A 132,577-nucleotide genomic window follows, 5' to 3' on the forward strand; every position below is an offset into this window, starting at 1 on the left:
TAGAAAATGAAACACTTCGGTTTATCGGTTTTTCTGCTTTCAGGTTACAGACACCATCAAAATACAGATTCATTTATAGAAGTGTCTCACAGACAAGTACAAAAAGCACAAAATCAAAAGTAAAAAAAGTTATTTGAATGCATTTGTAAAAACACAAAAACAAATGAAACACAAAGCAAACTTAGTTCTGTGTGGACAATGATTTTTAAGGTGCAACGTAAACACTTACGTTCATTAATAAATTCCCTGTGAAATATAAAGATTTTCAGAGATGAAACCTTAAAAAATATATATTCATCATCAAATCCTTGCTATTATGACTTTACTTAAAACCCCCAGAGAAGATGCAAATGGTTAATGTTAAATACGAATGACATTTAATATTCTTTTCATACTTCATTTTTTTGGTAACTGGGTACACCTTGACAGAAATAAATAGTCCGTTACACCTTTTCCCCTAAAATAGTTAGCACATTTTTAGTAGAAATGTACATTACCACGGACGGGTGTTCTACTTCAAGCGGCCTACATTATGTTTAAAAGTGCCAGGGAGCTCTAGCATGAGGGAAGATCCTAAATTGCAGCAGGGGCACATTTCCCCAAAATGGCGGAATAGAGAGTTTGGCCCAAAATGGCAGAGCAAGCAGACATTTGGACGGAGATACAGTACAAGACTTCCCCATGCAGACTGATACTAACTTCGGCACCGTTACAATACTTCAAAATTGATCTTTTCTCCCCGATTACTTCAAGAAAGTGCGGAAATAAGGAAGGCTTTTTAGTATTGGAACATCTCACAGTCCTTTCTACACACATAGGTGCCCAAACTTTGCTCACATTACCAACACCACAAAGGTAGCAAAAATAAATCTGTTTTGTTCAAAGGTTCCGATCTAAAATGCTCGACATGGTGAAGGCGACAGTGAACACACACACATACAGTCCCATATCATAACTTTACAAAACTACTTAACCATTCCCTTTTGTCTTCTGTTTCTAAACATACAATACTGATGTTCCCTTTTTTAATGTCTTAAATCTATATAATGCAGTTCCTCATCTCTGTTGACTGTACTGTTATTTTAAATATTTGTTCATCCTGTGCCATTATTGTATGTGCAGTAAATATCATATAAGAAGTTTGCCTCACAGGAAAATGCCGTTATTTGATCCTTATTGAACTATAGGAAGTACGTAGCACCTACACATGGTGGTACAGTACATATGTAATAACCTGGCATAATAAGCCTGTCCCTTTAAAGTAACTGTCCAGTGTTTCCAGATTTCAATGAAATATGACCTATAATTAATGACAATATGAGTGAAATAGTTTTCCTAGTTTTAAAAATTAAAATATGTTAAAAAAAGCTGCTTTTCTATGGAATGGTGTGGGCTTACCCCAACAACAGAATGGTGTGGGCTTACCCCAACAACAGAATGGTGTGGGCTTACCCCAACAACAGAATGGTGTGGGCTTACCCCAACAACAGAATGGGGTGGGCTTACCCCAACAACAGAATGGTGTGGGCTTACCCCAACAACAGAATGGGGTGGGCTTACCCCAACAACAGAATGGTGTGGGCTTACCCCAACAACAGAATGGGGTGGGCATATACCGGTCATTCAAAATATTTATGTGAGTAGACTGCTGATTGGCCAGCTCACATCATCCTCAATGAGGAAATAGCAAGCATTTTTGAAACGGTCTGTTTGAGATACAAGTTTGAGGTGGGGGTTTTGAAGTGTCAACAATAGTATTTGAGTATGAGTTAACAGAATACAGACTTCTAAAAGTGAGATTTTCACTGGACAGTTACTTTAAAACATTAGGGCCCCAAATTCATGGACACATTTAAAACAGACACTAAAAGAATCCTTAGCAACAATGTAGTCATCCACAGTAGTAATAATAATATCAATAATAACAACTTAAAACCTAAGGGAGGGGCATGCGGGGGGGTTGTGTGACCCAGTAGTGATGTGGCAGTCTGTGATTGGCTCACTCCTGGCAGGAAGTGACTTGCCAGACGATGATGTGGCTGCGCTCTGGTTTGGCGGGGGTGGCCTGCTTCATGGTGGGCTCCGATAGGCTGCCATCCACCTCTCCTACATCATCACCTGTTGAGGAGAGATACGTCATATAACGTCATACCCACACACACACACACACACACTCTACTCACCCATTCTGAAGTCGATGTAGCCTTCTCCTCCACTCATGACCAGGAAGGTTTTGGCAGGTTCAGAGGTCGCCATGTCAGACGACTCAGAGGTGGGGTCATCTGACCCAGAATCCCCTCCGTGTCCGGGGGACGGGATCACCTGACCTGGAACAGGAAGTTAAGTATTGAGTACTTCCTCGGTCAAGTTCAGGAAGAAAACTGAATGAAACAGGTAGGGACTGCCTGCGCACAATCATTTGAATTTTCTGTTGCAAAATGTTTCTCGTTGCACACCCTAATGATCACTACCCCTTGCTGCTTACCTGGGACGGCTGCAAAGAACTTGACTGCGTCTCTGTGTCCGTGGAAACACAGCTGTGCCTGTGCCATGGAACAGTAGGGCACGAAGCTGCCTGGCAAAGTGCTCTCCGTGCCCTCCTCACTGAACACCCGCACAGCACCGCCAGGGCGATTTGGCACTGCACCCGCTGTCTTGTTGGCTACAACGTCACAACAACAAGAAGACAACTATAGAGTTAAAAACAAAACCTATAGAGTAATGATGTCAGGAAAAACTCCTGGCCTTAAATTAAAAATGTCTTAACTGTAATGTTTTGCGCAGTGAATCCATTTAGCTTGTTATCCATCCATAGCAAGCGGCACACTGCAAAGCCTCCATTATAAACTGGATGTTCGAGCCCTGAATGCTGATTGACTGACAGCCATGGTATATCAGTTCATATACCACAAGTATGACAAAAGAAATATTTGTACTGCTCTATTTACGTTGGTAACCAGTTTATAATAGCAAAAAGGCACCTTGGGTGTTTGTGGTATATGGACAATATACCACAGCTAAGGGCTGTGTCAGGCACTCCTCGTTGCGTTGTACAGAAGAACAGCCCTTAGCTGTGGTATATTGTCCATATAGCACACCTCCTCGGGCCTTATTGCGTAGATATACCACAAGGCCATGGGTGCACTATGATGACATCACAGCCCAGCTCTTACCTGGAGTAAACATACAAATGACAGCATGTGTCATATGGAACAAAGGGGTGAAACATGACTCAGACAGAAAGAAAAGAGTGATTGTGAAGATGGGAAGAAGACTGAAAAGAGGAGAGGAGAGGAGAGGAGAGGAGAGGAGAGGAGAGGAGAGGAAAGAGATGAGGAGAGGAGAGGAGAGAGATTAATGGAAAGGATGTTGTAGATAGTAAAATGTCAGTCAGTAACTGCAAGGCCATCCTGAAAACACATACAGTAGACCCAAAGCCAAGGTCACGCTGTAAACATGCTACACTTGGAAAGGAAGGAGTCATAATGAAATTAATGAATGGAGTGAAACATTTAGAAACAATACAGACAAGTTAAAACTAAAAGACAGGTCTGGGTCGTCAACAGAGCGACAATGACTGTGATTGCCCTGCACAGACAAGGCAGCAGTCAGTTGGGTCCGTCTGTCTGTCTAGCTGCAGAGAGAGAAGCAGAAAACTAACTGTTGTCTGTCTGTTTGTCTAGCTGCAGAGAGAGAAGCAGAAAACTAACTGTTGTCTGTCTGTTTGTCTAGCTGCATAGAGAGAAGCAGAAAACTAACTGTTGTCTGTCTGTTTGTCTAGCTGCAGAGAGAGAAGCAGAAAACTAACTGTTGTCTGTCTGTTTGTCTAGCTGCATAGAGAGAAGCAGAAAACTAACTGTTGTCTGTCTGTTTGTCTAGCTGCATAGAGAGAAGCAGAAAACTAACTGTTGTCTGTCTGTTTGTCTAGCTGCAGAGAGAGAAGCAGAAAACTAACTGTTGTCTGTCTGTTTGTCTAGCTGCATAGAGAGAAGCAGAAAACTAACTGTTGTCTGTCTGTTTGTCTAGCTGCAGAGAGAGAAGCAGAAAACTAACTGTTGTCTGTCTGTTTGTCTAGCTGCATAGAGAGAAGCAGAAAACTAACTGTTGTCTGTCTGTTTGTCTAGCTGCAGAGAGAGAAGCAGAAAACTAACTGTTGTCTGTCTGTTTGTCTAGCTGCATAGAGAGAAGCAGAAAACTAACTGTTGTCTGTCTGTTTGTCTAGCTGCATAGAGAGAAGTAGAAAACTAACTGTTGTCTGTCTGTTTGTCTAGCTGCAGAGAGAGAAGTAGAAAACTAACTGTTGTCTGTCTGTTTGTCTAGCTGCAGAGAGAGAAGTAGAAAACTAACTGTTGTTGTGCACTAGAGTTCAGGAGAATGTTGGACAGGAACACAGGTTAAGGAGAGACCAGAGACTCACTACTAGGATCAGAAACAACAGGCAGGGAGAGACCAGAGACCCACTACTAGGATCAGAAACAACAGGCAGGGAGAAACCAGAGATCCACTACTAGGATCAGAAACAACAGGCAGGGAGAGACCAGAGACCCACTACTAGGATCAGAAACAACAGGCAGGGAGAGACCAGAGACCCACTACTAGGATCAGAAACAACAGGCAGGGAGAGACCAGAGATCCACTACTAGGATCAGAAACAACAGACAGGGAGAGACCAGAGACCCACTACTAGGATCAGAAACAACAGGCAGGGAGAGACCAGAGATCCACTACTAGGATCAGAAACAACAGGCAGGGAGAGACCAGAGACCCACTACTAGGATCAGAAACAACAGGCAGGGAGAGACCAGAGATCCACTACTAGGATCAGAAACAACAGGCAGGGAGAGACCAGAGACCCACTACTAGGATCAGAAACAACAGGCAGGGAGAGACCAGAGACCCACTACTAGGATCAGAAACAACAGGCAGGGAGAGACCAGAGATCCACTACTAGGATCAGAAACAACAGGCAGGGAGAGACCAGAGATCCACTACTAGGATCAGAAACAACAGACAGGGAGAGACCAGAGACCCACTACTAGGATCAGAAACAACAGGCAGGGAGAGACCAGAGATCCACTACTAGGATCAGAAACAACAGGCAGGGAGAGACCAGAGACCCACTACTAGGATCAGAAACAACAGGCAGGGAGAGACCAGAGATCCACTACTAGGATCAGAAACAACAGGCAGGGAGAGACCAGAGACCCACTACTAGGATCAGAAACAACAGGCAGGGAGAGACCAGAGACTCACTACTAGGATCAGAAACAACAGGCAGGGAGAGACCAGAGACTCACTACTAGGATCAGAAACAACAGGCAGGGAGAGACCAGAGACCCACTACTAGGATCAGAAACAACAGGCAGGGAGAGACCAGAGACCCACAACTAGGATCAGAAACAACAGGCAGGGAGAGACCAGAGACTCACTACTAGGATCAGAAACAACAGGCAGGGAGAGACCAGAGACCCACTACTAGGATCAGAAACAACAGGCAGGGAGAGACCAGAGATCCACTACTAGGATCAGAAACAACAGGCAGGGAGAGACCAGAGACCCACTACTAGGATCAGAAACAACAGGCAGGGAGAGACCAGAGACCCACTACTAGGATCAGAAACAACAGGCAGGGAGAGACCAGAGATCCACTACTAGGATCAGAAACAACAGGCAGGGAGAGACCAGAGATCCACTACTAGGATCAGAAACAACAGGCAGGGAGAGACCAGAGATCCACTACTAGGATCAGAAACAACAGGCAGGGAGAGACCAGAACTGACCAAAGAGCACAAACCAGGCCCAAATACACAGAGGAGGATAGAGAGAGAGAAGGGTAGAGAGGAAAAGAGGAGAAGAGGAGAAGATGCAGCTATATGGAACTGACTAGGAATAGAAGCACTAGAGATAGAAAGAGCAAGACAGCAGGAAAGAGTCAAGGAGGAGAGAAAGAGCAGGAGACTTGGAAAAGACAAGATGCAAGAGGGACAGAGGGAGAGAAACAGAGTAGTAAAGAAAGAGAGAAGTCTGGTTAAGAGGGACAGAGGGAGAGAAACAGAGTAGTAAAGAAAGAGAGAAGTCTGGTTAAGAGGGACAGAGGGACAGAAACAGAGTAGTAAAGAAAGAGAGAAGTCTGGTTAAGAGGGACAGAGGGAGAGAAACAGAGTAGTAAAGAAAGAGAGAAGTCTGGTTAAGAGGGACAGAGGGAGAGAAACAGAGTAGTAAAGAAAGAGAGAAGTCTGGTTAAGAGGGACAGAGGGAGAGAAACAGAGTAGTAAAGAAAGAGAGAAGTCTGGTTAAGAGGGACAGAGGGAGAGAAACAGAGTAGTAAAGAAAGAGAGAAGTCTGGTTAAGAGGGACAGAGGGAGAGAAACAGAGTAGTAAAGAAAGAGAGAAGTCTGGTTAAGAGGGACAGAGGGAGAGAAACAGAGTAGTAAAGAAAGAGAGAAGTCTGGTTAAGAGGGACAGAGGGAGAGAAACAGAGTAGTAAAGAAAGAGAGAAGTCTGGTTAAGAGGGACAGAGGGAGAGAAACAGAGTAGTAAAGAAAGAGAGAAGTCTGGTTAAGAGGGACAGAGGGAGAGAAACAGAGTAGTAAAGAAAGAGAGAAGTCTGGTTAAGCTTGCTGTGTGATGGAGACTCACCCCTGAGGCCCCTCAGTAAGACTCCATGCTGAGGAGGACCTATAGCTTCAGTGAAAGAGGCAGGAGAGGAGGAGGGATATATGGGGCAGTGGAGGAGTAGAGTCTATGAATACCCACTCTCTCCTTTACAGACAGCTAATTGGAGCTGGTTCATTCACTGTATGAGTGTTAATTAAGCAGGTGTACTGAGGCAGCTCAGCAGGACAGCCACTAGCTGGCTCAGCCACAGACATTAAACCCTAACTGTAACCACACTGCTAACCTTATGCCTAACCTTAAATTAAGACCAAAAAGCTCATTTCTGTTTTCATAACTTTTTACAATATAGCCAATTTTGACTTTGCAGCTGGCCCAGCAAGTGGAAATCACTCAATAAACGTAAACCTGCGTGAATGAATGGGCCAAGTTAAAGTAGATACACCTTTTCACCATCCAACAACGTCATACAGTGGCTTGAAAAATATTTGTTGATCGTTACGTTGTTATAAAACTTGGTCTTTTGAGGGACGTGAACCTTTTCAAGGGGCAAGTAACAATGAATGAGGGAAGGTGAGGAGAGGAGGCTATCTTAGATGACTGAGATGTAGCTCGTATGGACTTACCTTCTGACAGCGGGATGGAGATGATCACACCATTTCCTGTTCCGACCCACAGACGGCTACAGGATATCATGAGGGCTGTGATCCTGACGAAGGAGAAGCCCAGTTTACCCGTACCTAGAGAAGGGGAGAGAAGAGAGGACAGGGTCATAACACTGCATAAACTCATGCTAAATTGACAGTGTAACAGGGTAATGTACACTGAGTGTACAAAACACTTCCCATGACAGACTGACCAGGTGAATCTAGGTAAAATCTATTATCCATGTTAAATCCACTTCAATCAGTGTAGATGAAGTGGAAGAGACAGTTTAAAGAAGGATTTTTAAGCCTTGACACAATTGAGACATGGATTGTGTATGTGTCATTCAGCGGGTGAATGGGCAAGACAAAATATGTAAGCATGGTACTGTTTGATGATAAGTGTTTGATGTGATTTTCATTTGCATTGATGTCAGAGTGGTTAGAGGGACAATAGAGCCCTGAGTACCGGACCATTAGCGACCTGACGGCCGTTAGCGAGTTGGGTACTACTGTACCAACGCATGTCCAGAGTGCATAAGAGGAGATGACTGTGAATCAACGGTCATGGAATTTGACTGAGGTCATGACTCATGACGCCGGTGTGGCGGTAATACGGTAACCGCAACAGCCCTAAGCACAATCATTCATGTATTCCCCATGCATTCTACTGAAGCAAAGTTATTTTTACATCTATCATCCTAAAACTCCTCTGCTTTGTCAATGTCAGTACCCCATGCCAATAAAGCTGTATTGATTTGAACAGTGAGTCAATGTACAGTACCCAGCATCTTGGAGACGTAGGGCTCTATGTCGACGTCCTGGAGGTGCTGGTAGGTGTGGGCGTGGAACAGTCTGAGGGTGGAGTCCAGGCGGATGGATACCCAGATCCCATCTCCCACCCAGGCCAGCTGACGCACCTGACTCTCCTTCCGGGGGTGGGCGTCAAACAACTTCTACACAGGAGGAAATAGATAAGTTAGCATTATAACCATGTTAAACCACACTAGATCACTATTAGATATTGCACAGACATCATGGGCTGATATACAGTGTATACTCTATTTGATAGTGGTTGTACATTTGAGAGAATACACAAATGTTAGATCACAAGAAACATAAGACACTGATCTCAAAGGTCAAAGTGGGCTGGAGTTATTCTAACCTATGTGGAATAAGTCACCAAAGGGGCTTTATCAATTTCATGGATGAAAGACTTAAAAGTAGAACTACAACAATTAGGACAACAAAACATCTTCAAACCAAAAGGGAGATTATACAATAACTTTAGTGTCATTTTGTGAAACTTCTTTTTGGGAATTTTGGAAAAGACTTCTAACAGCTGTGGGGAAAGTCATAAGGACTCACATTTATCTAGCACTTTTCTGAAACACAAATCGCTTTACACTGTCCCCCCTTGTACCATCAGAAGGTTTACAGTATAAACCATGTCAGATGATGTACCTCTATCCTCATGGCCTTGGGTTGGATGACGTAGATCTTGTTCCTGTAGCCACACCACACCTTGTCATGCACCACTGTCATACAGCGGATAGAGTGGTGCGGCCGGCCCAGGTCTAGTAGGTGGTAGTTGGTCAGATCCCACTGTCCATCTGCATAGGGAGAAACACACAGAGAAATGATATGCCTGTGACACAAAATGGCTGCCAAGCCGTTTTACTCCAGGGAGCATCACAATAGCAGGTTGACGTTTCTTAGAGTCTGGTCCTGGAGGCAGAACTGAGCGATTTCCGCTAGATAGGCCAGCTGCAAAGTCACAATTGTCTACATTGTAAAAATGCATATAAACACACATTTGCTTTTGGGTCATAATTTAAGGTTAGGGTTCGGCATTAGGGTTAGCAGTGTGGTTACGGTTATGGTTAGGTTTAAAATAATATTGTATTACTTTGTGGCTGGGCCAGCTAGAAGATTCATTACAAAAACGCTAACCTGCATCACAATATGGCTTGAATCAATGCATCCTTACCCAGGCCTCTGTGGAATATAGCCAACGTGCCGTCCGCCAAGGCAACCAGGACTCTTCCTCTCACATGCCTGCAGACAGAGAGCACACATCGACATGTCTGGTGAGATATACATGGCCTGAATACTCACTACAAGACATGTCTGGTGAGATATACATGGCCTGAATACTCACTACAAGACATGTCTGGTGAGATATACATGGCCTGAATACTCACTACAAGACATGTCTGGTGAGATATACATGGCCTGAATACTCACTACAAGACATGTCTGGTGAGATATACATGGCCTGAATACTCACTACAAGACATGTCTGGTGAGATATACATGGCCTGAATACTCACTACAAGACATGTCTGGTGAGATATACATGGCCTGAATACTCACTACAAGACATGTCTGGTGAGATATACATGGCCTGAATACTCAATACAAGTACTGTCTGTCTCTCTTTGGGAACCTTTGTGTGTGAAATAATCAATAAATCATATCAATCATGTACAGTACCAGTCAAAAGTTTGGACACACCTACTCATTCAAGGGTTTTTCTTTATTTTTACTATTTTCTACGTAGAATAATAGTTAAGACATCAAAACTATGAAATAACACATATAGAATCATGTAGTAACCAAAAAAGTGTTAAACAAATCAAAATATATTTAATACTTGAAATTCTTCAAAGTAGCCACCCTTTGCCTTGATGACAGATTTGCACACTCTTGGCATTCTCTCAACCAGCTTCATGAGGTAGTCACCTGGAATGCATTTCAATCAACAGGTGTGCCTTGTTAAAAGTTAATTTGTGGAATTTCTTTCCTTCTTAATGCATTTGAGCCAATCAGTTGTGTTGCGAAAAGGCAAGGGTGGCATACAGAAGATAGCCCTATTTCATATTATGGCAAGAACAGCTCAAATAAGCAAAGAGAAATGACAGTCCATCATTACTTTAAGGTATGAAGGTCAGTCAATCCACAAAATTTCAAGAACTTTCAAAGTTTCTTCAAGCGCAGTCGCAAAAAACACCAAGCACTATAATGTAAATGGCTCTTATGAGGACCGCCAAAGGAAAGGAAGACCCAGAGTTACCTCTGCTGCAGAGGATAGGTTCATTAGAGTAAACTGCACCTCAGATTGCAGCCCAAATAAATGCTTCAAAGTTCAAGTAAAAGACACATCTCAACATCAACTGTTCAGAGGAGACTGTGTGATTTGGCCGAATTGCTGCAAAGAAACCACTACTCAAGGACACCAATAAGAAGAAGAGACTTGTTTGGGCCAAGAAACAAGAGCAATGGACATTAGATAGGTGGAAATCTGTCCTGCGGTCTGATGAGTCCAAATTTGAGATTTTTGGTTCCAACCGCTGTGTCTTTGTGAGACGCAGAGTAGGTAAACGGACGATCTCCGCATGTGTAGTTCCGACTGTGAAGCATGGAGGAGGAGGTGTGATGGTGTTGGGGTGCTTTGCTGGTGACACTGGTCGTGATTTATTTAGAATTCAAGGCACACTTAACGAGCATGGCTACCACAGGATTCTGCAGCGATATGCCATCCCATCTGGTTTGCACTTAGTGGGACTATCATTTGTTTTCAACAGGACAATGACCCAACACACCTCCAGGCTGTGTAAGGGCAATTTGACCAAGAAGGAGAGTGATGGAGTGCAGCATCAGATGACCTGGCCTCCACAATCACCCGACCTCAACCCAATTGAGATGGTTTGGGATGAGTTGGACAGCAGAGTGAAGGAAAAGCAGTCAACAAGTGCTCAGCATATGTGGGAACTCCTTCAAGACTGTTGGAAAAGCATTACTCATCAAATCAAATGTTATTTGCGGAGAAGGTTGACGACATCCGATCCTCGTTTGTTAAGTCAAACGACACCGCTGGTCCTGCTCACATTGCCCTACCCTATGCTTTGACCTCTTTCTCCCCTCTCTCTCCAGATGAAATCTTGCAACTTGTGACGGCCGGCCGCCCAACAACCTGCCCGCTTGACCCTATCCCCTCCTCTCTTCTCCAGACCATTTCCGGAGACCTTCTCCCCTACCTCACCTCGCTCATCAACTCATCCTTGACCGCTGGCTACATCCCTTCCGTCTTCAAGAGAGCGAGAGTTGCACCCCTTCTCAAAAAACCTACACTCGATCCCTCCGATGTCAACAACTACAGACCTTCCCTTCTTTCTTTTCTCTCCAAAACTCTTGAGCGTGCCGTCCTTGGCAAGCTCTCTTGCTATCTCTCTCAGAATGACCTTGATCCAAATCAGTCAGGTTTCAAGACTGGTCATTCAACTGAGACTGCTCTTCTCTGTGTCACGGAGGCTCTCCACACTGCTAAAGCTAACTCTCTCTCCTCTGCTCTCATCCTTCTGGACCTATCTGCTGCCTTTGATACTGTGAACCATCAGATCCTCCTCTCCACCCTCTCCGAGTTGGGCATCTCCGGTGCGGCTCACTCTTGGATTGCGTCCTACCTGACAGGTCGCTCCTACCAGGTGGCGTGGCGAGAATCCGTCTCCGCACCACGTGCTCTCACCCTGGTGTCCCCCAGGGCTCAGTTCTAGGCCCTCTCCTATTCTCGCTATACACCAAGTCACTTGGCTCTGTCATATCCTCACATGGTCTCTCCTATCATTGCTACGCAGACGACACACAATTAATCTTCTCCTTTCCCCCTTTTGATAACCAGGTGGCGAATCGCATCTCTGCATTTCTGGCAGACATATCAGTGTGGATGACGGATCACCACCTCAAGCTGAACCTCGGCAAGACGGAGCTGCTCTTCCTCCCGGGGAAGGACTGCCCGTTCCATGATCTCGCCATCACGGTTGACAACTCCATTGTGTCCTCCTCCCAGAGTGCTAAGAGCCTTGGCGTGACCCTGGACAACACCCTGTCATTCTCCGCTAACATCAAGGCGGTGACCCAATCCTGTAGGTTCATGCTCTACAACATTCGCAGAGTACGACCCTGCCTTACACAGGAAGCGGCGCAGGTCCTAATCCAGGCACTTGTCATCTCCCGTCTGGATTACTGCAACTCGCTGTTGGCGGGGCTCCCTGCCTGTGCCATTAAACCCCTACAATTCATCCAGAACGCCTCAGCCCATCTGGTGTTCAACCTTCCCAAGTTCTCTCACGTCACCCCACTCCTCCGCACACTCCACTGGCTTCCAGTTGAAGCTTGCATCTGCTACAAGACCATGGTGCTTGCCTACGGAGCTGTGAGGGCAACGGAACCTCCGTACCTTCAGGCTCTGATCAGGCCCTACACCCAAAGAAGGGCACTGCGTTCATCCACCTCTGGCCTGCTCACCTCCCTACCTCTGAGGAAGCACAGTTCCCGCTCAGCCCAGTCAAAACTGTTCGCTGCTCTGGCACCCCAATGGTGGAACAAGCTCCCTCACGACGCCAGGACAGCGGAGTCAATCACCACCTTCCGTAGACACCTGAAACCCCACCTCTTTAAGGAATACCTAGGATAGGATAAAGTAATCCTTCTAACCCACCCCACCCCCCCCCCCCCCAAAAAAAAGATATCGATGTACTATTGTAAAGTGGTTGTTCCACTGGATATCATAAGGTGAATGCACCAATTTGAAAGTCGCTCAGGATAAGAGCGTCTACTAAATGGCGTAAATGTAAAATGTAAATGTTATTTGTCACATGCGCCGAATACAACAAGTGTAGACTTTATCGTGAAATGCTTACTTACAAGCCCTTAACCAACAGTGCAGTTCAAGAAGGAGAAAATATTTACCAAGTAGACTAAAATAAAAAGTAATAATAAAAAGTAACACAACAAGAATAACAATAACGAGGCTATATACAGGGGGCACCGATACCGAATCCGTGTGCCAAGAGTGTGCAAAGCTGTCATCAAGGCAAAGGGTGCCAATTTTGAAGAACACTTTTTTTGGTTACTACATGATTCCATATGTGTTATTTCATAGTTTTGATGTCTTCACTATTATTCTACAATGTAGAAAATAGTAAAAATAAAGAAAAACCCTTGAAGGAGAAGGTGTGTCCAAACTTTTGACTGGTATTGTATATAAATGACCTTGAGTACGAGCGGAGTCCTCAGAGTACTCACACTATGTTGAGGATGGAGTCCTTTAGCTTGATGGCATGGAGACACTTCCTCCACCGAGCCACAGACGAGTGCACATACAAACTAGAGAGGGAGGAGACAAGAGAGGAGACAAAGATTAAAAAACACAATCCCCAAATAAATGGGGATGATTTTCTACAGATAATTATACAGATCAGGATGCATAAACAAAAATAAAGATTAACAGAGAAATTACTAAAAATGTATAATACATTTTTATTTTCTTGACCAAAGAAATCTACTGTATATTCCATACTAATTTACTTCTGTGTGGCCCAAGTGGCCCCTGGTGACCACTCCCTTGTCCTCACCATCCGTTCTGGGCCCCCAGCCACATGGTGGGCAGGGCGCTGCTCATCCTCTGGACGTCCTCCCCAGCAGGGAGCATGTCGTCGGGAAGAGACGCCTCGCCCACCCCCTCCTGGTCCCTGGGAGACAGAGAGAAAGAACAGGGCTGGTGAGCTTTAGTGTATCAAACACACATTAAGAAAGTCATACATTCATTAATTACTCATGTATGTAACCCAGTGCCTTAAACAAGGGACCAGAGTTCTCCCTGGTCAGGTCACTACTAACTAGTACTAGGTCAGACAGTCTCACCTCTGTGTGTCTGCAGTGGAGGACTCATGGTGGCCGGCTCCCAGAGGGTCTGTGAACACGTGTTCTGTGTAGATGCCTGGCTGACTGACGACCAGCCCCTGGCTCTCCTCCCCCTCCTCTGTAGCCTCTGTGGCCTCTTCCGCCGTGGGGACCCCATCCTCTGCAGGACTGGGCTCTCTGGACAGATCCACTGTTGGGTGGAGGTAGGGGGAATATGTAGAGAGAAAATATTACAGTAAGTATGCATTAGATACAAAAGGATGATTGAGGGTGGAACCCAGGGCATACCCCAGTTTTAATGTGTGTGAAAGTGTGAAAATGCCAACACTAAAACCCCTCATTCAACTACTCCTGGTTGAATCAAATGGTATAGTTCTGGGCAGGAACAAAGTCCTTCAAAGCCTATATCTCTCCAGGACTAGTGATGGAGGTGACCACCGCTATAATGTCCTGAACCGCGGCCAGTTCCTGTGTCTGTGTTACCTGAGCTGTGCTGAGCCGGGAGGTCATTGAGCCCTGCCCCGGCCATCTGGAGGACGGCGGTGGTCCCTTCTGTTGCCAAGGCGCCGTCGCTGCCCGTGGAGCCCAGACTGGCCACGCTGCCTGTCAACGACACGCCATCAACTGGCCCGGACTCCTGGTCCTGGGGTACAGGTAGCTCCTCCCCTGCAGGGTAGTCTGTCTCCAACACACCTGAGAAACAGACATGTGAAAACACACAGAAGTGAGCACACACACACACACACACACACACACAGTACCGTTTTATTCATTCCATTCAGACATTACAATGACCCCTTCATCTGATTGAAAGTAACACCAGCCAACACTGACCCATCTTGAAACATACGTACTATCTTAATATTATAAATTCCTCATAAACTGTACACAAACAAACACACACTACACACAAACATCACACACAAACCTGGTATGCTGGCGATGCAGAGGACGTGTGAGTTGCAGGCGTAGAAGCTGTCCAGCAGGTCAGAGGGCTGGTTGGCCTCCAGCACCATGACTTTAGTAGAGGAGTGGGTACTGGTACAGATCCACACCCTGCAGGACATCTCATCCTGCAGACGCAGCTCCTTCTCCTCCTGGTCACCTTTCTCCTGCTCCTGGAGCAAGGACAGGACAGACTGATCATGAGCAAGGACAGGACAGACTGATCATGAGCAAGGACAGGACAGACTGATCATGAGCAAGGGCTCCATTATACCAGGACTAGTATGTGTAAGGGCTCCATTATACCAGGACTAGTATGTGTAAGGGCTCCATTATACCAGGACTAGTATGAGCAAGGGCTCCATTATACCAGGACTAGTATGAGCAAGGGCTCCATTATACCAGGACTAGTATGTCTAAGGGCTAACAATGTTGACTTGACTGAGCCCTGTCATGATGGCTTGAGGCCAGAGATCGTAAATATCAGAGCTTTAACTTGTGTCTGTATGTATTACTATCCAGTCTTCTTTCTCCAGTCATTTACAGTACAAGCTCTCAAAAACAGTAATAAGCTGTTTTAAACACTTATATTGTATAAAGTTCCAGCATACAGTACTTTTGTTGACTGATATACAAGCTCTCAAAAACAGTCAGAAGTTTCCATATACTGTCCTGTGATCCTGATGAGACACCCTCCTTATGTCAAGGTGCTTAAGGTACGGGTACACCCCCCTTGGCCAACATGCTCAAAACACCTCCCCCTTACCTTGTTCTCTGTCTCTAAATGGTCCAGGCTGCTCACAGAGCCCTTCCTGCTCTGTCCTTCCAACATGGACCCTCCCTCTCTGATCTTCCCTCCTGACAGGTTCACACCCGCAGCACACCACAGCTGCAGACATATCAGTCAATCAAACAACGTAACATTTATAGAAATTGCATTTAAAAAAGCTCAATACACCACAGGAGGTTAGTGGCACCTTAATTAGGGAGGACGGGCACGTGGTAATGGCTGGAGCGGAAAGGTATCAACAACATCAAACACAAAGTTTCCATGTGTTTGAAGCCATTCCATTTGCTCCATTCCAGCCATTATGAGCTGTCCTCCCCTCAGCAGCCTCCATTGCAAAACATGTATTATACTTGTGTATCACAACTTGGTATTCAAATGTTGCATTGTGCACAAAAGTAATGTATGTTTTCACAGATCAAAATGAAGTTAACTTAATCCCAGTGTGTGCTGTGCTCACCTTCATAGAAGCATCTTTCTGGTCCAGGGGCCTCAGGTAGACTGGCACAGGTAGATTCTTCTCTTTGTTCTCTGTTGGGCCCCCGTTCACTGCCTGAAAGGACACACAAGATGTCATATAAAAAAGAAAAACTTGGATATGGTTTATTGCGAACTCTCTCTACCTCCCTCCCCTCTCCTACCTTAGATTTGCTGGGTAGACTCCATCCGTGGGCCTGTACCTGTCCATCCTCCTTCTGCATGTGGGCTTTGACCTGTCTGTACTGGGCCCTCTTTTGCTCCCTACGGGACGGAGAGGCGCATGGGTCCATTCTGACAGGGAGACAAGACAAAAAGGGAATTCCATTACAAAAAATGACATTATGGGCAGGTTTGCTGAATCCTGGAATAGAAAGCACTCTCCAATGAAAAGTCTTTGAGGTCCAGAAATATACCCAATATGGGTCATGAGAAACAAGCCCTAGGAGTATGTGAACGTTTGTGTAGCATGGTTATGAACAGTTGTAAAATAGTACAGGTCATGAACAGTTGTAAAATAGAACAGGTTATGAACAGTTGTAAAATAGAACAGGTCATGAACAGTTGTAAAATAGAACAGGTTATGAACAGTTGTAAAATAGAACAGGTCATGAACAGTTGTAAAATTGAACAGGTTATGAAGTCGTAAAATAGAACAGGTCATGAACAGTTGTAAAATAGAACAGGTCATGAACAGTTGTAAAATAGAACAGGTCATGAACAGTTGTAAAATAGAACAGGTCATGAACAGTTGTAAAATAGAACAGGTCATGAACAGTTGTAAAATAGAACAGGTTATGAACAGTTGTAAAATAGAACAGGTTATGAAGTCGTAAAATAGAACAGGTCATGAACAGTTGTAAAATAGAACAGGTTATGAAGTCGTAAAATAGAACAGGTCATGAACAGTTGTAAAATAGAACAGGTTATGAACAGTTGTAAAATAGAACAGGTTATGAAGTCGTAAAATAGAACAGGTCATGAACAGTTGTAAAATAGAACAGGTTATGAAGTCGTAAAATAGAACAGGTCATGAACAGTTGTAAAATAGAACAGGTCATGAACAGTTGTAAAATAGAACAGGTTATGAAGTCGTAAAATAGAACAGGTTATGAAGTCGTAAAATAGAACAGGTCATGAACAGTTGTAAAATAGTACAGGTCATGAACAGTTGTAAAATAGAACAGGTTATGAAGTCGTAAAATAGAACAGGTCATGAACAGTTGTAAAATAGAACAGGTTATGAAGTCGTAAAATAGAACAGGTCATGAACAGTTGTAAAATAGAACAGGTTATGAACAGTTGTAAAATAGAACAGGTTATGAAGTCGTAAAATAGAACAGGTTATGAACAGTTGTAAAATAGAACAGGTTATGAACAGTTGCAAAATAGAACAGGTCATGAACAGTTGTAAAATAGAACAGGTTATGAAGTCGTAAAATAGAACAGGTCATGAACAGTTGTAAAATAGAACAGGTTATGAAGTCGTAAAATAGAACAGGTCATGAACAGTTCTAACCCTCATAAGTAGTTGACCCACATATCCATGATTATATTATAAGTGCTGTGTAATACATGGAGTGAATGACCATGGCTCATCATGGCAGAGGTCAAGAGAGGAGTAAGGAGAGCTACAACAGTACTAACACATGACAGAATGAGTGCTGTGTCACTACTCACTCCTCGTTGAGGAAGTCGAAGGCCTTGGACTTCTCGGTGGGGAACTGGGAGAAGGTGCTGCTCCTCTTCTTCATTCCCCCTCCTGCAGGGGGTGTGTACTTCACCTCCCTCCCCTGGGACTCCGCCTTCTTCATCACTGCCGTGAAGGAGGAGGAGGGGCTAAAGAGGCGGCTGAAGCTGCGGGGGGGAGAGAGAAACCATAGGGATGCGAGGGGGGGGGGTGGTATAGGGAGGAGCAAGGCCAGGGGTCAACCACCAACCAACAGTAAACAGTCACCCACCACCACCACCTCAAGTATAGTGAAGTGAAGCATGCTGGGGATTTGGGTACGTTGATTAACAGAGCCAAGGCCCACCCATCACAATACCACTCGTGGCCCCTTAACTGAACAGGAGTCATACATATTAATATATAGTATTATAAGCCTACATTCAGTACACTAGTACTATACATTAGGACACCTACACCTGTGCATTTCTGTGTTTGTATATACATTTTGGCATATGTTATTTGAAAGTTAGTCAATAGGCTGCATAACATGTGATTACAATGAGCTCCACAGCACAGTAAGAGGAAAGAGCCCCATGTTAAGACAGTCAGTCACAGTAAAACTCACAGGGATGAAGGAGGACACCTCTGTCAGTTGATCAAAAGAAGCATGCAATTATATTTTTATTATTTTCTTCATATGTCTACACATCATACTGTAATGTGACAGTAGATCTTACAAGAGTGCGCATTAATAAAGAGTTGGACATATTTAAATCTCTGCATTACAGCAGGTAATAGGCCTATGCAGAATGAAGCACTTGTCCATAAACTGTCCTCTAAACAAATACAACTTCTGAGAGGACATGAAGGAGATACAATCAGCTGACATAGACCTCTCCCTCTCAGCAGTCTTTAAGCAGACTAGCAGGACAACATAAGGCAACAGAGGCAGGCGGGAGAGAGGGCAAGAGAATCACATTGGACTGATTTGTTTGTGGATTGGATGGAAAACATGAAGAGAGTAGTACACATCCAGCATATGTCTATTGTTCAGGGGACTGTAGCAGACCTGGGTTCAAATACTATTTAAAATCGTTCAAATACTTTGAACGTTTGCTTTATCCTGCATGGACTGCCAGGTGGGCGGGATATGCGCAGTTGGGAATTTTCTATTGGTTCCGTTGCAATAGGCAAGCTCAATCAAGCAAAGCTAAAGTATTTTAAATAGTATTTAAACCCATGGCTAGACTGTAGTTACTGAACCAAGGGGCAAGAGAGGGATGGCTATGACTTTTAAAACATTTACCTAAGACGGAACATTTAATAGCACATCCAAAAAGAAAGAAAACAGGGATGGAATTTCCAGAATGTTAGCATATGATATCATGTTGATAGTGTTGGATACATCATATCAGAAATGTATATAATTCCTATGAGTTATTTCGTACAGCTGGTCATTGAAGGAAAGATTATTTGAGACTGCTTACAATTGCCAGATGCTGGATTTCTTCTTCTCAGTAAGGGAAGGGTTTTCTCTGGAGGCTCTGGTAAGACAACACAACATGGCATCATGTTAAAGGGACAGTTCAGCAGAATTACTTACGACATTGGTTAGTTTATTTCACGTCCTGACCAGTAAAGGGGTCATTTGTAATTGTAGTATGGTCAGGGCATGTTGTTTTGTGTGTTTTTTTGTTGTTTTTTCTAGGGGATTTTGGTTCTAGTTTTCTATTTCTATGTTTCTTTTTCTATGTGTGGCCAGGTATGGCTTCCAATCAGAGGCAGGTGTCTTTCGTTGTCTCTGATTGGAAGCCATACTTAGGCAGCCTGTTTTTTCCTGTGTTTTTGTGGGTGGTTGTTTTACGTTATAGTCTTGTACCTTACGGAAGTGTCGTTTTGGTCGTTGGTTTGTATTTTTGTTTAAGTGTTCACTTTAATCTAAATAAAGTAAGAAGATGAGCACTATACCCGGTGCGCCTTGGTCTGTCCCTTACGACGCCTGTGACAGTTTAACAAAACCAAAGTGTTGATTGCAGTCACTCCTTGTCCATAAAATGCCTTCTAAGTAAAGAGATATTTAGATAACTATGTAATTTCTCTGAACTATTCCTTCAACTCATTCATTTAAATTGGTAGAGCAAGGATAGAGCAGAAGGATGATTTCAGTGGAGTCTCAGAGTGGAGATTAAAGAGTGTATATGAAAGGGGGTGTGGAGAAGGAAACCCTTCACTAGGCAACATAGTATTATGTTTCATTCTATTTAACATTTGATCTCCAAAAATGTTTCTTTACTTTTGAACATTCTGGACGTTTGGTGTTCTGAAACAATGGACTTTGACGTCACTCTGGGAACCAGTTATTAAGCAACTGCAGCATATTACTATAGCAGAGGCCATGGAAACAACTGGGGAAAGGATTAATATGTTGTATCCATAGTCCTTTGCCTATTCCTTTATATAGGTATCTGATTCTATATAAAAAAAATATATATATATAGCCTCTCTCTCTCGTTAGCTATGGCTATCCAACACCATGTCAAGGTAAGCTTTTGGTTTAATAAATGTATTGCCACTGGGCTCACCAGTGTAACTGCTTACTGACTGTACACCGTACTGCATGATTGTAGTAGGTTTACTAACACATTAGTTCTAGTAGATATGTTGACTATGACATTAGCTAACATGGTGACAACAATGTAGGCTTGGTGTAGTGGTTAGCGATCATTTGCGCCTGGTCACAGACAGCTGTTGTGCTGTGCAATGAAGTCCACAAGCGAAGGGAAAAGGTGAGCAGAGGAGAGAGCGTGGATGTGAGAAGGAATCATACAACAAGCAAAGTGATTATGCTGTTTGTATGTGGCTGCTATGAAAGTGAACTGTGTTTGCGGGTGATCAGGGGTGTATTCATTCTGCCGATTCTGTTGAAAAACAAATCTTAAACGGAAGCAAGCGGAAAAAAATGGGGAATGTGAATGACATTTATCCAATATGCTGTAATAGTAAGGCCATGCTCATAAAAAAAAATTGTCCTCCCTGATCTTAAATGGCACCGACCACCACTGACTCAAGTGTATAGCAGTGGCCTAGTTTCAATTCTAGCATTCAGATTAAGAGGAAAGTCCTTGTTTAGTGGAAAATGTGGCGATATAATTGACCAAATTGTTTAATTGGCCATATTGTTTAAAAATACATGGTTAGCTGAGGGATTGCATTGTATACTGGCTCTATTCTATTCCCTTCAATCCTACTCTCTCCTCTCCTCCTCACCTGATCATCTCTGTCCACCTAACAGCCTCCTGTAATTCCATCAGTCTCTCCTTGTACTGGTTCCTTTCCATGAGGACTCTAGCCATCTCTATCCTGGTGAACCTCTTCCTCTGGGCTGTAGGAACGTCACTCTGGAACACCAGAGAGAGAGAGGGTGTTTTCATTGGTCGGACATACAACGCACCAATCATAGTAACAAGCTGAATTTTAAGGAAGGTACATTTTGCAGCAATATGATAAAAATATACATTTAACAGTGATTACAATATAGAAAGGGGTACCACTATAGGACATTAAGAGGTACAGTCACATTATACAGGACAATGTTATACATATGTAAGAGGCACTCACATCCTCTTCCTCGTTTGGCTTCCCTTTCACCTCCTCCATCTCCACACGCACTCTGGAAAAACAGAAGAATTGGTTCAATCAGGTTCATCAACAATATGCTATGCCATGTGTTCATGTTGACAGTTTACTCTTGGTGATTTCCCTAAAAACAGTCTTACAATTGGTGGCCATATTAATATGTTGTGTTGCTGTTGTCAAATCAAATCAAATCTGATTTGTCACATGCGCCGAATACAACAGGTGTAGACCTTACATGATCAGTTGTGTGTGGTGTGTTATCGTGTGTTGTTGTTCTTATTGACCCACTTCTTGAGCTCCTCCTCCAGCTCTCTGTTCTTCTCCTCCAGGTTTTTCCTGGTCTGTGTCACGGCGTCTAGTTCCCCCTGCAACACTTCCTTCTCACACGACAGCTCATCCACCCGCGCTATCAGGTCATTCTTCACCACATTCAGAGCGTTCCTACAGGAAACAAGGGGGGAAAGGAATGAATGTGACACCTTACAACACTGCATGCAAAATGTTTGTGTTATGTTGTGCTTCCAGTATATAGTCCGGAATAGTGGGATCTATAAAGCTATCTAAATATGGAATAGACTTTAGACCAGTTTAAAAGACTGATAACATTTGAATGACTTTGGGGGTGTACTGTCACGACTTCTGCCGAAGTCGATGCCCCTCCTTGCACGGGTGGTGCTCGGCGGTCGACGTCACCGGTCTTCTAGCCATCATTGATCAGTTTTTCATTATCCATTAGTTTTGTCTTGTCTTCCATCACACCTGTTTCCAATCCCATTAATTACTTGTGTATTTAACCCTCTGTTTCCCCTCATGTCCTTGTCAGTGATTGTTTGTATGTTATGTGGATTTGTGTTTCGGTGTGCGACGGGTATTCTTTACCCAGTTTATTTTGTACTTTGGTTATGGAGTTTGTTTTTTATTAAATACTCCATATTTAACCAACTTGGTTTCTCCTGCGCCTGACTTCCCTGCCACCTACATTCACGAATATGACAGGTATACATTGAACAAAAATATAAATGCAACATGTAAAGTGTTGGTCCCATGTTTCATGAGCTGAAATAAAAGATCCCAGAAACAAAAAGCTTCTTTCTCTCAAATGTTGTGCTGAAATTTGTTTACATCCCTGTTAGTGAGCATTTCTCCTTTGCCAAGATTATCCATCCACCTGACAGGTGTGGCATTTCAATAAGCTGATTACACAGCATGATCATTACATAGGTCCACCTTGTGGTGGGGACAATCAAAGGCCACTCTAAAATGTCATATTTTGTCACACAACACAATGCCACAGATGTCTCAAATTGAGGGAGTGTGCAATTGCCACGCTGACTGCAGGAATGTCCACCAGAGCTGTTGCCAGAGAATTTCATGTTCATTTCTCTACCATAAGCCACCTCCAACGTCGTTTTAGAGAATTTTGCAGTACAGCCAACTGACCTCACAACCATAGACCAAATGTATAGGATCGGGTGGGCGAACGGTTTGCTGATGTCAACGTTGTGAACAGAGTGCTCCATGGTGGCGGTGGGGTTATGGTATGGGCAGATAACATGATGAGATATTGAGGCCCATTGTCGTGCCATGCATCTGCCGCCATCACCTCATGTTCCAGCATGATAATGCACGGCCCCATGTCGCAAGGATCTGTACACAATTCCTGGAAGCTGATAATGTCCCAGTTATTCTATGGCCTGCATACTCACCAGACATGTCACCCCTTGAGCATGTTTGGGATCGACGTGTAGGACAGCGTGTTCCAGTTCCCGCCAATATCCAGAAACTTCGCACAGCCATTGAAGAGGGGTGGGACAACATTCCACAGGCCACAATCAACAGCCTGATCAGCATTATGTGAAGGAGATGTGTCGTGCTGCATGATGCAAATGGTGATCACACCAGATACTGACTGGTTTTCTGATCCATGCCCCTACCTTTTTTTAAAAGGTATCTGTGACCAACTGATGCATTTCCGTATTCCCAGTCATGTGAAATCCATAGATTAGGACCTAATGAATTTATGGAACTGTCACGGTTGTCGTCGGTGAAGGAGGACCAAAACGCAGCAGGTACGTGTATGCTCATTTTGATGATTTATTAACTTCAACAAATGAATACAAAAATAACAAAACACGAGAACTAACGAACGAACAAAACAGTCTGGCAAAGCCTAAGGCTCTACACAGAACAATCACCCACAAATAACAACCACAAACACACCCTAATATATGGGACTCTCAATCAAAGGCAGATAGACAACACCTGCCTTCAACTGAGAGTCCCAACCCCAATCAACACAACATAGAAACACACTCACCAGACTAGACATAGAAATACATAAACATAGACTATAAACCAAAACCCCGGAAATACTAAATCAAACACCCTTTAACCAAACACACCACCCTGAACCACATAAAACAAATACCCTCTGTCACGTCCTGACCAAACTACAATACTAATTAACCCTTATACTGGCCAGGACGTGACAGTACCCCCCCCTTAAAGGTGCTAACCCCGGAAGCACCTTTAAAACAAAAAACAAAACAAAAACAACAACCCCAAAAAACAAAAATTCCCCTCTACTAAAGGGAGGGTGGCTGCCGTCAACGACGGCACTGTGCTACACCCCCCCTCCCCAACCCACCTATATCAGGAGGTGGCTCCGGTTCAGGCCTTTCCCGGCAGTCGGGCCACTCTGGCAGTTCGGGGCAGTCTGGCCAGTCGGGCCACTCTTGCAACTCGGGGCAGTCTGGCAACTCGGGACAGTCTGGGCAGTCTGGCAACTCGGGACAGTCTGGGCAGTCTGGCAACTCGGGACAGTCTGGGCAGTCTGGCCACTCCGGCAGTTCAGGGCAGTCTGGCCACTCCGGCAGTTCAGGGCAGTCTGGCCACTCCGGCAGTTCAGGGCAGTCTGGCCACTCCGGCAGTTCAGGGCAGTCTGGCCACTCCGGCAGTTCAGGGCAGTCTGGCCACTCCGGCAGTTCAGCGCAGTCTGGCCACTCCGGCAGTTCAGCGCAGTCTGACCACTCCGGCGACTGTTGACTGGCGGGCAGCTCCGACGACTGTTGACTGGCGGGCAGCTCCGACGACTGTTGACTGGCGGGCAGCTCCGACGACTGTTGACTGGCGGGCAGCTCCGACGACTGTTGACTGGCGGGAAGCTCTGACGACTGTTGACTGGCGAGGCTGGGTTTACGCACTTGCAGGCTAGTGCGGGGAGCGGGAACAGGACGAGTCGGACTGGGTTGACGCACTTTCGGGTCCGCACGAGAGACAGGAGCTGGAAACCCAGGGCTATGGAGGCGCACAGCCGGTCTAGATTTTACCTCCTGCACAACCCGCCTTGGCTGGATGGAACTAGTAGCCCTGTACAAGCGGGGTGCTCGTACAGGGCAGACTGGGCTGTGCAGGGGCCTGATGGTAGCCGTGCGTAGAGCGGGAGTTGGGTAGCCTGGTCCTCGGAGGCGTACCGGCGACCAGATGCGCTGCGCAGGCATCCTCCTACCAGGCTGGATGCCCGCTCTAGCACGGCACCTGCGAGGGGCTGGAATAACTCGCACCGGACTGTGCGTGCGTATGGGTGAGATAGTGCGCTTCTCAGCGAAACATAGCGCTCTCCACCCCATACGCTCCTCCATATAACCACGGGTAGCTGGCTTCCGGCTCTTCCTTCGCCTAGCCAAACTACCCGTGTGCCCCCCCAAAAAAATGTATTGGGGGTGTCTCTCGTGCTTCAACGCCAGTCTTGTCCCTCGGAAACGTTCCCGGTCCATACCCGCCTTACTCCTTTCCTCTCTCTCGCGTACCACCTGTTTCCAAGGAAGGCAATCTTTCCCTGCTTGGATCTCCTCCCAAGTGTAGGAGCCTTCTCCCTCCAAGATCTCCTCCCAAGTCCATCGCTCTTGTTTGTCCACTTCGAACTTCCTCCGCTCCTTCCTCTGCTGCTTGGTCCTTGAGTGGTGGGTGATTCTGTCACGGTTGTCGTCGGTGAAGGAGGACCAAAACGCAGCAGGTACGTGTATGCTCATTTTGATGATTTATTAACTTCAACAAATGAATACAAAAATAACAAAACACGAGAACTAACGAACGAACAAAACAGTCTGGCAAAGCCTAAGGCTCTACACAGAACAATCACCCACAAATAACAACCACAAACACACCCTAATATATGGGACTCTCAATCAAAGGCAGATAGACAACACCTGCCTTCAACTGAGAGTCCCAACCCCAATCAACACAACATAGAAACACACTCACCAGACTAGACATAGAAATACATAAACATAGACTATAAACCAAAACCCCGGAAATACTAAATCAAACACCCTTTAACCAAACACACCACCCTGAACCACATAAAACAAATACCCTCTGTCACGTCCTGACCAAACTACAATACTAATTAACCCTTATACTGGCCAGGACGTGACAGGAACTCTGTAACTCAAATCCTTGAAATTGTTGCATGTTGCGTTTATATTTTTGTTCAGTATAAATGTCAAATAAATCTAAAACTATACACTCTCAGTGTGTTTTTCTTACTTTGTCTCCATTAGTTGTGTGTTCTCCGTGATCAGGTTCTCAACCTCACGACCCATACCTGTAAACAAGGAGCAACACCGAGAAATGAACTCGTTTTCTGCTTTGTGTTCATACAACTGGAGTTTATAGAACAGCATGTATAGAAGGCCTGGATAGATTATCTTATCTATCAAATAGTTAATCTACTATGTTTTTAAATCTTTATCCAAAATAAATCTATATTTATGGAGGTGCATTTACTTCAATGGATGAACACATAGTCACATTGACTGACTTAAATATTCATATAGATATAATAAAGAATCAGTCCATTCAGGGTGTTAAATATCTCATAGTGAGATATTTCTAAGAAATACGAAACAGGGACAACCCCAACAGCAACCAAACAGAACATGTTGCAACAGAGAAGGATGGAGCGAGCGGGTGAGGTCTTACCAAGCAAGCTAAGATCTGAGAAAACCATGCAATCCAAGTCAAGCAAGAGAACGAGAGAGAGGTGGAGAGAGTGAGACATGAGGTATGTATGAGAAACACAACGGAGGAATGAGAGCTAGGGTACTCCTAACAGGCTAGTGGGGAAAGGAATGAGTTACAGTTCTAGGGTAGAGAGACAGTTGGGAAAGCTAGAGAAGCTATAAAACAAACACAAACTAAAACTATTTAAGCTGTAAAGTAAAACATGTGTTATTAAAGCTGTACGATGAGTTATGCTTATGGTGCATTTTAGACATAAGTCAGTATAACCAAAGCAGTTAAATGAAGAACAAAAATGTTCCAAATGCATTTAGCCCTTCTAACAGCTTTCATATGTCTGGTTTCATCCTGTGATCAACTTTTGTTGCCACTGTAATGCTAGCGAGGAGCGGGGGTCAAATGCAGGTCAAGGCAGTAGTAGTAGAGCTATGAGCTGTAGATATGAGGTGGTGAGAGGCCGAATGTAGAGCAGGCCAAATGTAGAGCAGGGATGGGCAACTGGTCCTGAAGGGCCACAGTGTATACAGGCAGGCTTTTGTTCCTGCCCAGCATTAACATACACCAGATTCACAAAGCCTAATAAACTAGCCATGGTTTTCCAATATAGAACATGTTAACTTTAATTAAGTCAGGTGTGTTAGGGTGGAGCAAAATCCTGCACACACAACTGCAGATACCCATCCCTGGAATAGAGATTTCCTCTGAGGGCATAGAGAGAGGTATCGGAGGAGAAATAACAAAGGGGAAGGAGCAAAGGAGAGGTTTTGAGGTCATAATACACACCAGAGTACTCCACTGGGGTTAGGGACAAAAGCCAGAGGAGAGGACACAACGAGGAGAGAGAGAGGCGGGTTAGACACTGATGGAGCTAACAGCAGAGAATGACTTTTAACTTATACAAGCAGAATTTCTAAATCCAGTTTAGCTTTTTTTACCTAACAGCAAGAGTTATTTCACTTCAGTGCAACAGCCAGTGTGTATTAGTGAGCTGAATGTAGTAAAATAGTGTCCGTTTATTGTCTAACTCAGTGGCCTGCTACTATAGTAATTCAGGAGTTAGCATGTATTGAAGACAGGAGCAGGAACAACGTAGGGAGGTCACCTGGGTAAACAACACACTCAGACACTCACAAGGGGTTAACACAAGTCAACTTTGAAGTTGACAGTGTCACACAGTTCGTGCGTCCATTTAAAAAAAATATATAAATCTTCCCAAAAGTTGCTGTAATGCTGGGGGGAAATGAATACTGTTCCTTGAAGGTGTCAGGCCTATTTGGTTCTTACAGTATAGCTTATATAGAAATGGATCCTTGTGTTGTAATTCATTATCATAACGTTACTACAATGTTACTACAACATTACTAAAATGCTAATAAAGGTGTTATATTTCATTACCATAAAGTCACTAGTGTTATAACAACATTACTACAATGCTAAACGCTACACATCCTTGGAGGTGTTTTGCTGCTATAGGAAAGAGTTCCTTCCCTCACTTACCCAGCAGGTCCGCCCCCTCGTCCACGTCTCCGATGACGTCCCCTATGCCTGCAGACGACAGCTCCGCAAACAGAGAGTCTGTGTTGCGGTCAAACGCCATGTTCTCAATGCCAATGCCTCCTTTGGTCGGGGTGCTGCATAGTGGAGGGATAAGCAGTTAGCATTTAGCAGATTGTACAGGAGTAATACCCAATGTATTTCAAGGTCTAAATTGTAGTCTCAATTTGTCAATGAAAGAGAGGATTTATCCCAAGTTGACTATATGGTTATGGTTTTGTAGGGGTTACCTGGATGCTTTGTATCCACTGAGGTCCATGTCCAGTTCAGGGGTGGACTCAATGATGTCATGCACCTCTGAGCTATCCTCGTTCTCTGGCAAACCTACAGGACACATATAATACAGAATAGAATCAAATCAAAGAGAACTTTATTATGTGCTATTAGATCATCAAGAATGTCTACAAAGACAAAATCTCTCTGTCATCTACCATTGCAATACTTGTCGTGAGGACTTAGTTGCAGTATCGTGAGTAACATTTCATACCCACTGATATTGACCTGTTCCCCAGTGCCGCCAGCAACTCCATGCTCTTACTGTTTGGCCTCTCCCCTTCCATGGCGACGTCCGAGGCCGTAGTGGACATGGGAGTGACCGACTTCGAGCCAAGGTCCGACAGCTCATCCTGCAACCACAACCGATAGGGTCATCATAGAGGTCATAGAGAGGTCAAGAGTCAAAGGTTAACCCTAACCCTGACCTTGACCCATTAAGGGATAACATTTTCCTGAACTAGGGCCCAGAGTTTTTCCTGGTAAGGTCATGTGCGGGGGAAAAACTCCTGTCTCTAGTGCTAGGTACAGTAGAGACAGGACAGGAACTAAGGAACACAGGGACGTCACCATGGTAACAGGTCAGACAGGGAAGACACCACAACACCACAGCTCAGCCTGGCTTAAAGCAATCACACTGGAGCTGGGGACAAAACTAAACAAGCACTAGTTACAGACATTGAGGATACAAGTAGTACAGACAGAAACCCATGGCCTGTGACTCCCATCAACTTCCAGAAAAAATGTATTCTATTATGAGTCAGTTAAGAACAAATTCTTATTTACAATGACGGCCTACAACGGCCAAACCCGGACAATGCTGGGCCAATTGTGTGCCGCCCATTGGGACTCCCAATCACAGCTGGATGTAATTCAGCCTGGATTCAAACCAGGAGCTGTAGTGACGCCTCTTGCACTGAGATGCAGTGTCTTAGACCACTGCGCCACTCGGGAGTAAAGATCTTTCATTTTAATATATAACATTTCTTAAAGGTATTTCTTTGAAGTGATCACTTTTTCATTGGGAGAAGACAGCTAATACACACAAATTCACACTTCACATCAGATCACAGGGTTCACATGGACTTCACAAGAGGTCAGAGGTCAACACAGAACATAAACCAATCATGGGCCCAGTGGGGAGTGCCATTCCTTCCCTGAGAGACAACAACACAGAACACACACACACAACTCAAAGGTCAGCTCATAACAGAAACAAACACAAGATTCACTATGAATGACAACACAATAATAAGTGATCTAATCTCCAATGTTAGTCTACATAGAGTACAATAAGATAAAACTACAGAGTGTAGTTCTACTGTGTAAAACTACAAAGAGTGTTATAACTATGAAGACTGTTATTTAACTACGGAGAATGGTATACATGCTAAAACTGAGATAACAACATACTGTGAGACAATTTTCTTCCAAGTTCACGTGAAAAAAATGAAACGGAGCTAGGACAGCAACAGCGTGTGAAAGAAGTACAGCTAGTACCATGCAGTTTGGCAAAATGAAACACGACAACATAGAAGCTGAATGGAACCACGCCTTCCCCACTCTACAGACCACTGACTGATCAAAACAGCTCATTTTAGGGGGGAAACTAAATGGAGGTGATCATTGATTGTTCCTTTAGCTCACTGAGGAGGATCAATCTAGGATTTGAAGGGAAACCTGACATGGTTGCATTGGGCTCAGGTGGTCTGTGAAGTGAGGGACTTTGAATAACTTGAATAATGTGCAAAGAGATGCTGCTTGCTCTGAAAAAATGAAACAGCACACTGAAGACAACTACTAAAGCCCACACACACACACACAACATGGGGCTCTCCATGGCATGTACAAGCGGCTTGCAGTGACGGTTTTCTTATCCACCACCACAGAGACAACTACCTTGCAGTCGTCTGGGAGTGAATTCCCCCAAGAGATCTGCAGCGTACTGTAACCATCCCTTTTCTTTGGGGGGTCGTCTGCATCCAACTGCTTGGGAAGAGAGTTACAATGAAGAAGCGCATTTCTGCAGAAGCACTGAGGCAACACGCACTGCCAAGCGTGCGTGTGTGTGAGTGTGTGTGAGTGTCGGTCTACATTGCTCACAGCTGGTGATGGCTGGCTGAAAGTCAAGGTTACTAGATTCAACATGTCGGAGGTTTTGAGGTGACCGACTAGCCCAGTGACTACCATCTCACCACAGCTGACTGAAGCCATCTCACCACAGCTGACTGAAGCCTATGAAGTCCAGTCACTGAACCATACAGAAGAACCCTACTTACATAGTCAGAGTATTATTGTGTCAATGAAGTTTAGGGTTTGAGTTACTCACATACTGACTCTTGGGGTTGAATGCTTGAGGTCGCCCTTATTTATGGGAGAACCCAAAAACCCTGAACACACTCGAATTCCAAACTAAATCTGAAAATACATATGTTCACATCTTTCATTGGTGGCTGCAATCTCCCTTTTCTAGGTTCTTCTGTATGGGTAAGAGACAGGTTATTGCAATGAATGATACCGATACTATTCTAAAAGTCCAGGCATCAGAAGCAGTGGTAATCTGGTTGAAATGGCACACAGCATTCAGTTCATGGCTGCGAGACATATGTTTGCTGTTTGAATTGACAGCTGGACGAGAGAGCAGTGCTCAATCAATAGTAGTGAGTGACCGATGGCATTTGTTAATGAACTCAGAGCAGTTCATCTGAAGAGAATACATGTCAGAAAACTATGGTCATGTCAACATGAGGTTTGCACATAGCCCCCAACTGGTTCTAATGACATCATTTCAACCAGCTCCGACCGCTGGGACTGAGTATTTTTAGCCTATATAAAGAAAACCAATACAGTCTATAAGAGATACCACTGTCACTACACTTACAGATCAACAATAGACGATTCCATAAAGAAAAAGCTATTTCTAGGTTGGCCATACCATAAAATGTTATGTAGTAGAACATTTTGACAATCAATACAACTACTCATTTACAAAGAGTCAAAACATCCAATCACGTGCCGGCCTGCGCTCTCTCTCCCCCAGTGATTGGGTGCCTGCCAGCAGCCTCTATCCCAGAATGTACCACGGCACAGACCATCTACCCCTCGTCACCGAGACCATGCCCCACTTCTGAACGAAGCAGAGCAGCAGCCGAAATAACACAGGCACCCTTAGGGTATTTTACCATCACTGAAGAGAAAAATAGATATGTATACAGACTCCATGCAGTAATATTCAAAGTGGTGATGCTTATTCCTACCGCTTATGTAAAGGAAGTGCAAAGCCCCTTTCAGAACGGTACAATAACACACTAAGTCTTTGTGACTGTGGGTCTGTGGGGGAGCGTGACGGCATTTGGTATACTACTGAGAATCTCATCCAGTGCCAGAGAGCGATGATGTCATTATGTTACCATCTGACAGACATCTAACAGGATGAGGCCAAATTACTAAATAAGGAGCATTCTATCCTGCTAAGTTATGCATATTCATGAACTTGGCCCTCTGAAACATGCTCTGAATGGCTGGTTTGGGGGTTCATTTGGATATGTACTGAGGAGGAGGGGAGGGCGGTTGTATGAATACACAGAAGCCCCTGTCAGATCCTTCTAGAAGACATCACAGAGGGGTGCCGACTCTCTCCCCTCTCAGAGCCCTCTCCAAAGGCCTCTTCATTAGGCATGCTAAGCGTGCCTAGTCCAGAGCCCTGTGCTCTAAGCACCTGAGGGGGAGGAAACAATAGGAGGCAGCCACTTCAGACTATTGAGGTGCACCCTTGCTCTCTCACATTGTGCATGATTAGTCCAAAGCCCCCCCTTCTTGTAGAAAGAGGCATTTCAAATGTATTTGAACAGGGCCCTATAGCCTCACCCAGGCAGAAATAAACAGACTCAGGTTTATTCAAATGTATCTGATCATTAAAATAGACAGTTTCATTCCCCCCTTTTTTTCTAGGCTGCGCCAATCACATCTCCGTGTATCTGTTATCGAGCCGTCCCCATTTCCCACCTTGAGGCTGGCATTGGAGCGCGTACGCTCCAGGTCGTTGAACCTCCAGGCCTCTGCGCCCGGCGTCTCACACCTGGCCTGGAGGTCAGGGGTCAGAACTGACCCCCCTCCTGACATGGGGAAGACACTCAGAGACATGGGACGCTCTTTCCTAGAGAGACAGAAGAGGAAGAGGGTCAGTCAGATTATACAGTGTGAGGGGCATGTTGAGCATGACTGGCTACACTAACTACACTATAAATATATCTAGCCATTCGTATTGACAACGTTTAAAAAACATTCTGATGAGCGAGTTAAAAAGCTAAGACTTAACGTGGGCTTATGTTTTAGAAACAGATCTTGCCTCTCCCTAAACAGCAGGAAGCAGATTGTACAGTCAACTTTACTGCCAGTTGTTGATTATGGTGACACCATTTACCAGAATGCAGCAGCCACTACTCTTAAACCTTTGGATGCCGTCTACCACAGCGCCGTTCGCTTTATCACAGGTGACAGTTTTAATACTCCTCACTGCATCCTGTATCAAAAGGTTGGCTGGTACTCATTAAAGTCCTATAGATCACTTCACTATTCCCTTTTTGTTTACAAAGCTCTACTAAACAAATTAGGTGAATCCGCCTTCGGTTTTAATGCCCCCCATTTTTGGAATAACCTGCAGAACTCCCGGTGTCCTGACTCCCTGGTTCCACTAGGGCAGTTTAGGAGTCTAATGTTGAATTGGTTAAATAGGAATTGCATTTGTCTTGATTAAATGTCAACATTTACTCTGATGTTGAAGTTGTAGTTTTTTAAATTGTAACCTGTAGTTTTTAGAAATGTTTTATTGGAATGTTAATGTTTGGTCTCAATGGGCTCCCCTGGTTAAATAAAACATTTAAAAATATATACTTTTAGAATGTTCCAAGTCCAAGTCATAAAATTCCACCTGCTATAAATAAGAGATGTTATAATCATCTACAGGTAACTGCCAAAGTACAGGAAACACTAACATAAAGTGTCTTAATAGGGTGTTGGGCCACCACGAGCCAGAACAGCTTCAATGCACCTTGGCATAGAGTCTACAAGTGTCTGGAACTCTATTGGAAGGACGTGACACCATTCTACCACAAGAAATTCCATCATTTGTTGTCTTGTTGATGGTGGTGGAAAATGCTGTCTCAGGTGCCGCTATGGAATCTCCCATAAGCAGTGGTGTAAAAAGTATTCAATTCTCATACTTGAAGAAAAGTAAAGACACCTTAATAGAAAATCACTACTAAGGTAAGAGTCACCCAGTAAAATATTACTTGAGTAAAAGACTAAAAGTATTTGGTTTTAAATATACTTAAGTATCAAAAGTAAATGTAGTTGCTAAAATATACTTAAGTGTCAAAAGTAAAAGTACAAATAATAAAAAAATCCTTATATTAAGCAAATCAGACAGCACAATTTTCTTGTTTTTTTTATTTACAGATAGCCAGGGTCACACTCCAACACTCTTGGCATGATTACAAACAAAGCATGTGTGTTTAGTGAGCCCGCCAGATCAGAGGCAGTAGGGATGACCAGGGATGTTCACTTGATAATTGTGCGAATTGACCATTTTCTGTCCTGCTAAGCATTCAAAATGTAACGAGTACTTTTGAGTGTCAGGGGATGTATGGAGTAAAAAGGACATAATATTCTTTAGGAATGAGGTGAAGTAAAAGTACATCACTGAGGCCAAGCTTCCTGCCATCCAGGACCTCTATACCAGGCAGTGTCAGAGGAAGGCCCTAAAAATTGTCAAAGACTCCAGCCACCCGAGTCATAGACTGTTCTCTCTGCTACCGCATGGCAGGCGGTACCGGGGCGCCAAGTCTAGGTCCAAGAGGCTTCTAAACAGCTTCTACCCCCAAGCCATAAGACTCCTGAACAGCTAATCAAATGGCTACCCAGCCTATATGCATTGCCTCCCCCCCCCCCTTCTACTCTGCTGCTACTCTCTGTTATTATCTATGCATAGTCACTTTCATCTCTACCTACATGTACATATTACCTCAATTACCTCGACACTGGTGCCCCCGCACATTGACTCTGAACCGGTACCCCCTGTATATAGCCTCCACATTGACTCTGTACCGGTACCCCCTGTATATAGCCTCCACATTGACTCTGTACCGGTAACCCCTGTATATAGCCTCCACATTGACTCTGTACCGGTACCCCCAAAACTGCATTGTTGGTTAATGGCTTGTAAGAAAGCATTTCACTGTAAGGTGAAATTTCACTGTAAGCATTTCACTGTAAGGTGAATACCTGTTGTATTCTGCGCATGTGACCAGTACAATTTTATTTTATTTTATTTGAAAAGTTGTCAAAAATAATAATAGTAAAGCACAGACACTGGAGCGCCAGGGTAGCCTAGTGGTTAGAGCGTTGGACTACTAACCGAAAGGTTGCAAGATCGAATCCCTGAGCTGACAAGGTACAAATCTGTCGTTCTGCCCCTGAACAAGTTAACCCACTGTTCCTAGGCTGTCATTGTAAATAAGAATTTGTTCTTAACTGACTTGCCTAGTTAAATGAAGATAAAATAAATAAAGATACCAAAAAAATAACTTAAGTAGCACTTTAATATATACTGCTCAAAAAAATATAGGGAACACTTAAACAACACATCCTAAATCTGAATGAATGAAATAATCTTATTAAATACTTTTTTCTTTACATAGTTGAATGTGCTGACAACAAAATCACATAAAAATAATCAATGGAAATCCAATTTATCAACCCATGGAGGTCTGGATTTGGAGTCACACTCAAAATTAAAGTGGAAAACCACACTACAGGCTGATCCAACTTTGATGTAATGTCCTTAAAACAAGTCAAAATGAGGCTCAGTAGTGTGTGTGGCCTCCACGTGCCTGTATGACCTCCCTACAACGCCTGGGCATGCTCCTGATGAGGTGGCGGATGGTCTCCTGAGGGATCTCCTCCCAGACCTGGACTAAAGCATCCGCCAACTCCTGGACAGTCTGTGGTGCAACGTGGCGTTGGTGGATGGAGCGAGACATGATGTCCCAGATGTGCTCAATTGGATTCAGGTCTGGGGAACGGGCGGGCCAGTCCATAGCATCAATGCCTTCCTCTTGCAGGAACTGCTGACACACTCCAGCCACATGAGGTCTAGCATTGTCTTGCATTAGGAGGAACCCAGGGCCAACCGCACCAGCATATGGTCTCACAAGGGGTCTGAGGATCTCATCTCGGTACCTAATGGCAGTCAGGCTACCTCTGGCGAGCACATGGAGGGCTGTGCGGCCCCCCAAAGAAATGCCACCCCACACCATGACTGACCCACCGCCAAACCGGTCATGCTGGAGGATGTTGCAGGCAGCAGAACGTTCTCCACGGCGTCTCCAGACTCTGTCACGTCTGTCACGTGCTCAGTGTGAAACTGATTTCATCTGTGAAGAGCACAGGGCGCCAGTGGTGAATTTGCCAATCTTGGTGTTCTCTGGCAAATGCCAAACGTCCTGCACGGTGTTGGGCTGTAAGCACAACCCCCACCTGTGGACGTCGGGCCCTCATACCACCCTCATGGAGTCTGTTTCTGACCGTTTGAGCAGACACATGCACATTTGTGGCCTGCTGGAGGTCATTTTGCAGGGCTCTGGCAGTGCTTCTCCTGCTCCTCCTTGCACAAAGGCGGAGGTAGCGGTCCTGCTGCTGGGTTGTTGCCCTCCTACGGCCTCCTCCACGTCTCCTGATGTACTGGCCTGTCTCCTGGTAGCGCCTCCATGCTCTGGACACTACGCTGACAGACACAGCAAACCTTCTTGCCACAGCTTGCATTGATGTGCCATCCTGGATGAGCTGCACTACCTGAGCCACTTGTGTGGGTTGTAGACTCCGTCTCATGCTACCACTAGAGTGAAAGCACTGCCAGCATTCAAAAGTGACCAAAACATCAGCCAGGAAGCATAGGAACTGAGAAGTGGTCTGTCGTCTCCACCTGCAGAACCACTCCTTTATTGGGGGTGTCTTGCTAATTGCCTATAATTTCCACCTGTTGCCTATTCAATTTGCACAACAGCATGTGAAATGTATTGTCAATCAGTGTTGCTTCCTAAGTGGACAGTTTGATTTCACAGAAGTGTGATTGACTTGGAGTTACATTGTGTTGTTTAAGTGTTCCCTTTATTTATTTTGAGCAGTGTATATTTACTTAAGTACTTTTTCATGCTCATCAACTCTGTCTCCCGAGTGGCGCAGCAGTCTAAGGAACTGCATCTCAGTGCAATAGGTATCACTACAGTCCCTGGTTTGAATCCAGGCTGTATCACATCAGGCCGTGATTGGGTGTCCCATACAGCAGTGCACAATTGGCCCAGTGTTGCCCGCGGTAGGCCGTCATTGTAAATAACCATTTGTTCTTAAGTGACTTGCCTAGTTAAAGTTTAAATTTAAAAAAGTAAAATAATCAAACCACTCATCCCCTGTGGATGGGACATTGTCATCCTATGGGGGCATAGCCATGGTAGCCAAAATAATGATCTGCCCAGAATATTTATGCATGATGGGATGTTAATTCCTTAATTATCTCAGGAAACAGACCAGTGTGGAAGTACCTGTTTTCAATAGACTTTGAACCCTCATTTAATCAAGTGTTTCCATTATTTTGGCAGTTACCTGTATAACACCAAGACTTACCTGACTCTGCCCACTGTTCCAGAGTCTGAAGTCTCTACTACACTCATATGGTGGAGCTTGATCCTCTCTACATGCTCCATGTAGTTATGGATCATCTGTAATGGACAGAACAGACAGGTTAGTTCTACATGCTCCATGTAGTTATGGATCATCTGTAATGGACAGAACAGACAGGTTAGTTCTACATGCTCCATATAGTTATGGATCATCTGTAATGGACAGAACAGACAGGTTAGTTCTACATGCTCCATATAGTTATGGATCATCTGTAATGGACAGAACAGACAGGTTAGTTCTACATGCTCCATATAGTTATGGATCATCTGTAATGGACAGAACAGACAGGTTAGTTCTACATGCTCCGTGTTGTTATGGATCATCTGTAATGGACAGAACAGAGAGGTTAGTTCTACATGCTCCATGTAGTTATGGATCATCTGTAATGGACAGAACAGACAGGTTAGTTCTACATGCTCCATGTAGTTATGGATCATCTGTAATGGACAGAACAGACAGGTTAGTTCTACATGCTCCATGTAGTTATGGATCATCTGTAATGGACAGAACAGACAGGTTAGTTCTACATGCTCCATGTAGTTATGGATCATCTGTAATGGACAGAACAGACAGGTTAGTTCTACATGCTCCATGTAGTTATGGATCATCTGTAATGGACAGAACAGACAGGTTAGTTCTACATGCTCCATATAGTTATGGATCATCTGTAATGGACAGAACAGACAGGTTAGTTCTACATGCTCCATATAGTTATGGATCATCTGTAATGGACAGAACAGACAGGTTAGTTCTACATTCTCCGTGTTGTTATGGATCATCTGTAATGGACAGAACAGAGAGGTTAGTTCTACATGCTCCATGTAGTTATGGATCATCTGTAATGGACAGAACAGACAGGTTAGTTCTACATGCTCCGTGTAGTTATGGATGATCTGTAATGGACAGAACAGACAGGTTAGTTCTACATGCTCCGTGTAGTTATGGATCATCTGTAATGGACAGAACAGACAGGTTAGTTCTACATGCTCCGTGTAGTTATGGATAATCTGTAATGGACAGAACAGACAGGTTAGTTCTACATGCTCCGTGTAGTTATGGATCATCTGTAATGGACAGAACAGACAGGTTAGTTCTACATGCTCCATGTAGTTATGGATCATCTGTAATGGACAGAACAGACAGGTTAGTTCTACATGCTCCATATAGTTATGGATCATCTGTAATGGACAGAACAGAGAGGTTAGTTCTACATGCTCCATGTAGTTATGGATCATCTGTAATGGACAGAACAGACAGGTTAGTTCTACATGCTCCATGTAGTTATGGATCATCTGTAATGGACAGAACAGACAGGTTAGTTCTACATGCTCCATGTAGTTATGGATCATCTGTAATGGACAGAACAGACAGGTTAGTTCTACATGCTCCATGTAGTTATGGATCATCTGTAATGGACAGAACAGACAGGTTAGTTCTACATGCTCCATATAGTTATGGGCCATCTGTAATGGACAGAACAGACAGGTTAGTTCTACATGCTCCATATAGTTATGGATCATCTGTAATGGACAGAACAGACAGGTTAGTTCTACATGCTCCATATAGTTATGGATCATCTGTAATGGACAGAACAGACAGGTTAGTTCTACATGCTCCGTGTTGTTATGGATCATCTGTAATGGACAGAACAGAGAGGTTAGTTCTACATGCTCCATGTAGTTATGGATCAACTGTAATGGACAGAACAGACAGGTTAGTTCTACATGCTCCGTGTAGTTATGGATCATCTGTAATGGACAGAACAGACAGGTTAGTTCTACATGCTCCGTGTAGTTATGGATCATCTGTAATGGACAGAACAGACAGGTTAGTTCTACATGCTCCGTGTAGTTATGGATCATCTGTAATGGACAGAACAGACAGGTTAGTTCTACATGCTCCATATAGTTATGGATCATCTGTAATGGACAGAACAGACAGGTTAGTTCTACATGCTCCATGTAGTTATGGATCATCTGTAATGGACAGAACAGATAGGTTAGTTCTACATGCTCCATGTAGTTATGGATCATCTGTAATGGACAGAACAGACAGGTTAGTTCTACATGCTCCATGTAGTTATGGATCATCTGTAATGGACAGAACAGACAGGTTAGTTCTACATGCTCCATGTGGTTATGGATCATCTGTAATGGACAGAACAGAGAGGTTAGTTCTACATACTCCATGTAGTTATGGATCATCTGTAATGGACAGAACAGAGAGGTTAGTTTTGGTACTTTAAATCTTATTCTTAGAAAAACAACACAGATAGGAAGAGTTCCCTCTTTTCTCTTTCTCTCTCTCTCTCTCTCTCTCTCTCTCTCTCTCTCTCTCTCTCTCTCTCTTTACCTCTGTGTGTCTTTGATGGAGTGAGTTGAACTCCTTCTTCAGCTCAGACTCTCGCTCTTCCATCCTGCCGACTGAAGGAGAAGAGAAGAACATCAGTCAGACAGTCAGTCAGATTATCAGTTTGTCAGACAGTCAGTCAGTCAGATTATCAGTTTGTCAGACAGACAGTCAGTCAGATTATCAAATAGTAAATCAGTCAGATTATCAGTTTGTCAGACAGACAGTCAGTCAGATTATCAGTTTGTCAGACAGACAGTCAGTCAGATTATCAGTTTGTCAGACAGTCAGTCAATCAGATTATCAGTTTGTCAGACAGTCAGTCAATCAGATTATCAGTTTGTCAGACAGACAGTCAGTTCGATTATCAGTTTGTCAGACAGACAGTCAGTCAGATTATCAGTTTGTCAGACAGTCAGTCAGTTAGATTATCAGTCTGTCAAACAGTCAGTCAGTCAGATTATCAGTTTGTCAGACAGACAGTCAGTCCGATTATCACTTTGTCAGACAGTCAGATGATCAGTTTGTCAGACAGACAGTCAGATGATCAGTTTGTCAGTCAGTCAGTCTTATCCAACGCCAGTCTAGTCAGCTGTTTAATGAGTAGCTGTTCTTATAAGGAAACACACAGACATAGAGGCTAACCAATGAGTCATTAGTAACACCATATTGTGACAAAAGGTAAAGCTTCAATGACCACACAAATACAACTGCTCTGAACTGAGATAAAATACTTTCATATTCTTGTGTTTCCAGAGAGACGGCTGTGTCTGTTATCAACGCTGTTATAGCCACTACAGCCAGCCCACATTATCAACATCAATTAAAAGCAGCCCAACATGGAAAGATGTGGGACGAGCTATACTCTACTCCCTGTAATGACAATGATCTGCCACTAGGTGTCCTCAGTTCAACAGTAATAAGCCATCAGACACTAGAATGCTGTGTGACGCCAATGGGGCGGGGAACTCACAGTACTTAGAGGAGGTAATCTCTCTCAAAGGATTTTAAATAGGCCCGATTTAAGACGTGACAAAAACCCCTAATCCTCCCATTAGTCTGTCTGGTTTAGCCTAAACCTGGCATTGAGCAGCACAACAGCCAGAGCACAGCACAGGGATACTATCAATTACACTGACATTAACACTCTTCAAACGCTGCTGGGACACTGGTAATGTTTGAATTGAAAATACTGCTGTATTTTCATCAGACGACACACAATTAATCTTCTCCTTTCCCCCTTCTGATAACCAGGCGGCGAATCGCATCTCTGCATGTCTGGCAGACATATCAGTGTGGATGACGGATCACCACCTCAAGCTGAACCTCGGCAAGACGGAGCTGCTCTTCCTCCCGGGGAAGGACTGCCCGTTCCATGATCTCGCCATCACGGTTGACAACTCCCTTGTGTCCTCCTCCCAGAGTGCTAAGAACCTTGGCGTGATCCTGGACAACACCCTGTCGTTCTCCACTAACATCAAGGCGGTGACCCGATCCTGTAGGTTCATGCTCTACAACATTCGCAGAGTACGACCCTGCCTCACACAGGAAGCGACGCAGGTCCTAATCCAGGCACTTGTCATCTCCCGTCTGGATTACTGCAACTCGCTGTTGGCTGGGCTCCCTGCCTGTGCCATTAAACCCCTACAACTCATCCAGAACGCCGCAGCCCGTCTGGTGTTCAACCTTCCCAAGTTCTCTCACGTCACCCCGCTCCTCCGCTCTCTCCACTGGCTTCCAGTTGAAGCTCGCATCCGCTACAAGACCATGGTGCTTGCCTACGGAGCTGTGAGGGGAACGGCACCTCCATACCTTCAGGCTCTGATCAGGCCCTACACCCAAACAAGGGCACTGCGTTCATCCACCTCTGGCCTGCTGGCCCCCATACCTCTGAGGAAGCACGGTTCCCGCTCAGCCCAGTCAAAACTGTTCGCTGCTATGGCACCCCAATGGTGGAACAACCTCCCTCACGACGCCAGGACAGCGGAGTCAATCACCACCTTCCGGAGACACCTGAAACCCCACCTCTTTAAGGAATACCTGGGATAGGATAAAGTAATCCTTCTAACCCCCCCCCTTAAAAGATTTAGATGCACTATTGTAAAGTGGTTGTTCCACTGGATATCATAAGGTGAATGCACCCATTTGTAAGTCGCTCTGGATAAGAGCATCTGCTAAATGACTTAAATGTAAATGTAATGTAAATGTAAATATGTTATGGTAAGGTTTGAATTGAAAATACTGCTGTGATGTTATGGTAATGTTTGAATTGAAAATACTGCTGTGATGTTATGGTAATGTTTGAATTGAAAATACTGCTGTGATGTTATGGTAATGTTGGAATTGAAAATACTGCTGTAATGTTATGGTAATGTTGGAATTGAAAATACTGCTGTGATGTTATGGTAATGTTTGAATTGAAAATGCCATGATTATTCTAGAGGGATGCTGTGTCTGTTTCTGATGTGAAAGGAAAATAAGGGCGGGGTAACTTCATGTGATGAATTTATATGTGCTGTTGATGTATACTGATCAAACAGAGCACCTCAACTCTGTGTCTAGATGAAACAGAGCACCTCAACTCTGTGTCTAGATGAAACAGAGCACCTCAACTCTGTGTCTAGATGAAACAGAGCACCTCAACTCTGTGTCTAGATGAAACAGAGCATCTCAACTCTGTGTCTAGATGAAACAGAGCACCTCAACTCTGTGTCTAGATGAAACAGAGCACCTCAACTCTGTGTCTAGATGAAACAGAGCATCTCAACTCTGTGTCTAGATGAAACAGAGCATCTCAACTCTGTGTCTAGATGAAACAGAGCATCTCAACTCTGTGTCTAGATGAAACAGAGCATCTCAACTCTGTGTCTAGATGAAACAGAGCACCTCAACTCTGTGTCTAGATGAAACAGAGCACCTCAACTCTGTGTCTAGATGAAACAGAGCACCTCAACTCTGTGTCTAGATGAAACAGAGCATCTCAACTCTGTGTCTAGATGAAACAGAGCATCTCAACTCTGTGTCTAGATGAAACAGAGCATCTCAACTCTGTGTCTAGATGAAACAGAGCATCTCAACTCTGTGTCTAGATGAAACAGAGCACCTCAACTCTGTCTAGATGAAACAGAGCACCTCAACTCTGTGTCTAGATGAAACAGAGCACCTCAACTCTGTGTCTAGATGAAACAGAGCACCTCAACTCTGTGTCTAGATGAAACAGAGCACCTCAACTCTGTGTCTAGATGAAACAGAGCACCTCAACTCTGTGTCTAAATGAAACAGAGTTGAAGCGGCTAGAGGTTTTCATGGTGATGTTCTGGTACAGGGGTAACCCTACAATAATCTGTAAAGTCAGATAATTGCGTACTGGGAGAATGATGTAACATGGGAACATGGCACCACTACAACAAGGGCAACAGTACCATTTCCATGATGTAGCCTACTGGCACTAGGAATGCATGTCACACAAGGCTGTGGTGGTGGGCCATTTATGATGAGGTCATCGGACTGGCAGTGCAGTGCAGTCCAGTAGTGGGTGCAGCATGTCGTTATTCATGGGTCTTCATTACAGCATGATCAGATCCTCTTTGGTGGATGAATTCCCTTTGATCAGCATAGCAGGGACCAATGAATTCATTCTATCTGACTGTATATTACATGATAAGGGCCCAATCCCCATCTCCCTAATTAACATCATCTCCATGTGGTGTTATTGATATTATATGAAGCCATTACACATCTCCTGAATGAGGGACCACTACTCCACATCACATAGAGGAGGACCGGTTGTTCTGACCGTTCGTTCGTTCGGTAGGTAGGATAGATCGGCTCTCAGATCTGTACGTAAGAGTATAGGCTATGTAAATACTGCATTATTGAATAGTAGCTAACTGTCTTCTGATCACCATTCAGGTCTTCCCTGTCTTAGGTCTAATTAGCCAGAGCCATATACTTTATGTGCTATACAACTGCACTCATTTACCATGTATACTGTACATGTCTAGCCTGGTGCCTAACCGTCACCACATATGGATGGATTGATTCATCACGTTTTTCAAGCATCAGTGCAGTGTATTACATTAACATACACATTGTGGTGGAAATACTTCCCAGCCATTCATACGAACCACAGTGACTGTGGCCAGCTATGGGAGGGGCCTTTCTCTCTGCCTGCCCTACAGGCATCCGCAGGACAGCTATGCGGTCCTTCCCTGAGGAGTGGCGAGAGTGGGTATGATGTAGACCGAGTTAGTGTGTTTAGAACGTTGGCTCACTCTGTTGGGTGGACTGGGTGAGAGGAAGAACTGCATCTATGCAATATTCTGCTTCTTTTGACAAAAGACAATGAACGCCATTGCCAAAGAAACCAAGAGTTGTGTCTGCAGATCAGGGTTGGGGTCAATTCCATTTTAATTGCAGGAAATTCAGAAAGTAAACCAAAATCCAATTTTCATAACTGAAAAGCATTGAAAATAATTGGAATTTCAGTGTACTTCCAGAATTTACTGGAATTGACCACAACCCTGCTGCAGATACACACCATGTCTAAACAGCAGTCTAGTGTACCATTGTCCTGCAAAGTAACCACGGATCTGAAAGGCCACTCATCTTCTCCTTTCATACAAGCTTCCCAATTGAAGTAGGAGGGCAAGTAAGAGAAGATGCCTGCAGTTTAAGACTATCCACACAGAGTAGCTTGTGGGCAACTCTACACAGAGTAGCTGTGGACTCTGCCCTGGTCGGAGAACGCCTGTCTGGAACAACATAATGACCCATGAATTATTCACCACAGTCTGGGAGTGGCAGCAGCCAGGGCAGCGTGCTCTACAGATGGTTAACTACACGGATGGGACTCGTGACTGTTTATACACACAGGGCGTGTGCCGTTACGATCTGCATTTCCCAGTCCTGGATTGCCAGTCTGTTTCTGCTTTAGTAACTGTTTCGCATGACAACAATAAAGGAAATGGCTGAAGCAGGAACTGGCAGTCAGATTGGCATGTTCCTAAGACTGAAGAACAACAGCAGTATGTCAGTTTATGAAACTATGGTTCTCTCCTCCTCAATAAGTCATTGCTAACAGAGGTTTGAGCTATCACATCAGACTGTGGATGCATGTGTTCCCTAAAGGATGCCACTTAAAGAGGATGGGAGTAACAGTAATCCTGTAATCCCATTACTGTCACCCAAAAAGAGTGTGAATGAATGAGTGTGTGTGTGTGTGTGTGTGTGTGTGTGTGTGTGTGTGTGTGTGTGTGTGTGTGTGTGTGTGTGTGTGTGTGTGTGTGTGTGTGTGTGTGTGTGTGTGTGTGTGTGTCTAATTAATTATCAGATGGATTCATGGGAGACGAGAAAAGCGGAGGCAGAGAATACCATGGAAATACATTTGCACTGGGCTCCATGAAGATGCTATATATGGACTACTGTGTGCAAAATGGTAGGCATACCAATGATGTGAAATGCATGTATATAGGTGTGTGGGTGGGTGGGTGGGTAATGTATGTGTGGATTCAGTGTGAGAGGGAGAGAGGGAGAGAGGAGAAAGAGGAGTGAGATGGTGAATCCCAAACCACCTCCTCGCCCCTATCCAAATCACTCCGTTGTCACGTGTTGCTGATGAAACTCTGAGGGTGACTTCCAGAGAGTGGCGAGGGGATCAGTAACCCATCAACGTCAGGACACACTCCTGACTGGAATGAAGCAATTCATGTTCCACTTTTAAATAATAAAACAAGCATGAAATTCAAATGAACAAATCCACCCTGTCGTTTTACAAAATCTAAACCTCAGCAACAGTTAAACATTTAATTTGGGAGGTATTTCATCTTTTACATGTGTCAAGTCTCGACATTAGACATAAACAAATGCATAAGGCACGTCTCTCCATTCTTTTGTGAGAAATTGGGCAAACTCAAAAATAACGCAGTGCTTTATAAAATTGAACTTTGCTATGGAGCAGGCAGTGTTGCAGGCTCAGTCGAAGTGCCTACCGGGGGGGCTAATAAGCCCCTACACTCTCGATAGTTTTCACTCACTCAGCTTTGGGACACTTGTGCTAATGGCGGAGGTGCATGTGAACGCGCAAGTGGAGGGTAACGGGTTGATTTGGGATTCTGCCTGTGTGTGTGTGTGTGTGTGTGTGTGTTTGTGTGTGAGAGTGTGTGTGTTTGTGTGTGGGAGAGTGTGTGTGTGTGTGTGTGTGTGTGTGTGTGTGTGTGTGTGTGTGTGTGTGTGTGTGTGTGTGTGAGAGAGTGTGTGGGACTGAGTGAGTGGTGTGTAAACTTACTTTGGTCTGCGTAGTTCTTGATCTTGAGCTCAAGCTGGCGGGAGTGGGACTCCATTCTGCCCACATGGTTCTGAAGGTCCTTCTTCTCCTGCTCCTGACTGTCCTCAAACTCCATGAACTTCTGCTCAGAGACACACAGAGGACTCTCAGTAACTCTCTCTCGTCAGTAACACACACACACACACACACACACACACCACATATTGCATAACACAGTTTAAAAGAGACACTGTGAATATAGAAAGCTGAATTACTATTTGACCAAAGACAGGACCCCCCTGTACGTTATGCAGAGGGGTACATGTGTATCTACTGCCACAACATAGTCTAGACTACACTCTAAGAAGCAGGATGTCTACTACCCACGTTAGACTCCCACAGGATAGAGAGACCAGGATCTGGAAGTCTTCTGTTCACCCGGAAATGCAGGTCCCCTCCCCTCCCACATCCTCCTGGTGTGTCAGAGAAGTGTGTCCTGGACAGAAAGCCAGTGTGTGTGTGTGTGTGTGTGTGTGTGTGCGCGTGTGCTTCCACATCCTGCCAGCTGTAATCCTTTACTCTAGCCCTCTCTTCAGTCCTCTCCTTTCTTCTTTTCTGTTTTCACATTTATAGATGCATTGAAATTAGAGCTACCTACAGTACATCAGATAATGATCTTTTTTCGTCATTAAACAAAGCCATGACATTCTATACAATACATTTCTACCTGTAACGTTCAACACAGCTAGAAAGGCCGCAGCTAATCATCTGGCCACCATACTGTATTATCCAGGCCTTCTGTGCTCCTCTCTCCTAGAAGAACAAACCAGGGAGCGCAAAGCCGCTGGAAAACGTGTGGCAAGACAGCATTTGCCCCAGTACTTCAATCTGGTGTTAATGCAGCGGCATTGAACATGTTTACCAGACAAATTCAATAGTTCACGTCATAGAAAAACATTTTGCAACAGAAATGAAAGCAGGCATTTCTTATTGGCCAAGTTGACATAGTACCTCCCCCAATTTCAGCCCGTTTACATGTTTTAGTGAATAAAACCCTGTCCCTGGGATTTCACGTGGTAACCCCCATGCTCGCTGTGACAGGTGGATTTCACTTGTCAGTCACAGTGGTCTCCTAGCTACAGCCTACAGAGCCTAATCAACCACGCCTCTCAGCAACTATGTTTGGTTGCACCAGCACATCGTTTTTTGACTCTGGACTTGGTTTATTTCTTCGCTCACGCTCCTCTCCAGTGTGGAATCATGGAGCAATCTGACTTTGTGGTCGTGTTATCTAGTGGAAACCCTCCTCATGAGAGAGCGAACACACATTTTCATGGAAAACAAGGCATGTGTGAATAAAAGCAGTTAATAAAAGCAGTTTAGTCATGTAAAACTATCTAGAATGATCCAGTCTATAGCTAGCTAGCTAACAAAACTACTAACGTTAGCTTCTGAGTAGCCTTGCTAGATAGCTAGCTAGCTAACATTAGCTAGCTAGATTGATGCAATCATGCAGCCAGCAGCTTACATTATGATTTAGACTCACTGAATAAATGTGTTTGGCACAGGATAAAGAAGATGAAACGATCTACTGCTGCTACCCAAGGACAATGGATACGGAAGTTCCTGGAAAGGTTAGTCAGACAGTTTGTTAGTCCAGTAATGTTCGTTGACATATTATTTTATTTGCACTGCTGGTGATTATTCACAAAGGTTTGTGTTGCAAATTTCACTGTCTTAAAAGTAAAAAATCTACAAATTCCACCGCAGAGCAGTCTACAGACAATATGAACACACATTTGTCCAACCATAAAGAGTGAATTTATGGATTCTAGCACCACCATAACTTTCACAACGACAGAGACAGGCAGCCATCTTTTTCGACTAGCTAATGCAGAGTGACACCTACTGATATGAACTGGTAATGCAGGTTTGGTTAGAATAGAGTGCAACAGAATGAGTAACATTCAATAAAATCTACTTCATGAAAAGGGGTATATTATTTTCAATTAAAATGTTGAAAGTAGTTGATTTAATAATTTAATATATGGATTTGACAGGCAATCAGTTCCTACATTGAGCACAAGGGAACCAACCTATGCTGGGAAGGATGGACACAATAAAGAGGAAAGGAGAGAGGAGAGGATGCATATGAGGAATCACAGTGTGGAACATTCAATATCCCCATGATTCATAATACCCCTCATCGGGACTCTGGTTAATGTGGTTCAACAGTTAGGTTGCGTCCAAAATGGCAACCTATTCCCTATGTAGTGCACCAAATGGGCCCTTAGGGCTCTGGTCAAAAGTAGTGTACAATATAGGGAATAGGGTGCCATTTGGGAAACGGGCTGCCCTGTCATCATCTCCACTCTCCACTGCAGCACTTTAGTTATCTAATGTTGTTCTTCTGAACGGGCCCCTTGGCCTACCCAGAGATACTTCTTTAACCGATGGTTAAAATTGCATAATTTCTTTTGGAGTACTACCAGTGTCAGTTTGTGTCATCTGAAACGTTGGTGTTTCATCGACCGTCTCATGTCCCAACAATGTGTTGTTGGAAGCAGTGCAGTGAGTCTAGGCAAGCAGTCTTGAAGGGTGAAATATGTTTTCACTATCCATTGTCGAGAACATCTAAACTCAGCAAAAAAAGAAACGTCCTCTCACTGTCAACTGTGTTAATTTTCAGCAAACTTAACATGTGTAAATATTTGTATGAACATAACAAGATTTAACAACAGACATAAACGGAACAAGTTCCACATACATGTGACTAACAGAACTGGAATAATGTGTGCCTGAACAAAGGGGGGGTCAAAATCAAAAGTAAGAGTCAGTATCTGGTGTGGCCACCAGCTGCATTAAGTACTGCAGTGCATCTCCTCCTCATGGACTGCACCAGATTTGCCAGTTCTTGCTGTGAGATGTTACCTCACTCTTCCACCAAGGCACCTGCAAGTTCCTGGACATTTCTGGGGGGAATGGCCCTATTCCTCACCCTCTGATCCAACAGGTCCCAGATGTGCTCAATGGGATTGAGATCCGGGCTCTTAGCTGGCCATGGCAGAACACTGACATTCCTGTCTTGCAGGAAATCACACACAGAACGAGCAGTATGGCTGGTGGCATTGTCATGCTGGGGGGTCATGTCAGGATGACCCTGCAGGAAGGGTACCACATGAGGGAGGAGGATGTCTTCCATGTAATGCACAGCGTTGAGATTGCCTGCAATGACAACAAGCTCAGTCCGATGATGCTGTGACACACCGCCCCAGACCATGACAGACCCTCCACCTCCAAATCGATCCCGCTCCAGAGTACAGGCCTTGGTGTAACGGTGTGACGCTCATTCCTTCGACGATAAATGCGAATCCAACTATCCCCCCTGGTGAGACAAAACCGTGACTCGTCAATGAAGAGCACTTTTTTCCAGTCCTGTCTGGTCCAGCGACGGTGGGTTTGTGCCCATAGGCGACGTTGTTGCCGGTGATGTCTGGTGAGGACCTGCCTTACAACAGGCCTACAAGCCCTCTGTCCAGCCTCTCTCAGCCTATTGCGGACAGTCTGAGCACTGATGGAGGGATTGTGCATTCCTGATGTAACTCGGGCAGTTGTTGTTTCCATCCTGTACCTGTCCCGCAGGTGTGATGTTCAGATGTAACAATCCTGTGCAGGTGTTGTTACATGTTCTCTGCCACTGCAAGGACGATCAGCTGTCTGTCCTGTCTCCCTGTAGCGCTGTCTTAGGCGTCTTACAGTACGGACATTGTAATTTATTGCCCTGGCCACATCTGCAGTCCTCATGCCTCCTTGCATGCCTAAGGCACGTTCACGCAGATGAGCAGGGACCCTGGGAATTTTCTTTTTGTGTTTTTCAGAGTCAGTAGAAAGGCCTCTTTAGTGTCCTAAGTTTTTATAACTGTGACCTTAATTGCCTACCGTCCGTAAGCTGTAAGTGTCTTAACTTCACTAGGGTAGGGGGCAGCATTTGGAATTTTGGATGAAAAGCGTGCCCAAATTAAACTGCCTGCTACTCAGGCCCAGAAGCTAGGATATGCATATAACTGGTAGATTGGGATAGAAAACACTCTAAAGTTTCCAAAACTGTTAAAATAATGTCTGTGAGTATAACAGAACTGATATGGCAGGCGAAAACCTGAGGAAAATCCATCCAGGAAGCACTATTATTTTGAAAGGCTGTTTTCCATTGAAAGCCTATCCACCATACAAAGACTTAGGACCCAGTTCACTATCTCTATGGCTTCTTCTACATGTGGCCAGTCTTTAGACATTGTTTCAGGCTTTTACTCTGAAAAATTAGGGAGATACAGCACTTTCAATGAGTGGACAGTGGAAATTTCCAGACATGAGCCCAGTGTGTGATCGGGAGAGCGCCTTTCTTGTTTCTCCTTTTCTATTGACAAAGCTTTTGAAATATTATTGATTATTTATGACAAAAACAACCCGAGGATTGATTTTAAACATCGTTTGACATGTTTCTACAAACTTTTATTGTACTTTTTTGACTTTTCGTCTGGATGTTGAGAGCGCGCTTTGTGCCTTTGGATTACTGAACTAAACGCACCAATAAAACAGAGGTTTTTGGACATAAAGAGGGACATTATCGAACAAAACAAACATTTATTGTGTAACATGGAGTCCTGGGAGTGCCACCAGATGAGGATCATCAAAGGTAGGTGATTAATTTATTCGCTATTTCTGACTTTTGTGAGTCCTCCTTGGCTGGAAAATGTCTGTATGATGTTTTGTGGCTAGGCACTGTCCTAACATAATCGCATGGTGTGCTTTCGCCGTAAAGCCTTTTTCAAATCTGACACAGCGGCTGGATTAACAAGACGTTTATCTTTTATCCTATGTATAACACTTCTATCTTTCATCAATGTTTATGATGAGTATTTCTGTAATTTGATTTGGCTCTCTGCATTTTCACCGGATGTTATTTGAGACAATGCATTACTGAACATAACGAGCCAATTTAAACTGAGGTTTTTGGACATAAAAAGGGACTTTATTGAACAAAACAAACATTTATTGTGTAACATGGAGTCCTGGGAGTGCAACCAGATGAAGATCAAAGGTTAGTGATTCATTTAATCGCTATTTCTGACTTTTGCGAGTCCTCTCCTTGGCTGGAAAATGTCTGTATGGTTTCTTGTGGCTAGGCGCTGTCCTAACATAATCGCATGGTGTGCTTTAGCCGTAAAGCCTTTTTGAAAACGGACACTGTGGTTGGATTAACAAGAAGTTTATCTTTAAAATGGTGTATAATACTTGTATGTTTGAGGAATTTTAATTATGAGACTTCTGTTGTTTGAATTTGGCGCCCTGCAATTTCACTGGCTGTTGTCGAGGTGGGACGCTAGCGTCCCAATGATACCAGAGAGGTTAACAACCGTTCCACAGGTGCATGTTCATTGAACAAGCATGGGAAACAGTGTTAAACCTTTTACAATGAAGATCTGTGAAGTTATTTGGATTTTTACAAATCATCTTTGAAAGACAGGGTCTTGAAAAGGGGAAGATCATTTTTTTGCTGGGTTTATATGTGATGCATTGTGGGTAAATGGTGAATGACTAATTTACAAATAATAATGAGTAGGCCTAGTTACATATGATGCAAGGAGATTTGTATATGAGTCAGTCACTGCTCTGATGAACAAGCCTTGGCTGTGTCTTTGCTTCACTAGGCTGGCCAACCATGATAATAACAACATTGTTAGACAACAACACAAGGTTAGTGGTTTTATGACTTTCACATAAAAAAACTGGTACAAAGTCTACTGTGTATAGTGTTATATGTAACCCTGCCTTACATAAAGCTTACAGAATTAATTGCAGAAAAGCATCTTTAATCAGATGACATAAAATGTATACTTTCTACATTGAAACCTGTCTGTATTTATTTTTCAAAGTCCACTGCTTAACATTGTGTGTGTGTGTGTGTGTGTGTGTGTGTGTAGAGTGTAATTAATATTTAAAGTCATTGTAACCATTCTTTGCAGAACGCTCAGCCCTGCTATAGTAGTTCACTAAAGTACAGAGTATGTTGTCCACTAAAGTTGTTGTCTCTGGCTCTTTTGATATTATATTCAGAATGAATAACAACAAGGTTTGTGATAGTTTGAGCCACCTTAGGTCAAGATTGTTTTCAATTCACATGACCAGACAATTAAAACCACAGGCCTATAGTCATAACACAGATGAAAAGGGAAGCTGTGTATAATAACAATATTTTGTCATAGCCTACAAATAGGACCCAGAGTTTTACCTGACCAGGTCATGATCAGGAAAAACTCCAGGCCCCAGAAAAGACACAGACGAATTTTGCCACACCACTTTTGAACCGGTGGTGCCACCTCTGAGGGAGCAGACATTGTTTGCATCCATGTAGATTCATAGTGATTCAAAACATTGGCTAAGGATGAAGTATTACTTGCCACATGTCTGTAAAGTGGCAGTTTATAACCACACCATAGGGATGAATGTCGAACTGGAGTGAAACCTACTTACGCTCACTCACATTTCTATAAACAGTCAAAGAGTGTATCAATCATTTTTACAAAGGGAACTGCGTGATAAACTACTATATCATGGAGACTTTATTCCTCATAGTGGTGAGAAGATGCACAAACACCCTTTTTTATTTTTCCAGGTTTGTGTTTTCGATTTGAGCGATCTGTTAAATACCGACAACAGGATCAATGCGTGGCAGAGTGGCCTATAAAAGCTGAAGAACACATGCACATCCAGGTACTTTTGGCTGATGAAGACCTAAGGGTGAAAACGTTGATATAATAACATCACCAGGGAACATGAGCAGCAATGTGGCGTTTTCCTTTTTATATTTCAGAGTGGCCTATAAGACATTAGGGGAACAGATGTTGCCCTTTATTTTCTCCTGGATACAATCCAAGAGGATTTGACAAACCATTCCCTTGGAAACAGAGTAGGTCAATATTGAGTAAAATGGGGAAGGTTTATGGTGCAACACCAGGCCCAAGAGTACATAATAGAAGCCAAGGCACAGGGAGGTCTCTCCCTCTCAGTGAGCCCTGGCCATCACAAAGGATCACATGACCTGGAAGTCATAACCTGCACAGCCTACAATACCAAAACCTCGGTCCCCACCCCCCCTCCTCCTCCTCATCTGCATATTTTCTGGGGAACACAGGGCTTCCTGGGATTAAGAAACCCAAGGCGGGCTGGAAGAATGTGTGTGTGTGTGTGTGTGTGTGTGTGTGTGTGTGTGTGCGTGCGTGCGTGCGTGCGTGCGTGCGTGCGTGTGTGTGTGTGTGTGGACAGAGTGGAGGGGCCTAAAACAGCACTGGGACTACAGAAAGACAGACGGTTCGAATCACATCCAATTCTCCTTCACTAAGACTCAGGGCCAGGCAGCAAAAGGTCCAACAAGCACACACACACACGGACACAAACCAAAACACACACAGAAATAGGTCAAACCAGACTGGGCAGTGCAGCAAGTGAAGCCGAACCGTCAGTCTCTCTGTAGTCCCAGTCTCGGAGTCTTGGATGAAGTTGTCTGTAACCACTGATCAAAGCTCAGTTGGCTGAGTTAAAATTGTGTTAGGATGAGCTGATCCTAGGTCTGCTGTAGGGGCAAGGCAACCTTTAGCTCTATGGTGATCGTTCTACCCACTGAGGTAGGGTCATTACTCTGTGTATGGGCCTGGACAGATGCTAAATTCCTCTTCTATTCCTGATGCCTATTTCTTTACCTTTACTAGAGGGAGGAGCTTAAGATGTTACCTTTACTAGAGGGAGGAGCTTAAGATGTTACCTTTACTAGAGGGAGGAGCTTAAGATGTTACCTTTACTAGAGGGAGGAGCTTAAGATGTTACCTTTACTAGAGGGAGGAGCTTAAGACATATCTTTTTATTTAACCTTTATTTAACTAGGCAAGTCAGTTAAGAACAAATTCTTCCTTACAATGACAGCCTAGGAACAGTGGGTTAACTGCCTTGTTCAGGGGGAGAACGACAGATTTTTACCTTGTCAGCTCAGGGATTTGATCTAGCAACCTTTCAGTTACAGGCCCTAACTACTAGGCTACCTGCCTCTAACCACTAGGCTTCCTGCCTCTAACCACTAGGCTACCTGCCTCTAACCACTAGGCTACCTGCCTCTAACCACTAGGCTTCCTGCCTCTAACCACTAGGCTACCTGCCTCTAACCACTAGGCTACCTGCCTCTAACCACTAGGCTACCTGCCTCTAACCACTAGGCTACCTGCCTCTAACCACTAGGCTACCTGCCTCTAACCACTAGGCTACCTGCCTCTAACCACTAGGCTTCCTGCCACCCAGACGCATATCCAAAGCAGTTGCAACGATGCAGACTGACGGATGGAACTTTATTCTCACAGTATTATACACTCCGGATTATTTTAGATTTTTACATATTTGAGTAGCAATGTCATGATTACTCAAGTAACAACTCATTCAGGATGATACAGTGAGAAAGGTGTGACTACAGAAATAGCATGAAAGCCCTTCATACTGCAAGTGCCAGTAAAACCCAGTTCTGTTTTATCTCCCCTCCTCTCCCGTCCGCTTCTCCACTCGCTTGTCCTGTCCTCTTAATTCTGTTCTGTCCTTTCTCACCTCATCCTCCCCTCCTCTCTCCATCCTGTCCTCTTAATTCTGTTCTGTCCTTTCTCACCTCATCCTCCCCTCCTCTCTCCATCCTGTCCTCTTAATTCTGTTCTGTCCTTTCTCACCTCATCCTCCCCTCCTCTCTCCATCCGATGAGCAGTCATGATAAACTGCTGAGTCACTAAACCTGCAGCTTCTGAGGTAGAATACAGCATCTGTGTGTCCAATGTACCTTGCCCGATTAGGAATGTTTCTCTCTATAACATGAGGCCTGATTCACCCTTCTCATAAATGTAAATGTGTAACTACTCATTCATAAACAGTTAAGGGTTTTTCCTAACTACAATAGGTAAGTGCTGCCCACTTATGGACGCTGTATAATATCCTGACTGTATTTGTCTATACTCTTGTCTGATTACTGATGCTTTAGTTTAGAGCAGTGGTCACCAACCTTTACTGATTCAAGATCACTTTGAGTCAAAATGCAATCTGAGATCTACCACTCAGATTTTTTTTTTACCTAAACCTATGCAACATTAACCAATTAAAAACAGTTCTGTAGCAATGAGGTTTGTGCAGTAGACTATAGGCCCAATACATCATCACTGCATGTTGGCTATGCTTGAATTGCCCTGCCAATGTTGTTCTTCACAGACCATTTAGAAATGATATTGAAAACATATGATCACACTGGTAATATAACATTTGTATTACTTGCAAGGCACTGCTGAGTGAGCATAATCATTAGCATTTTTTTACTGAGACTGATGGTCTGCATCTGATGGTCAGTCTGAGAGGAGGGAGGAAGCAGCGGTGAGGCTGCCTCTCACCTGACTTACTTAAAGTATGCATTGAAGTGTCTGTAATATAATATGCGTGTCAGAAACTAATGTAGACATTGATAAATGCATACAATTGATAAGTACCAAGATGACTGCGGGTGGCTTAAATACAGCACCCCCTGTCAGGCATCCATGGTTAAAACACATCACTGGTCTAGACAGGAGCTAATGGCTGTGAGAGCAGAACACAGGTGGGATGTTTCTGATGCCATGACCGGATTTACCGTGACAGGAACTGTTCTCCCAGTGTCTCTGTCTATCTCTGGAGAAGAAACAATATACTAAAGGTATTTACATGCAAAGTGATAGGAGGCTGACAGCTGTTTCTGTAAACTACAATAGCCAAGCAGGCAAACAGTCTGACAGAAAAGGATGGATGGTTGACTGTAACTGGGGGCTACGTCCTCTCACGGTAACATCAAACGCGCACCTATAAACTTGGAGGAGAAAAACATCTCGGTCGCGTGCATTCTGCGCGTGTTAGTGTGTGATGATGAAATTGAGGCTACTGTGAATCAATCCACCATGGATGGGTAGGCTACTGTTAGCATGATGCTAAACTAATCATGCAGTTACTCATCTAACTGGGGAGCTGATATTACGAACGTGGCTCTCCTTGCACAATATAAGATTATTAGCCTCGTGGGTATCCCTTGTTGACAACGTTGCACCACGTGCATGTTCTACACAACACATAGACATCCGCAGGGATGCTTTGGTGATGAAAAACACTGGCTTGAGTGGCCTTGCAGCGAGAGGCAGCGTTTCAAATCGGTTGTCAATGTCCTCTCTCTCTCCGTCTTTCGCTGCCCGGACTCACCTCCTCTGCGTGTTTCCTCAGCGCTTTCTCCCGTTCATACTGCGTGATGAGCTGTTCGTTGTCCTCCTTTAACAGTTCTAGCTCCACTTCATGTTCCTGGTTTTCCGCGAACACCGAATCCAGGTTCTCCAGCACAGCCACGACGAGCGGCATCAGTTCTTTCACCACGTCTTCGTCGTATTTTCCTATCAGTTTCTCGAACTCGCGGTAGATGGAGTTGGCCAGGCCCGATACCCGCTCCGACATCATAGCCGATGTCCCCGGGTCGTCCTGGTACACTACTCCGTCCTCCAACTCCATTTTCTTCCCTTCCTTGAACAAATAGGTCCTGTGAATTGGATTTACACTTACCCCGCCACTATGAATTCCGTTATTTTCTTTACGAAAATGTAATGGGTATTCCCTTTAAAAGCTTGAATTGAAATGACAATATTCGTGTAATAGTACCTCCCTGGAAGCGTTCGATAGACGTGGATTATTTTTTTCCTCCAGTTTCGTCTTTTCACAAGAGAGGTGCGTTCAGTTCGCTTGAACGTTTGCTACGTTGAATAAGTGTTTGTACTGAATGACACGTTTTCAAAAACGTTATTGTACGTTTGCTCCCGTTTGGTGGGTGTGGCGATGAGTGGCTTGAAGCAAGGAGTGACGCTTTAAAGGGCAGTGTTCCCCAACCGTTCTTATTATACCTCAGTTTCCCCAACCCACAATCTCCCCGTCAACTGGTCGTTCAGTACAGCACCGTTTCTGTTCAATTGAATGTTCCAGAACGCAAAACTTACTGAACGCAGCCCAGCTGAATAGACTTTCACGTGATGACGTCGTATCTTTACACGGGGAATGTAGTTTTACCGAATATTTGTATCCTACAACGTTAAACCTAGGGCTAGTCATATAGTCAAACACATCATAGTAATAACATAGTAATACGACACTATACTGTTAATAAAGGCATCTTTATTTAAATTCCTGTGTCTACAAAATACTTTAAGATCCTGCTCTAATAATGATTACATTTACATTTTATTCATTTCGCAGACACTCTTATCCAGAGCGATTTACAGTTAGCTTTCTTAAGATGAATGTACTATCAGTCAAAGTAAAGTTTCCCTCAACAAAAAAGCTAAATAATAAATACAATATTTAAATAATATATACAATAAATAAAATACAATAAATAATATGTTTCCTCAAATTATAAATTGTATTTGTAACCCACTATCTCACAAACCCAAAAACCTAAACGGCAGACTAAAACAAACAACAAAAAACAATTGGGAAAATTGTCCCACACAAGAGGGATCATGTTTGTCAGTTATAAGCAAACAATGTGAAAGGAAAGCTACAGGAAGAAGTAGCCGACACTATTCAGTGGGGTTTTATGTGGCTGTATGATAGACCCACTTGTATTATTATTCAGTGTAGGCAAGTGACTCTGGATAATGTATGGATCCCTCAGTTATCTTCAGTGTTGTAGTAGCCTACTCTAGTCCGGCCTCGGAGTCTCTGTGTCAGATACATTTTTACTCGGTCTTGACTCGGTCTCGGACAATGAGGACTCATAATTTCTTGCCAAGACCAACCAAGACCAGCTGATTGAAAAACTCAATCATCAGCTCCCATTCAGTCAGCCCACAAAACCGCTTCGCCAGGCCAAATAGCCTTTCATGACACATTAATATCTTATCAACTATTTTCTGGTCTTCCTACTTTACTCTTAACATTACTGTTCTTTACTTTCATTGAAAAATATCCCAAAACTGTGTAGTGTGCCTCAGAATTTCCTTGATTCGCTGGTAGGGAAGAGTGAGGATCATTGTTTGAAAGTTGCTAGCTCACTATTAGTAAGGTGAGACTGTGGGAATATTTTGTATTTTTATCTATTATAGAACTGTTTGAGTTGGTGAGTGGCTCTCTATTTGCCCTCAGCATGCATTTGTCACAGTTCTGTATGTCTAAAGAATTCATATGTTCTTGTGAAATACTATATGAACAAATAGTGCACATTTGAAACTCTTACATTTACTTGCCTAGGTAAATAAAGGTACAATAAAAAACAGACCTGATTATGTTGAGATCAGGGCTCTGTGGGGGCCATTCCAGGACTCCTTGTTCTTCTTTACGCTGAAGATATAGCGAGTCATTAAGAACTATGTTTGGGGTCGTTGTCATGCTGCAAAATAAATTTGGGGCCAATCAGATGCCTCCCTGATGGTATTGCATGATGGATAAGTATCTGCCTGTACTTCTCAGCATTGAGGAGACCCTTAATTCTGACCAAATCCCCAACTCCATTTGCAGAAATGCAGCCCCAAACATACAAGGAACCTCCACCATGCTTCACGGTTGCCTGCAGACACTCATTCGTGTACCGCTCTCCAGCCCGTCAGCGAACAAACTGCCTTCTGCTAGAGTCAAATATTTCAACTTTTGACTCATCAGTCCAGAGCACCTGCTGCCATTTTTCTGCACCCCCGTTCCTGTGTTTTTGTGCATAGTTGACTCGCTTGGCCTTGTTTCCACGCCGGAGGTATGGCTTTTTGGCCACAAGTCTTCCATGAAGGCCACTTCTGACCAGACTTCTCTGGACAGTAGATGGGTGTACCAGGGTCCCACTGTTTTCTGCCAATTCTGAGCTGATGGCACTGCTGGACATCTTCCGATTGCTAAGGGAAGTAAGCATGAGGTGTCTTTCATCTGCTGCAGTAAGTTTCCTTGGCCGACCACTGTGTCTACGGTCCTCAACGTTGCCCGTTTCTTTGTGCTTCTTCAAAAGAGCTTGGACAGCACATCTGGAAACCCCTGTCTGCCTTGAAATGTCTGCCTGGGAGAGACCTTGCTGATGCAAGGCTGTGCTCAGTCTTGTCATGGTGTATGACTTTTGACAGTAAACTGTCTTCAGCAACCTCACCTTGTTAGCTGAGTTTGGTTGTTCGTCACCCAGTTTTATTCCTCCTACACAGCTGTTTCTGTTTCAGTTAATGATTGTGTTTCAACCTACATGTTGAATTGATTATCATTAGCACCTGTTTGGTATAATTGTTTAATCATACACCTGACTATATGCCTACAAAATCTCTGACTTTGTGCAAGCATACCTACAAGAATTTATGCTGTTTTGAAGGCAAAGGGTGGTCACACCAAATATGGATTTGATTTATATTTTTCATCTGTTCACTCACTTTGCATTTAGTTTATATTTACCAATCTATTAACATGTCTAATTTTGAAAGCATTCTTACTTTACAACATTTTTTTCACACCTGCCTAAAACTTTTGCACAGTACTGTATATTTTTGTTGTTGCCTGTTTTGCTTGTTATTTTGGCATTAATACGTGTCACATATCAATTTGCAAACAATGTAAAAAAATAAATAATTGAGTTAATGAAGCCGAATACCAACATTCTCTTTTTTGCTTTCTTTAGTAAGGCAGCTCCAAAATACAGGTGTTTCAGCCTAGCTCAGTGCTTTCTGTGGTGGGGCAGCCAGCGGAAAATACAGACTGTAGGGGCTGGTAATGTTCTGTAGTTATGCCGTGATTGGCTCAGTGTTCTGTCACTCATGGGGACACTACGTCACCGCAAAATCTACGTGGAGAGCTCAAAAATTCAAGCCCCTTAGGTGCTGCTATAGAGTTACATAAGAAGTGCCCATCCAAGAAGGCTCAAAGCCATTGGCCACAGATAAATGTAATATTATGTAATATCTACCGTAGCTTTGATTGGACTGATCATGCCATCATCATACTTTCAAAATCTTAGCTAGCAAGCATCATCATGAATCAAGTCAACAATCTACTGGCAAATCCTTTTCAATCCTTGTTGAAGAGAAATCATAGAGAAATCAGTATCGGTGCTCATCGGCCATTGGACATGAACATTACACAGCAAGTTGGAAATTGCAAATTCAACAATGAGTGGTTTGGAAGGAATCAGTGGCTAACTACAAGCATTGCAAAGCAATCACTAGCCTGCTATTTAGTGGAGTGGGTTTGTGGTCCAAGTCTGGGTTTAAGGGTCTCTTTTCCAAGCTTAAAAGGATAAACATTCAGCATTGGCCATGCTGTCAATGACAAGACAACTGGAAACTCAGAATTGGGAAATCTAAGTGAGTTCAAGACAACTGGGAACTCTGTAAGAAACTAACTCCAACTGGGAAAATACGTTTTGAACGGTCACCCAACTCGGAATTCCAAGTTGGGAACTCGGGCCTCTTTCTAGAGCGCCGATGTCATGATTCAACCTTGTTTTTTTCCAGAGTTTCCAGTTGTCTTGAAAGCACCATAGATCCATAGAATGCCAGACATTGACGACAAAATGTTCCCACAAAGGACCTCCGCTCCAACTTCCTGTTCAAGTGAGCACAGCACAACAAGGCGAGTCAAAAAATTGTTATTGCATGCTGCTGCATAAATACTTTAATATGCCAGGGAGATATATACACTGTAGCGAAGAACGTAATACTAAGTGTATGTTGTGTAGTAAGATATTAGTAGCCCATGTGCCTCACCGTAATAATTTGGTCCCTTTTCCCCTCATAACTTAGCCTACTGTTCTGACTTGGTGGTGCACATGTAGCCTATAGACTGCTTTATAGAAATGTCATTGAATATATTGTAAGAGCTTTCATTGTCTGCTTATATGTCCTGTTTATTTATCCTACGGTTCTGACTTGGTGTACAGGGAGAACACTGTAAGAAAGACCCATGTTCTGAATTCTGTCGCTGTAAATTTCAAAAGTATTGAACAAATAGTTATATTGACTACATCCGTCCAAGCTCATCCGTCCTTAATGTCTTAATCGAAATTACGGATTGCCTCTTATCCGCTCGTCGTACCCTTATGACATAGTTTGTACATCTCAATTGTCAGTAGAAACCACATTTGATTAAGCAAATTAGCCATGTTTTTTTAAAAGGCAGTAAATGAGGCTAAATGAACTGTTTCACTGCCAGACAAGGCTCTACTGATAGCCAGGTGTAGCAGTGGTAAGGTGTTGGGACTGCTGTTGGGACAGCTTTATGTAGGCCCTAACAGTTTGTGGGCACCATTTGTCACCATTATAGTGCAATTAATGTATTGTGTTGTGTAGTAGCTTTCCTGGCATGCATCCCTATTTATTTAAATTTTTTTGCCCCACCAAGATTTACATGCTAAAATCTCCACTGCTCTTGATCAGAAAACCCCCGGCGTGCACTTTAAATGCCTGTAAAGCCTATACTTCAAGTGTGCATTACTGCGATATCACTCAGAGCGCATTGCAGAGAGCATCATTATGTTCCTTCCCTCATTTAACACACATTGTTCAAAGGTAAACGACCCTGACAGATCAAAATGCACATAAATAGCCTAATGCATGGCTGGCTGCTCCTGCCTGCATTTATACCAACAGACTGAGATTAAGGTAGGCTAATTCTCTCCTGACAATTATGCCACAACATTTGTAAAATCTAAATAAACTATCTACATTTGTCATTTTATTTTCTAACGATCGGTCACTCAGTAAACATGCCTGGGCGAGAATAAATAATAGCAAGCAAGCATGGGCTTGGATCACAACATAACAATTATATGACATACAAAGTAGACCTACTAAACAATGCCAAGTAGACCGAAAAAACAACAACTATATGGCCACAGCAAAGTTCACAGGAAATAACTAGATTGAACAACAAAGACTAGCAACGGATTCTGATTCATAAACAATGTTTGGAGAAGTGGAGACTTGTGCCCTGAGAAAAGTGAGTGAGTGAGTGAAACAGAGCTCTGTGTGTGTCTGTGTGGGGAAATGAAAGCAGAGGGAGAGTGGCTAGTTCTAATTCAATCACTGCAGCAGGCTCAACCAATACCCCACCTGTTTCTTTACAGACAGAATAACTAGCCAATAGCTGTTTAGAACACATAGCGCTTCACACTTTGAGTGAAAGAGAGATGCGTGCTGGCAGCTGAAAATTACTTTTTTCAGATTATGCATAACTACAAAGAAAACAAAAATAAAATACTTGTGTCATAATCGTATTCTGAAAATTCTCCATATCCATTATGATACTTGTTTGGTCCGAGCACTCGGCACACCCCTAGTGGCAACCATGGTCTTCTTGAATTGGACTCAGATTTTTCTGGTCTCAGTCTTGACTTGGTCTCGAACCCCTCACACCCCTCCCGATCTCGGTCTTGACTCGTTCTCGCCCCCCTCCGGTCTTGGTCTTGACTGACTGGATTTGCTCCGGTCTCTGTCTTGAATCCTTCTCCCTTTCAGTGGTGTTGAACACAACTGGATATCTTGTGGGGGCTTTCTGATGAAGTCATCTGCAAAGTCCACCCTCTGCCTCATTACTCTCAATAGCAGCACATCCATGTCTTCATTCAAGTCAATTTCCTCATGGTAGTTCTTCACAGGCAGGATGCAGTTCACTGGTACTCCCAGTTTGGCACTGCACTGCTCCATCTGCAATGAAAGAATACAGTTGGAATGCAATGGAATGAGCTGTAGCTGTCTATTTAAGTACCATGGAATATGTATTAGGGACACTGGCTAGCCACCCTTTGATGGTTAACAAATCTTACAGTCTTTCATAATACAATAAGATGTTTTTTTACTCACTTTCTCCTTTATGTACTTGCTCAGATAGATGTTGTTCAGGTCTTTCTTCACCGATGGACAGGCTTCATCCACTCTGGTGATAATAAACATTTGGAGAATCTCTGCCAGAGCAAACTGATTTAATTCAGCATTCCAGGCAATGCAATGACGCTCCTACTCAAATACATAGTCCACCTATCATACTATTAGTTTGTGTCAGCAACAAAGTAATATCAATGTACAGTACTAATCAGACCTGTGTTTAAATACATGTGTATTTCATTATTTTAAAATAATGTGGCCAACTCATCTACCTATTTTCAAATGATTGGGTAACACTTCATATTATTGTAATAATTCATAGTTACACAGTAATAACATGTAACTGGTGGTAATTGCAGTCTGTAATTACAGAGGTGTAATAACGAATGCTTGTTTCAAATGTTTATGTTTCTGATAGCATCCCAATGCACCATATTGGCCATTGCTATCCGGGATTCATTGGGACGTCCTTACCTTAACCCTAACCTTATAATTTTCACTATGTGAAAATACTTATTTCCAAATACATTATTTCAAATACCAACCAGACAGGGTTCAAATGCATGGGAGTATATAAGTATTTGTATATTTTCAAATACATGCCAATATTTTCCTAGTGTATTTCCAAATACATTCCAATATTCAACAACTTGTATTTTCAACTACTTGTATTTTCAAATTCTCTTACCACTCAATAGTGGAGTTCCTCACAAAGAGAACGATGGGAATAAGGGAAGAGGAAGTTCAGTCTGGGGAGGAGAGTGATGTAAATGTGGTGTTTTTAGCTGTGGTCAGAGCAGCCTCTCAGGAAGGGTACAATGTATTTAGGTCAGGCCATGTGAGCTAGTGAGGTGGAACTCAACAAGGTGCAGTATGCTACTCATGTCAGGGCCAAAGTCCTTGCCTGATTTAAAGAAATAAAATGAACAAACTGGACTGGTCATCCATAATACAGGACCAGTGGCAAGGGCCCACTGTACCTGTGTGGCTGGGGTAGGTGAGAAGTGCAATCATGTGGCTGGACTTCGGATTGGCTTTCTGGATACAATCAGCACCGGCATCAAAACCGCACCACCAAGCTACGTTTCCCAGGAGCAGAGATGGCACCAGCCCTCCAGAAAGGCCCATTATTCATTTCATAATTCTTAAAGCTCTGTCAAGATGTTGGGGATCAAGGCCAGACAGCAGTTTTCAAGTTTTGCCATAGATTTTCAAGCAGATTTAAGTCAAAACTGCAACTTGGTTACTCAAGAGCATTCACTGTTCTCTTGGTAAGCAACTCCAGTGTAGATTGGGCCTTGTATTGTCGGTTATTGTCCTGCTGAAAGGTGAATTCCTCTCCCAGTGTCTGGTGTAAACCAGACTGAAGCAGGTTTTCCTCTAGGATTTTACCTGTGCTTAGCCCCATCCTGTTTCTTTTTATCCTGAACAACTCCCCAGTATTTGCTGATGTCAAGCATAGCCATACCTTGATGCAGCCACCAACATACATGAATATAAGTCAGTTACTCAGTTGTGTTGTGTTGGATTTGCCCCAAACATAAGGCTTTGCATTTAGGCCAAAAAGTGTATTCCTTTGCCATGTTTTTTTCTCAATATTACATTAGCGTAGTGCCTTTTTGCAATCAAGATGTATGTTTTGGAATATATTTATTGTTATATCTTTTTTTTCTCTTCACTGAGTTATTTAAGTCATTATTGTGGATATTCAATACTTGTCTGAGGAATCTTACAGAGGAATGGTTAGTCATTCAAAAATCACTTTGTAACACAATAAAATGTGAAGAAATGTAAGGTGTATGATTACTTTTGCAAGGCACTGTATATAAATCATTGTCTCAGATTGTTATTTTTTTGGTGGTTTTGGAGAGATGTCCCCCTCTCACCACACTCTTCTAGTAAATCACATCACACTTCTCAGTCAGAGACCTCAGACATCTCTAAACTGTCCTTCCTGTTCCCATTAACATGGGGTCTAGTAACAGAAAATAAATGTTAGAAGATAAACCCTAATGTTCATTAGACTGAAACGTGGATTAAACAGAAATGATAAAACCATAAATTATGCTATCGAGCATACCTGATATGTCACCTGAAATAACTGAAATAATGAATAACAAAAACAGCATATGATTACAATGGCACTACACTACATGACCAAAAGTATGTGGATACCTGCTCGTTGAACGTCTCATTCCAAAATCATGGGCATTAATATGGAGTTGGTCCCCCTTTCGCTGCTATATCAGCCTCCACTCTTCTGGGAAGGCTTTCCACTAGATGTTGGAACATTGCTGAGGGTACTTCCATTCAGCCACTAGAGCATTTATGAGGTCTGGCACTGATGATGTTGGGCGATTAGGTCTGGCTCGCAGTCGACTTTCCATGTCATCCCAAAAGCGTTCAATGGGGTTGAGGTCAGGGCTCTGTGCAGGCCAGTCAAGTTCTTGTACACCGATCTCGACAAACCATTTCTGTATGGACCTCGCTTTGTGCACGGGGGCATTGTCATGCTGAAACAGGAAAGGGCCTTCCCCAAACTGTTGCCACAAAGTTGGAAGCACAGAATTGTCTAGAATGTCATTGTATGCTGTAGCGTTAAGATTTCCCTTCACTGAAACGAAGGGGCCTAGCTCACACCATCAAAACAGCCTCAGACCATTATTCCTCCTCCACCAATCTTCACAGTTGGCACTATGCATTTGGGCAGGTAGTCTTCTCCTGGCATCCCCAAAACTCAGATTCGTCCATCGGACTGCCAGATGGTGAAGCGTGATTCATCACTCCAGAGAACGTGTTTCCACTGCTCCAAAGTTCAATGGCGGTGTGCTTTACACCACTCCAGCCGTCACTTGGCATTGCGGATGCTCGGACATGGAAACCCATTTCATGAAGCTCCTGACGAACAGAACAGTTATTGTGCTGATGAGCTTGTGTGGCCTACCACTTTGCGTCTGAGCAGTTGTTGCTGCTAGACGTTTCCACTTCACAATAACAGCTAGAAAGGTTGCATCCTATGGCGGTGCCACTTTGAAAGTGACAGAGCTCTTCATGGAAATGTGTAAATACAGGCGAATATATATTGTTAAAAGTTACCTTGTTCCAGAGAGATTTACACGGTTATCAAAATGTCACACTAGGGTAAGCCTACACAAAACAGTTTTTATTTTAAGTGTTTCTAAAATGAATGGTGGAAAAAGGATTGGACCCATTTCCCTGTTTGACATCTAGGTTTTATGGGTATTATGACTCATATTGTGGCACTCTATTCTCCTCAGTGTGTGGAGAGTCATTACTGACTTTCCTTCCAGATAGCTCCACATTAGCAGCCCTGGTGCAATAGCTCTTACCACTGCATCCACTATTTCTATCTCTGGAAACCCTGTAGTCAGTCCATTTTCGATTTGGTGAGCTAGACTGGAGAACGTGAGACTGTCTTTCTGGACTAGTTCACCGGATGTCTTGAACTCTTTGCGCCATACTGTGGCGTGTCCCTGTATTGGCACTGTGTTTTGAGGAGGGTTGCGTGGTCTGGTTTGTGTCTGTGTCATTTCTATTTTTGTTAACGAGCTCCTGCATCTCACTTTCCTTTTGTTTTAGTGAAAACCTTAATTCACACTATTCTGTATACACCTGGCCCTTCCTTGGACACTGTGTTAACAAACCTCCAAACGAGCTTCAATGCCATACAACACTTCTTCCGTGGCTTTCAACTGCTCTTAAACTCTAGTAAAACTAAATGCATGCTTTTCAACCGTTCGCTGCCCGCACCCAACCGACTAGCATCACTACTCTGGACGGTTCTGACTTAGAATATGTGGACAACTACAAATACCTAGGTGTCTGGTTAGACTGTAAACTCTCCTTCCAGACTCATATTAAACATCTCCAATCAAAAATTAAATCTAGAATCAGCTTCCTATTTCGCAACTCACGCCGCCTGTCACAGTTGTCGTAAGGAGAGGACCAAAATGCAGTAGGGAAGTAAACACGTATACAAAAACACAAACGAACTAGAGTCTTGTCATGCACACACAGCAAAACAAGAAACAATCTCCCACAACACCAAACCAAACAATTACCCATATATAGGACTCTCAATCAGAGGCAACGAGAAAGCACCTGCCTCCAATTGAGAGTCCAACCCTCCATCAACCTAAACATAGAAATACAACAAACCAGAAAGAACATAGAAATACAAAACATAGAACATAGACCAAAACCCGTAAATAATAAATCAAACACCCTACTACATACACCACCACCCCAAACCACATAAAACAAATACCCTCTGCCACGTCCTGACCAAACTACAACAACAAATAACCCTTAATACTGGTCAGGACGTGACACCGCCAAACATACCCTAGTAAAACTGACTATCCTACCGATCCTCGACTTCGGTGATATCACTTACAAAATAGCCTCCAACACTCTACTCAACAAATTGGATGCAGTCTATCACAGTGCCATCCGTTTTGTCACCAAAGCCCCATATACCACCCACCACTGCGACCTGTATGCTCTATTCGGCTGGCCTTCGCAACATAATCGTTGCCAGACCCACTAGCTCCAGGTCATTTATAAGTCTTTGCTTATAACAATACCCACCCGTAGCACACACTCCAGCAGGTATATCTCACTGGTCATCCCCAAAGCCAACACCTCCTTTGACCGCCAGATAAAATCATTTCTATGTTTAAAGATAATCATTAAATAATTCTACCCTGAAACCTAACTATTAGCGATATAGTTTATGTAGCATGTATAATGAATAATTAAAATGTTAAACATAAGTCTAACTAGGTTGGACTGGGAAAGAGAGGAATGTGTGTGTGTGTGTGTGTGTGTGTGTGTGTGTGTGTGTGTGTGTGTGTGTGTGTGTGTGTGTGTGTGTGTGTGTGTGTGTGTGTGTGTGTGTGCGCTTAAGAAAACACCGAGAACCATTAAACTATAAGTTTGAACCGACATAGCTAGAACTCTCAGAGTTTATGATATGAGAGGGAGGACCCCTCAAGGTTTCCCTAATCACAGAGAAATGGAACTGTCGGCTGGGTAGTGATATACAGTGGTGAGAGTTCTGGAGAAGAAGATATATCTCCTTAATGTTTGTGTGGATGTATGTGTGTAAGCAATGAGTGAACTATAAAATGGATGTCTTTGTATAATAGACTTCAGAGCGCCCTCGTGAATAACCATTGATTTGACTATTGTTAGGTGGGATTTCTGTCTGTTTCATTTAAACCAGAACTTTACAAACTCTGGGTTGCAGACTGAGTAGATTAATTGAAGTTTATGAACATTGATAACAGAAATTCAATATCACCACCTTTCCTTCCAGTTCTCTGCTGCCAATGACTGGAACAAATTGCAAAAATCGCTGAAGCTGGAGACTTATATTTCCCTCACTAACTTTAAACATCAGCTATCTGAGCAGCTAACCGATCGCTGCAGCTGTACATAGCCCATCTGTAAATAGCCCATCCAATCTACCTACCTCATCCACATATTGTTTTTATTTACTTTTCTGCTCTTTTGCACACCAGTATTTCTACTTGCACATCTATCACTCCAGTGTTAATTTGCTAAATTGTAAGTACTTGCTACTATGGCCTATTTATTGCCTTACCTCCTCACGCCATTTGTACACACTGTATATAGACTTTCTTTTTTTCTACTGTATTATTGACTGTAGGTTTGTTTTACTCCATGTGTAAATCTGTGTTGTTGTTTGTGTCGCATTGCTTTGCTTTCTCTTGGCCAGGTCGCAGTTGTAAATGAGAACTTGTTCTCAACTAGCCTCCCTGGTTAAATAAAGGTGAAATAAAAATAAAATAAATGTAAAAAATTGCTCTGGCTCTGTTTGCAATTTTTCTTGCTCTTCAATTCGATGTGGAGCTAGCGTCACTAACCTCCTACATCTCATTTATCATGTCTTTAAGGTTCAACAGTTCAGACATACCATCATCCTCTAGCCCTTTTACTTCATCCCTTTCAAGATATTTAATAAGTGAAACAAGGGCAATGCGTGTTTTCCAATTTACATTTTCTTGGTTTGGTCATGATATTTTCAAAAAGTCACTTATTTCAATAAGATTATCTTTAGTCAGTTCATACAATGTTCCTTCGACTCCCATTTGCAAATCCTTTAATGCTGATTCTCTTTAATAGCAGAAAAGTTGACAACATCGCTTTTAACCCTTGTGTGGTGTTCATGTTTTTATTATTCACTCAATGTTTGCGGGTCTGCTGGACCCACAAAATTATTGGGTTTTTATAACAATACAGCCAATACAATTTACGTGAAAATACTTAATACTTAGATGTTGACTTCTATCAATTACAAGCAATATAGACAGCAACCTTTCTTTGGCACGTAGGACATGTCGGCCGTGAACACAAACTTAGAGGAATTGATAGGCCTGTTCCGTGTATTCAACAGCTGAGGTGGGAGCTCTGGCATGTTTTTTCGTACTGTTCCTACCATTGTCAGCTCCCTCTTGAGGAGCTCCTGTCCCAGCTTGTGCGAAGTAAAGAAGTTATCGCATGTGATGTTGTGGCCTCGTTCCTATGTCACGTCCAGGACAACCCACATCCCTTGGTTCTTCTCAGGGGCTCCTCCATCTGGCTTCTCCGTATACACTTGCAAGTTCCACGCATATGACGAAGCAGCATCACAGGCAGCCCAGATCTTGATTCCATATTTTGCGAGTTTAAACAGTATGTACTGCCTGAAGGGATAGCGGCCCCTAAATAGCATAAGCTGCTCATCAACAGTACTGTTGGGCCCAGGGTTGTAAAACAGGGGAAGGCGGTCCACCTAGTTGTCCCACACTGACCTGATTGCAGCTAGCTTGTCTCTCTGCCGCCGAGTTGGTCTGGTGTCTCGGTTATCGAAGCGGATAATCCTGGAAATAATGTGGAGGTTTTCCAGAGAATTTGTTTCACGGAAAAGTTCTCTGCCAGTTTCTGCATACATCCACAGGGATTCTGTGGATTCCCCATTGGATCTGAAAACACCAGCAAGGATAAGAACCTCAAAGTAAGCATGTAAATGAGCTTTGTCCATCTCCTTCCATCTCTCTCCAAAAACACACCTTCCCTCCAAATTAGTGCAGTCCAGAATAATTTTCTGGGTGGTGTCTGGGATGAACAGTTCAAAAGAAGACTTTATGTCCTGCACATGAGTAACCACCACCCGTCCTGGCTGCATCCTTATCAAATTGGCAGCCATGCGGGGTGGCTCATTCCTTGGGCAAGAAGACCATTCAATTTAAAAAAATGTTGACATCCATATTTCTCCTCCTGCAGGCCGCTGATGAGCTGGTTGTTGACCAGCTGGTCCTGGGGCTGGCTGCTGACGGGCTGGTCCTGGGGCTGGCTGCTGACAGGCTGGTCCTGGGGCTGGCTGCTGACGGGCTGGGGCTGACTGAGGGTTAATCTCATCCTCTTCTTCCAACTCACTGTCAGACTCCGAATTGACAGAGACACAATCCTCAAAATAATATTAAGAAAATTCTTCATCTTCCACTCCATACTAGCTTCTCTCTCTGGTAAAAAAAACATGTCTAAGGCCCTCTGAGCAGAGATCATTTTTGCCATACTGATTGATTATGGTAAAGAGCCACACATGCAAAGCTGTTTATTTGATGTGTCCCTCCGCCAATTTGCACGTTGCTGGGGTAGAGTATGGGAGAATACTTCATTTTTTACAATGTATCGAAATAATGTATCGAAATAATGTATTGAAATAACATTGTGCAGGTTCCCGCAAGACATTGTGTAGTTTCACACACTACAAAGGGTAAAGAGTGCGGGAAAAGTTGGAGACAGGCAGGATTTTGGTGCTATGTTGAAACAGCAGGCCCAGGGAGGGGGAAAACCTTTTTGTTTCATTTTATACTTGTTTTCACCTACACACACTCTTTTCCACACTTTTATTACCCTCGGGTCCAGTGGACACGAATGCCACATATGTAAAATAAATGTAAAGGGGGGGTGCACTTAATGAAAATGTGTTCTTTTACATGTTCTGCACATAAAATGAGCCAAGGCCAATGAGTCTCAGGTAGAAAAAATAATTCATTGTATCATTTGTCTTTTAGTAAACATTGGGTTAATTAAGGGTCTCTCTTACTGAATAGATCTTGCTGCTCCCTGATGTTCACTCCGACCTCCGTTTGCACGCACTCCTTTTCCAGTGTCTGTCTAACCTCCATCGTCCAGTCTGTCGTCTGCCGGAGTTCGTTTTTTAAGATGAATATCAGTCACAAGAGGTTGGTGGCACCTTAATTGGGGAGGACGGGCTCGTGGTAATGACTTGAGTGGAATGGTGTCAAACACATGGTTTCTATGTGATTGATGCCGTTCCATTCGCTCTGTTTCAACCATTATGAGCCATCCTCCCCTCAGCAGCCTCCATTGTTGTCAGTTGAGGGGTCTTTGTATCTTGTGGCGACGATCCTAGGCGCATTAATCTCAGCAGTGCTTCCAAAATGTTATTCCCCGAAAGGGGGAAATATAGAAAAAAGTCGCAAAGAGATGTAGATTTTGGCTTCAAGTCACTTGTAATAAGTCTTTTCACAAAACAAACATGGCATGCACCTCTAGGAATGTCTAGGTATAATCAAACAGACATCAATAGAGCGCACAGATCTTAAATTAAGTATCCAAATTATTTGATGAAAAATGTGATTTGGCCTTACTGCTATTAGCCCATACAAACGCATGGAATTACAGATTCACTACATGGAACAACAGATAATCCCCCCCAAAAAATCTACAGGAAGTTTGTCCTGAAGTGTCTGTGCTATATCTGAGCGATACCTTTATATTAGTGTATGTGGACACCCCATCAAATTAGTGGATTCAGCTTTTTCAGCCACACCCATTTCTGACAGGTGTATAAAATCGAGCACAGAGTCATGCAATCTCCAAAGACAAACATTGGAAGTAGAATGGCCCGTACTGAAGATCTCTGTGACTTTCAACGTGGCACCGTCATAGGATGCCACCATTCCAACAAGTCATTTTGTCAAATGTCCGCCTTGCTAGAGCTGCCCCGTTCAACTGTAAGTGCTGTTATTGTGAAGTGGAAACGTCTAGGAGCAACAACGGCACAGCCGCAAGTGGTAGGCCACACAAGCTCACAGAACGGGGCCTCCGAGTACCGAAGCACATAGCGAGTAAAAATCGTCTGTCCTCTGTTGCAACACTCACAACCGAGTTCCAAACTGCCTCTGGAAGCAACGTAGTACAATAACTATTATTGTCCCCAGCATCTGTGTAATGATAATGCTGTATAATCAGCTTGTATACACGTGTGTGTATATATATATATATATATATATAATATTACCGCAGCAAAAAAAGAAATGTCCCTTTTCCCAGGAAACTGTCTTTCAAAGATAATTCAGAAAAATCCAAATAACTTCACAGATCTTCATTGTAAAGGGTTTAAACACTGTTTCCCATGCTTGTTCAATGAACCATAAACAATTAATGAACATGCACCTGTGGAACGGTCGTTAAGACACTAACAGCTTACAGACGGTAGGCAATTAAGGTCACAGTTATGAAAACTTAGGACAACACCTGCACAGGATGAGTACATCCGAACATCATGCCTGCGGGACAGGATGGCAACCACAACTGCCCGAGTTACACCAGGAACGCACAATCCCTCCATCAGACTGTCCGCAACAAGCTGAGAGAGGCTGGACTGAGGGCTTGCAGGCCTGTTGTAAGGCAGGTCCTCACCAGACATCACCGGCAACAACGTCGCCTATGGCACAAACCCACTGTCGCTGACCAGACAGGACTGGAAAAAAATGCTCTTCAATGACGAGTCGTGGTTTTGTCTCACCAGGGGTGATGGTCGGATTTGCATTTATCGTTGAAGGAATGAGCGTCACACCGAGGCCTGTACTCTGGAGCGGGATCGATTTGGAGGTGGAGAGTCCGTCATGGTCTGGGGTTGTGTGCAGGGGCAAAAATCTGATATCAACTTTGGAGGGGACAATTACATGAAATTTTCTCAAGAGCAATTCCTGAGGGGGACACCAAAAGTAGTGCTGTAACACATAGCCTACATTGTAATATGGTAAATGTATATTGAGGAACCAAAGAAATAAGGTGTTTGCCGTACTCCTAACTACTGGTATCCAAAACTACACAACTAATCACAGCAATACCATTGCCTTTAAGAAATCTTAGTTCAGTCACCAGTTTAAGTTGAGAGTGGGGGTATCCATGGCATTTTCCAATTATGTTCCTATTTTACAAGTAAAAAAAATGGAGAACCTTTCATAATGTTGACAAACAAAGACTCAACAAACTTACCTGAGACTCCCTGTCTCTGCCAGTCTGTCCCTGCATATCTGTCCCCAACTCTGCTGTCTGTGTGCCATCTGTTTCCTGCTCTGCCTAATGACATCATTGTGAAACATTTCCATTAGCATTTCACTTCTTTCTTATGAACATTTTATCAACTAGTCAGATATTAGGCTACTAGTGTTCTTACTTTGCGTTTTGGTGTACTGAAAAACACTCTGATGTCCGTCTTTTTTCTTTTTTCTGAAATTTTTCTACCAGGCTGGCTACACGCACACACAGTGTGTAGGTTATTTACAGTAGGAGATGGGCTTCTATCATCTTATCTTCTATCATTCTATATGGGCTTCGATCTAAAAGGTAGCTAGCAAATGTGAAACGGATTGCAGTGACAAGAGTTGACGGCTGTATGAGTTCACCATTTACACAACATATGCTGCAACCTTTTGTAATTTTAATTGTTTGTTTCATATTGGCTGGCTTCCAACAATAGCTGAATTTGCAAAGCTAGCGAGCACCAATTCCGTTTCAGTGGTGTTTGCTATAATCTTTGCTACCCGGGTTAAAAAAAGGTGAAATAAATAAATAAAAGTTCCCTTGCGACAATTTAGCTTTTGCAACGAGACTATTAAATATATTTAAGACAATGGTAGAAGAGAGTGTAGTTCTGTTCAGTTTGGACTTCAGTTTATCACTAACCTTATCACAGGGACTTTGAAGCACTAACTTACAAATGCTGATCTTGGAATAAATTGACGATAGCAAAGATTCCATCTTTGACGACGCCACATAAACGGAATAGGTACTAGCTAGCTTAATAGTTAATATTTTCGCGCTAGCTCTGCAAATTCAGCTAGTGTGTGTGAACCCTGCCAACATAAAACAAAACATTGCTATGGCGCATTGACTGGATTAACCTCACGTCAGTTACGTGCATTGAGTGCCTTTCAGACAGTAGATAGGAACCCTCTGTTACCTTGCCAACTAAGGAACTGGCAGTGGATCAAACCATTGTGAGGCAAAGGGTGGGGGGTCGCAATCTTTTGAACCTTAAAAACGCACTATTAAGTGTCTATAATCAGCACAATTGCTTTCATTGCGTATTATTACTATTATTTAAATTACATAGTTATGTTTACAGTGATATATTGGGGGGGACAAATCATATTTTTCCCAGGATGGGGGGGGTCGTGTCCCCCCCGTCCCCCCCGGGATTTCCGCCCCTGATTGTGTGTCACTGCATCATCGGACTGAGCTTGTTGTCATTGCAGGCAATCTCAATGCTGTGCGTTACAGGGAAGACATCCTCCTCCCTCATGTGGTACCCTTCCTGCAGGCTCATCCTGACATGACCCTCCAGCATGACAATGCCACCAGCCATACTGCTCGTTCTGTGCGTGATTTCCTGCAAGACAGGAATGTCAGTGTTCTGCCATGGCCAGCGAAGAGCCCGGATCTCAATCTCATTGAGCACGTCTGGGACCTGTTGGATCGGAGGGTGAGGGCTAGGGCCATTCCCCCCAGAAATGTCCAGGAACTTGCAGGTGCTTTGGTGGAAGAGTGGGGTAACATCTCACAGCAAGAACTGGCAAATCTGGTGCAGTCCATGAGGAGGAGATGCACTGCAGTACTTAATGCAGCTGATGGCCACACCAGATACTGACTGTTACTTTTGATTTTGACCCCTCCTTTGTTCGGGGACACATTATTTCATTTCTGTTAGTCACATGTCTGTGGAACCTGTTCAGTTTATGTCTCTGTTGTTGAATCTTGTTATGTTCATACAAATATTTGCACATGTTAAGTTTACTGAAAATAAACGCAGTTGACAGTGAAAGGACGTTTCTTTTTTTGCTGAGTTATTTATATATATATATATAAAATGTAGGAATCATTTTATGAAAACTAAATGTGCAAAGTGCTTCTCTAAATAAGGAATAATGGGCAGTTGAAATGAGGTCGCTAAATCATATGATTGAAGAGCTATTCAAATTTGAATATTGGGATCATGCACTTTTCTGATGGTCCCGAGCTAGTTGCATTGACGGTGCTCCAGGCTGCCTACACTGTTGCCTTGTGATTAAGAAACTCGCGTCAGAATCGGGAAAATAAGACCTGTGCAATGTTGTACACTTTTTTTTAAATTAAGAACCTGAGGTGTGTAGCTCAAATCGTTTGCAAGCTATTGAAGATCCGAATGTAAGGCTAACATCAAATCTCAAACCAACTTTATCATGGTGTAGAAACATGTGGTACCACTGGACTTGTGGATCGTCAAGAGAAATGTTGATAACTCCTGATACAAACACTGCTGAGAAACACCTGTAAAATACAAAGCCATTGGACAGGTACTAAGAAAAATGAAATACATGTTTACAAATCTGAAATTGGATATGTGCTCAAAATCCTTTAGCTACAAATGTTCTTAGTAATTCAGTACACAGCTGTCCAACCAAGAAAAGAGAATACATTCCTACATTTAAAAATGCCGGTATAAATATGAAAACAGATTGGAGTGGTTACAGATTTGGAACAGAACACACAGTTGAAGTCAGAAGTTTACATACACCCTAGCCAAATACATTTAAACTCAGTTTTTCACAATTCCTGACATTTAATCCTAGTAAAAATTAGGATCAGTAGGATCACCACTTTATTTAAGAATGTGAAATGTCAGAATAAATGTAGAGAGAATGATTTATTAACAGGTTTTATTTCTTTCATCACATTCCCAGTGGGTCAGAAGTTTACATACACTCAATTAGTACTTGGTAGCATTGCCATTAAATTGTTTAACTTCGGTCTGTCACGTCCTGACCAGTAAAAGGGGGTTATTTGTCATTGTAGTTTGGTCAGGGCGTGGCAGGGGGTGTTTGTTTTGTGTGTTTCGGGGGTTTTGGTTTCGGTTCTATGTTTTCTATTTCTATGTTGGGGTTTTGGTAGGACCTCCAATTAGAGGCAGCTGGTTGTCATTGCCTCTAATTGGAGGCCATATTTAGTTGGTGTTTGTTTCACTTGTGTTTTGTGGGTGGTTGTTTCCTGTATAGCCTGTGTTGCCTTACGGAACTGTTTCGTCGGTTTGTTTAAGTGTTTAAATAAATTAAGAAGATGAGCACTATACCCGCTGCGCCTTGGTCCTATCCTTATGACGCCCGTGACAGGGTCAAACGTTTCGGGTAGCCTTCCACAAGCTTCCCACAATAAGTTGGGTGAATTTTTGCCCATTCATCCTGACAGAGCTAGTGTAACTCAGTCAGGGTGTAAGCCTCCTTGCTCGCACACACTTTTTCAGTTCTGCACACAAATTGTATATAGAATTGAGGTCAGGGCTATGTGATGGCCACTCCAATACCTTGACTTTGTTGTCCTTAAGCCATTTTGCCACAACTTGAAGTATACTTGGGGTCATTGTCCATTTGGAAGACCCATTTGCGACCAAGCTTTAACTTCCTGACTGATGTCTTGAGATGTTGCTTCAATATGTTCACATAATTTTCCATCCTCGTGAGCCATCTATTTTGTGAAGTGTACCAGTCCCTCCTGCAGCAAAGCACCCCCACAACATGATGCTGCCACCCCCATGCTTCACAGTTGGGATGGTGTTCCTCGGCTTGCAAGCCTCCCCCTTTTTCCTCCAAACATAACGATGGTCATTATGGCCAAACAGTTCTATTTTTGTTTCATCAGACCAGAGGACATTTCTCCAAAAAGTACGATCTTTGTCCCCGTGTGCAGTTGCAAACCATAGTCTGGCTTTTTTATGGTGGTTTTGGAGCAGTGGCTTCTTCCTTGCTGAGCCTCCTTTCAGGTTATGTTGATACAGGACTCGTTTTACTGTGGATATATAAACTTTTGTACCTGGGGACAAAGATCGTACTTTTTGGAGAAATGTAAACAGTCAAGAAAAATAGAAAGATCTATGTACAGTGTGTGCAAATGTAGAAGAGCAGGGAGATAGGCAATAAATAGGCCATTGAGGCAAAAATTATTACAATTTAGCATTAATACTGGAGTGATAGATGTGCAGATGATGATGTGCAAGTAGAGATACTGGGGTGCAAGAGGGTAAGTAATAAAATGAGGATGAGGTAGTCGGGTGTGCTATTTACAGATTGGCTGTGTACAGGTGCAGTGATCAGTAAGCTGCTCTGGCAGCTGATGCTTAAAGTTAGAGAGGGAGATATAAGACTCCAGCTTCAGAGATTTTTGCAGTTCGTTCCAGTCATTGGCAGCAGAAAACTGGAAGGAAAGGCGGCCAAAGGAAGTGTTGCCTTTGGGGATGACCAGTGTAATGGGTGGGTGTTGCTATGGTGACCAGTGAGCTGAGATAAGGCGGGGCTTTACCTAGCAAAGACTTGTAGATGACCTGGAGCCAGTGGGTTTGGCGACAGATATGTATTGAGGGCCAGCCAACGAGAGCATACAGGTCGCAGTGGTGGGTAGTATATGGGGCTTTGGTGATAAAACGGATGCCACTGTGATAGACTACATCCAGTTTTCTGAGTAGAGTGTTGGGGGCTATTTTGTAAATGACATCGCCGAAGTCAAGGATCAGTAGGATAGTCAGTTTTAAGAGGGTATGTTCGGCGGCATGAGTGAAGGAGGTGTGAGTTGCGAAATAGGAAGCCGATTCTAGATTTAATTTTGGATTGGAGATGCTTAATGTAAGTCTGGAAGGAATGTTTAAAGTCTAACCAGACACCTAGGTATTTGTAGTTGTCCACATATTCTAGGTCAGAACCGTCCAGAGTAGTGATACTAGTCGGCGGGAGGGTGCGGGCAGCAATCGGTTGAGCATGTGTAACAGTATAGCTTCCGTCCCTCTCCTCGCCCCTACCTGGGCTCAAACCAGGGACCCTCTGCACACATCGACAACAGCCACCCTCGAAGCATCGTTACCCATCGCTCAACTAAATAGCAAGGGGAACAACTACTTCAAGGTCTCAGAGCGAGTGACGTCACCGATTGAAACGCTATTAGCGCGCACCTGCTAACTAGGTAGCCATTTCACATCGTTACACTCACCCTCCTTTTGACCTCCTCCTTTTCCGCAGCAACCAGTGATCCGGGTCAACAGCATCAATGTAACAGTTTAGCTTCCGTCCCTCTCCTCGCCCCGAACCAGGGACCCTCTGCACAAATCGACAACAGCCACCCTCAAACCATCGTTACCCATCGCTCCACAAAAGCCACGGCCCTTGCAGAGCAAGGAGAACAACTACTTCAAGGTTTCAGAGCGAGTGACGTCACCTATTGAAACGCTATTAGCGCGCACCCGCTAACTACCTAGCCATTTCACATCGTTATACATGCACTTAGTTTTACTAGCGTTTAAAAGCAGATGGAGGCCACGGAAGGAGTGTTGTATGGCGTTGAAGCTCGTTTGGAGGTTTGTTAGCACAGTGTCTAAAGAAGGGCCAGATGTATACAGATTGGTGTCGTCTGCGTAGAGGTGGATCAGAGAATCACCAGCAGCAAGAGCGATATCATTGATATATACAGAAAAAAGAGTCGGCCCGAGAATTGAACTATGTGGCTCCCCCATAGAGACGGCCAGAGGTCCGGACAACAGGCCCTCCGATTTGACACACTGAACTGAAAGAGTATTTTTATCATAATTTTTTTAACGAAAGCATAAATGGAGCAAAGTACAGAGAGATCCTTGATGAAAACCTGCTCCAGAACTCTCAGGACCTCAGAATGTGGCGAAGGTTTGCCTTCCAACAGGACAACTACACTAAACACAGAGCGAAGACAACGCAGGAGTGGCTTTGGGATGTCTCTGATTGTCCTTGAGTGGCCCAGCCAGAACCCGGACTTAAACCTGATCGAACATCGCTGTAGAGACCTGAAAATAACTGTGCAGCAACGCTCCCCATCCAACCTGACTGAGCTTGAGAGGATCTGCAGAGAAGAATGTGAGACACTCCCCAAATACAGGTGTGCCAAGCTTGTAGCGTCATACCCAAGAACGCGACGCTGTAATCGCTGCCAAAGGTGCTTCAACAAAGTACTGAGTAAAGGGTCTGAATACTTTTGAAAAATTGTATATTTCAGTTTTATTTTTTTATAAATAAGCACAAATTTCGAAAAACCTGTTTTTGTTTTGTCATTATGGGGTATTGTGTGTAGATTGATGAGGGGAAAAAACAATTTAATAAATTGGTCCTATCTGTTTAATCCAGGTTTCAGTCTAATGACCTTCATCAAGATATATCTTCTAACATTTCTTTCTGTTACTTGATTCCATGTTAATGGGAACAGTAAGCACAGATTAGAGATGTCTGAAGTCTCTAACTGAGAAGTTTGATGAGATCAGGTGATTTACTAAAAGAGCATAGCGAGAGGGGGACATCTCTCCAAAACCAAAACCAACAAAAACCAAACAAAAACACTCATCTGAGACAATGATTTATATACAGTGCCTTGCAAAAGTAATCATACCCCTTGGATTTCTTCACATTTTATTGTGTTACAAAGTGAAAACCTGTTCCCGAACCACCTCCTCCCACTGCTGCTGGCCTTTGCAGATTCTGCCATTATGCTCCGTTGTCGGTAATATGCTACACCAGGGGGTCGGCAACCTTTTCCAATTGGAGTACCTGTTCATCTTATCATTTCTACCGATCTGCGTGCCAGTTAGGATTTTAATATGCACATTTTCGTGGAACAGTTTCATTTATTTTATAATAAAGTCGTCATATCTCAATCATTGTCATGTGATTAATAAAAATGATATCTAAATCTAATGAATGAAAATTATTCAAATCTTTAAGTAACTTCTATTGCCATTACCAATTATGCAAAAAACTAAAGCCAACAAATAAAAATATTGTATCAAATATTCTGGACCCTCAGAGTTTCTGGCACCAGTGAGCTCTGGACAGACACAGCTGTAGGCTATTTGCACAAGGAATAAGACAGGTAGGCCTATTTTATGACAAATAATGTGTCCACTCCACAATGAAAACTGTAAAAGACTAATAATAATATATTGAATACATTAACAGAAATTACGGTCACCAAACAAACATTGTAGATTAGAAATTCTGGGAATTAACGGTAAATGTACTACTGGTGTGACATCCCCGCGGCCTCCACGAAAGATTAGTCCCCTGAGACAGGCGTCAATCAAGACATGCCATAAAACATTTTTTTGCAACTGCTGGACTTAACAATTCAACGACCAATAGCCTATCGACCAATTAATCCACCAGTCGACTAAATGGGGTCAGCCCTAATATACATGCATCCTCAGTTACCTTGTGGGGTTATTTTGAGAGGGATATTTTTGATGAAGTCATCTGCAAAGTCCACCATCTGCCTCAGTGCTCTCAATAGCAGCACATCCATGTCTTCATTCAAGTCAATTTCCTCATGGTAGTTCTTCACAGGCAGGATGCAGTTCACTGGTACTCCCAGTTTGGCACTGCACTGCTCCATCTGCAATGAAAGAATACAGTTGGAATGCAATGGAATGAGCTGTAGCTGTCATGGATCCGCCTGGTACTGCTGCTCATTCTGTTCACCAGTTCCGGAGGTCGACGTCACCGGTCGACGTGTCTTGTTGGTTATTGTTCCCATGTCCATTGGTTGTGTGAGTAACCATGCGTTGGTTCAGCTTTTGTGCTGCGTGTTTTGTGTATTACGGGTCTCGTCCCTACGAGGTTTACCCTCGCTCTTTTGTTTGGGTACATCCCAGTGTTTTGTATTCGTGTTTGTTTTGGGTATATTAAAAAAACCTATTATGTATTCCTGCACCTGTCTCCAAATCCTTTATACCAGCGTGACAGTAGCATATATCTATGTGTATATGTGTGTGTCTATGGCTGATTGTCTTATATTAAAGAATTCTAGTATAGAAGCATTTTTTTTTACTCACTTTCTCCTTTATGTACTTGCTCAGATAGATGTTCTTCACGTCTTTCCTTACTGATGGACAGGCTTCATCCACTCTGGTGAGAACAACCATTTGGGGAATCCCTGCCAGAGCAAACTGATTTAATCCAGCAGTCCTTTTTCTCTCCAGGCAATGCAATGATGTTCATACTCAAAGACATAGTACACCTATCATACTATTAGTTTGTATAGCCCACAAGTACTACTAAACAATATTTTGCCCTCTTACCCATATCAGCGGCAGCTAGTCTGATGTCCCTCATCTTCTGGATGACATGTTTTCCCAAGAAAGCCATTTTATCAGCTGGCATGACACTGACTAGACAGTGAACTCTGTCTTCTGAACTGGGGATCTTTATGTAGCCATGATCCTTTTCTGATAACGGTGACATGGGATTAAACTAGCCAAGGATGAGGAATAAAAATGTGTTTTAATCAATACTGACTGAAACAGAGATTCCTTGGTGATATTGTGTTTTACTTTATTCACATTACCTTGTGGCCCTCTTTTACATGGCCCTTTAGGGCGTTGATGATGTCATCCTTATGCACACCTTTGCCACTGCTTTCCTCCAGACCCATGACATCATTGAAGACGATGGGGTAGTAGATTCCATGTTTCCCTTTTTCAATTTTGTGGGTTTGGTACTGTAAAATAGGATGTGGCATTTCTAATGAATTATACACAGAATGCAGATTTGAAAGCATTGCAATTTGAGTTTGCAGTAATAATTCAGAATAGTTCACAGGCATTTGTGGTAATATGTTGTGGTTTCAATCAATGGGTTTCATATAACACTTGGTAAATAACTTACTTTTATGGTGAAGCTTTCAGCTGCAATAGCACTGTCAGCTAGTGCGATGCTGGTAATGTGACCCTGAAAGACACTGTTGATGAAGTTGATAAGGCTGGACTTGCCCGCTCCGACTGGTCCATGGAGGAAGACTCGGATACTCTTAATATCAGGGTTTCCAGGAACATAGTCTTTCAATTTCTGCAGTATTACCTCTTTCTGACTGTCATAGGGGAGTAGAGAACAAGTTGAGGTAGACTCAGCGATATGACATGACACAGCAGGCAGTTTCCTGCTTACAGAAATCAACAGCATGTGCCAAGACTGCCACATAAATTGGGAAGGCATAATTTGTGAAGAGCCAGAAGTGGCCGTTTTGGTTGGTTTGCAATCTGTTGTTTTATTGTTGTTACTGTATGTCTGTAAGCAGGAAGTCGCCCCATTTGTGTGATGCTGTCATATCACCGAGTGTACCTTTTAAACAAATAGACGCACTTGGAATGATGCCATTTAGTTAAATGTTAGGTTTTGATGGGAGGTGAACAGTGTACACAGTATTTTCAAACATACCCCCAGGGTGTGATCCTCCATTCCTTGTCAAAAGCTGTTAAACAAACATATGTTGATATAAATGCAATATACTACGATATACTACTATGATCTTGGATCACACACACACAAAACAAATTCTAAATAGTACCAGATGTGGTTCTTTGGCTTATAACCATAGCGGAACCCTTTTTGGTGCTATATAGAACTCTTTTTGAAGGTTATATAAAGAAGCTACATAGCACCAACAAATGGTTCTGCTATGGTTACAACTCTTTTGGAAGAGGTTTGATGCTTCTTTATAGAACTTTTATGGTGAAAGGTTATTTATAGAACCATTCTCAATCTGCAATGTTCTTTGTAGATCCATTTGATCCATGGTTATACAGGGTTTTTAATCTGGTCAGCCATTTTATATTGTTCAAATTCCATAGCTAATATTGTGTTAATTGACAAGTTGAATCATGTGAGCTACCTCTGGAACAGCTGAGAGTTCCTGAGGAGAGAATTGAGAACCACTGACTGATTTACTCAACTGTCTCTATTTATAAAAAATTAAAAAAAGTTTATTTAAAACATACAATCAACTTGCAGTGAAACCGCTCAACATTTACATCACCTTGTCATCTAACGGACTCCCATCCAGAGTGACCCACAGAAGCAACCAGGGTCAACGCCCTGCTCAAGGGCACGTCGACAGATCTCCCACAAGGTTAAAAACGGGGACCCGAACCAGCGACCCATCAGCCATCGGCCCAAGCTCCCAACCGCCAGGCCACCAGCTCTCCAAGATCCCCCCCACAGTTCCCCAAGAGCAGCCCTTCAACCACCCCCCCGCGTTAACCCCCCCGAGAAAAATAAAAAAAATCCACTGCCCACCCCCAATCCCCCATCCCCCAAAGCACCTACAACCAACAAGGGAAAACAGAAATGCAAAAAACACTTTAAAAAACACTTTAATGAAAGTGTGTGTATATGCATGTGTACAAACACCTGCGCAGCATCAGCCTCGGGCAAACAGGCATTAGTTGTAGCAACAGTGCCCCTCCGTGTCATTCAAACGTACTTTTTGTTATGTTTTATTTCAACGTTATTTTTGTACTTTTTATCTTTGACCGTCATTCTATCCCCAGCCCAGCAACTCCACTCACACTTGTCTCCAATTCCACATCCCAACCCTCAGCTTCCCTCATCCCATCCCACCTATCTCTGCCATCCACCCTCTTCGGATTTCTATGCACCATATATCTTTCAACTATTCTGTGATATTTAACATACAATTTGAATCTATCTAATCGATTAGAATCCACAGATTGCGAGATGAAGATAAGTACTTTTACTAAGAGTATTAGTATATTAGTAACTGACGAACCCGGTCTCTCCAGATCTTCAAACAATACTATTTCTAGGGTCAATTTTAGATCAATGTTATGCATTTTCAGCCATTCCCGAACCTGAGACAGAAACAGGCTACCTGAGGGCAATACCAAAACAAATGGTCTATTGATTCTGTATCCTCACAACAAAATCTGCAGAGCTGCGATGATTGTATGCCCCAAATATTCAACATTTTGTTGGTGGCAAGAATTCTGTAAAATAATTTTTGATGAAAAGTCTTGAATCTTATATATCAACTCATACACCCTGTACTATGGAATCAGTACATCAAAAATCTCTATGGCACAGCTGTCAACATCCTGGTACTCAAATGAAACTGGCATACTTTCCTATTTATGCTATTTTTATTCCTCTCCAGTTTTGATCCTTTATATTAGGCAGACAGACCAGTTCCCTACGTCCTCCCACTGCCACCTGCCTCCACCATTTTTGGGGTAATGCTGTAATCTTGGATTGAGCAGACCTTCTGATTACTTCATGAAATACATAACTCTACCTGTCACACCTTGATCTGTTTCACCTGTCTTTGTGCTTATCTCCACCCCCTCCCTGTGTCCCCCATCTTCCCCATTATCCCAAGTGTATTTATACCTGTGTTCTCTGTTCGTCTGTTGCCAGTTCGTTTTGTTTCGTCAAGCCTACCAGCGTTTTATCCCGTGCTCCTGGCTTGCGCTAGTTCCTGTTTACTACGTTTCCCAGTTTTGACCATTCTGTCTGCCCTGACCTTGAGCCTGCCTGCCGTTCTGTACCTTATCACACCACCCTGGATTACTGACCTCTGCCTGCCCTTGACCTGTCGTTTGCCTGCCCCACCTGTTTTTGTAATAAACTTTTGTTACTTCGAATCTGTCTTCATCTGGGTCTTCTCCTGAGCCTTGACTCTACCATTCCAATTTACAATATCATTTAAAAACAAAATACCCTTTTGAAACATCTTTTCCATAAATACAGGTCTTTTATCAAACAGTACATTTGAATTCAGCCATAGTATTTGTTGTATCTTTTCAGGGGGATGAAATGTAAATTGTAGCCAGCTCTGCAATGTTAGTTTGAAAAAGAGAGATACTTTGAAAAAAGTTCAATTTTCAATTAATTAGAAATGAGACATGGCAATCTGCACAAAAGCAAAAATGACATTTTTAAACAATGGATGAGCTTTTCTTAGTAATCTACTTGAGAACCATTTCGATGGCCATAATGATTAAATATGGTGACAGTGGATACCCTTCTTAGATGTTTCATGTTTATCTATTATTTATAGTAGTTGTCGTACATTATCTCCAACGTATGATCCATGTAAAAAAAAACCTGTCTGATCAGAATGAACAATACATGGTAATACAGGTGTGTGCTATGCATTTCGCTAGTATTTTTGCATCAAACCTTGAAGTGTAAGAGGCTTCCAGTTTTTTTTAGACAGACTGGATCTTTATATTTGCCATCTGGGTCTTGTTTTAATAATAGTGACATCAGAACTTCCTGACAGAGCCACCATTTCTATAGGAGTAGTTAAAACAAGCTAACAATGGAGCTTTTAGTATATCAAAAAAGGCTTGATATACCTCTACCGGTATTCCATCAAGCCCTGAGGTTTTTCCAGAATGAAAGGATTTAATAGCCTCAAAAGTTATTCCTCTGTAAGTTGGCCTTAGCACTGATCTTTTTGTACATTTGTTAATTTTCAATTTTTTTATTATTTGGAAATAATTCCTTACAGTAATTGTCATTCAGAGGGTCAGGATGAAACGGAAAAGAGAACATCTGCTTAAAATATTTAGCTTCCTCTTTTAAAATAAACTCATCAAAAAAGATAAGTCCCTTTTTCCAGGACCCTGTCTTTCAAAGATAATTTGTAAAAATCCAAATAACTTCACAGATCTTCATTGTAAAGGGTTTAAACACTGTTTCCCATGTGTGTTCAATGAACTATAAACAATTAATAAACATGCACCTGTGGAACAGTCGTGAAGACACTAACAGCTTACGGACGGTAGGCAATTAAGGTCACAGTTATGAAAACTTAGGACACTAAAGAGGCCTTCTACTGATTCTGAAAAACACCAAAAGAAAGATGCCCAAGGGCCCTGCTCATCTGCGTGAACGTGCATGCTGCAAGGAGGCATGAGGACTGCAGATGTGGCCAGGGCAATACATTGCAATGTCCGTATTGTGAGACGCCTAAGACAGCGCCACAAGGAGACAGGACGGACAGCTGATCATCCTCGCAGTGGCAGACCACGTGTAACAACACCTGCACAGAATCAGGACATCCGAACATCACACCTGCGGGACAAGTACAGGATGGCAAAAACAACTGCCCAAGTTACACCAGGAACGCACAATCCCTCCATCAGTGCTCAGACTGTCCGCAATAGGCTGAGAGGCTGGACTGAGGGCTTGTAGGTCTGTTGTAAGGCAGGTCCTCACCAGACATCACCGGCAACAATGTCGCCTATGGGCACAAACCCACTGTCGCTGGACCAGACAGGACTGGAAAAAAGTGCTCTTCACTGACGAGTCGCGGTTTTGTCTCACTAGGGGTGATGGTCAGATTCGGGTTTATCATCGAAGGAATGAGCGTCACACCGAGGCCTGTACTCTGGAGCGGGATCAATTTGGAGGTGGAGGGTCCGTCATGGTCTAGGGCTGTGTGTCACAGCATCATCGGACTGAGCTTGTTGTCATTGCAGGCAATCTCAACGCTGTGCGTTACAGGGAAGACATCCTCCTCCCTCATGTGGTACCCTTCCTGCAGGCTCATCCTGACATGACCCTCCAGCATGACAATGCCACCAGCCATACTGCTCGTTCTGTGCGTGATTTCCTGCAAGACAGTAATGTCAGTGTTCTGCCATGGCCAGCGAAGAGCCCGGATCTCAATCCCATTGAGCAAGTCTGGGACCTGTTGGGTTGGAGGGTGGGGGCTAGGGCCATTCCCCCCAGAAATGTCCAGGAACTTGCAGGTGCCTTGGTGGAAGAGTGGGGTAACATCTCACAAAAAGAACTGGCAAATCTGGTGCAGTCCATGAGGAGGAGATGCACTGCAGTACTTAATGCAGCTGGTGGCCACACCAGATACTGACTGTTACTTTTGATTTGACCCTCCCCCTTTGTTCAGGGACACATTATTCCATTTCTGTTAGTGATATGTCTGTGGAACTTGTTCATTTTATGTCTCAGTTGTTGAATCTTGTTATGTTCATACAAATATTTCCACAAGTTAAGTTTGCTGAAAATAAACACAGTTGATAGTGAGAGGACGTTTATTTTTTTGCTGAGTTTATGTTACGAGAATTTTGTTCTCAACGTTCATAAACTGAACTTCAATTAAAATACTCAGTCTGCAACCCTGAATTTGTAAGATTCTGGTTGAATAACACAGACAGACTTCCAGCTTACAATAGTCAAAAATGTTTTTTCACGAGGGCGCTCTGAAGTCCATTGTACAGAGACATCATTATATACCAGGCTCCGTAATTACGCACACACACATACACACAAACATTAAGGCCCCAGATCTCTTAACCCTTTAGTTACTCATTCTAAATGCTATATAGACCATATCCCTACTAGTTAAGTTTCAGGGTAGAATAATTTAATCATTACAATTCAAACATATAAATCCCTTATTAAGAGTTTATAATTCAGAGAATCATAGATGACTCTGTCTTTAGTAACAAGTTTCTGCAAATTATTTTTGGAGATTCAGGAAGAATTGTGAATTTTTCTCCATATGACATCCAGTTTGCTTGACTTTTGTAATAGGTTACTTTAGATCTTTCTTGACTAAGTTCCTCCAGTTCTTTTTGTTTTTTCTCTAACTTATATTGTATCTCTGTAGTATCGTTTTTATAGCTATCTACCTGTACTATTAGTTAATGTATTTCCCTTGTTAGTCTTGTCTCCTTAGACAGAAACTGCTTTTGTATTATTGATGAAAATTGAATTGAATGACCTCTGAAGGTACATTTAAAGGTATCCCAAAAAGTAAGGGATTTGCTGAACCTACAGTACCAGTCAAACATTTTGACACATCTACTCATTCAAGGGTTTTTCTTTATTTTTACTATTTTCTACATGGTAGAATAATAGTCAAGACATCAAAACTATGAAATAACACATATGGAATCATGTAGTAACCAAAAAAGTGTTAAACAAATCAAAATCTATTTTCAAATACAGATTCTTCAAAGTAGCCACCCTTTGCCTTGATGACAGCTTTGCACACTCTTGGCATTCTCTCAACCAGCTTCATGAGGTAGTCACCTGGAATGCATTTCAATTAACAGGTGTACCTTGTTCAAAGTTAATTTGTGGAATTTCTTTCCTTCTTAATGCGTTTGAGACAATCAGTTGTGTTGTGACAAGGCACGGTGGTATAGAGAAGATAGTCAAAATAAAGAAAAACCCTGGAATGAGTAGGTGAACCAAACTTTTGACTGGTATTGTATACTGGAAAAATTCTGTTCTAAATTATTTTGTCTTAGTTAATAATATCCTGTTTGGGATAGGGTGCAGTATTTTCACGGCCGGATAAAAAACGTACCCGATTTCATCTGGTTACTACTCCTGCCCAGAAATGAGAATATGCATATAATTAGTAGATTTGGATAGAAAACACTCCAACGTTTCTAAAACTGTTTGAATGGTGTCTGTGAGTATAACAGAACTCATATGGCAGGCCAAAACCTGAGAAGATTCCATACAGGAAGTGCCCTGTCTGACAATTTGTTGTCCTTCTGTAGCATCTCTATCGAAAATACAGCATCTGTGCTGTATTTTCTAAGGCATTTTCTAAGGTTTCCATTGGCTCTCAGAAGGTGCCAGAAAGTGGAATGGGGTGTCTGCAGGTTCTGGGCGAAGAACAGCAGGAGAATTTGTGAGTGGTCAGGCTGGGAACAGTGACACTGGAGATGCGCGTCCACGAGACTACTCCATTTTTTTCTTTCAGCCTTTGAATGAATACAATGTTGCCCAGTTGGAGTATTATCGCTATTTTACGAGAAAAATAGCATAAAAATGTATTTTAAACAGCATTTGACATGCTTCTAAGTAAGGTAATGGAATATTTGGAAAATTTTTGTCATGAAATGCGCTCGCGCGTCACCTGAACGCACGAACAAAACGGAGCTATTTGAATATAAACTATGGATTATTTGGAACCAAAACAACATTTGTTGTTGAAGTAGAAGTCCTGGGAGTGCATTCTGATGAAGAACAGCAAAGGTAATCTATTTTATTAATAGGAATTCTGAGTTTGGTGAGCCCCAAACTTGGTGTGTGTCAAAATAGCTAGCCATGATGGCCGGGCTATGTACTCAGAATATTGCAAAATGTGCTTTCGCCGAAAAGCTATTTTAAAATCTGACACCGCAATTGCATAAAGGAGTTCTGTATCTATAATTCTTTAAATAATTGTTATGTTTTTTGTGAACGTTTATCATGAGTAATTTAGTAAATTCACCGGAAGTTTGCGGTGGGTATGCTAGTTCTGAACATCACATGCTAATGTAAAAAGCTGGTTTTTTATATAAATATGAACTTGATTGAACAAAACATGCATGTATTGTATTACATAATGTCCTAGGAGTGTCATCTGATGAAGATCATCAAAGGTTAGTGCTGCATTTAGCTGTGGTTTTGGTTTTTGTGACATATATGCTTGCTTTGAAAATGGCTGTGTGCTTATTTTTGGCAGGGTACTCTCCTGACATAATCTAATGTTTTGCTTTCGCTGTAAAGCCTTTTTGAAATCGAACAATGTGGTTAGATTAACGAGAGTCTTGTCTTTAAAATGGTGCAAAATAGTCATATGTTTGAGAAATTGAAGTTATAGCATTTTTGAGGTATTTGTATTTCGCGCCACGCTCTACCATTTTAGGGACAGCGGAACGTCTGTCCCTAAAAGGTTAAAAATAAATTGTCCTCCAGTAAACTTTGAGTAAATTTCCAATATCCTTGTCCACGTGAAAATCCTATGAGAGTTATGTGAAGGCCAATTAGATAATTATTCAATCACGTTCTGTCTCCTATTAAAACTTTTTTAAACTTTGATGCAAGAGAGAAAGAGACAAGAAAGTTGTCAAGACGACTAGCTTGATTAAGTCTCCGTGTGTATCTCACTAGTCTCCAAATATCCACTATTTCTAATGTGCCCATACTGTTTGTGATTTCCTTAAGGGCACGGTGATGATAGTTTATAGAGTGATTTCCATTACGGTTCATTCAGATACTTAACACTGTGTTATGGTCTCTGTCACGGGTGTCGTAATGTAGTGACCAAGGCGCAGCGGGTTGCGTATTCATATTTTCATATTTTATTAAACACGTCAACACGGAAAAACAAGAAAATAGAGAAAACACGACAGGAAACAGTTTTGCAGGCTATAACTACAAGCAGTGCAAAAACAACTACCCACAAACAAACAAGTGAAAACAAGCTCTTTAAATATGACTCTCAATCAAGAACAACGATGAACAGCTGTTCCTGATCGAGAGCCACACAGACCACAAAGAAATATAACCACTAGAAAAACCCTAGAATACAAAAACCAGAACATACACCAAAACCCCGGAACACATAAATAAAACACCCCTCTACATACACATAACCCCCGAACCACATAAAACAAATACCCTCTGCCACGTCCTGACCAAACTACAATAACTAATACTCCCTCTACTGGTCAGGACGTGACAGTCTCCCACAATAGTGATTTGATCGTTTGTTGCCTGTAAGTTCAATAAATTGGTATAAATATTTTCGAAGAAGTATGGATCATCCTGATTTGGACCATATAGATTAATGAGCCAAACCTTTTTTCATCCACAACCATTCTCAATTGACACAAGGTTATGCGACTCTTTCACAAGACACTGACACTGGCCATAGTCATATAATATGTAATGGCAAAACACAACAAATTAGGTACACACAACATTCCCAGTTGCACAGAAATAGCTGTGAGCACACCACACCCCAAAATATTTGAATAAGCTACCTCCCCTACATTTTAATTATCACTAAAAGAGCTAAGAACCCCTTTGTGAACTGAAAAAAAACATTGAAGAGCTCCAAGTGTTCTTTGAGTCATTATGATTCCACATAGAACCATCAAAGGTTTTCTGTGAATTTGATAGTTTATATTTTTTGTACTTCTATAAGTAAATGGTCCTGTAGTGGGCTAATGAAGAGGTTGGCATAAAATCATGTGCCGAGCTGCTATAATGCACCAGACACAATAGGACGTGAACTGAGTTCAACCGATACAGGAACAGAGACAGCATACTGTACATACAAACACACTACAACTTACCTGCAGTAGGCATAGGTGGTGTAGTTGATTTAAACAGCCACATCCCTTTAAAGACAAAGTCCAATGGAATTACTGTACATAAAACAGACTACCCACCCACACACCGATCAGGCTCCTACTTTTACTTTCACTTCTGTCTTGTCTGCCACAATTTCTGTAAACAGGTGTGACTCTAACTAACCCTGCCTGTATCACAGACTCAGACCTGGGGTCAAATACATACTGTCCAATACTTCAAATATTTCAGGGGCACTTTATTTAGCTACCCTGATGAAGGTCGACCAAGACTGAAACAATAGTTAAAAGATCCATTCATTTGTTGGAATCAAGATTACCTGTGTGCTGCAGTTTGTATTATTTTTATTAGTGCATTTTATGTAGCTGATATTTTTTACCCAGGTCTGTTCAGACTATGTGAGTGTTGTGTGCAAAATGCATCCTAGGATGCAAAATGCATCTTAATCACATTTTTTGATTTTTACTGAAAGTGCTCTACCGTTATCTTAAAATATTACTGCTGATGTACAATTTTCTGGGACCATATCAACATTGGACAAATTAAGAAAACACTAAAAGATACTTTTTGAGTTAAATATCCCTTTAAAATAAATGGTCAAACACTGTATCCAAATAAGTAACTATATAATGTATGCCTAATTTGTAAACATAACATCAATGATACAATTATTATAATATAAAATAAACAAATTGACAAAAAATGGTCTATACCTGTTATCCAAAGAAAAAGATCTCTCAAGTATTTAAGGATGTCCGAAAAAAGTGTCATGGCTATATTGACAGTACTTTTCACACCCCTCTGATAATATTTTAGTTTCGTTTTTTTGTGTCTGCGTCATGCATGTCCATCTTTATTTATACTGTGCGCTTCTGGTAAATCACATGACTTCTTTAAACCAATGAATGAAGGTGCTTGAGAAAAAATGCTAAACTGGAAAAAACAGGAAAAGACCAGATCCAGGCTGAGCTAATAAATCACATGACTTCTTTAGACCTCACACTCCTCAGTTAGACATATATAATCTCAGACAGACATCTAGTCTAACATGTGCTCGCTGTTGCTATGAATTTTAAATCAAGCTAGTAACAGAATATTTTTCAGAAAATAAATCCTGATGAAGGTCATTAGACTGAAACATGGAAAAAGCAGATTAATAAAATCATAAATGATGCTATCAGAGAAAACAAATGTTGGACATTCATTTGACCAGTTTTGTCACAGGAGGATTTAATTATTCAAATATATATATATATATATATACACTGCTCAAAAAATAAAGGGAACACTTAAACAACACATCCTAGATCTGAATGAAAAAAATAATCTTATTAAATACTTTTTTCTTTACATAGTTGAATGTGCTGACAACAAAATCACACAAAAATAATCAATGGAAATCCAATTTATCAACCCATGGAGGTCTGGATTTGGAGTCACACTCAAAATTAAAGTGGAAAACCACACTACAGGCTGATCCAACTTTGATGTAATGTCCTTAAAACAAGTCAAAATGAGGCTCATTAGTGTGTGTGGCCTCCACGTGCCTGTATGACCTCCCTACAACGCCTGGGCATGCTCCTGATGAGGTGGTGGATGGTCTCCTGAGGGATCTCCTCCCAGACCTGGACTAAAGCATCCGCCAACTCCTGGACAGTCTGTGGTGCAACGTGGCGTTGGTGGATGGAGTGAGACATGATGTCCCAGATGTGCTCAATTGGATTCAGGTCTGGGGAACGGGCGGGCCAGTCCATAGCATCAATGCCTTCCTCTTGCAGGAACTGGTGACACACTCCAGCCACATGAGGTCTAGCATTGTCTTGCATTAGGAGGAACCCAGGGCCAACCGCACCAGCATATGGTCTCACAAGGGGTCTGAGGATCTCATCTCGGTACCTAATGGCGGTCAGGCTACCTCTGGCGAGCACATGGAGGGCTGTGCGGCCCCCCAAAGAAATGCCACCCCACACCATGACTGACCCACCGCCAAACCGGTCATGCTGGAGGATGTTGCAGGCAGCAGAACGTTCTCCACGGCGTCTCCAGACTCTGTCACGTCTGTCACGTGCTCAGTGTGAACCTGCTTTAATCTGTGAAGAGCACAGGGCGCCAGTGGCGAATTTGCCAAACTTGGTGTTCTCTGGCAAATGCAAAACATCCTGCACGGTGTTGGGCTGTAAGCACAACCCCCACCTGTGGACGTCGGGCCCTCATACCTCATGGAGTCTGTTTCTGACCGTTTGAGCAGACACATGCACATTTGTGGCCTGCTGGAGGTCATTTTGCAGGGCTCTGGCAGTGCTTGTCCTGCTCCTCCTTGCACAAAGGCGGAGGTAGCGGTCCTGCTGCTGGGTTGTTGCCCTCCTACGGCCTCCTCCACGTCTCCTGATGTACTGGCCTGTCTCCTGGTAGCGCCTCCATGCTCTGGACACTACGCTGACAGACACAGCAAACCTTCTTGCCACAGCTCGCATTGATGTGCCATCCTGGATGAGCTGCACTACCTGAGCCACTTGTGTGGGTTGTAGACTCCGTCTCATGCTACCACTAGAGTGAAAGCACCGGCAGCATTCAAAACTGACCAAAACATCAGCCAGGAATCATTGGAACTGAGAAGTGGTCTGTGGTCCCCACCTGCAGAACCACTCCTTTATTGGGGGTGTCTTGCTAATTGCCTATAATTTCCACCTGTTGTCTATTCCATTTGCACAACAGCATGTGAAATTGATTGTCAATCAGTGTTGCTTCCTAAGTGGACAGTTTGATTTCACAGAAGTGTGATTGACTTGGAGTTACATTGTGTTGTTTAAGTGTTCCCTTTATTTTTTTGAGCAGTGTATATATCTATATATATATCTTCTAACAGTAAATTCGTTTTTTATATGCTATTTCTTGCGGAAATACATTTTTTGGTGGGTTTCATATTGTAAAAATACAATGCAAAATTACAACTACATATAAATACCACAGGAGGTTGCTGGCACCTTAATTGGGGAGGTCAGTCTAGTGGTAATGGCTGGAGGCTGGAGCAGATTAAGAGGAAGGCAATAAGATGGTTTCCATGTGTTTGATGCCATTCAATCTCTCCGTTCCAGCCATTATTATGAGCCGTCCTCCACTCAGCAGCTTCCACTGACAAACACCATACTAAATGCGGAAGACACATTTCAGTTGAATGCATTCAGTTGTACAACACTAGGAGAAGTGTATCTATAAAATGGTGTAAAATAGTCCTATGTTTGAGAAATAGAAATTATTAGATTTGTGGTTTTGAATATAGCGCTCTGATTTTTCACTGGCTATTGTCAAACTCAATCCGGTGTCGTAAATAGAGAATGAAGTCTAAGACATTTAGACCGCCATCCCAAACCCTCCCATTAGCGAAATGTCCTGGCCTGGCCCACATCGGCCACTTGTGTGGCCCACATTTGGTTTGGAATTAGGGCCCTGCAGTGGCCCAGATGCGGCAGCCGTAACTCAGCCAGAATTGACACATTGTAACCGCATTTTTTTGCCAACAATTTAGGAAAGGTTCCCTTATTCTAGCCGAAAACAAAGCCTTACTGCCATAATGAAACCGGAGGTCTGCCAGAAGAAAGCCTCATTTGGGCCGCAAATTTCAAGAGACACTGAAAAGAATTCTACAACAATGAAGACAGAGTTGGACTGTGATTTGTACATTTTATTCACAAGTAAAAGATACATACAATACATATAGTACAGTACAATTAGCACATTGCATTTGAATACAGTAATGTATACTGCAATGTACTATAGTCAATGTACTAAAGTCTAGTTTTTACATGCTAGCTTACTCAATCATACACCATAACATACAAGTGCATTGATACATAACATTAAAGTTCTGTAGTGGCAACACAGCTAACGTATTACATGTATTGTTTCAAAACAAGCTCACATCTCAAATGATTGTTGCACAAATTAGCCTTGCAAAGACAAAATAGAAACATGACTTGCAAATTACAACAAGCCCTATAAAACAGGGCCACATCAGAACACTGAAAACATTGTAACAGAAACTAGTCTCTAAGACCGCAACATTGATGGTGCAAAAAAACACTTGTCCGGCATAATGACAACATAGTTGTAATGAAAATTACAGCTAGATTCCCCTGCGCAGCTGATCTTAATCGCAACTAACATCAGACCCCCCCACTTCTTTGTCGGTTGTATCGGACGGGAGCCGCTTTCTCTTCACCACAGCTTTAAATGAAAATTAGAGAATAAAGAATCATTGGTTTATTTAGATGTTTCTTTATATACTTTCTAGTATTAATGAAGGACTTTGGCAACAGTAGAACATTAACTTACAATGAACTATCTATTTGAGCTGCATTTGGCAGAAGGGCAGCTTTCCATTGATTCCCCTCCAGTTCATGGTCTTTGAAAGATCATGGGAGATTAGGTGTGCCATGATCCTCCACATACTCTTTCACACCACACCCACCTTTCAATCCCAAATAGTCAGTCTGTAACCACATAGACAGAAAAGTGACCATAACATATGGATATTGTATGTCAATATTAAGTAATTCACCTATGAAGTTGTACAATAATAATTCATAATTCCATATGAAGACTCCGGTACCTGTACAGTCCTTTGTGAGTCACTATGGTCAACAGTTCTTGTGACTCTTGGTCCACATGCATCTGTAGATAGACTTATGTCAGGCCTATCTTACAGAATGTTTGTCCTCCAGCTAAACCAGAAAAGAGGTCGTCAATGAGGGGTAGTGGATATTTTTCAGCAGTCAAGACTTGGTTAATGGTGTCTTTGAAATCACCACAGAGTCTGAGTGATCCATATTTTTTTTATGACTGGAACAACGGGTGTAGCCCATTCACTAACATTCACTGGATCCAATACTCCACTCTCGACTAGTCTGTTTAACTCAATTTCAACTTTTGGTTTTATGGCGTATGGGACAGGTCTAGCTTTGAAGCATTTTGGCTTGCTGTCTGGTTTCACGGTCAGTTTAACTATTATGTCCTTCATACTGCCAAGGTGCCCTAGTCAGACTGTAACCACATAGACAGAAAAGTGACCATAACATATTGTATGTCAATATTAAGTAATTCACCTAAAGGGACAAAACTAGAATATCAATACACAACAATAACCTATCTATCTAAGGTATAGCAAGTGGATTAGGGAATGTCAATAGATGAAAAAAGATAACCATTCATAATGGCGCCGGAAGGGTTGGCTGCCGTTTTATGGGCTCATAACCAACTGTGCTATTTTGTTCGTTTTTTTCACATTATTTGTAACTTATTTTGTGCATAATGTTGCTGTTACCGTCTCTTAAGACCATAAATAGCTTCTGGACATCAGAACAGCGATTACTCACCTCGAACTGGACGAAGATTTTTTCTTTATTAATCAGATGTTAAAAGGTACTTCAAAAACCCTCTGTTTCTGGAATATTGTACCTCATTTTGTTTTTCAGAAGCTCTGAGTGACTAATTTTGTACTACAATGTCCCTATATCGTAGGTAAACTTCCTGTGAAATTGGCGGTTTTTTACAAGCAGGCTTTAATGTGCTGGGCTTTGTTGTATAAACAACTTTTCACCTCGTGTTTTATATGGAATAATGGGTCGACATTACATTACAAGATGTTATTTTACCGTAATTGGTTGTCGAAAACAACATTGTCCTTGTCAGCCAATTAGTTAGTATTAGTGGGAATCTATTTACGTGGAGGGAATTTATGGAAAGATACAACTTTGAGGTTTCATGCAAGAAATATGACAGTGTTATAAAAGCTATACCTAGTGGGACAAAATCTTTACTTCAGAATAATGCATATTTTGGAACATCTATTGTAAGCGATATCCAGGTGAATGGCATAGGTTTACTATCGTTAATTAAGGGATATTTTCTACAGGAATTCTATTCCTTCTGCTATATTTTTGTTGGGCATCATCGTTTGATGTAAACTGGTGCCGTGCTTGGCTCACTCCACACACATTTATGGTGACCAATAAAGTTAAGAAAATATCCTTTAAGATTATCCATAGATTCTATCCGAGTAATAGCTTGATTTCTAAATATATACCTGATGTTACCAGTGAATGCAGTTTTTGTGAACTAGAAACTGAATCGATTGAACACATTTTGTAATTGTTTACATAATGAGGTGTTCTGGTTGGATGTGAAACTATATCTTGGCAACAAAATGCATACAACCGTTGAAAGTTTGACATATTATTTTACTAGTAGAAAAAAGGAAGGGAAGCGCTGCTAAGGTACACAATAGTAGATTTTGGTAGACAGAAGGTGCTCTTTGGTAAAAGGGGTAAATTGGTCATCAAAAAGAAACGAGGACCAAGGTACTCTTCAGAAAATTAAAATGCCTTTAGTTGTATAGCATGTTCAATAGAAACAAAGTTTAAAAACTCAGCTGCATGGCCTTCGTCAGGGAGTACAAAGATATGATAATACAATGTCCTCTTTTGAACAGATTTTTCCAATCAACCCTGATTTGAAGAGGGAGTGGTTACAGAATACATGGGACAACACCTAGTAAGCAATTCTATACACATTAAAAAGTGAAATACTGTAGATATGTTATAAAAAATGCAACTCAAGGCTCGAAGCATCAGAAACCCTAAAAAGGTAGTTCTAACCTTGAATATGACTGGGCAAAGTGTTAAGAATAGGAGAGCCTGTAACGAGTGTCGTGTGTGGAGGACCAAGACGCAACAGGGAAGAGTATACTCATCCTCTCTTTTTAATATATAAGAAGGAGAAACAAAATAAACACGTATACAATTAACAGAAACGGCACTAACAGTTCTGTCATGTGACAAGCACAAAACAGAATACAACTACCCACAATCCACAATACAAACACACCCCTAATTATAGGACCTTCAATCAGAGGCAACGATAGACAGCTGCCTCCAACTGAAGGCCCCAACACCAATTAACTAAACATAGAAATACAAATGACTAGACAGAACATAGAAATAAACTAACATAGAACAATAACCAAAACCCTGGACTAATAAATCAAATACCCCTCTCTACATGGACACATACACACAACCACCCTGAACCACATAAAACAAATACCCCCTGCCACGTCCTGACCAAGCTAAACACTAACAAATAACACCTTTACAGGTCAGAACGTGACAGAGCCATCTATTTTGTAGTACACTAGAACATGCCAAACATGGTATGTTACTGGTACACATGATGATGCTGTATTGTTATTTTGTTATAATTAAGGCACATTTCATTCTATCACACTATATCAATGGGCAGCTGTTTTTGCCATTTTCAACTATGGCTGAGACCACAATACATGCTATACTATGGCGGGCATGCTGGACACAGATGGTATCGATAGGCACAACTTTTATCTAAGATTGTTCCATCGCCTTTAGGAAATCGTCTCCAAAGTTGACCATCTGCTTCAGTGCTTTCAATAACAGCACATCCATGTCTTTGTGCAAGTCGATTTCCTCATGGTAGTTCCTCACAGGAAGGATGCAGTTCACTGGGACGCCCAGCTTTATACTGCATTTCTCCATCTTCAACAAAAACATAAAATGAGTTTAATATGCACATACGCATGTGCCTTCGAAAAGTATTTGGACTGTGTTGTCAATGTTTGGATAGTGATGTAATTGTTTTTGTTGCTGCTGGAATCTACATTTTAGCTCACTATACAATGTGATTTAAAGGAGAAGTTCAGTATTTTACAACTTAATGGTAGATGTTTCCTCAACCTTAGTAGTTTATGGGCAAGGAGAAACTGTAATCCATTGGTTTTCTTTAAACAGCCACTACAAGCTTCAGTTAACTCATACCACCACTAGCTAAAAATCTATTGGAGTGGTAGGGGCATGGAGGTGCCTGTTAGAAAACAAAGTTGTAAAATACTGATCTTCCCCTTTAACTTTGGGAGGAGTATTATGACCCTATTAAGTTCAAGAAAGTGTCTCACCAGCTCCTTGATGTACTTGCTTAGATACAAATCGGTCAAATTTTCTTTCACCAATGGACAAGCGATATCAACCCTGGAGAGGATGACCATTTGGGGAATTCCTGAAAAAGAGTCTCTAATAAGTATTTGCCTATGTGTACTGTGACTGACCCATTGCATGTGTGTGTATGTGTGTGTGTGTCTCTCAGGGTGTTGTGTTGTGAGCACAAAGGACAATAAAGTATTGTAGTGAAACGGGCCAGGAGTGCGGCTCGAACCCTCAACCTTCTGGCCCGAAGCCCAGCGTGCCATCGACTGTGCCACAAAAGCATGCTCAAGTGGCAGAGTCGATATCCGCACTTATAAACCAGGGTAGCTACAGTATATATTTTATCTTATATATCGGTGACGACAGTAATAGTGCTCAATAATGTATTTCACTTACCCAATTCACTTGCCACTACTCTAATGGCCCTCATCTTCTTGATGACATCATCATCCATGACAGTAATCTTATCTGCTGGAATCAGACTGACCAGGCAGTGGGCTCTGTCACTTGGACTGGGGGACGTATTGTAGCCAACATCGCCCTCGGTCAATGGATGACTCGGATTGAACTAGACAGAATGAGACAAAGTAAAAAAATAAGACATCATTGTGAGTTCATATTGAGTTCCAGCATGTAAACAATGGCAGGAATTTAATAATTCCTTCACAAAATCTCTTTCACATAGTAATGAGCATGCAGTGCTGTTGTTAGAATATTTTACCTTGTGGCCCTCTTTCACATGTCCTCTCAGTGCTTTTATGAGGTCATCTTCATGCACTCCTTTGCCACTCAGTTTCTCAAACCCCATGACATCATTGAAGACAAACCGGTAATAGGATCCAGTTTTTCGATTCTCAATTTTGTGTGTTTTGTACTGAAATGAGAAAGAAAAGTACATTAATTCATCAAACAATCAGGGTTGTGGTCAATTCCATTTAAATTCCAGTCAATTAAGGAAATACACTTAAATTGCAATTAGAATTTTCGTCAATGCTTTTCAATTAGGAAATTGTATAATTGGAATTTGGTTTACTTTCTGAAATGACTGGAATTTTAATGGAATTGACCCCAACCCTGCAACCAATATCACAATCTCTCAAGAAAAACAAAATGTTCCTATTAAAGTGGAACTGAGAGAATTTTAGCAACATGAAATCTTAGTAACATCTGTTCATATAAACCCCCAGGAAGAATATGACGCCCTTTTTTATTTTCTGAGAAGAGAGCACTTAGATGTGGTCATTTTCACATTTTCATACTTTCCTAGATTGTTTTGGAATTACGTAGAGTAATGCATTTGTGAAAATTATATCGCAATATAGAGCGGGAAAGCGGCCGTGCGTTTGGACAATTAATATACACTGCAGTAAATAAAACCTAATAATAAAATAATCTGTCTTGTCCAGGACCTCTACACAAACCAGTGCACTCTAGCCAGTCAAAGCTACAGTAAGCCTATATGCACATAAGCCATTTCCCATCATGTGATAGTGTGACTTTAGATCATTAGAAAACATTCACCAAAAGCCACATTTAATGTCAATTTCATTATGGACTTTTACCCATAACAGAAGCACACGAAAGAGTTCCATAACTTATTTCAAAGTTCCACTCGGGTAGCGCTCGAGAATCAGGAACTGAGCATCCATAAAATCCTTAGCTTGACAGGTTTTCCATAAGCAAAGTGGACAATAGAATGCCGTTTAAACCACCTCTGAGTGAATTTATCTAATGCGAACTAGTGCGCCTAAAATTGTTTTCCTGTGCTTTGTAGACATTATTTCTTGATGCGCATCAGTTCTAGCACGTTAATATTTTTTTATGGGAAAAGGGTTGGTAATAGGTGTCTCCATAATGACAATGGAAATAGCCTACATTTAACATTTACATTTCAGTCATTTAGCAGACGCTCTTATCCAGAGCGACTTACAAATTGGTGCATTCACCTTAAGATATCCAGTGGAACAACCACTTTACAATAGTGCATCTAAATCTTTTTTGGGGGGGGGGGGGTTAGAAGGATTACTTTATCCTATCCCAGGTATTCCTTAAAGAGGTGGGGTTTCAGGTGTCTCCGGAAGGTGGTGATTGACTCCGCTGTCCTGGCGTCGTGAGGGAGCTTGTTCCACCATTGGGGTGCCAGAGCAGCGAACAGTTTTGACTGGGCTGAGCGGGAACTGTGCTTCCTCAGAGGTAGGGAGGCGAGCAGGCCAGAGGTGGATGAACGCAGTGCCCTTGTTTGGGTGTAGGGCCTGATCAGAGCCTGAAGGTATGGAGGTGCCGTTCCCCTCACAGCTCCGTAGGCAAGCACCATGGACTTGTAGCGGATGCGAGCTTCAACTGTAAGCCAGTGGAGAGAGGAGCGGGGTGACGTGAGAGAACTTGGGAAGGTTGAACACCAGACGGGCTGCGGCGTTCTGGATGAGTTGTAGGGGTTTAATGGCACAGGCAGGGAGCCCAGCCAACAGCGAGTTGCAGTAATCCAGACGGGAGATGACAAGTGCCTGGACTAGGACGTGCCGCTTCCTGTGTGAGGCAGGGTCGTACTCTGCGAATGTTGTAGAGCATGAACCTGCAGGATCGGGTCACCGCCTTGATGTTAGTGGAGAACGACAGGGTGTTGTCCAGGGTCACGCCAAGGTTCTTAGCACTCTGGGAGGAGGACACAAGGGAGTTGTCAACCGTGATGGTGAGATCATGGAACGGGCAGTCCTTCCCCGGGAGGAAGAGCAGCTCCGTCTTGCCGAGGTTCAGCTTGAGGTGGTGAGCCGTCATCCACACTGATATGTCTGCCAGACATGCAGAGATGCGATTCGCCACCTGGTTATCAGAAGGGGGAAAGGAGAAGATTAATTGTGTGTCGTCTGCGTAGCAATGATAGGAGAGACCATGTGAGGATATGACCGAGCCAAGTGACTTGGTGTATAGTGAGAATAGGAGAGGGCCTAGAACTGAGCCCTGGGGGACACCAGTGGTGAGAGCACGTGGTGCGGAGACAGATTCTCGCCACGCCACCTGGTAGGAGCGACCTGTCAGGTAGGACGCAATCCAAGCGTGGGCCGCGCCGGAGATGCCCAGCTCGGAGAGGGTGGAGAGGAGGATCTGATGGTTCACAGTATCAAAGGCAGCAGATAGGTCTAGAAGGATGAGAGCAGAGGAGAGAGAGTTAGCTTTAGCAGTGCGGAGAGCCTCCGTGACACAGAGAAGAGCAGTCTCAGTTGAATGCCCAGTCTTGAAACCTGACTGATTAGGATCAAGAAGGTCATTCTGAGAGAGATAGCAGGAGAGCTGGCCAAGGACGGCACGTTCAAGAGTTTTGGAGAGAAAAGAAAGAAGGGATACTGGTCTGTAGTTGTTGATATCGGAGGGATCGAGTGTAGGTTTTTTCAGAAGGGGTGCAACTCTCGCTCTCTTGAAGACGGAAGGGACGTAGCCAGCGGTCAAGGATGAGTTGATGAGCGAGGTGAGGTAGGGGAGAAGGTCTCCGGAAATGGTCTGGAGAAGAGAGGAGGGGATAGGGTCAAGTGGGCAGGTTGTTGGGCGGCCGGCCGTCACGAGACGCGAGATTTCATCTGGAGAGAGAGGGGAGAAAGAGGTCAAAGCACAGGGTAGGGCAGTGTGAGCAGGACCAGCGGTGTCGTTTGGCTTAGCAAACGAGGATCGGATGTCATCAGCCTTCTTTTCAAAATGGTTGACGAAGTCATCCACAGAGAGAGAGGAGGGGGGGGAGGGGAGGAGGATTCAGGAGGGAGGAGAAGGTAGCAAAGAGCTTCCTAGGGTTAGAGGCAGATGCTTGGAATTTAGAGTGGTAGAAAGTGGCTTTAGCAGCAGAGACAGAAGAGGAAAATGTAGAGAGGAGGGCGTGAAAGGATGCCAGGTCCGCAGGGAGGCGAGTTTTCCTCCATTTCCGCTCGGCTGCCCGGAGCCCTGTTCTGTGAGCTCGCAGTGAGTCGTCGAGCCACGGCGCAGGAGTGGAGGACCGAGCCGGCCTGGAGGATAGGGGACAGAGAAAATCGAAGGATGCAGAAAGGGAGGAGAGGAGGGTTGAGGAGGCAGAATCAGGAGATAGGTTGGAGAAGGTTTGAGCAGAGGGAAGAGATGATAGGATGGAAGAGGAGAGAGTAGCGGGAGAGAGAGAGCGAAGGTTGGGACGGCGCAATACCATCCGAGTAGGGGCAGAGTGAGAAGTGTTGGATGAGAGCGAGAGGGAAAAGGATACAAGGTAGTGGTCGGAGACTTGGAGGGGAGTTGCAATGAGATTAGTGGAAAAACAGCATCTAGTAAAGATGAGGTCAAGCGGATTGCCTGCCTTGTGAGTAGGGGGGGAAGGTGAGAGGGTGAGGTCAAAAGAGGAGAGGAGTGGAAAGAAGGAGGCAGAGAGGAATGAGTCAAAGGTAGACGTGGGGAGGTTAAAGTCACCCAGAACTGTGAGAGGTGAGCCATCCTCAGGGAAGGAACTTATCAAGGCGTCAAGCTCATTGATGAACTCTCCAAGGGAACCTGGAGGGCGATAAATGATAAGGATGTTAAGCTTGAAAGGGCTGGTAACTGTGACAGCATGGAATTCAAATGAGGAGATAGACAGACGGGTCAGGGGAGAAAGAGAGAATGTCCACTTGGGAGAGATGAGGATTCCAGTGCCACCACCCCGCTGGCTCGATGCTCTAGGGGTATGCGAGAACACGTAGGCAGACGAGGAGAGAGCAGTAGGAGTAGCAGTGTTATCTGTGGTAATCCATGTTTCCGTCAGCGCCAGGAAGTCTAGGGACTGGAGGGTAGCATAGACTGAGATGAACTCAGCCTTGTTGGCCGCAGACCGGCAGTTCCAGAGGCTGCCGGAGACCTGGAACTCCACGTGGGTCGTGCGCGCGGGGACCACCAGGTTAGAGTGGCAGCGGCCACGCGGTGTGAAGCGTTTGTATGGCCTGTGCAGAGGGGAGAGAACAGGGATAGACAGACACATAGTTGACAAGCTACAGAAGAGGCTACGGTAATGCAAAGGAGATTGGAATGACAAGTGGACTACACGTCTCGAATGTTCAGAAAGTTAAGCTTACGTTGCGAAAATCTTATTGACTAAAATGACGAAAATGCTAGCTAACTAACACAACACTACACTAATCAAGTCATTCCGTTGTAATGTAATAGTTTCTACAGTGCTGCTAGTCGGTAGAGGTTGGCTATTATACAAAAGCAACTTTGTAGCTAGCTAACATAACATAACACTAATCAAGTCCGTTCCTTTGTAATGTATTTAGTTTCTACAATGCTGCTCGTCGGTAATAGTTGGCTGGGTATGGAAGAATGGCGTCGCGGGGGACGGAAATAGCTGGCTAGTGAGTGAGTGAGTGAGTGAGTGAGTGAGTGAGTGAGTGAGTGAGTGAGTGAGTGGTATGTCTGTGTTGAGAGAGCACTACAGCAGGCAGTTGAGTCACTTGAGTGAGAGGAGACAGAGCCTACATAGCCAACTGGTAAAAAGTTATCATGAAGTGCATTGGTGCTGCTCTGTCTCCTCTCACTCAAGTGACTCAACTGCCTGCTGTAGTGCTCTCTCAACACAGACATACCCCTCACTCACTCACTCACTCACTCACTCACTCACTCACTCACTCACTCACTCACTCACTCACTCAGCAATAGACTGCCTTACTGCTTGATAGTCAGCAGCAGCAGGTCACAGTGAAATATATATTTTTAAAGTGGCAATCAGCAGTAGAAACAATAACAAAGCGGACGCCCTGCCCCTGGTCGGGTAAAAAGCTGGAGACTGAGAAATGTAACCACTCTCAAATTCATAGACAGAGCGATAGATGCTAGCACTAACCATTCATGATAACAGTTTTAGTTTTAACCATGTTTTGAGGCTCTAAAGTGTTTGTTTACACTTTCTTTATTTGCAAAAGTTGGTGTAAACAAACTTATATTTGGGTTCTGATAGGGTACGACAGTTGAACTAAGCTCATGAGGCATTTATAAGATATATTCTTCAAGAATCAATGGGTACATATCATTAATTTATAAGTCCAAAAATGAATGTAGTAACTGCCCCTTTTATAGAGAAATGCCATGGCGGCCCCCCCGTCCAATTTAGAAGTAGCCCAATAACCCGCAATACTTTTTCACCTGCGACATTTTCAAAGTAGCCCAATTTGGCAAGAAACCTGCAGACATGGCAACCCTGACATAACATCCTCCCAGAAGCTAGCTAGGTAGCCAGATAGCTAACGTTAGGCTCTGTGTTTTTTAGCTTTCTAAATAAATAGCTACATAAATAGATAAGCTAGCCTATTAGCCACGCTATGACTGATCATTGCCCTTGCTAGTTTAATTGTATTGACATTCCCAAGCATTTGGAATTTTGATTTCAAATAGAACCTATTTTTAAAACGTCTTATTTAGTTGGTTTTGTAGCATAAACTGTGAATATGATATTTTTTACTGATATGATTGTCCGTTTATTTCATATCTGCAAAGTAGTTAACCTCTCTTGGGTATGTGGGACGTGACCGTCCCCCCTGCGGGACACACTATTCAACAGCCAGTGAAATAGCAGGGCGCCAAATTCAAAACAACAAAAATCTCATAATTCAAATTTCTCACACATACAAGTATTTTACACCATTTTAAAGATAATCTTGTCGTTAATCCAACCACATTGTCTGATTTCAAAAAGGCTTTACGGCGAAAGCATAGCATTAGATTATGTTAGGACATCACCTTGACAAGAAAAACAACACAGCCATTTTCCAAGCATGGAGAGGCGTCACAAAAACCAGAAATACAGCTAAAATGAATCACTAACCTTTGATGATCTTCATCAGATGACACTCATAGAACTTCATGTTACACAATACATGTATGTTTTGCTCGATAAAGTTCATATTTATATCCAAAAACCCCCTTTTACATTGGCGTGTAATGTTCAGAAATGTTTTGCCTCCCAAAACTTCTGGTGAATGAGCACATTATTTACAGAAATACTCATCATAAACGTTGATAAAATATTAAACTGTAATTCAAAGAATTATAGATACACTTCTCCTTAATGCAACCGCTGTGTCATATTTCAAAAAACTTTACAGCGAAAGCACACTTTGCAATAATCTGAGTACAGCGTTCAGACACAAAACCAAACCCGCCATTGTGTGGAGTCAATAAAACTCAGAAATAATATTATAAATATTCACTTACCTTTGATGATCTTCATCAGAATGCACTCCCAGAAATCCCAGGTCCACAATAAATGTTTGTTTTGTTCGATAAAGTCCATCATTTATGTCCAAACACCTCCTTTTTGTTCGCGCGTTCAGTCCACTACTCCAAATGCAGGAAGCGCGCGAAAATGTCACAACGAAAAGTCAAAAAAAGTTATATTTACATTCGTAGAAATATGTCAAACGATGTATAGCATCAATCTTTAGGATGTTTTAAACATAAATCTTCAGTAATATTCCAACCGGACAATTCCAATGTCTTCAGAAAAGAAAAGGAACATAGCTCACACTCACGTGAGAGCGCGCCTCTGAGCTCATGTCATTTCTTCACTCATCTGACTCCAGGCCCTCTTGTTCGCTTCAAATTCACAGTAAAAGCATGAAACAACGTTCTAAAGACTGTTGACATCTAGTGTAAGCCTTAGGGAGTGCAAAATTAACCATAAGTCATTGTGTACTGTAAAGGCAATCACTTAAAAAACTACAAGCCTCAGATTTCCACACTTCCTGGTTGGATTTTTTTCAGGTTTTTGCCTGCCATATGAGTTCTGTTATACTCACAGACATAATTCAAACAGTTTTAGAAACTTCAGAGTGTTTTCTATCCAAATCTACAAATAATATGCATATCCTATCTTCTGAGCCTGAGTAGCAGGCAGTTTAATTGGGGCACGCCTTTCATCCGGACGTCAAAATACTGCCCCCTACCCTAGAGAAGTTTTAAAACGCTGTGTCACAACTTCCACCGAAGGTGGCTCCTCTCCCTGTTCGGGTGGTGCTCGGCAGTCGTCGTCGCCGGTCTACTAGCTGCCACTTATCCTTTTATCTTTTTCGTTTAGTCTTGTCTGTTTTGGTTGTGCACCTGTTCCTTGTTTGGGTTGATTAGTGTGGGTAATTATTTTCTCTCTACCCGCTTTGTGTCGTGCGGGTTTATATTCGTTTCCCTGTTTTACAGTGGGGGGAACAAGTATTTGATCCCCTGCTGATTTTGTACGTTTGCCCACTTACAAAGAAATTATCAGTCTATAATTTTAATGGTAGGTGTATTTGAACAGTGAGAGACAGAATAATGACAAAAAAATCCAGAAAAACACATGTCAAAAATGTTATAAAATGATTTGCATTTTAATGAGGGAAATAAGTATTTGACCCCTCTGCAAAACATGACTTAGAACTTGGTGGCAAAACCCTTGTTGCCAGTCACAGAGGTCAGACGTTTCTTGTAGTTGGCCACCAGGTTTGCACACATCTCAGAAGGGATTTTGTCCCACTCCTCTTTGCAGATCTTCTCCAAGTCATGAAGGTTTCGAGGCTGACGTTTGGCAACTCGAACCTTCAGCTCCCTCTACAGATTTTCTATGGGATTAAGGTCTGGAGACTGGCTAGGCCACTCCAGGACCTTAATGTGCTTCTTCTTGAGCTACTCCTTTGTTGCCTTGGCCGTGTGTTTTGGGTCATTGTCATGCTGGAATACCCATCCACGACCTATTTTCAATGCCCTGGCTGAGGTTCTCACCCAAGATTTGACGGTACATGGCCACGTACATCGTCCCTTTGATGTGGTGAAGTTGTCCTCTCCCCTTAGCAGAAAAACACCCCCAAAGCATAATGTTTCCACCTCCATGTTTGACGGTGGAGATGGTGTTCTTGGGGTCATAGGCAGCATTCCTCCTCCTCCAAACACGGCAAGTTGAGTTGATGCCAAAGAGCTCCATTTTGGTCTCATCTGACCACAACAATTTCACCAGTTGTCCTCTGAATCATTCAGATGTTCATTGTCAAACTTCAGACGGGCATGTATATGTATTCTTGAGCAGGGGGACCTTGCGGGTGCTGCAGGATTTCAGTCCTTCACGGCGTAGTGTGTTACCAATTGTTTTCTTGGTGACTATGGTCCCAGCTGCCTTGAGATCATTGACAAGATTCTCCCGTGTAGTTCTGGGCTGATTCCTCACCGTTCTCATGATCATTGCAACTCCACGAGGTGAGATCTTGCATGGAGCCCCAGGCCGAGGGATATTGATAGTTCTTTTGTGTTTCTTCCATTTGCGAATAATCGCACCAAATGTTGTCACCTTCTCACCAAGCTGCTTGGCGATGGTCTTGTAGCCCATTCCAGCCTTGTGTAAGTCTACAATCTTGTCCCTGACATCCTTGGAGAGCTCTTTGGTCTTGGCCATGGTGAAGAGTTTGGAATCTGATTGATTGATTGCTTCTGTGGACAGGTGTCTTTTATACAAGTAACAAGCTGCGGTTAGGAGCACTCCCTTTAAGAGTGTGCTCCTAATCTCAGCTCGTTACTTGTATAAAAGACACTTAGGAGCCAGAAATCTTTCTGATTGAGAGGGGGTCAAATACTTATTTCCCTCATTAAAATGCAAATCAATTTATAACATTTTTGACATGCGTTTTTCTGGATATTTTTGTTGTTATTCTGTCTCTCACTGTTCAAATAAACCTACCATTAAAATTATAGACTGATAATTTCTTTGTCAGTGGGCAAACGTACAAAATCAGCAGGGGATCAAATACTTTTTTCCCTCACTGTATGTTTGGGTGACATTATTTTGGTCCGGTGCCTGTATGTTTTTTTGATGGACTTTATTCAACTCTGTTATTGGAATGATCTTTTCTCCTGCGCCTGACTCCTACACCCATCTCTCGTAGAGAGACGTTACACGCTGTCAGTTCCACTAAATGATTTATTTATTCCAAAGGAATATAATACGAAACTACAACATCTTAAGTAAATCCAAAATAAATGTAAACTTGGGGAATTGATCTAATGTTGCTAATTGTTGGCAGTGGCTAGTTTAACAAAACCGAAGAGTGGATTGCAATCCCTCCTTTCAAAGTAAGGAAACAGATATTGAAATATGTTGTTTAACTATCCCTTACTATAATCCAATGTGAAAGATGTCCATGGACATGTCCGAATACCCATACTTCCATTCTAAATAGTAGGCTTTTTGGGTATATGACAATAGAAGGTTTTATAATATGTGACATTTTAAAACGCTTTAAATGCCAGGAAGTCATTCTCATTAAAGCTATTTATCTTGTAAAATTCGCTGCATGCTATTGAAATTCGCTGCAGGAAGACAATCGTTGCGTGTTTGACAAAACCTGACAACACCTGATAATCAGATCATGGGACGGATGGCGGGAAACAACGCAATTGATAATTAAAACCCTGGTTGCGTTCATTTACTGTATGTCTATGTTTGCTACCCTGAACTTCTATAATATGTGCAAAATGACTTAGGCCGTGACCAAATACTTGTCCTAGCTTACTCAATATAGGCTTTTGGGATATGCGATAGTAATTGAACATGTTGTAGTATGTGAAATTACAAAATTGAATATACTGTAAATGCCAGGATGTCATACTCATTTCTGCTTTTGTTTACTATAATGAATTTGCTGTACAATTATAAGGAAGCAAATCGTCTTTTCAAACCAGTGTCTTTGACAACAGCTGATAATCAGATAAGGACGATGGGCTGTACTGAAATGAACAAATGTTGTGAAACAACACTTTAGTGCATTAGATGATGCGTTATATAATACTGTATACTGCATACATTTTTACTTAATACTATGTTCTAAGTAGTATGTAGTATGGTTAATACATAGTATTTACCTTTACATTTTAGTCATTTAGCAGACGCTCTTATCCAGAGCGACTTACAGTAGGGAATGCATACATTTCATACATTTTTTTTCCCGTACTGGTCCCCTGTGGGAATCAAACCCACAACCCTGGCGTTGCAAACACCATGCTCTACCAACTGAGCCACACGGGACCAGTAAGCATTAGGTCTAAGCTAAAAATAATCTGTACACAGCCTTACCGTTGTGGTGAAGCTTTTATCAGCCATAGCAGAATCAACCTGGGCTTTCATTGTAATTTTATTTTGAAAGACATTGTTGATGGAGTTGATGAAGCTGGATTTGCCTGCTCCGATTGGTCCATCTAGCAGAATCCTAACATCTATGTCAGGATTACATGGAACATATGCCCTCAGGTCCTCCAACAACTCATCTTTTCCACTGTTGGAGAAAAACAAGTTCAGTGTCCTGATTGCAATGTAATGTTACAGTATGTGGGAATACCTTTTTGACTGTTACAAATGGCCTTTTTCAGTTCATTTTTTTAATATACTGGGTTACAAAATTGATGATGGGCAGTATTCTATTGTGAGATCAAATTTTCACAATCTCCCATTGTCATCAGTGACTGATTAACATGCAAGTCTGAGTAAGTTGCACGTGAGGATCTCAAGTCAGAATACCTCAACAACTTAGGTTACTCACTGCATAACGGTAAATGTCCACTAGGGGTGATGTCAGGCGATGATTGACTGTTGATACCTAGCACAGTGGAGGCTGCTGAGGGGAGTACAGCTCATAATAATGGCTGGAACGGAGAAAATGGAATGGAATCAAACACATGGAAACCATATTTGATGTATTTGATACCATTCCACTTATGTCGTTCCAGCCATTACCACAAGCCCGTTCTCCCCAATTAAGGTGTCACCAACCTCCTGTGACCTAGCATACTGTCGGCTTGCTAGCACTCAAATGGCAAACCACTCTGGACAAAGTTAGCGTAGCTAGGCAAAGCATCGCTCCCTAGTCGACATTGGCCATAAGTGTTTATCATTAAAGAAAACGTATTTATTGACCCTTATTTTACCAGGTAAGACAACTGAGAACATATTTTATTTTACAGCAACAACCTGGGGAAGAGTTACACGGGGGACATCTTTGTGGGCTATACTCGGCCTTGTCTTCGGACGGTAAGTTGGTGGTTGTAGATATCCCTCTAGTGGTGTGGGGGCTGTGCTTTGGCAAAGTGGGTGGGGTTATATCCTGCCTGTTTGGCCCTGTCCGGGGGTATCATCGGATGGGGCCACAGTGTCTTCTGATCCCTCCTGTCTCAGCCTCCAGTATTTATGCTGCAGTAGTTTATGTGTCGGGGGGCTAGGGTCAGTCTGTTACATCTGGAGTATTCTCTTGTCTTATCCGGTGTCCTGTGTGAATGTAAATATGCTCTCTCTAATTCTCTCTTTCTTTCTTTCTTTCTCTCGGAGGACCTGAGCCCTAGGACTACCTGGCATGATGACTCCTTGCTGTCCCCAGTCCACCTGGCCATGCTGCTGCTCCAGTTTCAACTGTTCTGCCTGCGGCTACGGAACCCTGACCTGTTCACCGGACGTGCTTGTTGCACCCTCGACAATTACTATGATTATTATTATTTGACCATGCTGGTCATTTACGAACATTTTAACATCTTGACCATGTTCTGTTATAATATCCACCCGGCACAGCCAGAAGAGGACTGGCCACCCCTCATAGCCTGGTTCCTCTCTAGGTTTCTTCCTAGGTTTTTGGCCTTTCTCAGGAGTTTTTTCCTAGGGAGTTTTTCCCAGCCACCGTGCTTCTTTCACATGCATTGCTTGCTGTTTGGGGTTTTAGGCTGGGTTTCTGTACAGCACTTTGAGATTTCAGCTGATGTACGAAGGGCTATATAAATAAATTTGATTTGATTTGATTTGATTTGGGAGGAGAGGGGATGAATGAGCCAATTGGAACAATTCAGTGGCCATTATGGTATGATTGGGTATTTAGCCAGGATCAGCTTTAACACCCCTACTCTTACGAAGTGCCATGGGATATTTAGTGACCACAGAGATTCAGGATACCCGTTTTAAAGTCCCATCTGAAAGATAGCTCCCTATGCTGGGCAATGTCCCCTTCATTGCCCTGGGGCATTGGGATCTCCTTAGACCAGAGAGAAGAGTGCCCCTACTGGACCTCCAACACCACTTCCAGCAGAATCTGGTCTTCCATCCAGGACCAACCCTGCTTAGCTTCAGAAGCAAGTCAGCAGTGGTATACAGGGCGGTATGCTGCTGGCAACTTAAAGGGCAATTCCACCACTTTTCAACCTCATATTTGTATCTCCAGCACCATACCAATGTCTATGTAAAAATGGCAAAAAAAAATTGCAGTTAAAAAGATAAGAAGAAAGGTCCTAAAAAAGCGTGTTCACATTGTAAAAAAACAGTCATTTTCAAAACCTGCAAAGAGTTTCCAGCCAGGGGAGAGCATTTCCCTGCTCCCCGCATCACTGCGAATCTCATAGTATTATAGTATATCTCCGCATTTTTCCTTATATTTTTAACTACAGAACATAGAAATGTGCTGTTTTCCCATGTAGACTGGTACATGCTGGAGATAATAAACAACTTTCTCTTTATATAAGCTCTAAAAGCTCAGAAACTCAAAATCACAAAGGGAGTTGATTATTTAAAACTTACCCCCAAGGTGTATTCCTCCATGGTTTGTCAAAAACTGCAAAATACATTGAGTGCATACTTTGATATAGGTGCAACATACATCTTACATCACCCATCACCCACAAATTAAATTTCATAGCAATGTAAAAACCCCAGGGGGGACAATCACAGAATGGGAGGTTCTCTTTGTTCCAAGGCCCCAATATGCATCCAATATACACAATATAGTCACATTATTCACATATATTTATATTTTCTGTGTTATTGTTATGGTTTCCATTTACTTGAAATATCATATTATACCATGGCATTGTTGAATACTCCTTTCTGATTGGCTTGAAGGGCATTCTAGAGCATGCATTATTTCCCTATAACACTTGCTAGCTAGAAATGTGTTCAACATCCACTGAAGTAGCTAGCAAGTTTAGATAGCTACAGTAGTTGCCATGGTAACTGAAACAAACAGACTTTATAGTTTCTATGGGAAAATTAACACATATCTAGTTGCAATTGTGTTAAATTATAGCCATGGTATTAAAGGGATAATCAACTCGGGGCTCTATGAGTTCTCCAGAAAAATAACGCAACTCCGTGGAAGGTCAATTCCTCTCTGCTAGCGCATCATGGAACACACCTTCCCCGTCGTTCATTATTTTCCATAGAACGCATAGCCCCTTACATACATTTTTAAACAATCAGAATTTAACCCCATGCATTTGAACACATGCACATCTTACCTTTAGGTGGAGCTGGAGCTGTGGCTGGGTCTTGGGCTAGGGCTGTTTGTTTTGATCCCATATCTTTGTCCAGTGATTCAGGTCTGTTCAACTACTAAATATAATGTAAATAGTGTGGAAAATGTATGCAAAATTCTAGAACAAATTATGTAAACATCATAGGGTGGCTACTTTGAAGAATCTCAAAAATAAAATATATTTTGATTTGTTTAACACTTTTTTGGTTACTTCATGATTCCATATGTGTTATTTCATAGTTTTGATGTCTTCACTATTATTCAACAATGTAGAAATTATATGAATGAGTAGGTGTGTCCAAACTTTTGACTGGTATTGTGTATATATATATATTTTTACACATATTTAACTCCTTTTTGGGGTAGGCACTGAACTAACTTTATATTTCCATTCATTTTTTTAAAATCGGTACCTTCAGACAAGTCCCATGACACTTTTGGGGGAGATGTCTCATTTTCAGGATGTCTCATGGTCTGACAAACACCGCTCCAGCTATGCCACCTTTCACCACAAGTGCGGTGGATTAAGACGCATACAATGCAAAACAACATATCTCTAGTTTAAACTGAGGGATTTTGATGGGGATTTTTTTAATATGTTACACCGGTGCATCAATCGACTCTAGGGGGTTGGTTAATTAACTATGCTCGCTTTGAGGCAAGCAACACTGAAGCATGCATAACAGCATCAGCTGTTTTGGATGACTATGTGATCACGCTCTCCGTAGCCGATGTGAGTAGGACTTTTAAGCAGGTCAACATTCACAAGGCCGCAGGGCCAGACGGATTAACAAGACGTGTGATCCGAGCATGCGCTGACCAACTGGCAAGTGTCTTCATTGACATTTTCAACCTGTCCCTGACTGAGTCTGTAATACCAACATGTTTCAAGCAGACCACCACAGTCCCTGTGCCCAAGAATACTAAGATAACCTGCCTAAATGACTACCGACCCATAGCACTCACGTCTGTAGCCATGAAGTACTTTGAAAGGCTGGTCATGGCTCACATTAACCCCATTATCCCAGAAACCCTAAACCCACTCCAATTTGCATACCACCCCAACAGATCCACAGATGATGCAATATCTATTGCACTCCATACTGCCCTTTCCCACCTGGCCAAGAGGAACACCTATGTGAGAATGCTATTCATTGACTACAGCTCAGCGTTCAACACCACAGTGCCCTCAAAGCTCATCACTAAGCTAAGGACCCTGGGACTAAACACCTCCCTCTGCAACTGGATCCTGGACTTCCTGACGGGCCGCCCCCCAGGTGGTAAGGGTAGGTAACAACACATCTGCCACGCTGATCCTCAACACGGGGGCCCCTCAGGGGTGCGTGCTCAGTCCCCTCCAGTACTCCCTGCTCACCCACGACTGTGTGGACAAGCACAACTCCAACACCATCATTAAGTTTGCTGATGACACAACAGCGGTAAGCCTGATCACGACAACGATGAGACAGTCTATAGGGAGAAGGTCAGAAACCTGGCCGTCCGGTTCCAGGATAACAACCTCTCCCTCAATGTGATCAAGACAAAGGACATGATTGTGGACTACAGGAAAAGGAGGACCGAGCACGCCCCCATTCTCATCGCCGGGGCTGTAGTGGAGAAGGTTAAGAGCTTCAAGTTCCTTGGTGTCCACATCCCCAGGAAACTAACATGGTCCAAACACACCAAGACAGTCGTGAAGAGGGCACGACAAAGCCTATTCCCCCTCAGGAGACTGAAAAGATTTGGCATGGTTCTTCAGATCCTCAAAAAGTTCTACAGCTAAACCATCGAGAGCATCCTGACTGGTTGAAACACTTTCTGGTATGGCAACTGCTCGGCCTCCGACCGCAAGGCACTACAGAGGGTAGTGCGTATGGCCCAGTACATCACAGGGGCCAAGCTTCCTGCCGTCCAGGACCTCTATAGGTCCAAAAGGCTACTTAACAGCTTCTACCCCCTTCTCCTGAACTGCTAATGAAATGGCTACCCGGACTATTTGCATTCCCCCCCTCTCTTTTACACTGCTGCTACTCTTTGTTTATTATCTATGCATAGTCACTTTAACTCTACCCACATGTACATATTACCTCAATTACCTCGACTAACCTGTGCCCCCGCACATTGACTCTGTACCGGTGCCCCCTGTATATAGCCTCCCTATTGTTATTTTATTTTACTACTGCTCTTTTTGTTAATACATTTTTTTACTTATCTATTTTTTACTTAACACTTATTTTTCTTAAAACTGCATTGTTGGTTAAGGGCTTGTAAGTAAGCATTTTACTGTAAAGTTGTTGTATTCGGCGCATGTAACAAATACAATTTGATTTGCATTACATAATGGACACCCACATGATATTTAGCTTATGTTGATTAGACTAAATAGTTTTTGGAAATCTTTATTAACATGCTGATCAAACCAGCTGCATTGCGTGCGGGAGCATTGCAAAATACATTTACACGTACATGTTCTTCAATCATTTCATCCAAACTGTCCGTGCACGTCAACGGGCGCCTACGTGGCCAGACGCTAAAATACTTGGGTGTTCTATTTTAGATGCTTGACGAGTTGCAAGTCCCGCCTCTCCCATCCACTTATTGGTTTTTAGGAGCATACAAACCCACGTGGGTGATTGAAAGATGAACAAGTTCCACACTCCAGTCGGTGGCGGTAATGCACCTTAAAGTTGGTTGCCATCCGCCATATAAAATCCACAGAAGAAGAAGCATGAAGGATGAGAGATTAATCAAAGAAAACAAACTAAAAACTAACTAGGTTTCCCCTTTTATCTGTGGATTAATTGTCTGAGTAGTGAACACACGATTTTGTGTGACTCAAAATCAGTGCATGATGACTTAGTGTACACAAAATGTTATTTTTCGCTTACATTTTCATGTACTGAATAAAAATCTAAATTTCACTGTTTCCATCGCATTTTCAAGTCTACCTATAGTTTTGTCACAAACTGTTGCGTTAAATAGCAAATGTGGCTCGTCAACAGCTCACAGATATAGTGCGGGTAGCCTGTGCGGGTAAGCTAGTCTACATTATAAGATTAGTATGGATAAGAGCAAGAATATTTTTATTTCACAATTGGCAGTCGAGCATCGATCATCATGTCACCAGAATAAGACCCTCAATATTTATTGTAAAGGAGCATCCACATCAATGTGCACTTTCACCACTCTGTGAAGTTTTTCAGAGATTAAATAAATCAAGTTATGTATCACAACTGGCCGTGATTGGGAGTCCCATAGGGCGGTACACAATTGGCCCAGCATCATCCAGGTTTGGCTGTATTGGATATTTTCCAGAACATGTGTGGCCATTATACATTTCAGAGGAGCCAGCAAGAACAGTGCACTCTATATGTGCTCGAGGTCATTAGACACCATTAGACATGCACCTGTCTGAGGAGTGGGCATGACTGTTTATTTCTGTAACAGTGCTATGGCCAAATATTTACTGTTGCTATGGTTACGCCTATTGGGAATTTTCCAGAACATGTGTACCCATTTCAGAGGAGTTAGCAGGATGACATGTCTGTTTCTTTTGAACTATTGCTATGGCTCTAATGTTTCCATGCCCTAAAACAATACAATTATCACAACACCGGTTGTAATATGGCTTTTTCCCTGGCTTGGCTTCCCCATTGCTTTTACAGACGGACCGCTACTGCAGTTGCTGCATTTTCGTTTGTTTTAGATTTTCTTCTATTCGAATTTACTTGGATATTTCCATAATAATGGGGTTGATGTGTCATTTCGCCTGGCTCACAAAAAATGTAGTCTCGTCGGGACACCCGTTCGCTCTCTATGGTACCGTAGAATACAGGAGAGTTCAGCACTTCAAAAGTGAAACCAATCTTCCGAGGGCAGGCAGACAGCTAGGCATGTTAACCCCGCTGTACCAAACCAAACGCTAGAAGCGATGGGAAATAATGTGCGATTTGAGATAAATACAAGAGATGATCACAGACAGCAACATGAACATGATGATTTTCTTATGGAGGCGCAGTGATAATTCAGATTGAAGCGTAACAGGCATAGCGTGCCTGTGATGGTCAATACAGCACGGCTTGGAACGTGTCCAGGATCCAAACAACCAGCTTTCTAATTAAATTTTTACAGAGCCATATATATATATATATCAGGATATACATAGCTCATATATACACCTATATTTCTATTATCTCTATGATCTGTTCTCTGTACATTTACAGTATCAGGTCTACCAGCCTATTCCAAAACAATTGAAAGCCCAGTTTTATTACCATTGGTCTATTAATATCATATAATTAAGTTATATAAGTATTATATAATTTCATACTCTATCAATTTTAATTGCTCAGAAATGTACCTTGCCAAGTTCTGCCACGTACCTTGTCAACCGGATTCTCAAATGAGCAAAGTTATACCTGCGGTCTCTCTTTGTTCAACTGCCTATGCTCTACATAATTCTAGATTTCACTTTCATTTTACTGTGTCCAGTGGTGGACTGGGACAAGAATTCGGCCCTGACATTTTATCACACCAGTCCACATCATTACGAGCGCCGCTCCATATCTCAAACCCATATCAGATATCTTGGTTGTAAAATAGTTGCTATTGAACAAAGGGACGAAGCTTCCAAAGCGGTGTTTTTTTCCCCGCAATTGTATTTTGAAATGTTACATGATCAGAGGAATCAGTCGTTGGTTGTAAATGATTAACATTTTATAAATTATGGATTTCAGCAAGCAGAGGCACACAGTTACAGAGGACAAACATAGGTATATAGTAAGGCAGGGGTGTCAAATGTATTTCCCCCTGGAGCCGCATTTGGTCTTCGAGGTCCGGAGGGTGTCAATTTCGACTAGCCCACCCAACAAAAAAAATGGTCCAGCCCATCTGGCATTTACCAGAATTGTCAGATGGCCAATCACCCCCTAACTGTGTCACATGATTTCCCCAAAACAGGCCTTGTTCATATAAAAAGTTATGTAATTGGATCTGTGACACTGACAATTAAGATTACAATCTTAAAGTAAAATCAACATTCCTGTCACGCTTGTTAGAAGGGGCGGACCAAAAGGCAGCTTCGGTTTTGTTCCACATATTTATTAGATATTGAAACTGAATGCAATAACAAAGTAAACTTAAGCACAAACCAAACCGTGATGCAGGAGGAACAAACACTCACAAAATATAATCACCCACAAAACAGGAAGAGAAAAACCCCTACTTAAATATGATCTCTAATCAGAGGCAAATGAGGATCACCTGCCTCCAATTAGAGATCAACCCCAAACAATCCCAACATAGAAATAGAACAACTAGAACTAAAACATAGAAATAGAAAACATAGAACAAAAAAAACACCCCCTGTCACGCCCTGCCCTACTCTACTATAGAAAATTACATCTTACTAGGGTCAGGACGTGACAATTCCTGTAGGTGTAACAAGAGGTTTGGCTCTTATAGTGCAAGTGATTGCCCTGCGACTGCAGGGTTGCAGGTTCCAGTCTACTGTAAATGCAGGATGTTTTTCCTTCCCACTTAAGAGAAATGCTTCTGAAACGTCATTATGGGAAGGACAGTGTTAAGGATGGTGAAATGAGTCAATACAATAGAAAAAATGCTTATACATCTATCCATAAGAGCAAAAATAATAAGGCATATTCACTTCAATGCAATTGTGTTGGTTTGTCCTCAGTCAGTTTTTTTCTATGTGAATGCAGGGGCAACACTATGTGAAGTGAAGCATTTAGTGAAATGTTGGGTGATTTAGTTTGGATTTGAAGGCCAACAGTTGGTACCCCGTGTTAAGAGAATTGGGAAATGCTGCCCCAACAGAGAAATCTGATATTTTTATTCGAAATTTTGTAAGTCAGAACAGTCATGCTTTTTTTATTTACTGAAAGCAAGCTTTGCTTTTATACTTACAAGACCATCAGGCTTGATTGAGCTGTTTTGTCTTGTAGTAATGTGGTACATGCCTGTATTTCCGTAAACCTTTAATTTAGCAATACGTCTTTGAAAAAATAAATAATCATAATAACATCCTTTTTTGATCAGTAGGTAACCAACATAACAACAGGTGGTGATGTGTTGACACAGTAGCTCAGATAAAGCCTGTCTGCATTCCTGATTTATGTAACTGTTAGTTTACATATGTCTACTAAGCTATATGGAATTGTTTTAAGGTCATACCAAAGATAATTTTGCTATTTAATTTAGAATTTTAAGACCCCTTTAAGTATCTAAATTATTTGCTGAAAAATGTGATTTGGCCTTATTGCTATTAGCCCATACAAACGCATGGAATAACAGATTCACTACATGGAACAACAGATAGCCCCCACCCAAAAAATAAAATCTAAAGGAAGTTTGTCCTGAAGTGTCTGTCCTATATCTGAGCGATACACTAATATAAAAGTATGTGGACACCCCATCAAATTAGTGGATTCAGCTTTTTCAGCCACACCCATTGCTGACAGGTGTATAAAATCGAGCACACAGTCATGCAATCTCCAAAGACAAACATTGGCAGTAGAATGGCCCAAATTGAAGAGCTCAGTGACTTTCAACGTGGCACTGTCATAGGATGCCACCTTTCCAACAAGTCAGTTTGTCAAATTTCCACCTTGCTAGAGCTGCCCCGGTCAACTGTAAGTGCTGTTATTGTGAAGTGGAAATGTCTAGGAGCAACAACGACTCAGCCGCGAAGTGGTAGGCCACACAAACTCACAGAACGGGACCTCCGATTGCTGAAGCGCATAGCGAGTAAAAATCGTCTGTTCTCGGTTGCAACATTCACAACCGAGTTACAAACTGCCTCTGGAAGCAACGTCAGCACTATAACTATTATTGTCCCCAGCATCTGTGTAATGATCATGGTGCATCTGTGAAATTATCATGCTGTTTAATCAGTTTATATACAGTTGAAGTCCAAAGTTTACATACACCTTAGCAAAATACATTTAAACTCATTTTTTTCACAATTCCTAACTTTTAATCCTAGTAGAAATTCCCTATTTTAGGTCAGTTAGGATCACCACTTTATTTTAAGAATGTGAAATTTCAGAATAGTAGTTAAGAGAATTATTTATTTCAGCTTTTATTTCTTTCATCACATGGATCAGAAGTTTACATACACTCAATAAGAATTTGGTAACATTGCCTTTAAATTGTTTAACTTGGGTCAAATGTTTCGGGTAGCCTTCTACAAGCATCCCACAGTAAGTTGGGTGAATTTTGGCCCATTCCTCCTGACAGAGCTGATGTAACTGAGTCAGGTTTGTAGGCCTCCTTGCTCGCACACGCTTTTTCAGTTCTGCCCACAAATTTTCTATAGGATTGAGGTCAGGGATATGTGATGGCCACTCCAATACCTTGGCTTTGTTGTCCTTATGCCATTTTGCCACAACTTTGGAAGTATGCTTGGGGTCATTGTCCATTTGGAAGACCCATTTGCGACCAAGCATAACTTCCTGACTGATGTCTTGAGATGTTGCTTCAATATATCCTCATAATTTCCCTTCCTCATGATGGCATCTATTTTGTGAAGTGCACCAGTCCCTCCTGCAGCAAAGCACCCCCACAACATGATGCTGCCACCCCCATGCTTCACTGTTGGGATGGTGTTCTTCGGTTTTCAAGCCTCCCTCTTTTTCCTCCAAACATAACGATGGTCATTATGGCCAAACAGTTATATTTTTGGTTCATCAGACCAGAGGACATTTCTCCAAAAAGTACGATCTTTGTCCCCACGTGCAGTTGCAAACCGTAGTCTGGCTTTTTTATGGCAGTTTTGGAGCAGTGGCTTCTTCCTTGCTGAGCGGCCTTGCAGGTTATGTCGATATATAGGACTCGTTTTACTGTGGAAATAGATATTTTGTACCCGTTTCCTCCAGCATCTTCGCAAGCTCCTTTGATGTTGTTCTGGGATTGATTTGCACTTTTCGCACCAAAGTACGTTCATCTCTAGGAGACAGAACGCGTCTCCTTCCTGAGCGGTATGTTGGCTGCGTGGTCCCATGATGTTTATACTTGCGTACTATTGTTTGTACAGATGAACGTTGTACCTTCAGATGTTTGGAAATTGCTCCCAAGGATGAACCAGATTTGTGGAGGTCTACAGCGTTTTATTTAGATTTTCGCATGATGTCAAGCAAAGAGGCACTGAGTTTGAAGGTAGGCCTTGAAATACATCCACAGGTACACCGCCAATTGACTCAAATTATGTCAATTAGCCTATCAGGAGTTTCTAAAGCCATGACATCATTTTCTGGAATTTTCCAAGCTGTTTAAAGACACAGTCAACTCAGTGTATGTAAACTTCTGACCCATTGGAATTGTGATACAGTGAATTATAAGTGAAATAATCGGCATGTAAACAATTGTTGGAAAAATTACTTGTGTCATCCACAAAGTAGATGTCCCAACCGACTTGCCAAAACTATAGTTTGTTAACAAGTAATTTGTGGAGTGGTTGAAAAATGAGTTTTAATGACTCCAACTTAAGTGTATGTAAACTTCTGACTTCAACTGTATACATATATAATATATTAACTCCGCAGAAAAAGAAACGTCCCTTTTTCCAGGACCCTGTCTTTCAAAGATAATTGGTAAAAATCCAAATAACTTCAGATTTTCATTGTAAAGTGGTTAAACACTGTTTCCCATGCTTCTTCAATGAACCATAAACAATTAATGAACATGCACCTGTGGAACGGTCGTTAAGACACTAACAGCTTACAGACGGTAGGCAATTCAGGTCACAGTTATGAAAACTTAGGACACTAAAGAGGCCTTTCAACTGACACATAGGACGTGAACTGAGTTCAACCGATACAGGAACAGAGAGCATACTGTACATACAAACACACTACAACTTACCTGCAGTAGGCATAGGTGGTGTAGTTGATTTAAACAGCCACATCCCTTTAAAGACAAAGTCCAATGGAATTACTGTACATAAAACAGACTACCCACCCACACACCGATCAGGCTCCTACTTTTACTTTCACTTCTGTCTTGTCTGCCACAATTTCTGTAAACAGGTGTGACTCTAACTAACCCTGCCTGTATCACAGACTCAGACCTGGGGTCAAATACATACTGTCCAATACTTCAAATATTTCAGGGGCACTTTATTTAGCTACCCTGATGAAGGTCGACCAAGACTGAAACAATAGTTAAAAGATCCATTCATTTGTTGGAATCAAGATTACCTGTGTGCTGCAGTTTGTATTATTTTTATTAGTGCATTTTATGTAGCTGATATTTTTTACCCAGGTCTGTTCAGACTATGTGAGTGTTGTGTGCAAAATGCATCTTAATCACATTTTTTGATTTTTACTGAAAGTGCTCTACCGTTATCTTAAAATATTACTGCTGATGTACAATTTTCTGGGACCATATCAACATTGGACAAATTAAGAAAACACTAAAAGATACTTTTTGAGTTAAATATTGATAAGGTGTCACGTCCTGACCAGTAAAAGAGGTTGTTTGTTATTGTAGTTTGGTCAGGGCGTGGCAGGGGGTGTTTGTTTTATGTGTTTCGGGGGTTTTGGTTTATGTTCTATGTTAGTATATTTCTATGTCCGTGTCTAGTTTTTCTATTTCTATGCGTAGGGTTTTTGTTTGACCTTCAATTGGAGGCAGCTGTTTCTTGTTGCCTCTGATTGGAGGTCCTATTTAGTAGAGGTTTTTCAGCTTGTGTTTGTGGGTGGTTGTTTTCAGTCTAGTGTTTTGTACCTGACGGAACTGTTGAGCGGTTTCTCGTTTTTGTTTACGTGTTCAATAAAAGTTAAAAATGAGCACTCAACCCGCTGCGCCTTGGTCTACTCCCTTCGACGGCCGTTACATAAGGGAATAATAAAGGTAAATGATTAAAGAATCCAACCCTATCGCGTAACCAATTAGTAGTTATTTAGCATGTATAATGAATAATTAAAGTACTAAACGAAAGGCCCATAAGGTCTAGTAGAGGCCCGGGAGGAAGAGAAATGTGTATGTATTAGTGGGCCTAAGAAAACAACAAGTAGACTGTGATTGACCCAACAGCTGAGGAACTTTGAGTAACTTAGAGAAGAAAGGGAGTGACCCTCAAGGTCCCTCTAATCTCGGGGGAAAGGAACAGACAGCGCTGGGTAGTGATTAACAGTGGTGAGAACTCCGGGGAGGGATACAACTCACCTACTGTTTGTGTGGAGGTATGTGCGTAAGTGGGGAGTGAGCATAAAATGAATGTCTTTGTGTAATGGACTTCAGAACGTTCTCTGAATAAACTGTACAGACCTTTTGCAGAAAAGCTGAGTCCTTGCCTAATTATTCATAACCCGGTGTCTTACAAACCTTGGGGATTAGTCAAGGCTTATTGATTGTTAATTATTATCATTGGGATAGAAATATCCACTGACAAATATCCCTTTAAAATAAGTGGTCAAACACTGTATCAAAATAAGTAACTATATAATGTATGCCTTGTAAACATAACATCAATGATACAATTATTATAATATAAAATAAACAAATTGACAAAAAATGGTCTATACCTGTTATCCAAAGAAAAAGATCTCTTAAGGATGTCCCAAAAAAGTATCATGGCTATATTGACACTACTTTTCACACCCCTCTGATAATATATATATATATTTTTTTTTTGTGTGTCTGCGTCATGCATGTCCATATTTATTTATACTGTGCGCTTCTGGTAAATCACATGACTTCTTTAAACCAATGAATGAAGGTGCTTGAGGAAAAATGCTAAACTGGAAAAACAGGAAAAAGACCAGATCCAGGCTGAGCTAATAAATCACATGACTTCTTTAGACCTCACACTCCTCAGTTAGACATATATAATCTCAGACAGACATCTAGTCTAACATGTGCTCGCTGTTGCTATGAATCAATCAAGCTAGTAACAGAATATTTTTCAGAAAATAAATCCTGATGAAGGTCATTAGACTGAAACATGGAAAAAGCAGATTAATAAAATCATAAATGATGCTATCAGAGAAAACAAATGTTGGACATTCATTTGACCAGTTTTGTCACAGGAGGATTTAATTATTCATATATATATCTTCTAACCGGAAATTCGTTTTTATATGCTATTTCCTGTGGAAATGTAACGCCCTGGCCATAGAGAGGGTTTTTTTGTTCTTTATTTTGGTTAGGCCAGGGTGTTACATTGGGTGGGCGTTCTATGTTCCTTTCTCTATGTTTTTGTATTTCTTTGTTTTGGGCAGTGTGTGGCTTCCAATCAGGCACAGCTGAAGCTCGTTGTTGCTGATTGGGAGTCACACATAAGGAGCATGTTTTTCCTTTGGGTTTTGTGGGTAATTGTTTCTGTTAGTGTTTTGCACCTGACAGGACTGTTTGGCTGTCAGTTTTCTTATTTTTGTGTAGTGTTCTCTTTTGTTCTAATTAAAAATTATGAACGCTAACTCCGCTGCACCTTGGTCTACTCTCTCTCCCGACGGCCGTTACAGGAAATACATTTTTTGGTGGGTTTCATATTGTAAAAATACAATGCAAAATTACAACTACATATAAATACCACAGGAGGTTGGTGGCACCTTAATTGGGGAGGTCAGTCTAGTGGTAATGGCTGGAGCAGATTAAAAGGAAGGCGATAAGATGGTTTCCATGTGTTTGATGCCATTCAATCGCTTCGTTCCAGCCATTATTATGAGCCGTCCTCCCCTCAGCAGCTTCCACTGATAAACACCATACTAAATGCGGAAGACACATTTCAGTTGTACAACACTAGGTTACCCCCCCCCCTTTCCCTACTGGCCGACTCTTTTCTCTGTATACATCAATGATGTCGCTCTTGCTGCTGGTGATTCTCTGATCCACCTCTAGGTGTCTGGTTAGACTGTAAACTCTCCTTCCAGACTCACATTAAGCATCTCCAATCCAAAATTAAATCTAGAATCGGCTTCCTATTTCGCAACAAAGCATCCTTCATTCATGCTGCCAAACATACCCTCGTAAAACTGACTATCCTACCGATCCTTGACTTCAGCAATGTCATTTACAAAAATAGCCCCCAACACTCTACTCAGCAAATTGGATGTAGTCCATCACAGTGCCATCTGTTTTGTCACCAAAGCCCCATATACTACCCACCACTGCGACCTGTATGCTCTTGTTGGCTGGCCCTCACTTCATATTCGTCGACAAACCCACTGGCTCCAGGTCATCTATAAGTCTTTGCTAGGTAAAGCCCCGCCTTATCTCAGCTCACTGGTCACCATAGCAGCACCCACCCATAGCACGCGCTCCAGCAGGTATATTTCAATGGTCACCCCCAAAGCCAACTCCTCTGCCTTTCCTTCCAATTCTCTGCTGCCAATGACTGGAACGAATTGCAAAAATCACTGAAGCTGGAGTCTTATATCGCCCTCACTAACTTTAAGCATCAGCTGTCAGAGCAGCTTACCGATCATTGCACCTGTACATAGCCCATCTGTAAATAGCCCACCCAATCTTACATTTGCACACACTGTATATAGACTTTTCTATTGTGTTATTGACTGTATGTTTGTTTATCCCATGTGTAACTCTGTGTTGTTTGTGTCGCACTGCTTTGCTTTATCTTCGCCAGGTCGCAGTTGTAAATGAGAATTTGTTCTCAACTGGCCTACCAGGTTAAATAAAGGTGAAATAAAATAAATAAAAATGATGAGTTGATTATTTTAATCAACTGTGCAGTGCTCCAATACTGAGTTTGGAAAACCCTGTTCTCAGTGGCGATTTTAGCATGTAAATCGTGTTGGGGCAAACTCCCATAGAATGTTTTAGATGTGTGCCAGCAAAGCCACTACACAACACAACATTAAACAATACATTAATTGCACTATAACGGTGACAAACAGTTCCCACAAACTGTTAGAGCCTACATAAAGCTGTCCCAACAGCAGAGCTTTCTTTTCAGCACCATGGAGTAAATCCTTACCACAGCTACACCTGGCTATCAGCGGAGTCTTGTCTGGCAATGAAACAGATATTCAACCTCATTTACTGCCTTTTTAAGAAACATAGCAGATATGGCTGACTTGCTTAAACTAATGTGGTTTCTATTGAAAATTGAGATGTACAAACTGTGGCATAAGGGAATGATGAGCGGATAAGAGGCAATAAGTAATTTCAATTAAGACATTAATGAGCAAGCTAAGACTTTTGAAATGTATAGGACAGAATTCAGAACATGGGCTGTTCTTCCAGTATTCTCCCTGTACACCAAGTCAGAACTGTAGGATAAATAAAGGGGGTATATAAGCAGACAATGAAAGCTCTTTTGCCCTGCCGTGTACACTAGCATGTGGTGAGGTGGGGTGAAACACCGCTTCCCATTTATTTTCAATGGAAGAAAAGCCTTGGGAAGCGGAGAGGGCGGGGGACCATTGGGTGGCATAAACGTGGCGTGGGAGGATGTAAAAAAGTTAAACATTTCCCAACTTTATGCAAATCACCTGCAACGTCCACTGGGCTATGACCAATCATATCGAGTGGTTCCCATGACTAATTTGACGGTATGCGACCCTAGGCTGGAGACGTTCTTCAGCAAAGATGGCTGACAAAAATACTAGGATGGAAGCAAATGTAAGTAATTAAAACGTCATAACGAATCATGCAAAAAATGTACAGTCTAGAGGAATATGTTAGTTAATGTAGAGACAAAGTTAATTTACAAAAATTGCTATTTAGCAAGCTAGCTGACTAGCTAACGTTAACCAGCTAGCTAACGTTAGCATCCAAGCCAGCTAGCTAACATTATTATCCTAGCCACCTAGCTAGAATTCATAACATATTGTATGTTTTGCAAATTCGTAACATATAATACAAATTGTTATTCCTAACATGTCATACAAAATGGGTGATGGACATCCACAAATTAATACATACCACACGAAACATAACATACATTCTAAATTGAATGTCTTGGATTTACTTGCTTAATAATAATACAAGTATTGTGTACATTGTAGGGCACTGCCTGCAAACTCCCTCCATCGGCGAGTGTGCAGAGCAGCCCCCAAACAAGACTTGTCTTGAGGCTACCCCACATACCCTAGCCTTATGGAATGCGGAGTCCTCGATTTGCTGTATCAAGATGAAACAGCAAGGAGGATGAGAAGTGAAAGTAGGGAGAGGAGGAAAAGGAGATTCAAGACCATTGGCTCGAGGTCCTCTTCCTCCCTCAGCGCACATCAGCACCTGATGACAAATACATGGGCTGCACCCATGGGGGGTGGCAGCGCCAAGAGGGACTGGTTCAATGGGAGGAAACTATGAACAGCACTGATCTCCCTGGGAAAATGGAGTGCTTCACCGCCTCCATTTTCCAAAAGGTATACGTGTCTGTGGCATGTTCAGTATGGGCGTTGAACGTAACGTCTCTACTGTTGACTAACTAGGTCGATTTGTTACAAGAGATGAGCATTCTGTAAGTCAAAGGCACAGCCAACCAGGAACAATGGGACAAGAGCTGCGTCATTGCAGATCTCAACTTCCGAGCCTCCAGTGGCTGTGGGTGCATCATGAGTCTTATCAACTTGTCCAACCACTCGTACAAAGAATAGGCAGATTTCATTGATGCTCCTATAGTGCCGAATTAACTGTTGCTGCCATGCAGCAGAAGTGCAAACTCCGCAAGAATGAAGGTGTAGCCTTCAACTTCTGCTTGCCCCGTAGACCTGGGTACTGTGGTAACCCGGTCTCCCCTTCCACGAGCCAGGGCTTCATTGTTTTACATAACTCAAAACCCCCAGAAATGCAGCAGGCAGCTAACCCACAGTTTGGCTCTCCTAACAGAGGCTGACAGTAGGGGAAGCGGTCCTTCGCTGCTACCGCATCAGGGTCCTGCACCCTGAATCCCTTGGGGGAAAGAAGGGACTTCTGAGGAGCATCCAACAGTTCACTCCTTGTCCTGGCCTGCCTCCTCTCGGCTGGAGCACAGACTCCCGCCACATCCGCACTTCTAAAACCCTTCCGCTCATATAGAGCAGCTAATCTCTATGCATCCGCTCACTGGGAAGATGGGGGCATCACTGACAGTCAGTTGGCGTCACTGACAGTCAATCAATTAGCCCATGTCAGCAAGTTAGCCTAGCCAGCTCTGGTAAGTATTTTTCAATCAGATATCATATTAACATACCATAAGTCAAGGCAAAATGTGTAGAATTTCAGGAAATAAGCCTAAAAACGGCAAACATTTCTCTGCACCCTATGGCAAAATGTGTATCATTGCAAGGCATTACCTGTAAAACTGCAAAATGTTCCCTCAGCCACATGTAAAAATGTGTAGAAACGCATCAAACTTGCTTTAAAACTGAAACATTTTCTCTCTGACCCATGGCAAAATGTGTAAGATTGCAGGAAATGAATGTTAAAAAGTCAAAATGTTGGGTTTAGAGCCCCCAAAAGGCTAGGGCCTGACTGCAAGTGTGGGTATGGCTTTGTAGAATTGTAGAGGACAAGCCCCCCTCAGAGAGAGAGACACAGATTAATGTGAGCTCTCACATCTTTCAACATGTTTTTTACAAAAGGATAGATTTGGAGTTAGATGAACTTGGATTTTTCGGCAGGTACATATGCAGGATGCTACTCTCCACAGCATGGCCTTCGCTCCAGATTTTGACGACAATTAACCATAGAGATTACTGCTTCCAAGGTTTTCTTTTTCCAAGCTACGCAGAGGGTGCTCTAGCAAACAAACAGCAGAGACCTGAGGACACCATTCCAACCTGAAACTGAGCTCCCAGGCTTGAAGGGACAGACCAGATACAAATTCAATTATCACTAAGGTGTGAAGTAAAAGGGCTTTTGGCCCAACCAGTGCCAGGAGTCATTGAAGCATCCTCTGAAGCCCCCTCCTGCTGTTCAAAGACCATTCACTAGCATTTTCTACAAGAAATCTGCCTCCAGAAATAAAGGCTTCTTCCAAGTGTGTGTGACACACACCTACTCCCATTGCCTGCTGCACTGCTGCTTGGATTCCACCTGGCGATCTGTTCACCGTCTGCCCTGGCCTCCCTGTCTGGTACAGGTACCTCCACCACACTCACCCCTCTCTCCCGAGCTTTCGCTCGCCTCCAGCACACACGCACTGTTGGGGCGAGTGACTCTGAACTTATAATGGCTAGCCCCAAGTCGCTATATATATTTTTTAATATTGTGCATTTTGCTATTTGCCTCGTGACTCCTGTGTACTTTGTTGACTACACACTTTCTTTATCCAACTGTGGGACAGACTGTTTGTTCCCACACTCGGGACTCTGACTCTATATTGGTTACACAGACTTTTGGCCTCCCATCCTATTCTAACCACCTCTCACCGGCTTTGTATTCATCTTACCTGATCAATCCAGATGTGTTGGTCATTACTGAGACGTGGTTAAAGAAGAGTGCTTTGAATACTGATGTTAACCTTTCTGGTTATAACCCTTTCGGCAAGACAGATCCTCCAAAGGTGGGGGAGTGGTAATCTTTACCAAGGATCACCTTCAGTGCTCGGTTGTCTCCACCAAGTCTGTCCCCAAACAATTTGATTTGCTGGTTTTAAGCATTAAACTTTGAAATAGCTCTTTGTTGACTGTTGCTAGGTGCTATCTTCCTCCATCAGCACCGGCCTCTACCCTACCTGCCCTAAGTTCTCTCCTGGCCCCTTACACTAAGTCTGAATTTGTCCTGCTAGGTGACCTAAACTGGGACATACTTAAACAACCTGACCAAGTCCCAAAGCAATGGGATTCCCTTAATATTTCTCAGGTTATCACCAATCCCACAAGGTACGACTCCAAACATCCAGAAAAGGCTACTCTCCTCGATGTTATCCTCACAAATAATCCTGATAGGTATCAGTCTGGTGTTTTCTGTAATAACCTTAGTGATCACTGTTTTACAGCCTGTGTTCATAATGGCTGCTCAGTGAAACAACCTGTCCTGATTTGTCATAGATGCTTGCTAAAAAACTTTAATCACCACTTCATTAAGTCAGGATTCCTGTTTGCCTCAGCCATGCCTCCTTGCCCGTCCAACATTTCCTCATCTCCCACCCCTTCTTATGCGACTATCCCCGATGCTTCTCCCTCTTTTTCCCCTGCCCCTCTACAAAGTTTCTCCCTTCAGGCAGTCACTGAGTCTGAGGTGCTAAAGGAGCTCCTTAAACTTGACCCCAAAAATACATCTGGGTCAGATGGTTTAGACCCTTTCTTCTTTAAGGTTGCTGCCCCTATCATCGCAAAGCCTATCTAAACTTTTTTAACCTGTTTCTCCTTTCTGGGGAGGTTTCCATTGCTTGGAAGGCAGCCACAGTTCGTCCTTTCTTTAAAGGGGGAGATCAAGCTAATCCTAACTGTTATAGGCCTATTTCTATTTTGCCCTGTTTATCAAAGTGTTGGAAACACTTGTCAATAATCAACTAACTGGCGTTCTTGATGTCTATAGTATTCTCTCGGGTATGCAATCTGGTTTCCGCTCAGGTTATGGATGTGTCACTGCAACCTTAAAGGTCCTCAATGATGTCACCATTTGCCCTTGATTCTAAGCAATATTGTGCTGCTATTTTTATTGACTTTTGATACGGTAGACCATTCCATTCTTGTGGGCCGGCCGGATAAGGAGTATTGGTGGCTCTGAGCAGTCTTTGGCCTGCTTTGCTAACTACCTCTCTCAAAGAGTACAGTGTATAAAGTCTGAAAAGCTGTTGTCTCAGCCACTGCCTGTCACCAAGGGAATACCCCCAAGGCTCAATCATAGGCCCCACGCTCTTCTCAATTTACATCAACAACATACCTCAGGCAGTAGGAAACTCTCTCATCCATTTATATGCAGATGATACAGTCTTATACTCAGCTGGCCCCTCCCCAGATGTGTTAAATGCTCTACAATAAAGGTTTCTTAGTGTCCAACAAGCTTTCTCTACCCTTAACCTTGTTCTGAACACCCCCAAAACAAAGGTCATGTGGTTTGGTAAGAAGAATGCCCCTCTCCCACAGGTGTTATTACTACCTCTGAGGGTTTAGAGGTAGTCACCTCATACAAGTACTTGGGAGTATGGCTAGACGGTGCACTGTCATTCTCTCAGCACATATCAAAGCTGCAGGCTAAAGTTAAATCTAGACTTGGTTTCCTATATTGTAATCAATCCTCTTTCACCCCAGCTGCCAAACTATTCAGATGACCATGACATAATTTATAGATCGGCAGGTAAGGGTGCTCTCGAGCGGCTAGATGTTCTTTACCATTCGCCCATCAGATTTGCCACCAATGCTCCTTATAGGACACATCACTGCACTCTATACTCCTTTGTAAACTGGTCATCTCTGTATACCCGTCGCAAGACCCACTGGTTGATGCTTATTTATAAAACCCTCTTAGGCCTCACTATCTGAGCTATCTACTGCAGCCCTCATTCTCCACATACAACACCCATTCTGCCAGTCACATTCTGTTAAGTCTTCCCTGTGGCTCAGTTGGTAGAGCATGGTGTTTGCAATGCCAGCATGGTGTGTGCAACGCCAGGGTTGTGGGTTTGATTCTCACGGGGGGCCAGTTCAAAAAAAAAAAAAATGCATGAAATATATGCATTCACTACTGTAAGTTGCTCTGGGTAAGAGTGTCTGCTAAATGACTAAAATGTAAAAAAAAATGTTAAGCATGCACATCCCTGGATCGCTCCTCTTTTCAGTTCGCTGCAGCTAGCGACTGGAAAGAGCTGCAACAAACACTCAAACTGGACAGTTTTATCTCAATATCTTCATTCAAAGCCTCAATCATGGACACTCTTACAGACAGTTGTGGCTGCTTTGTATGATGTATTGTCTCTACCTTCTTGACCTTTGTGCTGTTGACTTTGCCCAATAATGTTTGTACCATGTTTTTGTGTTGCTACCATGTTGTGTTGCTACCATGTTGTTGTCATGTTGTGTTGCTACCATGCTGTGTTGTCATGTTTTGCTGCCTTGTTACGTTGTTGTCGTAGGTCTCTCTTTATCTTTATGTAGTGTTGTGTCTCTCTTGTTGTGATGTGTGTTTTCTCCTATATTTATATTGCATTTATTTTGTATTTTTGTATTTTTTAAATCCCAGGCCCCTGTTCCCGCAGGAGGCCTTTTGCCTTTTGGTAGGCCATCATTGTAAATAAGAATTTGTTCTTAACTGACTTGCCTAGTTAAATAAAGGTTAAATAAAAAATAAATAAATATGGAGGTGGGTAGGATTATTTCTCATTTTTGTAACAACTTGATGGCCAGGGGAGCACTTTTTCACACCATCCTTCACTTTTGCTTCCCCTCCTATCCAGCTCCGGCGTTCGCCATCGCCGGCCTTCTAGCTGCTGCCGAACCTGCTGCTGGCAAACACCCTTCACTCAGTCTCATCATCATT

At 42.7% G+C, this 132,577-nt stretch overlaps 4 protein-coding genes across 14 annotated transcripts; all 4 read right to left on the reverse strand.

Annotated features, from left to right (window-relative positions):
- Nucleotides 1-1,527: 1,527 nt before the first annotated feature.
- LOC115205083 (C-Jun-amino-terminal kinase-interacting protein 4) lies at nucleotides 1,528-56,524 on the reverse strand. Of its 7 annotated transcripts, none has more exons than XM_029770716.1 (32): nucleotides 55,977-56,524; nucleotides 45,702-45,822; nucleotides 39,419-39,489; nucleotides 37,010-37,104; nucleotides 32,336-32,486; nucleotides 30,230-30,316; nucleotides 28,596-28,683; nucleotides 28,288-28,381; nucleotides 28,001-28,134; nucleotides 27,287-27,298; nucleotides 26,030-26,087; nucleotides 21,770-21,922; nucleotides 21,464-21,515; nucleotides 21,113-21,243; nucleotides 19,333-19,389; nucleotides 17,854-18,030; nucleotides 16,338-16,467; nucleotides 16,157-16,249; nucleotides 15,676-15,798; nucleotides 14,893-15,082; nucleotides 14,448-14,657; nucleotides 13,965-14,154; nucleotides 13,676-13,792; nucleotides 13,347-13,427; nucleotides 9,250-9,317; nucleotides 8,724-8,872; nucleotides 8,044-8,215; nucleotides 7,242-7,355; nucleotides 6,640-6,684; nucleotides 2,486-2,662; nucleotides 2,184-2,327; nucleotides 1,528-2,118 (listed from the first exon to the last, which is right to left on the reverse strand). In XM_029770716.1, the coding sequence occupies exons 1-32, from the start codon at nucleotides 56,274-56,276 to the stop codon at nucleotides 2,000-2,002; spliced, it is 3,903 nt and encodes a 1,300-aa protein (XP_029626576.1). In that variant the 5' UTR covers nucleotides 56,277-56,524; the 3' UTR covers nucleotides 1,528-1,999. The 7 variants fall into 7 exon arrangements, with proteins under 7 accessions (XP_029626576.1, XP_029626545.1, XP_029626536.1 ...); XM_029770685.1 differs by having other exon boundaries at nucleotides 6,640-6,678; nucleotides 28,545-28,683; nucleotides 55,977-56,523; XM_029770676.1 differs by having other exon boundaries at nucleotides 28,545-28,683; nucleotides 55,977-56,523.
- Nucleotides 56,525-61,788: 5,264 nt separating this feature from the next.
- Nucleotides 61,789-62,717, reverse strand: LOC115204909 (interferon-induced protein 44-like). The gene is made up of 2 exons (XM_029770519.1): nucleotides 62,579-62,717; nucleotides 61,789-62,422 (listed from the first exon to the last, which is right to left on the reverse strand). Exons 1-2 carry the CDS (start codon nucleotides 62,666-62,668, stop codon nucleotides 62,126-62,128), a joined length of 387 nt encoding a protein of 128 aa, XP_029626379.1. The 5' UTR covers nucleotides 62,669-62,717; the 3' UTR covers nucleotides 61,789-62,125.
- Nucleotides 62,718-79,331: 16,614 nt separating this feature from the next.
- Nucleotides 79,332-91,745, reverse strand: LOC115205101 (interferon-induced protein 44). The gene is made up of 8 exons (XM_029770751.1): nucleotides 91,617-91,745; nucleotides 90,888-90,932; nucleotides 82,195-82,228; nucleotides 81,646-81,847; nucleotides 81,326-81,478; nucleotides 81,060-81,231; nucleotides 80,814-80,914; nucleotides 79,332-80,374 (listed from the first exon to the last, which is right to left on the reverse strand). The coding sequence occupies exons 1-8, from the start codon at nucleotides 91,672-91,674 to the stop codon at nucleotides 80,186-80,188; spliced, it is 954 nt and encodes a 317-aa protein (XP_029626611.1). The 5' UTR covers nucleotides 91,675-91,745; the 3' UTR covers nucleotides 79,332-80,185.
- Nucleotides 91,746-98,147: 6,402 nt separating this feature from the next.
- LOC115205108 (interferon-induced protein 44-like) lies at nucleotides 98,148-122,383 on the reverse strand. Of its 5 annotated transcripts, none has more exons than XM_029770780.1 (8): nucleotides 122,069-122,383; nucleotides 113,172-113,265; nucleotides 112,456-112,489; nucleotides 109,981-110,179; nucleotides 99,634-99,786; nucleotides 99,309-99,480; nucleotides 98,885-98,985; nucleotides 98,148-98,468 (listed from the first exon to the last, which is right to left on the reverse strand). In XM_029770780.1, the coding sequence occupies exons 2-8, from the start codon at nucleotides 113,230-113,232 to the stop codon at nucleotides 98,298-98,300; spliced, it is 891 nt and encodes a 296-aa protein (XP_029626640.1). In that variant the 5' UTR covers nucleotides 113,233-113,265; nucleotides 122,069-122,383; the 3' UTR covers nucleotides 98,148-98,297. The 5 variants fall into 5 exon arrangements, with proteins under 5 accessions (XP_029626640.1, XP_029626648.1, XP_029626624.1 ...); XM_029770788.1 differs by lacking the exon at nucleotides 122,069-122,383 and adding an exon at nucleotides 117,571-117,858 and having other exon boundaries at nucleotides 113,172-113,262; XM_029770764.1 differs by lacking the exon at nucleotides 122,069-122,383 and adding an exon at nucleotides 117,571-117,858.
- Between the last annotated feature and the right edge of the window lie 10,194 nt (nucleotides 122,384-132,577).

The sequence above is a fragment of the Salmo trutta genome, chromosome 1 (genome assembly GCF_901001165.1).
Source record: "Salmo trutta chromosome 1, fSalTru1.1, whole genome shotgun sequence".
In the NCBI taxonomy this organism is placed as follows: Eukaryota; Metazoa; Chordata; class Actinopteri; order Salmoniformes; family Salmonidae; genus Salmo; species Salmo trutta.

Excerpts from the sequence above, each read along its gene's own strand:
- LOC115205083 (XM_029770676.1), bottom strand. The coding sequence starts at position 56,276 with ATGGAGTTGGAGGACGGAGTAGTGTACCAGGACGACCCGGGGACATCG. Across the intron at positions 15,799-16,156 it reads AGAAAGATGCTTCTATGAAG|CTGTGGTGTGCTGCGGGTGT; the intron begins GTGAGCACAGCA and ends ATATGTCTGCAG. Across the intron at positions 9,318-13,346 it reads GACTCCATCCTCAACATAGT|GCATGTGAGAGGAAGAGTCC; the intron begins GTGAGTACTCTG and ends CTCTGTCTGCAG.
- LOC115204909 (XM_029770519.1), bottom strand. The coding sequence starts at position 62,668 with ATGTTTATTATCACCAGAGTGGATGAAGCCTGTCCATCGGTGAAGAAA. Across the intron at positions 62,423-62,578 it reads GCAAGTACATAAAGGAGAAA|ATGGAGCAGTGCAGTGCCAA; the intron begins GTGAGTAAAAAA and ends CTTTCATTGCAG.
- LOC115205101 (XM_029770751.1), bottom strand. The coding sequence starts at position 91,674 with ATGACACTTTTTTCGGACATCCTTAAATACTTGAGAGATCTTTTTCTT. Across the intron at positions 90,933-91,616 it reads TCTTTTTCTTTGGATAACAG|GGATGTGGCTGTTTAAATCA; the intron begins GTATAGACCATT and ends TTGTCTTTAAAG. Across the intron at positions 81,479-81,645 it reads CTGAAAGCTTCACCATAAAA|TACCAAACCCACAAAATTGA; the intron begins GTAAGTTATTTA and ends CCTATTTTACAG.
- LOC115205108 (XM_029770780.1), bottom strand. The coding sequence starts at position 113,232 with ATGGGATCAAAACAAACAGCCCTAGCCCAAGACCCAGCCACAGCTCCA. Across the intron at positions 99,787-109,980 it reads ATAAAAGCTTCACCACAACG|TACAAAACACACAAAATTGA; the intron begins GTAAGGCTGTGT and ends TTCTCATTTCAG. Across the intron at positions 98,469-98,884 it reads GCAAGTACATCAAGGAGCTG|ATGGAGAAATGCAGTATAAA; the intron begins GTGAGACACTTT and ends TTTTTGTTGAAG.